The 144,179-nt window shown below is 43.0% G+C and overlaps 1 protein-coding gene across 1 annotated transcript; it reads left to right on the top strand.

Annotated features, from left to right (window-relative positions):
- The first annotated feature begins 53,299 nt into the window (after positions 1–53,299).
- LOC147441148 (uncharacterized) lies at positions 53,300–88,234 on the top strand. The gene is made up of 5 exons (XM_086483665.1): positions 53,300–54,924; positions 55,029–56,148; positions 86,502–86,650; positions 86,752–87,210; positions 87,649–88,234. Exons 1-5 carry the CDS (start codon positions 53,628–53,630, stop codon positions 87,993–87,995), a joined length of 3,372 nt encoding a protein of 1,123 aa, XP_086339791.1. The 5' UTR covers positions 53,300–53,627; the 3' UTR covers positions 87,996–88,234.
- Positions 88,235–144,179: the final 55,945 nt, after the last annotated feature.

Genomic DNA, 144,179 nt, shown 5'->3' with positions numbered 1-144,179 from the left:
CCATGTAATAGGGTAGCACATCATAGCCATCCTTATTACAAAATTTTGTTGTTGGACTATTTGTAATGGTACAGACATCCAATGTTGCTAGTGAGGCGGTCCGGGGCGGGCAACAAGAAGAGCAACCTCTAGACACCCTTCAAGGCTCCCGTGCTGCTCAATGGGGCTGGGGCACAACACAACACAAACCAAAACAACAAACCCACAGCCAAATCCCAACTACACAAGGGGCACCACCTAGTTTAAGAGCGAACTAGGACGCAAAAGAGGAGAATCGTTAGAGAAACCCACAAACAAGCAAGGAATTTACACTAACCCTAACACCAATGGAACACTCTCACACACTAAAACACGAGAGAGAGAGAGAGAGAGAGAGAGAGAGAGAGAGAGAGAGAGAGAGAGAGAGAGAGAGAGAGAGAGAGAGTGCTCGGGCTGCTTTGAAACGTATCGGCAATGATCAAGCAAACAAAACTATATATTTAAGAAAAAGAGAGAAAGGGGGAGGGGGTGCTTGTTGCATTAATACCTTCTTACAAATCTGTCATGACAAATCAAAGTGAGATTAGTATTTGTTCAACATAGCTTGCGTAAATTTCACCATAACACATCACAAAAAAAAGCCACCCCAATCACTGTCTTAAAGCCAGGGGAGTCCTCTCCACCCTGTCGCCCTCTTACAGTATGTGGGATTTATGGCTAGATTGATGACAACACCAGAGACAAGCTATCAAGAACTTAACAAAAAACACCAAAACACTTACGCATCATTGTTGTCCATTACTTCACGTTGGAAGGGAGACAAAGTATCCAAGCTTAGTCCAAATCCACCCTCCTTGATTCAGCAAATGTTGGGCTTACACTAGTAGGAGAAATGATAGATTTCCTACTCTCAATTGAATGATCACTCTCTCTCTTACAATGGCATAGAGTTCCCTTGCTAATCTTCTATTACAACACATGCACATGCATAAGACAATGAGCTTCCACTCAAGAGCTCCTTCTAGAGAGGTTGAGCTTGGCTTCTCAAGCTATAGCATAGTGCTCTTGCTTATGGCTCCCTTTTGTGCTAGCTACACCCTCCTTTTATAGCAATTTTGAAGGCTAGGGTTACTCCTCTAACCATGGTTGGGTTAGATTTTCAGCAATTTATCTAATTTCTTTTGCTTGGAATTATCAAGAAGTTGGTGGGGAAAGAGAGAGGAGAGAAATGGAGGTGATAGGACTTTTCATAGTGGGTTAGTGTTAGTAGAGTTAGTATTAATTTACAAATGGAATTAGATATTTACAATGGGAGTATCCATGTAGGATACAAATAAGGAAGAAAAACTCTTAAGAGGTAAGAAAAGGTGGATTTCTTACAAGGTTGATGCTCCAAGTGTCTTGAGTAGGGCCGATTTTGACGTTTGTTGACGGTACACTAGCTTTGACGGTACATTTTTTCTCCACTCTTGACCTTCCTTGAGAGACAAGGTAATTGAAGCTGAGTAATCAACCACCATGATGCTGTCTTTTAAGAGAAGAGGCTGAATTTTGTGGTTTTTTTTTAAAGATATGGGTAACTTGGAGGAGGAAAAATGAGACTAGGTGGTCAATTTTGGAATGGAATTGTGTGTGGGAGGTATGAGTTCACCATGGTTTCTCTTATTCTTCAAGGTTGAGGAGAAGGTGAGTAGGGTGCAGAGAGGAGGGGTGAGAGAGGTGGGGATGATGAGTGGAGAAGTGTGTGTGAAAGAGGAAAATGATAAAGTGGAAGAGAGAGTGTGGCTGCATAACATGGGAAAACTGGGGTCCACTAATAAAATCATAGCTCACAGCTCGTAGCTCAAAAGAAAATGAAAAAATTTGAGGCAAAAGTTCAGCCCACGAGCTACAACTTTTGTTTGTATCACCTTTTCGAATTCGGAGAGCAAGTGAACTTTAAAAATTCAGCAAAACCGACTGTTTTTTTCCACTGCACAAGGTCCTTGTGGGGTCCTTCTTTGGATGATTCTTTTGAATACCTCCAAGAGTGAGCCCTCCATAGTGCATGTATGCATGCCACCTACCCTTGACTTTATTTGGTAGTTCTATAATTGAAGATATTGTTGAGATCATGATATAAGTGAATAGTACAACTAAGAAAATCAAATATTGAGGGGTCTAAAAAATATGTACATGTCAAATATAAATAATATAGGTGGAAAAATATAAAGGGGTCAAAATAAATCTCTCTCATTATAAGTCTACCATAAAAAGATGAATATTTTTGGTGGTCTAATTTATGAGAGTAATAGAGAATATATGTAGGAAGGAAAAAATCACAATAGTGAAAAAAATATACACATAAATAGAACTAGTTTTTTTGGATTTTTGTTGGGGTGGAGTTACACCAAATATAAGAGAAGCTTAAATGAAAATATTTCTATATGGAATAAAGAGTATGAAAAATGGTAAGAAAAAATTGTGGTAATGGTGAGGCAATGTACAGAGCATAAATAACACACACCTAGGTAGAAATATTTAAATAAATACCAAAATAATTATGAAAAAAACTTTTATTTAGGCTCTATATACAAAGAAATATTTACATACGCATGGGCCATAATATACTTATATTTTTTATTTTTTATTATTTTTTTGGCTCAACTAGCCCAATGACTAGCTAATTGAGGGTTTTTTTAAGAAGATATGGGAAAAGTCCCGTGACACACGCACGCCTATGTACAGTGAAATGGTAAGGATAGCCACAGTGTTTGGGTGATTTTGGTAGGGTGAGGTAACTCACTGTGGCAATTACAAAGAGCCGAAAAACGGTGATCACTAGTGTGTGTTCCCATTCTAGAGGTTCCAAGGCATCTTCAGGGAAAGGTTCCGGAATATACTCCTTGTCTTCTATCGCTCTTTCTAAGACGCATTCCTCTCTTCTTAAGCTTCCACAATGTGAAGCTCCGCACATCCATAGCTCTTTTTGTTGCCCTAACCATGCCGGGAGTTTTGATCCTGCTACTATAGCTGAATCAAACTCTTCCATAGGTGTTTGGTTCACATCTTTGTAACTATGGTCTTTCAAGTGTATTTTAGTTGTTGTCTCGCCATGTTTGAGGTATATGTGGTCGTAACCCCAATCTTGGACCATAGCTCTTTTTGTTGCCCTAACCATGCCGGGAGTTCTGATCCTGCTACTGTAGCTAAATCAAAATCTTCCACAGGCGTTTGGTTCACATCTTTGTAACTATGGTCTTTCAAGTGTATTTTAGTTGTTGTCTCGCCATGTCTGAGGTATATGTGGTCGTGACCCCAATCTTGGACTATCTTCAATTGTCGCATGAATGGTCGTCCCAAGATGATCTCATAATTGTTCTTTTTGTCGAAATCGACTATTGCAAATGTATGCTCATACTCGATTCCGCATGAAGTGACAATCACTTTTTCTAAGAGTCCTAGAGGCTTCTCCATGAACCCATTTGCCAATTGCAGTTTCATTCTGGTAGCCCTCAAAGCTGGTTTTCCCCATTTTTTCCAGATTTCCTTGGTGGCGATAGCAACTCCCGCTCCACTGTCAAGAATAGCTTTGGAAAATACTCCTTGGAATTCTACTGGTAGCGTGGTGTTTCCATATTCTCCCTCGCAGTACTCTCCAACCTTGTTCAATGGTACTGGCCTAGTGTTTAGTTGAGGCGTGTCCAACTCTCTGATCCCTTCCTGTAGCTTCAACGCAGGGTCTTTCACTCCAAATTTTTCTAGGCATTTACCTACTGTGGTCTACATGTTTGGCCGTAACCTTAGGAGTTCTGCTAATGTGATGGTGCATGCCACCAGAGTGGACAACAACTCAATCAATCCTTGCAAATCCATCACTTTGTTAGAAGAAAATCTTTGAGATGGGATTGCTCTCACTTCCGATTTGGCTTCATACTCTCCTTGATAAGAGGGTAAAGTTCTCAGCGAGTCTGGTTGGCTGTGCCCCGAACTAATTGATCCTTGGTATCCCCCTTGTGAATGTATCTCAAAGTTCAATTGTGATCTCGCCTCAAATTCTTCAATAGGAGGTAAGGTTACATTCTATTCTTTTCTCGTACTATTCATGTGGTTACTCATCCTATGAGCCTCATTGGCCTAACGGATTTGCTTCCATAGATCGTCTAGACCATTACAGTCCTTACCCATTTCTGCCAATATTTTAGGCTGGAACCCGTCACTTGCTTCATCTCTGGTATTTGGCACTATAATAGGCTCTCCTCTGGACTCATAGGAATTAGTGAGTCTTTCCTTTGTTTCTACATGTTTTTCTAAAGTTGGTTGGATAGGGGTTGGAGCCGGTGCCTCATGCCAATTTGCAGGTTTACCCAGCGTGTCTTCCATCAATGATTGAGCTATTTCGATAATCTTTTTACACATTTCCAACCTCTGTTTTTCTATTTCTGCATATAGATAAGTCATCCACCTTTGCTCCTGGGTTTGTTTCTTTTTGAGTCTAGCTTCATAAGCCTTTAGAAGCGCATCCAACTGCTCATTTACCTTGTATGCCAGTACAGATCCTCCTGATCCTGCACTTTTGGGCTCTGCTATTTCTTTAGGTACTATGGTTGCCGTGGTGTGTGAGCTTAAGCTAGCTAGATCCTCTAATCGCTCCAACCCCTCCTTTGTATGTTTCAACTCCTCGGATAGAGGTTTTTGCTCTCGTTCCTTCTTGGCTTTCCTACGCGCCTTTCTAGCTTTCCAAGTGCTTTTTTGATTTTTCGTTTCTAAACTTTCAGCATCGGTTTTTGGTTCTTCAACTATGGGTTCGTTCGTCCTTCTTTGAGCTTGGGCTCGTGTTACCACCTGGATGGGTATGATTGTTTCATTTTCCGACCCTCCACTGGATGGTACTGTTTCTAGCATGTTCAAGGTGGTTTTTGCTCCTTTGCTCGGTTTTTTAGGGCATTCAGGAATCAAATGAGTAATTCCACATTCTGGGCAATACGCATTGACTCTGATGATTTCATCATGAGGACAGTCTCGTAGCCAATGGTCTCCGCCACACTTGTAGCAGGGTCCCTTGGGCTATTGAGGTGCTCCTTGAGCTCCTCTTTCTTGGTAAGCATGTCTCTGTCTGCCCATGCCTCCATTGGCTATGAACAAAAATGTTCGTTCATCTAAGCTATATCTTCCTTCTCCTGCTGCCTGTGCAGCAGTTGGTGGTCCTATATTTCCTATCATGGTCCATGGTTCTGGTGTCAAGGGTTCTTCCGGTGGATAATAGACAGGGTTTGCCGCATATCCATTGGGATCTTCATAATATGCATGCATAGTCACCAAAGCCTTATCCTCTGATTCAGTTACGGTTGGTGTGTATCTTATACCAACTGGTCATAATCCTGGCAGGGGTGGTTGTTTCCCCAACACCGGTTGTGGTCTTTCTACACCTACAGGTCCTGGTAGGTTGCCTGCTTGATACCTAGGCATCGGTGGAACTTGAGGAGAAGCTATCGGAGCTTGGGGAGCGTAAGGTCTCTCTCTCACATACCCCTTGTTATAATAACATTCCTCTGTCCCATGGTTTGTCCATTTTTGTTCAAAGGCACACCACTTGGGCTGTTTAGCTTGGGGTTTGGCGTACAAGTTAATCTTTTTTAGCACTTCATCTACAAGCTGATCCTCGTTTACAGCTACTTCTCCTTTCGGTGCTGTCTTAGAAGACTTGCTTCCACTTTGTTGTGAAGAAGAATCTTCATCAAGGTCCTTGAACTCCCCCTCTTTGTAGACCGCACAATTGTCCACAAGGTAAAGAGCCTCCTTGGTCAACTCATTCAACGTCGTGCTCCTCTTCATATGTAAGTCTTTCTAGAGATCCGCATTCCTTAGTCCCTGGATGAATATCAGCATGAGCCTGGACTGAGTTGGCAGTTCTTCCATAGGACAGAACTTAACATATCTTTTTAGTCTTAGGGCTGCCTTTCATACAGATTCTCCATCTTTCTGTTTGAATTTATGGATTTGTGAGACGGTATTATGAGCTATCCCCCTTTGTGAGAATTCCTCGATAAACTCGTCAAAAACTTTCTCCATAGACTCAAAGTCTCTACGCTCTACAGAGTCAAACCAAGTGGCAGCATCATCCTCTAGGGTTAGTCCAAACCCTGCAAATTGGGTAGGAAAGTTTAACACCTCTTCGGCTCTAATTACACGTACAAAGGCTGCTACATGATCTCTTGGGTCTCTGCTTCCTGTGTATTTCTTGTTTACCCATTTTTGCACTTGAGAGGGTCTAATTCTCCGATGGTCTACAAACCTCATCATTGGATCTCCACGTCCCAATCGATATACCTCCTCAGGTCTTCTATAATAGGCTGGTTCCTCTCCCAGTGGTGCTCCTAAGCCATAATTTCTAACGGTTCTTGCTGGAGGTGATTCATCTCTTTGAACTCGTTTTATGGGTGGTTCTCCAGGCTCTGTTGACCCTTGAGTCTTTGGCTTACTCTCTCCTTGATACCTTGAATAGAGTGGTGGTTCTTGCAAATCCCTTAACCCTTGTGCGGCTTGATAACCATCTCGGTTTTGGTCTTGTTCCAATGTTGCACTCTGTCGGAGCCATGCCTGTAATGATGGCTGGTTTGCTGGTGGGTTTTGGTTGTTGGATGCTTGCGGTCGGGTGGAATGTGAGGTAGCATCATAATATTTTGAAAAAGGATTCGCTGACTTGCTTGGGGTGTAGGTGGCTCTTGGCACTTCTTCGGGGGCATATGCTGATGCTCCTGGACCTGTTGCCCTTTCTACCTCCTCTGGGAGAATACGTTGTATTCTCGCCCGTATCTATCAACAAAAACTATACCCTTCCCCATAGCAATTTCATAAGAGAATAAGTAAAGAACCTCGTCTTTGCTTAATTCGTTTACGTATGGTTATTTGCTGCAGAAGTAAGAGACTATGCCCTCACTCTCATGCTTATAGATTCCCACGTTCTCGTTATAAGTTGGAACCCTGGTTGTTTTCTTATCATACATAAAAATAGCTCCGGGACGATCAATGTTTGGTGGCGATTCTTGAGCTTCTGAAACCATTTTCCCTTTTGCCACATTATCTCCATATCTATTGTAATCTTCAGGGTTAGTGACTATTAGATAGTGGTTCCCCTTTTCGTCTCGAAATCTATCTCCATCATCATAGACTCGGATTATCTCCAATCTCTGAGCTGGCCTCTCTTCGATACAAATGCACTTGCGTCCTCGATAGTCAAAATAGACTATGGCTCCCCTCGAGTTTGTTCCCTCTAAGAAGATCACCGTAAGTTTGGAATCATTCAAAGGATTTTGGGAGGTGCTTCCTCCTGGCATTGGTCCGTTGTATGTGAAACCTCCCGGCTGTTGACTACCCATCATGAAGAAAGATTTGTCTGACAAAGTGTCAGTATCACTACCTTCCTCAATAATCGATGCTAGTGGATCTAGCCTTGCCTGAGTTACACTCTCTTCGGTGGACACTAAGCTACCTTGGTCACCTGCCACATTCTGGTCTCTAACAATGTATCTTCCTGATATTAAATTCATCAAACTTATCAATGCAGTTTATCACAAATCCAACCACTCACCTGGCAAACGATCAGTTTCTGCACAACTTCTTGCTTGCTGAATATACCTATGCACAAGCATTTTTAATTTCGACATTCGAGTCAAAGCATTTATCTGCTAGAGGCTATTTTAGTAATGATTGGTATAACTGGAGAGTTAATCTCAACCACTACTGTATTTTATACACTGCTGATGTTCTGGATTAGGTCTGCTAATCTGAAACTGTACTTCCCTCGGATGTTGGTCAATTTATGCGAAAAAGTTTGAATTCAGTCTTTGCTCCGTCAAATGGACAAACAAGGTCCAAATTCACTTCTGAAAGAAGTTCTGGAACCCTTAAGCCAATTGGAATCTCACTGTCTATGCCCAGTCAAATTTTCTCCTCAGTAGGCCCCAATAGACATCCTACGCATAGGATGTCTCCTGCTTTGTTTTGCCTGGATTTTTGCACTATGGTTTCCCCTTGATGTGCTAAGCCCACAACTGTTTTTACTTTTTGATTTGGACACCTATTAGCTGGTCAATGAGTCAGAAATCTATTCCGACAGCGTGTTGCTGATCTTGATCAGTCTAATCAACTCCAATTTGGACCAAAATTGACTAGGAGGCTTGCCTTAGGCTTTACAACACCTTGCTATGCTCACTATCAAAGTCTAGCTTCAATTTCTTGCTTTAGACATCCTACGCGTAGGATGTCTTTTTCATCAGAATGGCTTCAAACTCAAAGCGTAGGCTCCCCTTAAGTTGCTGATCACTTTGGTATGCTCAAAATTTGGTTTGGAGTCCAAAATCACACATAAGACATCCTACGCGTAGGATGTCTTTTTGGCCTGTTTGACCCCAGACTTGTCCCACAGTTTCCCCTTGATGTCAGCAACCTAGTGGTATGCTTAGATTTTGGTTTGGACTTCAAAAGTCCCAAATTTTAGTTGTTCTTGCCTTTTTCAATCAAAAGTGCTAAAATCTCCTTTGAACCCAATTTTCTCACCCAAATGAGGTGAAACCCCTTTCAGTCACTCAATATATCATGCAAGACATGTTCATGCAGCCATCTTATGGTTTTGGTCTCAAAATAATGTTTTGGCACAAATTGGGTAGGATGTCTGGCAATTTCAGTCTATCTGGTCTTATCATGTCAAGATATGGTCAAATTTTCACTTTCCATTTGAAATTATGGTAAACCCCACCTTCTAAACACACTGGTCAACTCAAAATCCCAAAATTCCAACCAGATTAGCCTGTAGACATCCTACGCGTAGGATGTCTCCTGGCTTAAAATTATTTTTTTTTCCTGACAGAAATGCTCCTGATGCTTTGTAGCTCTATCAAAAACACTCATAGTAACTTTTGGACTTCACTTAGGCTTTTAAATACACTTTTGCGTCTTTTTGCGTCTTTTAGAAACTTGTGATGACTTTACCAAGCAACTATACATACATGAAATGCTCTAGATCCTGAATCATGATGTCCTACTTACACTACTCCTACTCATCATGTGAAATGGTGATAATGGTGTTTTTGGTTGCTTTCTGGCCTCTATGGACCCTAAAGCTCTCCTCTCTACACCACAACCTACTACTACCTAATACTACCTAAGACGAAGGATCTAAGCCAGACACACGCTCCCTAGACTCCCCCTAAGACCAAAAGAGTCTACCACTCTCCGATCCTATCTAAAAGAATGAATATACTCTAGCAAGCCAGAGGGACCTCTATCCTCAAGGACTAGTCTCGGTCACCTACTTAAGGCCCTCGTCCCTGGCAGCGGTGCCAATGCTGGACGGATACGCCGCGACGGACGTCAGCACAGTGAGAACTCAACTAACATATAATGTCAGCTAAGGACGAAGGTCGACCCGCAGGCACGTGGAAGCAAGCATAAGGTTTCAACCTACACTCGACCAACTCCTAACTAATTCCTACAGAGGTCTCTACCAATTGTCTAAGTCACAGCCTTCAAGAGTACATAAGAGGAAACTTCCTACAACGCTTTCTAGAGCCGAACACCCATCAAACAATCTCGAAACAACATAGAACTTGAAGGAGACCCTACTAACACAAATAGTTTGCTCTCCCTAAGGTCTATGAATCAAAATCCCAACCCAAAACAACCGGTGCAAAATCACGTAGGATGTCTGGTCGAAATCTGCAGGTCTTCGTTTCCAAAATCTAAAGTGCTTAATGTGTAGTTCTACTCAATGTGAACGCGTGGATATGCTGCAATGCAAAATCGGACAACGTATGCTCACCCAAACACCAGATGAAGCTCGTAGAAGGAGCTCACATAACCGGACCGTACGCGCATAATGTAGGTATCATCGTGTAGCTCTCGTCAAGGGTAACCCGCTGCACTTCTCCGCACTCGATTCCAACCACCGGTGCACACGTAGCGTGAAGATGAAGCTCACACTCTCTCTCGTACACAGTACGCTCACTCACAGACTTCAAAACTTGTTTTTAAAAATGACAAAAGGTTTTCCATTAAGGTCAAAAAGTGGTATATATACCTTACAATTCTCAAACCCTAGAGTTCCAAAATCAACCATCTACACAATCTAACTATCAAAACTGGGATACAATCTGGAAACTTTTGTAAGTCCCAATATTTACAAGGTGAAAAATCAGGTTTTCCTCAATGAATGAATAATTACAAAAATAATAATCTTCCGAGTAGTTAGTTGCCGTGGGGTGTGTCGAGCTTCTAACACTTGGTTCTGACTCAACTAATGTCACCTCTTATGACATTAGCGCACGGGACAGAACCAAGCGAATAGGGCCCTTCGGTGATTCTTGGGGCCCCTACTCGCTTGGTTCTGACTCAACTAACGTCACCTCTTATGACATTAGTGCACGGGACAGAACCAAGCGAATAGGTCCCTTTAGTGATTCTTGGGGTCCCTACTCGCTTGGTTCTGACTCAACTAATGTCACCTCTTATGCCATTAGCGCACGGGACAGAACCAAGCAAATAGGGCCCTTCGGAGATTCTTGGGGCCCCTACTTGCTTGGTTCTGACTCAACTAACGTCACCTCTTATGACATTAGCGCACGGGACAGAACCAAGCGAAAAGAGACATTGAGGGGTACTCTAGGCTCAATATTCGCTTGGTTATGACACCAAATAGTTTTGGCTTGATTTTTCTTTCAGTCATGGGGATCATAGTCCTGCAGACATACGTGAGCGAGGATACATGTGAAGAAAAACTATTCAAGTTCTTATATAACACCCGTGCTCATCACCGTGCACCAGAACTATCAGGAATGTTCAATGTAGAGTTTTCTATACAGAGGATTATAGATTGCTCATTTGAGTACCTACAAACCCATTTGCAACAATATGAGGCAGTCACTTGTGACAATTCCATGACAGTTGATGGTATGAGATATGTGCACCAAGCCGACCTTGACCCAGACAAGAGTGCTTCAAGGAGACTGAATCGCTGTCTAGAAAAGTGTCCCTCCAATGCACTGCTTGTACAAGACAGGTGTATGAAGCACTTCAAAAAGTGTCTCTTAGTGGAATTCTACCATGGGTTTGTCTCTTACTTATACTTGCAGACGGATGGTGAGTCAGAGACTTCACAATCAACAACTTTCGGTAGTTGTCCATTGGCGCCGAAGGAAGAGGTAGAGGATGTGGAGGTGCAGTTCGACCCAGAAGAAGAGCGGGTAGAGACACTAAAGGAAACATTTGATGCTGGCTTATAACTCTTGTTTCTCTTGCGGATGCAGCAATAGGGTGCAAGCAAGAAAGTCCAAGTAAGGAAGTGACTTTGCCTCTAAATTGTGCTCCCAGCTTTGCTATGGCGGGCGACACCCACTATGTTCTGCTCACAGATATCATGCATGAGCTCAATATATTGGAGGACTACTGCCTAGCGACAATTGTGCATTTTTGTGAAGTAGACGTTTGTGGACGATGATGGAGTGGACCAACATCTTATTGTTTGCTGACACAGCTGTCTGCGACTCACAATTCATTTTAGGGTGGCAACTGATCAAAGATACGTTCAATGAAGCGAAGTACGAAGAGGCCAATTTGCCAACAGATGAGTAGTTTGAATCAACAACAAAATAACTCGGCTTGGAAAACATAGGTAGGCACGTGGCACCCAAAGATCAGGTAATGAATAGTCAGTCTATTCACTTGTGGGAGAGGTCGATGCTGAAAATGGACGAGAATCAGATAGTAACTTTTGTCGTGCATTCAAATGGTATTAGAGATGGCCCAGTGATAAAATATCATGATCATTTTGTTTTTGCTGCCAAGTGCTAGTGTATGACGATAGTTTTCTTAGAAGAGCGGAAGGCTCACGGCAAGGGCTTGTCTCACTAGACTCCAAGGCAAGGATGCGGCGTTGTCTCACTACATCGGGCGTTTCAACCAAAAAAAGGTTTGTAGAACCAATTTAAGTACTTGGCAATTGTACTCATCTCACTTACGGCCCATAAATTCATTGCAATTTTTATGTAGATCATAATATACCACAAGGAATACTCCGATGACAATGCAAAGTTCCCACTGTTTGCAATGAAAGTTATTACAAGATTGTGTGGTGGGCACCCCCTCCCACTAAACGCAGAAAGACTAATTCTGATTGAGAAACAGTTTTCTCTACGCGTATTTGGTATTGGGTATGGGTGCCAAGCACTCAGAGCCCCCTATTTCATGTCCTGCATAGCTCAAGCTCTGGCTGCAGGGATTGAAGACTCGGAAAGCTTAGATCCATACAACAAGCGACTTTCTGAGGGAAAGAAGATGCCTGATGCCCGTGGGGATGCTGCCATCAACAGAGGAATAAGCTTGTCTACAGAGCTTGCACATTGAAGAGGTACAAAGTGAGGAAGAAGGAGGTGCATCGAAGAGGATAAAAACGACGGGCTCAGGTCCATCTTCTCCCGCTCCTGACTCATGACCGTCGCCACCTCGCATGGCACTCTGCCGCATTTGAATCTCCCCAAGCCATTTGTTTCTTCTCTTTGCGGATGTGTTGTAAAGACCGTGTAATTTCTGAACTTTTAAGAAGTTCTTTTTGCCTTGCTCTATGAATTAGTCGCCTATAAGTCCATTGGTGTAACTCTAAGAGGCTATTGGCCTTTTCTTTTCCTCCCCCAGGTCTAGTGTGCTTAAAATAACTTGTTCTTGCCATGTAGTGGGTTTTCTCCATGCCTTGTGTGGACCATATTGATAGTGAGCCGTATGTCTTGGCAAAATATGGACCATGGTTGAACAATATGTGCTGCATTGAAATAAAACAAAATGGTCAGTAGAGTACAATTTAAAAAAAAAATTTGTATACATAGAATGCCAACCCACCATGTAATGTGTGATATGTTACCCACCGCACCCTGTAAGGTAAGCCTTTTCCCAATCCAGCAAGGCTGCTTGAAATGATGTGAGATTACTTTGGTCCCAAGAATGCTGCTCAACGTAATGGAAAATTTTATCTAGTGATTTCCACACGTTCGCCTTGTGATTCTGGATTGCCCCACCACCAGCATTGTCTTTAAGCACTTTATGTAACTGTTTCCATTTGTTGAACAAGTTTCTCCTTTCTTCTCTATCTGAATCTTTGAGGCTAAACCCAAAAAACCTTCTTGCCTTCACTCCGCCTATCGATGCTTTCCTCGGTACCTTGTACCAACTTTGAGACATCTTAGGGTCCTCTTCGATTTTGACATTGCCTCCATGCAAACCAATGTCTGAGAGCACTCCCTCTAATGCTTTGATCACTCTTTTTGACTCACTCTCTGGCTTTAATGTCCATGCAAAACATATGTACAAATGAACCACCTTTTCAATTATTTGACAGAGTGCATGAAGTGTACAGACGTGAACTCTACTCAGAGAAATATCATGCACTAGTTTAAAATTTTTATCTTCAAGATGTCTGTTGGGATCTCTAACCCATTGCACACTCTGAAGTGATTGTGCATCAGCCATGCAATATAAGCATGGATTTGCCACAGCTGCTCCGTGTGTTATGTTGTACATACACTTAAGGGTCTTTAAGTCACCTGCCATGTGCCATTCCACTATGTAAACAACAAATACTTCCACTGAAAGAATGGCTCCGTTTCTTTGTTCATTGATGATAGAAGGAATTTGGGTTTGACTAAAAACCCAATCGAGGATTTCAAAATTTTTCTTATCAACCTGTAGTGAAAAATGAAAACACAAAATCAACAGCCAAATAATCAATATTTTTTGTTATCATAGAGTGAACAAAGTGTACCTGAAATGATCCTAGAGTTAGAATGTTGTTTTCTAATTGCACGCTGAAGTATCATGGATCCTCTTTCGTTATTGATGGATCCAGAGCTCTGTTCATGAGGGTAATGGTGACTCTCTCCAACTTCTTGTTCTTCAGGACCTCGCACTCGTCGAGCTTCAAAACAAACTTGAGAACCCCACCGCACTCATCTCGACTGATGTCAAAGAAGTGAACTGCATACCTTTGCAATGCTTCAAGATCAACGAAGAGGTTGTTGTGCTCGTTAAACTGTACCTCTCTGCTGCCCTTGCCTAAGAACGTTGCTTCAATATGGCATGGTGACCCAAGTTTCTCAAACACCTCATCGTTTACCTGCCGGCGAGTAGCCTTTACATGTGATGGCTTTGGCAGCAATTATCCTCTCTGTAGTTTATTTTGAGACTTTTTAGCTAATGCTTTGAACAGTGCCCTGTATCCCATCTGCAAGATGCCACTCTCATCAAGTATTGCTTGCACTTTCATTGGTTCCAGTTGATTCTTGTTCATGAAGGAGGTAAGTAGCCTCCCTTTCAACTTACAAAATATTTTCTGAGTTATCGTCTCTTCAACTACCTCTTTTGTAACTAGACGGCTATAATGCACTCTGGCATTGAAGCCTGCACCGTTCGAGTTTGGATGCAGTAAAGACCTGCCAAAAAATCACAATGTGTTATGATCACGTATAGGAAAGTAAGTGTATCCATTTCTTAATGAAGCACATTGAAGAAACAAACTTCGAGTTACCTTAAAGCTCATATTCATTTTTTCACGCCACCACTACCAACCTTCATGTTCTCAATGTTGCACAAATCTCGTTTTCTTTTCCGACTACCAAGCACGGTGTCTTTCTCTCGCAAACTTGTGATCTTCTTCTCAAGGCCTTGGATTGTCTCTCTGTTTGAGAAATCTTTTGAGAGCATGCTTCATTAAGTTTCTTCAACTGCATGTTCTCCGTCGCCAGAAAGTTTCTTTGCCTTTCCACATTCAATCCTCTCATTTCCAAATGTTCGGTGTATCCCAATAGTCCATCCTTGCCATCGCCTGTGAAATGTAAGAGGTTAGTGATATTAGCAAAGGGAGGTGGCACATTTGTCGTAGGATCCTTTGGATAAATAGACCCATAGGTACACAAATCCAAATGATGTTCCTTGTTTGTCCTTCTAAGTTCTTTCTCCCGTTGAGATAAGAAAGACTTCCTCCTACGTTTCTGCAACTGTGCGTACTCTTGCAATACATCAACATGAAGATGATGTGTGTTCTTTCTTTGGGTAAGTGTTAAAGATAAAGGGGCTAAGGATTGTAAGTTCAAATTAGTGTTTTCATCAGGAAAAGATGTGTTCTCCATTCCTAGAGTTGATAGAGAAGAAGACGGAGAAATATCTCAGGTTTTGGGAGGGAAGGCCATATTCTCAAGTTTAGAGTTGAAAGAGTTCCTGTGGCTTATGTTTCTGGAGGAAACACTTGTAAGTTGGCATTTCAAATCATGAGTCATACGGTTAGTTGGATTCCTGACAAGAGAACAAAGGATAAGAAGGATAAAGACGGCGGCTACCTACCAAAGAATGTCATTTTGGCTTTTTGTTGCGAGAAAAGTATCACATAAAATGCACAATTTAACATTATCATTTTCTCTCTCTAAGCCGACGTGGCACTTCTTACAGGGCCCAAAAGTGAGTCCAACTTTCTCCTAATGCATCATGCCATTTTCGTAAGTGACCTATTTTTCCTCTCAGCAACACCATTTTGCTGAGGTGTATAAGGCAATGTACATTGGTGTTTTATCGCACGACTAGCCAGAAATGCATTAAATTCATGAGACATATACTCCCCCCCTCGATCGGAACGAAGGGTGCCCATAGTACATTTCGAGACATTTTCAACCATAGCCAAAATTGTTTGAAGCACATAAAAACTTCGGACTTCCCTTTAAGCGGAAATACCCATGCATGCCTGGAGTAATCATTGATGAAAGTCACGAAGTAAAGGTAATTTGCGAAGGACGGAGTTTGTATGCGTCCACAAACATCACTATGCACAAGCTGTAACCTGCATGTGGCCCGAACGGTACCATCCTTTGAAAACTTAGAACGCTGCATCTTACCCAAAATACAGCCTTCACAAACATGTTTGACAGGTGCTTCTAGTGGTGGCAAAGAAGCAACCATATCAAATTTTTGCAAATGCAGCAAACTGGCAAAATTCAGATGACCAAAAGGTGCATGCCAAAGTTTTGCATCTAAAATAGCCCTTGAATCTACAACAGCATTTGCAAAATTTTGTCCACACTTGTCATACAAAGTGAGCTTATACAACCCACGACACAAAAGGCCAAATGCAACAATTTCATCACCAAAACTGAGATCATGAACTGTACATCTGGCATCCACAAATTTGACTACAAGTCCAAGTCTAGCAAGTGCAGATACAAACAAAAGATTCTTCTTGATCCTAGGTACATAAAGTGCATCAACAAGTGTGAAAGAACTGCCATTAGCAGCAGTAAGCACAATCTTTCCAACTCCCTGAACGGGATAAGAGGCATTGTTGGCACATGTGACTGAATTCCCTCATACTCGAGAGAGGTGAACAATTCACGATGTGAGGTAATGCTTTGTAGCACCACAGTCGAAATACCACACATGTGAATCTGCAGCCAATTGATAAGCATGCATCATGGATAGCAGGATTGTAAGTGGCACATGTGACTGAATTCCCTCAGACTCGAGAGAGGTGAACAATTCACGATGTGAGGTAATGCTTTGTAGCACCACAGTCGAAATACCACACATGTGAATCTGCAGCCAACTGATAAGCATGCATCATGGATAGCAGGATTGTAAGTGCACCCTGCGCTAAAATCCCATTCTGATCAACATCAGTAACATAGTCTCCTTTCACAGAAGATTCAACAATGGTTGTATTTGTAGTGGAACGAGCATTTGCAGTGGAACCATCCTCTTTCTTCTTAGCCTCTTTGGCCGTCAACTTAGGAGACGACTTGATCAAGTGATCATTAGCTTTACAATAATGGAAATTGCTACCAACAGAAGCATTAGGAACAGAAGTTTTGCCACTCGCAGCAAAACCATAAGAAGTGGTTGCATTGCTGTTACCACCCTTCTTTGAGAAGCAATAAAAGCATGTTCAACTGCACGCTGTTTAGTCTTGTTTTTTCTGGAAAGTGTCTCTTGCAATAGCAATGTGCAGAATGCATCAAAATTGACAACTTCTGGATTTCCTTGGGTCATAAGTCTCCAAGTACTAGCAAAAATCTGGTAAGGCATCAAGAACAGTCTGCACAATGGAAGTGTCTGAAATGTATTCACCTGCACAAATAAGTTGCTCAGTGATATCCTTGACACCAGCAAGAAAAGTGTCCATATCATCTTTCTCATGCATAATCTTCGACTCCAGCTCTTTACGCAGCAAAGCAATTTTAGCCTCATTGCGGCTTGCCGAACTGCTAGAATATCCCAAGGTTGTTTTGCATATTTTGCTGAACGGATGTGAGGAACAATGATGCGCTTCACAGACAACGCAATCAATGCATCAGCCTGTGCATCATTTACATCCCGATGAGCTTGTTCTATCGTAGGAAAAACAACTCTAATAGCAGCAATCCTTGCAGCAAGACCTGCAACATCCTCAACATCGCCTACATCCACAGAACCAGGACGTACATCAATGCCCTGCACAATATTCCAAATGCCCTTTGACACAAGAACGTGTTGCATCATATAAGCCCACATAGGGTAATTGTCCCCATCCGACCTGTCCTCAACAGGAAACATCTTGAAGACATCTGTGTTGTTGTCAGCCATGGTAAATGTTGCACCTGATGTAAAAACTACCCGAAAATAGGAGAAACGGAGCGGAAACAACACGTGCTATATAGCACAAATCTTAGAAGATTGTAAGACACCTGTTATGCACAAAATGGCACAAAATGGCAAAATTGCATGTGCAGACCTGCCTGTAGTGGAAACGAAGGCCAAATTGAGCCCGAATCAGAAATTTGAGCAGACTGAGCTCTACGAACTCACCCAAAATATTTGTCGACCTGCGAACGCTCACCAAACCTCACTGTAATCGGAGAAAGCGAGCAGGCGAGTGCTGGAGTAGGTGGCGACTAAGCCCGGGAGGACGTAACATGATCTGATACCAGTTGTTGGAATTAGGGTTGCAGAGAAACGTACACAGCTTGGAGAAGAAAAAGGAAGCTCAAGGCACACAATAGAGAGTGTGTTACTTAGTGTGCTATGGAAAGATAGATAGACCTATAGTGATGGGTGTATATACAATGCTCGGGGGGAAAAAACCTCCTAAAGAGTGAAAAAATGCCCCGGCGGTCCTAGTGTGTTCACACACATCACTACCACATGTATATGGTAACAGTCTAGCTCTATAGCATGATGAATCTAGCAGTGGTGGTCGCGGCGTATATCGCAATCCTGCGGCGGTCACCACATACATGGAGTGATCAATGCCTCTATATACTCGCTCTCAAGGATCTCAGTCAAACAAAAGCATGATGTTCACACTCGGAGGTGACCCACAAGGTGTGCTAGACTCTCTATATACCTAAGTCCACAATTGTCAACATATGTCTGTGTATGCTCAAGTCTATGCAACTTTACTAGTGTAGGATGAGTATGTGTATCTAGGGACTCGTCATCTAATAGAGGCTCTATGTTCCGTAAGTCTACTCAAGCATCGGCAAAAACATCGTGTCATACTGATCTCTAAAGGATCCTGATAGTCCTAGCCTAGGTGTAACATGCACTAGATGATGTGTGGGAGTATCCTGAACTAAGCCCTTGAGTTTTTGAAAGAAACTCGCCCTGCTCAAATCATGAAATGTGCATAATCCTCTCTACTCACCACACAAGACTAGCACAGGTCTATCGATGGCTAACAAAATAGCTATTCTCTAGAGCTCATTGCTCGTCGTAGGACTCATGTTGCTCATCAAAGCCGTAATCACATGTGACACAACTCTATCATGGTCATGTGATCGAGATATGTCTCTAAAAGTTTGTGTGGTCGCAACAGCCTCTTTAAAAAAATAAGTGGTACGTGGTGTCATCAAGGGCCGTGGATGCTCTCTCATGGATACAAAATTGTGGTGGCATCATCCATGGTGCATCGAGTGCTCTCATCTCATTAGCTTGTGGTAGCTCTGCTCTCGATATAATAAATTGTGTGCGGCACTCGTCGTGACAAGGACTCTAGATGGTTTCTATGAGGATCATGGTGAAGGGGATCAGGGAGCACCAGAGACGGAGAGTGAGAGAAGGAGACACACACACAATGTGGGTGGGGAGACTGTGAAGTGGAAGCTCCCCCTATACAGTATACTCACTATAAATATAGGGTAACAGTGGGCGGGCGCCCATGATCTGGGCGACCGGTCAAGGCACATAGGCCTTAACCCCAACAACCTCCCACTTAAAGGCCAATGTGCCTTTAAGCAAGATCTACTAGTGTACAACTAATAGAAGGTGAGATATTCTCTCAACCTATGCCCACTGACTCTCGATGAGCTAGTGCATCCGGCTCTACTGATAGACAAACATCCCACTGCGGAAGCCACACAGAGCTAGCTCCAAGCTCTGCAAAGAGTCTACAAGAGCTCATGCACTCCTGCAAGTATCGTTCCAATACCTGCAAATCTCCCCTATGCTCTATGCCGAGATCAATCATCGAACAACTAATTAACCCTGCTGCAAATGCTCCCACTGCAGCTGCTATGTCGGGCCTCGAGATCAGCATCTCATACATGAGGACATCGAACGTTGATGCAACCCTGGCAACCTCTGCCACCTCCAACTCAGAACTCAACTCATGGCAATCCTGTCCCCTATCATAGAGACCATGGCACTCTGACACCGAGCTCTGGAGTGACTCCTCGTGCCCACCACATATCACATGTGTACCAAGAGTATCCATCTGTCCTGAATCTGCATCAAGCTCTGGCATAAGCATATCAAGAAATGACTCCACAATAGCCGACATCTCAGCATCCATGTGAGTCATCTCTGTCATCACCTCTGATGACTCATCCTGCTGTGACTCACTAGAGATGTCCCGCTCTACCTGTGCATCCGTAGACGCAACCTGCACAACAAGGTCACTGCTCTGCACTCCATTCAAAGCATCCTGCAACCTAGAAGCAAAAGAGACTCGCCTACTCTCTCGCTCTCTACCTGGCTGCATGATCACAAAGACAACACCATCTCTCCCGTGATCCACATGCAATGGGTAACCTGTACCACTCCTGGCACCTCTCGCAATCACTAGCGAACCCAAATGCATCACAAAAGATGGCTCAAGCAGTGATACCCGGCATCCACTATCCCGTAACTGTCTGACTGAGATCAAATCCCGTCTCAGATCTGACACATAACGCACATGACGTAGAGTAAATCTCATACCACTGGGCAAGGACAAACATACATCTCCTGCACCCTCAATGTCATACACAAAACCATCAGCCATGTGCACACAACCAAGTCTCCCACTAGAAAACGTGCTAAACCACTCACGATGCGACGTGACATGGAAAGTAGCATCTGAATCTAGTAACCAATGTGAAGACAATGTGCAATCCGATATGCAATCCGTAGACATAAGATCGCCTGAAGACAAGCTAGATGTAAATGTGACATTGCCGTCACAAGCATACTCAGTAACCACCGTACTGATCTCACTAGCATCTGTCATGCCCAAATCTGCACTACGCATATGTCGCCTCCGTTGTCTCAAACGCCTGAAACATCGACGCCTAATGTGCCCTCTATGTCCACAATGCCAACATGTCAAGTCTCTATGCCGTCGAGACTTGCGTGTGAGACCAATCTCTCCCATGGACATAGAAGTGGGACTAAACTCCCCTGTAGACATGGATGTCGCGTACATAGCATGTAAACTCTGCCATAAAGCATGAGTTGTAGTCTCCCTCGAGACCTGCCAGTCAACAGACTCAACCAGATGCAAATGAATCATAGACATTGCTAACTCATCAAGATCCTACCAATCATCATCACGCATAGACTTGGGCTTCGCCGATAAACCACGCAAGGGTTTATCCTACCCCAAATCCGCCAATGCAACAAGCATATGCTCCTTCCAAGCAACAAAATCTTCACCATCAAACTGTGTCAGACCATAACGTTGAAAGTCAAATGAAAAATCAGCCATAATGCTCGCAAAAGAGCAACCAACAATGAGTAGCAAATGTCAACCAAATCAGCCGTAAACTGGCTTGAATCGCATCAACAAAAGTCTGTAAATATGGCTGTAAATCAGCCCCAAAATTCAGCTCTTAAACAACTGCATAAACAAGTCACAAACGTGTCCCAGATCAGCCTACAACTGAGTCATACATGGACACATGCAAAGAGGAAACAATGGCTGAAAATTCAGCGCCCAAATAAACCCTCAAACCTGCGTGTAAACTTGTAAACCTGTAGCTGAAACCTACTGAAAAACCTCAAGCCATTAGTGCTCAAATCCGGCTACCTAGCTCCTAGCCACACAAGCATACATCACAATACTCACTCCTGTGAGTGTGCCAAGATAATTGCACGCCTGTCAAACTGTGAGCTAATCACCAAGCCCACACTGTGCGGTATCGATGCATACACACGCACAAATCTCCCACCTACAGAGAACACCGCACGCAAATGCCGAGTGCAACCCGCAATCTCTACCTAGATCTCATAAAACTCCTGGGAAAATTTTACCAGAGTTTCGTCAGTAAAACGGCCACAAAACCAGTAACCAAATTGACTGCACGCTCAAAACTATGAGCAACCAAAGCGCATCAAACCCCACTCCAAATGCATGCACCAATCTCCACACTTTGCATACATCATTGCAAACATCTGCAAATCTAGTACACAAATATCTGCTCTACCTGTGACTGCCAAAAAAACATGCTCGAGGCATACATTGCCGAGCTCAAAATGCAATCACATAAGTCTCCCTGAGCATCAAAACAAATAAGGCATACATCGTATCCTCCCACCTGTGAGGAAACTTGCAGCAAATATCACTCTCACATCTGAGAGCAAACCATGTGTGAAATCCTCGACACACAATAAACAACTGCTGCTGCAGAAAATTCAGCATTCAGAATTTTAAAATTCTGATATGACGAGCGCGTCCGGAGCGTGCCAAAATCTCAAGATAGACTCCTGGATCACATGTATCCGAATCCGGGTGTGAAAGCTATGCCAAAAAACGTCGTTTTCGGTCCAAAAACGCAGCAAAAACTTGTTGCTGCTGCAGAAATTTCAGAGGTCAAAATCAGCTCAAATGGACATCACCATTGCGTCCGGAACGTGCCAAAACCCCAGGCTACACCTTAACCTTGCATAAATCGCATTCCGTATGCAAAAGTTATGCAAAAAACACTATTTTTGGGGCCCGAAAAATGACCTGCGGAAATGAAAATCTGCATTTTTCCTGCAAGTATGGCTGCAAATAACCATACACACTTGCAATACACTCTTCCCTCAAGCTTGGGAATGCCCCTCAAGCTTCCATGAGCACAGATCTGGTGGTTGCTCATCGTTCTCAAGCTTCCATCGAAAGCGAGCTCACCAGGGATCGGGGAGCACCACATACAAAGAGTGAGAGAGAGAAGGAGACACACGACACACAGATATGGGTGGGGAGACTCAAAGAGTTAGCAGCCCCCTATACATTTATGCTATGTATAAGGTATACAAGTCAGTGGGCGCCCAAACTCTGGGCGGCCGGGCAAGGCACAGACGCCTATACCCCAACAACCTCCCACTTAAAGGCGACTGTGCCTTTAAGCAAGGGAAGCTAGTCTAAATACTACAAAAGGCGAGAGAAAATTGCTCTCAATCGATGCCCACTAGCTAGCTATGATCGTGTGCATCCGGCTGTCCTGCTCCCGTGTAAGTCCATACACCACCAGACGTACCGCACACGTACTACAAGTATGTATGCAATACCTGCATATCTCCCTCGTGCACTATGCCATCATCAGTCAACAAACGACTGACAACCCCAACTGCAAATGCTCCCACTACAGCTGCGATATCCGGTCTCAAGATCAACATCTCATACATGAGACCACCGAATGCCGATGCAATGCTAGCGGGCCCTGTTAGCTCTACGGAGCATGCATCAACATATATATCCCTGGCAATAGGCATCTCAGACTGACAAGGCGTATCAGCCACATGCATCTCCTGACTGTCTGCAAAAGACGCATCAACCTGTCGTGCAACCTCAGAGCAAACCAGCTGGAAGACATATCCTGCACAACTATATCCCCATGCTCACTGTCGAGCATAGAAAGGAATGACTGCATAATCGTTGACATCTCAGTCTCCTCTGCAATCATCCACTGCAAACATGACCACTTAATCTGCTGTGACTCACTAGAGCTCTCATGCTCTAACTCCGTATGCATAGACTCTTGCACAACGTCCTCCTGGTGTGACTCACTAGAGCAAGACCGCTCTACCTGTCTATCCTGCATAGAAGTATCTCACACAATTGACTCTCTGCTTTGCTCAGTCACTAGCAAAGCATGCATGTCTGACTCTGTCACCTCTCTGTGTGACTGCTCAAGTCGTGCCCCAACTGTGTGCACAACGAGCTCACTACTCTGTAGCACTCCATCTGTCGCGAAGCCAAAGCTCTGATACCAATTGAAGGGGATCGGGGAGCACCACAGACGGAGAGTGAGAGAAGGAGACACACACACAATGTGGGTGGGGAGACTGTGAAGTGGCAGCTCCCCCTATACAGTATACTCACTATCAGTATAGGGTAACAGTGGGCGAGCGCCCATGATCTGGGCGACCGGTCAAGGCATATAGGCCTTAACCCCAACACATGGTCTCAAGCTTATCTCAGTCTGCATCCATAGATCTTGCAATAATAACTGCTCAAGAGATGCAACAATATAGGGTCTCAACCTAGATCTAGAATCGCTTATGGTGTCATGTGGCAGGCACAATGGGTCTAGGTGGGAATCGTGGAGGTGCTCTACCAGGTGATCTCATTGTGTGAGTAGACACTGGCTCTGGCTCCGCTACGGCACTAGGAGTAGGTGATCTAGGGCTAGGGGTAAGTCCATATGGAAGGCCAAAAATCATTGTGTATGTGCTCCAACCATCAAGACCAACATAGGTCCTACTACCCATGGCTGTACCAAAATCTACCTGAGTCTCTAGGACATGCATCTATGACCTCTAAAATACATGCGATCATCCCCATCAGCATATAACATATTGTCATGCATCCCCATCATGTGTCGATAGTATCCTCAGCAGATGTTGCTATAATCTCATGTCTCGATTCTATCCTTTGGACTCGATAGAGTACCTCTATGGAATCTATGATATGATCACGCATCGTAGGGTGTGCACTGGCTTTAAGCATCTGGAAAGCAAGAGTAGAATGGTCATGAGATGGAAGCCTCACATAATATAGCGCAGCATCATGATAGCGACGTATAGGTCGATCACGATAGCATAAAAATCCTTCGTACTCTCCCCGGGTGGTTCACTATATTTAAGACCACTAAATCATATACATTCAGGCTCTTTTTCTAAAATCCCTATTCTGTGAATTTTCCAGGAAATATAATGAACCCTTTTCTTTTAAATTCTATAAATTTTTTTGAGATTTGTCAAACACATATCCTTATGTAAATTTGTTTATGTAAGTTTTAAGGGATTTAAATACCCTTCTGTTGAACTCACGTGATAGGTCACATACTATGTAAGGTGAACCCCCCGGGGTACTCTCCTACCAATTGTAGCAATACTAAATTGGAACCGCTAGGGGTTATCGTCACCAAAATCTATTGATATATGTCAGATCTGGCAATCAAAGGCTAGCCAAGCCCTAATCTAGGGTCATTGCATATGAACAAGCTCTAGAAAATGTCTCTCAATGTAAGTCGAGTTCAAAAAGCAATCAACGGCTCAAATAAGACTCTACTCGTGTGCTAGCATATGACCACTAGCTAAAATCAATCCAATGCGAGATCTCGCGTGTGAATGGGCTCTAACTAGCGTAATTTGATCAATATCAAGGCCACAAACGAATCTATATAGTAGCAAATCAAGGTCAAAAGTAATCTCTCGTGGAATCTGCAATCAAATCAAGCCAAAATAGAAAACTACGCGTGACCAGGCTCTAAGGCTCATGAACTGGCCAAATATAGACCAAAGTCGAAATACGTGTAAAAACAGCATCCATGCATGCAATCAGGCTTAAATCTGGTCAATTCTAAAGTAATCAAAAAAAATTTGATAAAAAATCGAGCTGTCTAGGCGTACCTACTCTAAACGTGCCTAATTGTGCATAAATGTGTGTGGACAGGGTGTGTACGGGGTATAGGATGTGTGTGTGATGCAAGGAGAAGAGTCAGGAAGAGAAATGCAAATTTTATTTTATTTTTAGTTTTTTGAGTTTTTTGGTTTCTTTCCTAATGAAATAAAAGTATCTACAAAGTGTAGATGGCTAAGACAGTCTCACTAGGTGGGAACCGGCTCCTGTGAGACGAACAGTGGATCAGTCAATAATTACTACAGCAGTTACCACAGTAATTCCCAAGGCATATAAATAGGACCCATTACATTGTAATCGGGCTGCTGGCATTAGTCGTGGGCATGAATCGAGTCATTTGTCGGATGTACTTCTACTTAAGCTTTTGATTCATAATCCTTAGCCCTGAGCTATTCTTGAGCTACATCATCTTTGTCTGTAATCTTTCACCTGTAATTCAAATACAGCAGCCCACTGTACTTCAGTCATACATACTTTGTACTCATTCTCTCTCTGAATCTGAATCTGAATCTGAATCTGAATATCATTCTCAGTACTTCAGTCTTTTTCTCATTCTAGTAGATGTATTCCAGTTTAGTTTCTATTTCCTTTTCCAGTCTACTCCTTGAACTAACACATCACCCGTAGCTGTAAACTTCTAACAATGCAATCAACTATCTAAAGAGATCAGCTCCAATTCCATTTTGGCGATCACGGTGGCTAGAGATGTTGCTCGTTGACTAGAAAACTCATCTCCCAGTTGAAAGTTTCTCGACAGTAATGGCACCCAAAACCAGTCGTGGCCGGAAACCATCCTACCGTGTTGACCCTATTCCTGAGGAGTCAAAAAGAGACTTTGACCCCAAGCATGAGCTGGTGACTGACATTGAGGCTCAGGAGGAGCACAGTCAGGTTGATGAGGTGCAGGACTCACAGCATTCTAGTCAGTCCAGACGTAGAAGGGCAAAAAGGGAAGCACGCAAGGCTAAAAGTTCTTGGTCCAGGCAGGGGGACGAGGGCGTCAAAGGCAGTAAAGGAAGTCGCCATACTTCAAATAGATAGGCCAGGGAGGACACAAAAACTGAGACGGAGGCAGATATAAATTGGGATGCAGATACAGACAATCGTAAGAAAACTCCAAAGAGGTGTCCAGACTCTAAGATGGGAAGAGGAAGGACCAACGGTGATCGGCATGATTACACATCCTCGTTGAAAATATATTTTCCTATGTTCAAAGGGGGTAAGAAGGATGATCCGGATGTTCACATCCAAGCTTTTGAGCAGTATGCAGAGCTGAAAAATATTGATGAGGATGATTGGGGTGAATACTTTTCGCAAACGTTGAAGGAGGCAGCGAGGAAGTGGTACTACCATTACCCGGCTTACCAGCTCATATCCTATAATAAACTACTTAAAGCCTTCAGACTGGAATATTCTGACAACAGAGGTGATGAGGATATTCTTTGTGAATTGGATAAGATTAAGCAGAGGAAATTGTCAGTCCGAAGCTATGTTGAGAAAATCAAGGAGCTGACAAGGCAGCTGAAGGAACCACCATCGAAAAAGTGACTGCGAGCATGGTTCTTGAATTTCTTTCGCAGTAAGAAGCTTAGGGAGCAAGAGGTGCCAGCACCAAAGAAGAAATTCAATGATTTGGTGCAACAAATCCTGAAGCTGGAACAACAAGCTAAGAAGGAAAAGGGCCACAGGAAGATGAGGTCCAGTAATAGCAGTCCTTCTACTGATGGCTCTGATTCAAGTGGGGTTTCCTGTAGTTCTGAGAGTAGATCTGATGAGAAGACCAAGGATAAGCCTAAAAAGGGGTCTTGGGCTAGGAAGTTTGAAGAGATGGCTCGGCAAATTGCTTAGATTAGCCAGACTAGACAATCGGTGAGAAGAATGGACACTGGTGTTCAAAATGTAAGTCTAAAGACCATGTTTCCAATGAGTGCCCATAGTGTACTTATTGTAAAGCCTATGGCCATTTATGGAATAACTATGGCATTAGGATTCATCATCTCAAAAAAGGCAAAGACTTGTCAGTGGTGGAATTTACCAATGCCAAACCAGTAAGAGTGGAAACTGCCAACGCTTCTCAGGAGGAGAAACCAGGTACCATTGGTACTGGTCCAGGGTGTGGAAGATACCAAGAGGGTACTGGCTGGGGCCGGGGGCATGGTAATTCCCAGAGCCAAAGTCTGAATTGCTATACTTGTGGAAAGTATGGGCATTTCGCGGCTCAATGTCCAGACACACTTGGGACTGTGGCTACTGAGTCAAAGGTACCAGAGCCAGCTCCAGTACGAGCAGTTACACGAAGCAAAGGTGTAGTGATTGAGGAAATCCCAGAGATTCCAAAAAAAACCAGTCACTATTGGAAGCAGCAAATGGGCTCAACACAGAGAGGTATGGAAGGCCAAGGGTAAAGAAAAGGTGGTTGATGAATGGAAAGAGCAGGGAGAACTAGAGACGAAAATCACAGAGGATTTAGCCAAGAAGCTGTCAGAGCAACCAGAGAGTTCTGAAGCACGGGTCATTCAGAAGATACCAGCCCAATCTACTAAGATAGATCATTCAAAGCCTAGCATACCTGACACCATGTTGGCTGCAGTACAAGGGATGATTGAAGAGTTGGGAGCTGATAGAGGAGCTAAAAGCACTAAAATGAAGGAATGGCATTGTGAAGATATTACCAGTTCTTCAAGCTCGGACAAAAACTCTGATCATGAGAAAGAGGAAATTCATGTAAAAATCTGTGTGACAGAATCCAAAAACTCACTGTGGAGTTGGAAGACATTAGAAGAACTTTGCCTGAAGCAGCAAAATTCATCAGACAGCGAAGGAAGGCTGAGGCGGACGCCCATACAGTTCATTGGACGGCTGTTAGAGATGATGAAGTGCCGCTAATTCACGTAGATTATAAAGTTCAAAAAAAATGGGAACCACTTTTGAGTGTCATTCTGGATGGAGGAGCAGGAGTAAACATCATGGGAGTACATCTTCAGCAGAGGATGGGCATCACAAACCTGAAGCGCGGATGGCGGATCATCGAGTAGTGCAAGCTACTGGTATGATCGAAAATATGCCGATACGAGTGGGCAAGGAGAAGTTCAAGACCAATTTTCTAGTTCTCGATGTGCAAGGAGCATATGGAATGCTACTAGGGCGCCCATGGTTGCGAACGGCAGAGGCTGTTCACGACTATGCTAATCAAACTCTGACTCTACAAGGGGCCAGTGGCAAATTCCAGATTCAGACAAACAACACTAGAAGCTGGAGAAAGGAGCTGAGACCTAAAGAACTATGCCAGAAGTATAAGATCAAGAAGATTGAAAGGATGTTAGTATCTCTAAATAATTTTCCCTTAGTAGAAATTGATCTCAATGCAGTTCTATTGAACAAGGAGCAAGCTGACAAATAGAAGAAGCAATTTCCAGACCAGTTTACTGAACTCAATTCAGGAGAACAATCAGTTTAGTTAACTGGAAGGCCGGAAATATCAATTGAGTCCAACACGCCAGATGAGCCAGCACATTCTGGGGAGGACACGGCAAATCAAAACAGTGATTTGGAACTCAAAGGACCGTCTTGGTATTACGCTAAAGAGTCAACCAAGAGAAAAGGCGGCGGGCCTAATTGGTTACTCCCAGATGACCAAGAGATCGAGGAATGGAATCTAGGCTCTGAAGACAACCCTAGAATGATCAAATTTAACAAACACCTCAACCCTATAATGAAGGAGAAAGCACACAGAATGTTCCAGCATTACAAAGAAGTTTTTGCCTGGGAACACACTGATCTGAAAGGGGTGGATCCAGAGGTCTGCCAGCAAAGGATACCACTGAAGCCAGATGCCAGGACAGTAAGATTGCAGCGGTACCAAATGAATCCCAATTATGCTAAGAAGGTCAAGGAAAAGATTGACAACCTTCTCAAAGCTGGGTTCATCACTGAAGTAGCTAGTAGCGATTGGTTGTTTCCTATTGTAGTTGTTCCCAAGAAATGGAATAAAAATGGCCAACGACAAGATCCAGTGCATTCAGCAGGCCAAGGCGCCGAGGAATGCATCTGAGCTAAGTTCTTTCTTGGGATATATTAACTTTTATAGAAAATTTGTGCATAAATTTGCCTCCCAAGCTTTACCACTGTATGAGCTCACAAAGAAAACGAGCAAGTTCAATTGGACTACTGAGTGTGAGGAAAGTTTCCAAAACTTAAAAAGCGCCATTATCAGTAAACCAGTCCTTCGGAAACCAAGTTGGGATGTTATCTTCCATGTACATGTGGATGCTTTGGGGCTGGCAATGGGGCGATACTAGCCCAGCCAGATGGAAGGACTGACTATCATGTCTACTTTGCCAGTCGCAGATTCAGCCAAGCTGAACAAAGTTATACAACCACTGAATGAGAAGCTCTTTGGGATGGTTTTCAGTGCTACGAAATTCAGGCTTTATTTGTTAGGCAAATTGTTTCATTTCTATGTGGATCATCAGGCCCTATTATTCTTGATTAATAAAGTCATTATTCAAGACAAGCTAATACGGTGGATGATGTTCCTTATGGAATTTGAATTTTGAATTTTCCACAAACCTGGCAAGAACCACTGTGGTGCTGATTTCCTCTCTAGGAGTATGGAGGGCTATTCTGAAGTGTCTTTAAGAGACGAACCAGTGGATGATGAATTATTTCAATTGGAAGCGGCAAAATGAGTTGATCCTGAATTATATGAAGTATATCAGTTTCTTTCTCAGGGAGGTTTCCCAGATGACTGGAAGCAAAACCAGAAGAAGGCTCTAGTTATCAAAAGCTTAAAGTTTACCATCATTGGGGGCTCACTCTACAGATTAGGTGTTGATGGTATTCTTCGCCGATGTGTGCCTATGGAGGGGAGAATGCAAGTTATCTCAGAGGCGCATAATGAAGAATCTGGTGGACACTTTTCTAGTGATGTTACTTACAAGAAGATTCTGCAGGCTGGGTTATGGTGGCAAACATTGATATCCGATGTCAGAAGTTTTTGCAAAACTTGTGACATAAGTCAAAGAATGGGTAGACCCACAACTGCTAGCAGACATGACTTCCTTAACACCAGTACAACCACTGGGTGTTTTCATGAAATGGGGTTTGGATTTTTATGGGACCTTTCAAGAAGGTTACTCCCAAGAAGAACAGGTATATATGTAAAGTGTGAGCTTTGTCCTAAGGTGTGAGTCAAGGACAGGAGTGTGGATTTATCCCAGATACTGTGGAGCAACGCTGTAGAGCTACTTAAAGCTCATTTCTTGAATGAACAAACAACAAATTCATTTTGCACTACATGCTTGTCCATGGTGAGCTTGTGCTAAGCTAAGTCAATACTCAAGATTGTGTTTATAAGTCCAAGCTAATTCTATCTTGGAACCTTATTCACTTGAGTGATAACCTTACTTACACACACGCTCACACATTGAAGCTATGTTTCTCTTTCATCCACCATAGCTAGCACGATCCAATTCCTAACATTTGGTATCAGAGCCATGGTATGCTAGCTAGGATTGTCATTATGCATTAGTGTGTGTTAATCATTAGCATTTCCATTAGATCGATTAGCATTGCATAATTGTTGTCACAGTCCATTAATAGTTTCATAGTTAAGTTCCATATCTCACTAATTAAGCACTAATCTAGCTATGTGTGGGCATGTCCTTGGCACACCCAAGAGGCCACTACCCTCCATGGCTAGGTAGACTTGATTACGGAGAGGATTAGCATCATTTGAATTGCATTTTAGATTGACTTTTTTGCATCAATTTTTGCATCATTTTCCCCTTCAATTAAATTCATTAAACTAGTTTTCCTTTTGCATTGTTCACCTCACCTCGAAGCTCTCCTCGCAAGCTTTCCATAGAACCTGCAAGCACTCAAATCCGAGCTCGAGAACCCCCTAAAACTCCATCCCCAATCTTGCCTAAAAATAGGTGTGTGTGTGTGAGTTTGTGTGGGAAAGGGACTGCCGACCTTGGCTTAACACCTTGTTTTTTGGAGGACCTTTCACAAGGAAGCCCGTGGGCTTGTTGGCTAGCTCAAATTAGGAAGGTCGTTCTTAGCTTGTGGGGTCCAAAGTTCAAATTGGCCAACCCAAAGTGGGCAACACGGGCGGACCCAAAAGTTGAATCAACTTTGAATTTTTCGAGCCTGGTGGGTCCGCTGGGGTAGGTTCCCACAGGCTGCGCATCCTTGCCATCAAGCAGTGTGCCACATCTGCGTTTTGCTAGCAGCTACACAAAACCCCTTGCCCTCGGCTATTATGACAGCGGTCCTGCCGACCTCATGCATGCCCAATGCTCTTGCCCATGCAAAGCCCTGTATAAACCTAGAGCTCGCATTGACACGCCTATGAAGAAGCCCAATGCCCGTCTCGTATACTCTGCCATAGCATCATCAGGCTTGGCGACCTCCCCCTGCACCCGCTGGCCCCTCTCTCGACAGCTACCTGTTGCACAAGAGCATCGAGAGCATCAAGTTGCAGAGCATCAAGAGCATCACTAGGCCAAAGGGGGGGTAATCGACAGAGGACGCAAGCTCGAAAGGCATTGTTGCAAGGCTCACAAAGGACAGGGTGCCAACGTACTGCAATCTTTTCAAAACAGCTCACCGCCTTGACATTCTCTAATCGCCGCCCTCGTCTACAAGTCCCACCGCCGCCCTCGTCTGCAAGTCGACAGTTGTTTTGGTTTCTTTTGCATTGAAAAAAAATAAAAGGCGAATTTGTTAGGCACCGGTTCCCACACTGGATTTAAAATTAACAAGGCATTGTCTCACGAAGAATTTAAAAAGGATTGGCCAAGAGCTGACCCAAAGGTATCCAAAGCCAACTTCAAAGGCTCATTCCAGTCATACCTCTTTGGGAAGAGGAGCTTCACTCAAGAGGAGATTCACAAAGATTTCAAGTCCATTTATTAAGATTGAAATAAAAGTCATTAAGACTTTCGAACCCACATCTCTTGTATCTACCACTTGCAACAGGGTTTAGACACTACCACTGTAATTGTGCACTTGGTAAGACCGCCCTTCATATTTTGTATGTCAAATTTAGCTTCAAAAAGGCTCTCGTATGCACGGGATATCATGGAACTAGACAAATAAGTAATGACTGCAAAGCACATGATCGAGTCAAAAAATTGCAAATAAGCAAACTGAGTGACTCCAAAAAAGGCATTGATCAACCAAGGGAGAATGACCAGAGAAAGATTGGCAGCATTAACATACGCATCAATAGGTCTTTTACATCAGTATTTTTGCATTGTGTTCGTTTTTTCGATAAATCTTGATTGCACAACAAAAAAGGGGGACATAAGCACTTGTTTGAGGGGAGGATATGAAGTCAAAGACCATGAAGCAGTTGAAAGCAACAGTAGAAGCAACGAAGGCAAGAGACCTAACAGAGGATCATCTCACATAGTAGAAGACAAAAAGGATGAAGACGAGAGCAACGTTGTCTTTTATGAAGACCCATTTTGAAGATGCAGACTCTCTACTTGTAGGGGAGGACTTTTTCCTGTGTGGATCTTATCATCCTGTGTGGACATCACCATCCTTTGTGGACTTTATTTCCCTGTGTCGATATCACCATCCGATGTGGATTTTGTTAGCCTGTGTGGATCATGCATCTTCAGTATCTTGTCTTAGTCCAAACCTCAAGGGGAGGATTGTAAAGTGTGAGCTTTGTCCTAAGGTGTGAGTCAAGGAGAGGAGAGTGGATTTATCCCACATACTGTGGAGCAAGGCTGTAGAGCTACTTAAAGCTCATTTCTTGAATGAATAAACAACAACTTCATTTTGCACTACATGCTTGTCCATGGTGAGCTTGTCCTAAGCTAAGTCAATACTCAAGATTGTGTTTATGAGTCCAAGCTAATTCTATCTTGGAACCTAATTCACTTGAGTGATAACCTTGCCTACACACACGCTCACACATTGAAGCTATGTTTCTCTTTCATCCACCATAGCTAGCACGATCCAATTACTAACAATATAGTGATGGCTACCTGCTATTTAACCAAGTGGGTAGAAGCTAAAGCTCTTCCTGACAAAACAGCCAAATCCACTGCAAGATTTTTATTTGAGAATATTGTTTATCGCTATGGCTATCCTGTGGAGATTGTGTCGGACCAAGGGACACACTGCATCAATGACATTATGGAGATCCTTATGGAAATGCTTTTAGTCAAGCATCAAAAATCCACACCTTATTATCCTAGATGCAATGGACATGCCAAAAGCAGTAACAAGACCATTAAGACTATTCTCACTAAGATTGTGCAGAAAAAGCCATACCAGTGGGATTTGAAGCTTCGGACTGCTTTATGGCCATACAGGACAGGTTATAAGGTCACTACAGGCTTAACACCATTCAGAATGGTATATGGCACTGAAGTTGTTGTCCCTATGGATTTTGTTACTCTAAGTCTCAGAATGGCTGTAGAATATGGGTTAGGTTTTAATCACAATCTTAAGAAGCGACTGGAGGAGCTTACCCATTTAGATGAACTGAGACAATGGGCTATGCTGGAACAAGAGATTGTTCAACAAAGAAGAAAACACTGGCATGATGGCAGGATTAAGGTTCGGGAGTTTTAGAAAGGAGATCTGGTACTCCTATATCAGTCCAGCTTGGATCCTAAGAAGTCGAATCTCAAAATAGCCTTGGCAGGACCATTCGAAGTGGACTGGGTTTTCTCCAACGGTACGGTAAGACTAAAATACCTATCTGGATTACTGCTGCCAGAGGTGTATAATGGAGCTAAAATCAAGCTCTACTTTTCATAAGCTAGAGAGCCTTGCCAGGAACAGGGTACTGAGATCTGGGTGCTGAAGACCAAGAAATTCCAGAATCAGCTATCTTGGGACTTTTTCATGTGCAGCCAGTTCCAGTTCCAGAACCAGTTTTAGACCAGTACCAGCACAAGAAAGCCAGCCTTATACCAGGACCAGAACAGTGAGGACAAAGTTATCAAATTTTAGGGACCAACATTCAGATGGAATATCAGTGGTAATCATTTCAATGATGGGTGAAAGTCTTGTCCAATGCATGTCTGCCACGTCAACTGCGGTGCACAAAAGTCTAGGAACGGTAAGTGGCGGAGCTTTTATGGCACGAACGCGTATAATAGTAAGGCGAGTAGGTGTTTTTCCTCGCAAATCCTCTGCGGGACGCTTACCTCCTGTTGTCCACTCGCCATCGCCGAGCTCTGAAGTATCTTCAGTGCATTCGCAAACCTCATCCTCTGAGGAGACCGTGGATTGTCGTCTAATTTTGCCAGCCACACCTGGATACGGTTTCGTAGAATCAAGTAAGTCATCTTCTTCTTCACCTGTTTCATCATCTTCACGGTGCATGGGTAGGAGGAAACTGTCAGAAAATATGCAGGACACTATCGATGAAACCCAAGCTCTTATTACTGCTACAAAGGCAACTCTTCCACTCATCCCACACAGCAAAATTCAGTGCTATGTGTTTATTGAGCAAGCTAAGGCTCTACTCCAAATGTGGGACTTGCGTGTGGTTTTGCAAGCCACGAGGATTGATTTTGGCACAACCATCATAAGGCAAGTCTTGGACTCTTTCAATGTTGAAGATGGCAGTGTTGTGATCTATGGCCAGAAGGTGTCTATCACACCAAAAAGCATTGCTTTTGCATTCCGTATGCCAAACAGGCCCAAGCCATCTATGGCTACTGCAGAGCTGATTAGTGCAGCTTTGAAGGAGGATGATGCTGCTAAGCGGAAAAGGAAAGCCAGTGCACAAGGGATTCCAGTTGCAGGACTGGAAGCTCCTGCTGCCTATCGATTTGTGGTTGAAGTTGTGAGCTTGAAGAATAACCTGACATATGTGTCAGAAATAATTTTTGCCATGCTTTTAGCAAAAATACTGGATTCCAAATTTTCTATCAACCTCTGCCAGATATTATCGCACAATGTGCTTCAGCAAACTGCCAAGCTCAAATCTCAAAGTGTATTCAAGGCTTGGTATGTTTGGCAGTTTTTGTACTGGGAACTGCTCCAGGCACCCATGATCAGGTGAGAATGGCTTGGAGTCAGAAGCCGTCCAAAAATATCGAGGTGGCATCGATGAAGAAGAGCCAGAAAGTCAATCAACCTCCACTGGACAGAAAAGGAAGGCTAAACAAGATGAAGCTGGCAGTTCAAAGAAGCCAAGGACGACATTGACTAAGAGCACTCCTCTCCTGAAGCATCTGGAAAGTCGAGTCAAAACAGTGTCTACTAAAAGGACTCCAGTTAGCGAGACTGAACAATAGACTGACTAGACCACTGGTGGAATCAACCAGTCCGTAGGCCAGATCTCAGTAACCACCAGTACTAGACAAGATCAGTCAGAAAGGGACAAAAATGACCAGTCAGCAGACCAGATTGATAAGGGCAAAGACCCAGCTTCTCCAAATCCACTTGGCAATGTTTCCATCCCATAGAGTGAAGAAGCCATGCACTTGACAAAGAAAGATAGGTTACAACAGCTACAGAATCATCCGCTCCAGCGACGTCTCCTAGTGCAAAAATCTGATTATACTACATTACCTTATATGGCTCCTATCATATGAGCCAGCTGATTCTAACCCGGCAACAGTTAATGATGGTTTTCAATACTCATTCAGTCATCATGGAATACTATTGTCAATTCTATGGGACAAATGTTGGATGCTGCAAGGTCAGAAGATAAACTCATTAAGGTAAAGACTGAATTAAGGGAGGCAGAGGAGCAAATTGAAAAGATGGAGCAAGGGAGAGCAGCCCAGAACCTGGGCCACACTCTCCTCGAGGCTCACTCAGATAGGACCATTCAGCAGTTACCAAGTAAGCTAGCCAAGGTAGAGTCTGAAATGCAGACCATGCGGGAAGAAAAGTTTGAAGCACAACGAGCTGCTGATAGGTTCAAAACCATGCTGAGAATGAAGCGAGTTGAGTTCAACTCTTTACTGATCCACCACAATGCTCTAAAGGCCACATTAACAGAAAGATATATCTATAATAATCTGGCCAAGATCTTGAATCCAACAGGCAATATTGTTTTCGACATGGATAACTTGAAGTCTCTTTATGGAGACGATGCAAAGTGATTTGCAGGATAAAGTTACTGAATATAATAGTGCTCTGACAAATCAAGCTATCCTTGATTACATTGAACAGCAGACTACCATTGAAGAAGATGAGGATAAGGAGGAAGAAGAAGCAGAGAAGGAGGAGGATGAACCAAATGAAGGGCATAATGATGATGATGATGATGCCTCTCCTCCATCTCCACCTCCAGGACCTGGTACTGGAGGTGGAGGGCCAACTGGAGGAAATCAGTCACAGACAGACCAGCCAGACCAGCATGAAGGGCATAGGTCAAGCAATTAGCAGTTAGGAGAGCAACAACCCATCAACACTTGGAATCCACCAGCACACCCGTCACAACATAGCAGGGGTTAAAGGGAAAGGCAAAGCTGTGACTCAAGGACCAGCCGGTGATGAGCAACAGTCATTATAGCTCATCACACTGAACAAGAGATTGAGACATCAAACAGGCGGAGGATGATGATCTTATCGCTGATCTGGAGCGCTTTCAGCAAATGTATGTTGGAGCTAGGGAAATGGGTGAGCATTGGAAATTAGTTTCTTTGCATGATCAAGAGGCCTGCCAATTACCTGCACATTCCAGTACAATACAGCTATTAGAAAGGGTCCCTAAATGGATAGTAGCTGTCAAAGAGAGAGTAACCAATCCACATTGGCAACGGCAGTCTACTGCAGACTGTCGCTCTATGGCCATGGAATTAGAGCTTCTGCTGGGGAACAAGCCGAAATATAAATGCATGAAGGATGTCAAGAATCAATTGAAAGAGGTCTTAGTGCAAATGCAGATTGTTAGGGGAGATCTGGATCAAAGGGTGCGGACCATTCTTGAAGACCAAACTGCCACTATCAAGGACCTCACACTCGAATGTCAGTGGGAGAACAGGCAACTGCTCTCCGGCGAGTGTTTCAGCTGGTTAGAGTAACCAAAAAAAGGATGCAGCAAGAGAACCAGGCTGTTCTTAACTTCTTAGAATTTGTGCCTGATTCCCCAGTTCTCTTGTATGTTTTACCAGCAAGAGAGGCAGAGTTGCCAAGATTTTTTCCAGCACTTTACCCTCAACATCTAGAACCAGTCGATCTGCTCACATATTTCAATATTATTGATGATCTTCAGGATTGGTATGAGCGATCGGCTATGGAATGGAAAACTTGGCAAACACTGTTTAATGACGCTCTCCAACTAAATGATCTCCGAGAGCTGAAAGATAAGGTGCAGAGGATCAAACTGTGTATGGGCCAGTGGAAAATTCAGATCAGAGGCCTCACTAAGATCACCAACCAACTGCTGTAACTCACTGTTGAGTCCTCTAAACTGCCTAAAAAGGACATTACGGCTAAACCAGGCCTAGGACCACAGTACAGAGAGATGGCTAAGATTCTTTTTGAAGCTCGGATCAAAACCAATCAGCCTCTCCCGGAAGGATGGATCCATACAACCTCGCATTGTCACAAACTGGCCAGAACTCGGATCACCAAAGGCAGACGCATGCTCTATGATCCCGACATCAAAACCTATCATCCTCTCATGCCTTATGAAATGGAGATGACCACAAAAAAGCGGGATCAGCTTGAGCAGGAGGCCATTTATAGACTCATTCAGAAGGAGAATGCTGGCACTGGGACTTCTCAGATGCCATCCAGACCAAAGGGTAAACAAAAGCGGGTTCAGTTGAAGGATACTGGGTAGTTCCATCTCAGAATTCGGTCAAGGATTTTTCCCTCTTCTCAGTTGGCACAGACTTTGAGTCCTCGAATCAGACGGTGGATTTTTCCACCAGTTTTCGCAGCAGACGCTGGATTTTTCCACTTAGGGGTTGGTGTCATTTGGCTGACGGCCCTTGGAATTACAATTATAAGGGCATTCAATACTCAATGAGCAACATTCCAGAAGAATTAGACGGTGGATTTTTTTCTCAAAAATTTTTGGAATCTTGCCAAAATTCAAGAAAGCAGGGAAGGATGTAGATGGCTAAGACAATCTCACTGAGTGGGAACCGGCTCCTGCGTGAAGAACAATGGATCAGTCAGTAATTACTACGACAGTTACCACAGTAATTCCCAAGGCATATAAATAGGACCCATTAGATTGTAATCGGGTTGGCATTAGTCGTGGGCATGAATCAAGTCATTTGTTGGTTGTACTTCTACTTAAGTTTTTGATTCATAATCCTTAGCCCTGAGCTGTTCTTAAGCTACATCATCTTTATCTGTAATCTTTCACCTGTAATTCTAAATACAACATCCCAGTGTACTTCAGTCATACATACTTTGTACTCATTCTCTCTCTGAATCTGAATATCATTCTCAGTACTTCAGTCTGTTTCTCATTCTAGTAGATGTATTCCAGTTCAGTTTCTATTCCCTTTTCCAGTCTACTACTTAAACTAACACATCACCCGTAGCTGTAAACTTCTAACACTGGAATCAGCTATCTAAACAGATCAACTCCAAGTCCACAAAGAAAAACAACAAGCAAATATAAAATAAAAAAGAAATAAATAAAACCAAAAAAAGGTAAAATGCTCAAATGAAAAAATAATAAAATCAAATGCAATTTATTTTTTTTTTCAAGTTTTTCTATCTTTTTGGTGTTTTTTGATTTGTTTGAGGACGGGTTTTTTTAATTTTTTATTTTTAAAAATTTTTGGTGATTTTTTTACTTGTTTTTAGTTTTTTTATCTTATTTGAATTTCCTTATTTTTGGGTTTTTTCTTTTTTTCTATTTCTTGATTTATTTTTTTGAAGTTTTTTGGTTTTTTATTTAAATTTCTCTTTTTTGAGGTTTTTGTGATTTTTTTTATTTTGCTAATATACAAATAAGTGAATGAAAGTGAAAAAAATAAAAATGAAATTGAATTGAAATAAAATGTAATTTGAAGGGAATAAAAATGAAATGAAATGGAATTAAAATAAAAAATGATAATAAAATGAATTTGAAAAGAAACAAAATGAAATAAATACAATAACAAAAGTCAATGACATAAAAAAAGAAAAATCACAAAAAACCTGCAGGCTGCACATGATGAAAGAGAGAAAGAAGACAAGGGAAAGAGAGAGGTGCTCTTTTTTTTGTCTTCTTGTAGCTTGATGAGTTTGTGTGTGTAGGCACCGGTGCGTTCACACGTGTGTGTGTGCAAACGGCTCAAACATCTTCAAACTTTCAAGCTACAAGCTCTGATGTCACTACCCCAAGAGCCCCGTGCGAAGTTCCCTTTAGAACTTTTCAGCTTAGGGTACAAAACTTTGGGCCAAGACCTAGCTCCCACCTAGGGCACTAGGATCTGGTCATTTATAGCTCACCGCCATCATAGGCATGGCAACCATTGAGAAGAACAAGTCCCTCAAGGCCACCATGAGAACCTGACAGAGCTTTGCGACTGTCTTAGCAACCTCGAACAAGCTCAACCGCATTGGAAAACTCCACACGACTCTCAAACAAGTCATGGAACAAAATTGTGATCTCAAAGTTTACCTTAACGAACTTGAATCATAATTTGACTCTATGGTCAACCTCGCCTACTGACAAGGTAAAGGAAGTTGAAGCAAAGGTCATCCAAGCACACTCGACGACACCCGCAAAAGTAGAAACTTGTGTGACAATAGAGCTTCGAGAGCGACGGCTCCAGGAAGAGAATGACCTCAAGGTTCGCATATGTGGGCTAGCCCCAACATAGGAAATGACCAAGAATGACTTTACCGAGCGCTTTAACTTCCTCAACGAGACCCTGAAGCCAGTTGAGATCAACTAAAACATGTTAGAATGCATTATCTCAACAGGTCTGGATAGGCCTTCACCAAGTGGATGTGTTATTCTTAAATTTTGTATTAGAGAAGAGGGCCATCATAGAAGAGTTTTGATCTCCCAAGCTTTCTACAACACCGTCAAATGCTACCCTTAGCACTTGGATTCCTTTCTTCCCTTTTTGGCATGCTGAGGAAAGGCCCTACTGTTGGGTTGGGTTGGATGTACTTTGAAGGATGCCGTCCACTCCGACGGTCATCATGTTTTGAGTGACGCCTTGAAGGTGATGATTCAGTGTGCAGAACGATGTGAGTCAGTGCGGCAGAGGAGGAAATGTGGGCAGACTGAGGTGTGCAACGTTGTGACAGTGTGGAAAAGGCGTGCACCTGACGATGTCCGCCTCGCGATTTCCATCGCCAACTCGCGTTCTATTGCAGCCTGCAGTAGCGTGCGAGTTTTGCAATCATCTACAACGCTCAGTCACCGACTGACGTTGTCCTCAGGAGTTCTATGAGCGTACGCTTCGTGCAGCGGCCTGCAAATTCAAGCATGCAAGACTTTCTTTCCTTTGAAACTTACTTTCCTTGATTTTGTCAAGAAGAAATATTGATTAAAAATTAGGTTATCTTCTCAGCCATTCACACTACCTTTGGTCGATTTCTGGCCAGAGAATAGAAGGCCTGTTCAGAATTATTTCTGCCATGAGAAGAAGATGTGTCAAGGTTCTTCTCCTCAAGACTAAGCATAGAAATCAAATCTTGGAACACGGGGATGTCGTCTCTTGTATTCATGGAAGACCTGAAATGTACATACTCATCTCCTAAACCATCCAAGCATGCACGGACAATGTCATCATCTTCCACTGAGACTTTAATAGATCCAAGAGCCTCAATGATACTCTTGATCTTCAAAGCATAATCATTGATGGAGAGGTTGTTCCTCTTAACCTGATTTAGCTCCGACTTTAGTTAAAGCTTCCTGGCCTTGGTGTTCACCTCGAACACTCTGCCTAAGTTTTTCCATGAAATGGCGGGGGTTTCAGCATCCTGTAGATAGCCCACATGCCATCTGTGATGCTCATAGAAAGCCAATCCATCACTTTGCTCTGGCCTTGTTGCCATTCCCTCAAAGCTTTCCTTTGTTCTACTGTAGAATTTGCCTCGGGAATCTCTGGTTCCTTTTCATTGTCTCCTTCTACATAGTCCCAATAACCTTTTCCTTTTAGGAAATTAGTTATTCTGAACTTCCATGCAGGGTAGTTATTTTTCTCAAGCTTCTCAGTGACAATCTGACTGAAACCGTCAGACATCTTGAAGCACTAAGACAAAATAGCTGCAATCTGCAAAAGCCTGGAAATCTGTTGAACCTGCTATCGTGGTACCTGTAACACTTTCTACACTCAACGAGTGTCCACAATCAAGCGTACATACAATCACTGTACTTGTATAGTAAATCTCTGTGTACTGCACTTTGGAGACCTGTTCAGAAACTTGTACGAACTTGCATCTGGTCGTGGATTGCGAACGAAGGGATTGTGATGCTCTTGCTCTCTGTGCCTCTCTTGCCTGCACTAAGCTCTGATACCATGTAAAGAAAGGGGATGCAAGAGAGCTACACAAGACAAGCACAAAGCACACAGAGATGGAAAGCTTCTTCTTCTTCTCACAAAAAAGAGAGTACAAAATGACTTTAGTGCTAAAACTAAAAAGTAGCACATATGTACATGCGGTCACTAAGTGTGAACTCGCTAAAAGCGTACTAGGCTGGCACTATAAGTGTAGTCCAGCTGTAGAATCACTGGCAGAGATCCTCCGTGTCGGTCACCTAACGCGCCAGTGAGTAAATGTCGTAAGCGTCCAAGACCCGTACTGGATGCCAGCTCAAGATGTAGAGCTCGACATCTCAACAAGTAAGGCTTGCTTGCGCCACGTAGATATTCTATTATTGTGTCCATCCCTTACAAACTTTGTTTTTTGTTGTGGCATCCAAACCTTCTCAGGAGGATCCACCACCTATAGCCAAAACACGAGAGCGTTACAGAGCGTGCCAAACTAGATGAGCATACTGCTTTTGAGTGTTATCATGAGGATGTAATTCCCGCTAGTTCATCTTCTCTTGTGCCTTATATTCCCACTAAGATCCCTCTATTGCGCATTGTTGACATCACTGAGACTTGCCCTCGTTTTGCATTTGAGGGGTGCATATTGAACCGATATACGAGTTACAAACAAAGCCCAGAAGTCGTTAAGTATATGCAATATCTTAAGGCAGACCTAGTTGATCCACTCAACACTAACACCATCACTTGTGCTGTTAGCGATCAATTTATTGCACAATTCATTGACACTCTTACTATAGGAGACTTTGTGCACATTGAGAATGTGCTATGAAAAAAAAATAAATTCAGATGGTTGTACATCTCCTTATGTACTATTTTTCAACGCTTCCACGGTTGTAGAGAAGACAAAGCCTTTTAAATTCAGCCTTGATTTCTACCCAAAGAGAAAAATGAGTCGATTTTTGAATGAGGCATAGTCCTTGCATGCACAGGGCACCCGTACGCACTTTGGAAATGTAGCTTTTCCCGTTATATAGGGCCATGCTAGCACTTCAAAAGTTGGTGTTTCCCAAGGTGATCTTGGTGTTGCAGATGGGTCAACAGCTAAGGATCATGCCACTGTAAGTCTTCCTTTTTTTTCCCTTTTATAGATTTGTTGATTTTTAATATCTTCCCTCTCTTGTCATCATAGCTTAGCTTTGTGAATGCATGCAAAGACGATTACCATGCTATCTTTTGTGCTCTTGAGACCGATGTGCATTCTATGTTTGTTGCACGGAACATAGGTTCCTTCACATGCCGGAGAATACACTCTCAATCTTGGATATTACTATCCTAGCATGCGTCAAAAGTTCTCGTCTCAAGCATCGTTTGGAGGAAGCATATAAGGCCCATATTCTTGATGTTGGTCACAATCAAGAAGTAAGTATTGCTCTTGCTTTTCCTTTTTCACCATAATAGCTCAGGAAAGCTCTAACTTGTCAAGTGGCTATACATAAGTGAATGGCATATTGCACTTTGTGAATGTGAATTCAATTTTGGTGGAATGTTTTTGCGGTCAATGCAAATCTACTAAGATTCATCACCAACAAGAGGCAGACTTTTGCTCTATCTACTCAAAATCTACAACTATTGTTTTGGTGCCCAAGCTTGAAGGAAAGATTTTGACCAACAAAGCTTCCCCAATTCACGTTTCCTTAGTGGGTGACATAGTCGACAAGTATTGCATCTTGACAAAAAAATTGTTGACTTATATAATTCTGATGTAGTGGATGCACATGAGCTGTTAGCCTCCCTTGTCCGAACTGGCAAATTCACTGTCAACAAGTTAGGCCTTGTCACATCTTTTGTCGCACAGACAAAGTAGCACTCCTCCTCTACAACATTAACGTTCCATCACCTCCACGTAGAAAAGCACTCTTTATATTATGTTGCTTTCATCCATTGCTCATCTTATAAATTCCCATCTCTCTCTCTCTCTCTCTCTCTCTCTCTCTCTCTCTCTCTCTCTCTCTCTCTGTGTGTGTGTGTGTGTGTGTGTGTGTGTGTGTGTGTGTGTGTGTGTGTGTGTGTGTGTGTGTGTGTGTTTCATTTAATTGTCTTCCTCCCTCCCCATAGCCCAAGGGGGGAAAAAACTACACGTACATGGGTTCCTCAAGAAACCAAAATGCATCTTTTGAACAACTCATTCAAAATGATATCGGTAGTGCTTTCCTGTCTAGTCACCCATGGAAAAATAATGTTTTCCTCAATAAAATAATAAACTCGCGCTCGACATTGCAAAAAATTAACAACATGTGGATGAGTATTGTTGGAGCGAACGCCGATGATGACATCTTCTTTGGCGCATTTGGACCCAAGAATTGAATAGCCACACGTCATCTATTGGTATTGCGCTTGATATTATCCATGTATTCTCCTTTAGATTTAGTATTGCATGTAATGTCCATATTTACAATGTACCAATAACTTCACCCAAAAAGACAACATTCAAATGTGGAGCCAATCCAACAACATTGCACAAAATCGTCATTGTCGATAGAAGTGGTTGCCTATTTTTTTACTTGGGAGACAGCCGATACTCGCACAAATGCAAGTATTGTGCCTAGGACAAAATAGAAACAAAAACATTGAAAGCTTTGCTTCTTCAAAAACTGAATGAACTCCCTGCCTCCATCGCAAGGCAATTTGCTTGCTTGGGTGATAGAACCACCCTAGAAATAGGTGTAATAACAACAAAAATTAAAAAACTTAAAAAACAATTACACCCTAAAATTCCCTTGAACATAATTGAACAAATCTCCCACCACACAAAGATATACAACAATACATTAAAAAAATGAACGATGTTCCTATAATCAATGCTGTAAATGTAGACGTTTAATGTTTTTTTCACAGTAGCTCGAAAAGGGCGTAGGTCGGCACTTCGGAGGTCTAGAAAGAGCTAGATACATGAGAACTATGTTTGCACTTCTTGCGGTCGTAAAGGCAAGATCATGGTGCACTGCTCACCCGATTGAATTTCATAGGATCCAACTCCCCCTTGGCTACAGTAATAAAGAGCTATAAAAGCTAACATGAGAATCATAGGCATTTGCCCACATTTTTGCCCTCCCTGTGAAGGGAAGGAGAACAATGGTTGCTTCAATTGACGCACATGTAGCCGCGGCAACGCGCGGGTCACATACTAGTACTTCATAGTACATCTTGAAGCCAACTCACAAGGGATTTATGCCAACATCCTCGAGTAACTCAATGCTCAAAAAAAAAATTCCCTAAAAATTTGAAAAATGTACACAGAAAATTGGAGAGGTAAACTAACTATATTTGAAGGTTTTTTGTGTAAATTTTGGTGGGGTTTTTCACCTTGTATTTAACATGTAGGCTTAAAATTCAGATTTTGTAGATGGAATTACATTAAACGTAGGTATTTTAAGAGCGTAGGCATGTAGGAGTTAGGAGCTTCTTGATATGTACACCTCTCCTATCCCTTCATAACCACTTCAGGAAATAGTAAGTATTTACCCTTTGTCGTTGACAATTCTCACAAAGCAATGATGATTCAAAATATGTCTAGACGTTATAAATGCACGAGCATTGTATTGTGAGAGACGATAAGCTATGTTTCCCAGGATTTTGTTTAAGCATTTTTCATGCCCTTGTATAGTGTTCTTGTTGCCTTGGTAGCACGGCAAAGGGAGTCCTACTCGTCACCTATATAGCTAAATCTTACAAACATGTGGTATTCATCAAAATTTGAGAAAAGGCAAATTCCTTTGAAACGAGAGTTCACTCGCGAGCACTCACTATGACATTTGGAGCACATTACCGCTCAGATAGACGCACAAAAACAAAGGAAAAGTTCAAGTCAAAAAATCGTGGGAGCAGTAATGCTCGAGTCAATGCTCGCGGTAATGGTCCTTCAGCAATGCACGCGGTAATCGGCCCAGCTACGTTTCCGCGCTTATTTCTGCTTTACTTACCGCCAGTATTACCGCGCACGCGAGTATTTTTTTTAAAAAAAGCAGATGACCATTTGGATGGTCCTTGGTAGGACCCATCAAAATGGTCATTTGCCTTTTTTTTCCTATACACTTAATAAATAAAAAAACAACAATTTCATTGCACCAAAACTTTGGACCAAAATCAAATGTTTAATTATATTGGAGAAACTTTTCATTACAAAATTACCCAAATAGGCGATGCATGGCGGCTATACAACTGTGGCCAAAAGAAGACTTTGGGCCAAAATCAAGTGTTTAATTATATTGGATATTACAAAATTGCCCAAATAGGCGATACATGGGGGCTATACAACTGTGGCGAAAAGAAGACACACGGACCCAAAAACACTTGGAGGATTGAGCTACTCGGATCCTGGGACCTCTCGAGGGACTCCTTGACTCTGGAAAAGAAAAAAACAACAAAATCTTTAATTAATACAAATGGATACATAATTCTGCATGCACTGATTTTTAAAAAAAAGTTCACACTTATTACAGGCTGTAGTGCACAACGTGCATTTTCAAATTCTTCGCGATTGATTTTGTTGTTTTCATACAGCCAGCACCATGTCTGATATTCGGAGTGGCTCTCTCTGTATCTCTGGATCTCTCGGCTTGGGTGGGTCATAGTAATATTTTGTTGTATATCAATTAAAAAATATCACAAACCTAACCTTATTACCACAAATTAAATCAATTCAAATGAAAATACGCGCACTCACAAATTAATCTTTCCATGCTGCTTTTCCGCTCGAGCCATAAGGCGTGGGCATTTGCTGGACCCTCGCCTCCACCTGTCGAGTGTCCGCCCTAACACATGCCGCTCTCTCGTCCTCCAGCTCGCCCTGGGCTTTCTCCCACTCCTCGTCGTGAACATTTCCAGGGCGATAGTTGTGACCCTTAGATTCAAATGTTATCTTTGCCGCCCTCCGCACACTGGACTTCTTATTTTTCAAGAAATTCTTGATGTACTCCTCGAGCCACTGCCTGGAGAACTCTCCCTTTCCGGATTACGGAACCGCATGAGAAATGTCGTGTGAATGTCCGTCAAGTCGACTGGGTCCTGATCTTTGAAAGATTTAAATAAATCTTGGTATGTCGAGTGGATCAGCTGGTTAAGGTGCCCTCGAAATGTCCTCCCCAAAGAGGAACCTAGATCCACCTCCCCCCCTCGATGTATATAATAGTAGTAGCCACGAGCGTACGGGGCGGGCGCATCGCGTCCTCATCCTCATGTGGAGCTCCAAGGGGTGAGCGAGGAGGTCGGGGTGTAAGAGGAGGTGAATCTGTAGCACTGCACCCTCCACCACCAAAGCAGCACGAGCCACTACCTCGACGAGAGTGTGAGCCATCACTACGGGAAGAGCGCTGGCCCGAACCCGAACTGCTGGGTGGTGTAGGCGATGGATAACTCGACGGTGCGAGCATGGATCGCTGCAAATTCAAGGTGGAGGGAGTTGAGAGTGACGGGAAAGTCGAGGGTAAGGTGGAGGGAGGCCCACTGGGAGGCACACTCTGCACGATCGGAGTGCCGGCGCCCGGTGTCGCAAGCGGTGAGAGCCCATAGGCCAACTGTGCTGGTGTGTACTGCCCTCGAAGACTCTGCTACGAGGATAGCCACTTTGCTTGGGCGCGGTATGCCCTCTCGAGGTCGGGATCGTGTACTGCATCTCCGAACCATCGAAAGTCAAAGGTGGATTGTGACTGGTGGGAGGAAGACTGCGAGTAGTAAGCATCACAAGCGTCCTCATAAGAGAGGCCCTCGGCGAGAAAGTCCTCTATGGATCGATAGCCGGGCGTGGAAGAGGATGCCATATCCTACAATTTCACAAATAAAAGGGACCCTAATTAACATTGGATTCTAGTCAAAGTGAGATTCTTTATTGCATAGGACTCCTCCTTGCATAGGATTCCTTTTATCTCCTATTTAAGAAATGGTTTGTGTGCTTTTTTTTTTGCATCCATTTAGAGTGTGTGTGTGTGTGCTTCTAATTAATCTATTGTGTATGTGCGTTAGTGTGTGGCAAAGAAATTAATCTAGTGTGTGTGTGTTGGACCTTAATCTACCGTTGGGCTTCTCGGTGACCATTGGGGTCTCAATCAACTTCATCGCACACCCACATGGAGGTATGTTTTGGTATGCTAATGCTAATGGAGGTATGTTTTGGTATACTAATGCATGCCCAAGCACACACTAATGCAAGCGTTAGTGTGTGCTTGTAACACATACACACACTAATGCTTGCATTAGTGTGTGTGTGCATGCATTGGTGTGTTTTCACACATTAATTAGTGCACAAGCACACACTAATGCAAGCGTTAGTGTGTGCTTGTAACGCATGCACACACTAATGCGAGCATTAGTGTGTGTGTGCATGCATTGGTGTGTTTTCACACATTAATTAGTGCACAAGCACACACTAATGCTTACATTAGTGTGTGCAATTTTTTCACACACCAATGCTCACAATAGTGTGTGCTTGTGCATGCATTAGTGTGTAGACACACTAATTTGTGCACAAGCACACATTAATGCAAAGCATCAGTGTGTGCTAGAGAGGTATGCCCACACTAATGCTTGCATTAGTGTGTGTGTTTGTATAATGCATGCATTGTGCACAAAATAGTGTGTGAAAACACACTAATGCGTGCACAATCACACACTAATGCAAGCATTAGTGTGTGTGTGTGTGTGTGTGTGTGTGTGTATATAATGCATGCATTGTGCACAAAATAGTGTGTGAAAACACACTAATTAGTGCACAAGCACGCACTAATGCAAGCATTAGTGTGTGCTAGAGAGGTATGCACACACTAAAGCTTGCATTAGTGTGTGCTTGAGCACAAATTAGTGTGTGGAAACACACTAATGCAAGCATTAGTGTGTGTATGTGTGTGTGTATAATGCATGCATTGTGCACAAAATAGTGTGTGAAAACACACTAATTTGTGCACAATCACACACTAATGCAAGCATTAGTGTGTGTATAATGCATGCACACACTAATGCTTGCATTAGTGTGTGCTTGGACACAAATTAGTGTGTAAAAGCTAACTAATGCGTGTGTGTATGAGCGCGAAAGAGATATGCACACACTAATGCTTGCATTACTGTGTGCTTGGGCACAAATTAGTGTGTGGAAACACACTAATGCTTGCATTAGTGTGTGTGTGTGTGTGTGTGTGTGTGTATAATGCATGCATTGTGCACAAAATAGTACACACTAATTTGTGCACAATCACACACTAATGCAAGCATTAGTGTGTGTTTGGACACAAATTAGTGTGTAGAAACTAACTAATGCGTGTGTGTATAATGCATGCACACACTAATACGGGCATTAGTGTGTGCATGCATTAGTTAGTTTTTACACACTAATTAGTGTGTAAAAATTAACTAATGCATGCACACACTAATGCAAGCATTAGTGTGTGTGTGTATATAATGCATGCACACATTAATGCTTGCATTAGTGTGTGCTTGTAACGCATGCATGCACTAATGCGGTCATTAGTGTGTGATTGTGCACAAAATAGTCTGTTTTCACACACTATTTTGTGCACAATCACACACTAATGCAAGCATTAGTGTGTGTATAATGCATGCACACACTAATGCAAGTATTAGTGTGTGATTGTGCACAAAATAGTGTGTGTGTGCGTGTGCGTGTGTGTACAATGTGTGTGTATGCATTTTGTGTGTGTGTGCAATGTGTATGCATTGTGTGTGTGTGTGTGTGTGTGTGTGTATGTGTTTGTGTGTGTGTGTAGAAGAACGAGAAGAAAGAGAGAGAGTTCGAGCACTTACAGTCGTGACCTCGATCACTTGGATATGGTGGGGATGGAGATGAAGAGAGTAATAGAGGTTGGAGATGGAAGGGGAGAAGGAGAGAGAACTTAGAGATGGAGAGGGAAACAGGCCCGCGCAGAAGAGGAGCTCGTTTTTGAATTTTTGGCATTCAATTTCGCGGGGGCACGCAGGTGGCCCCTTTATATGAAAAAATTTGCTTGGGAGTTTACCACGTATATTACCGCGCCATTTCTCGCTTGTATTACCAACTGTATTATCGCGAAAATCTCTAATGAGACATTAAGGTTACGCCGACTGCATGACCTCTTGTACCCACCTCCCCTCTATCTTTAATGAGTGTCAGTCATGTCAGTACCAACATTCTTGAAAGTTCTTCTTTTTCTTATTTAATTTTTTCTTATTTAGTGTGTGGTCGTGTGTGCAGGACGATTGGGATGACGTGGGTCCGTTGGTTGGCGCGGAATGAACTCGATGGTTGAGCGAGCGATTACCATATCCATGTATACGATGTAAGCGTGCGATTGCATGGCTTCGGCGTATATGCTTGGCTCACGTGGATGATTATGGACTATGGGACGATCCGAGAAAACGCGCTTGAATAGAAACTAGCAATCCGAGGGTTTTGGCATCCATTGATGTCGCTCCCCATTGGAGTGTGATCGGGGGCGGAGGCAAGAGGAGGATGGAAGAGCAATTACGCCAGGAAGCAGTCATGGGAGGGGGGTCACACCCGCCGTCCGATGTGGGTGGGTCCACATGAGCGCATACGTATCCTACATCCACCACATATGGATCTCCCCACCACCCCGCCCCACATGGAGGTGGAGGAAGATCATTTGCACAATATGGTTGAGGATCTTCTTGCACGTGAGGCGGCGAATGAGTGTGAGCCTGAGTGTGCATGTGAAGAAGCCGCCCAAAAAACCAAAGATTCATTGCTAGAGGCAGTACACACCGCTCTTTACGAGGGATGCTCCTACTCCATATTACGAGCATCCTTGAGATCTTGAATATTCAAGCAATGTTTGGATGGAGCAATGCAGGGTTCGATGCACTATTGAGGTACGTTTAAGTGTAATAGGTGTTAGTTGTGAGTTTTTTTCGTGGTTATATGCAATAACGAGTGTTCTTTAATTATATCATAGGCTATTAGGCAAGATGATGCCTAAAGGCAATCATCTTCCAGAAAATCGAAGGAAGGCACGACAGGTGGTGACAGGGCTTGGGATGGACTATGATCGCATACATGCATGTGTCAATGATTGCGTGCTATTCCGCAATGAACATGCACGGCTAGAAGAGGTTGCATGGCGGTAGGCGAGCACCTCCCTTTCCTAAAGAGCTTGCCAAATACCCTGATCTACTTCCAGTTGGGTGGATACACAATGCCATGACCAAGGCCAAGGCACAAGGAGAACAAATAAGCCCTAAAGAATGGGAGTACGCGCGAGGATGTCTACCAAGGGTAATATACTCAATGTGTTTAGTGTGTGTGTGTGTGTGAGTGTGTGTGTGTGTATGTATGTGTGTCATCTCTCTCTCTCTCTCTCTCTCTCTCTCTCTCTCTCTCTCTCTCTCATCTATCTTGATTGGTTTTTGCAGGCCTTCACATTCAACTCTATGTGGTCCGAAGGACGTCATTTTCGAACCCGCAAGATAGATGAGCGTCAAACCATTCACGATAGTTGAGTTATGGGCAACTTTGACACGACAACACAAGAGGTGAGGGGATGTGGAAGAATAGAGAGGATAATCAAAGTGGATTTCAGGACATTTCACAAATATCTCTTTGACTGCCGATGGTTTGCGGGTGAGGTTAAGAGACATGAGAATGGGCTCTATATGGTAGACTCCGGGCAATTTCATCACGGGAAGACCGACAACTTGGTACAACCTAGTAGTTGTGAGCAGGTAAAGTCCATGTGCAACTCACTAAAACATTATATGATACATACAAAACTACATTCATATTGTTGTTTGCTCTATGACCTAGAGGTGTTTTATGTGCCTTGTATGTCTCGAAGACGACTTTGGTATGTTATTCCAGTCACACCACGGAGCAGATCTATCTTTGCAAATACGAACATAGAGACTTTGGCAAATCCCACCATACCATCTCAAGAAGACGCCAATGACGATGATGCAGTTGAGGTCGAGGAGAACCAACCATTTCCAATAACCAACCATAGTGAGGAGGACGACGAGGATGGAGAGGATGATGATGATTCAATAGGAGAGGCTGTAGAGGATGAATCAATAGATTTATTTGTTGATTTAGCTACCATGGGGTTGGACATGGATGTAAGCACTTGTAGAGATCTCTTGGAGGATGAAAATTAATAAATATCTTTTGGATTTTGTCTTCTTTCTCTACTTATGATGTACAAAAAGGCTATTTGTTTATGAACGCAAGACAATACAATTTTGATCATCGTTCGCTTGCCATTTCCATATGAATGCATAGTTGACATAAGATTTTGAGGTGGAACCAAAATATTTTTTGATATAGAATCTCATGGAGTACAAATGAGTAGAGTAGGAGAATCATACCAATAGATGAGGCAAGCAAAGAGAAGAGAGGTACTAAAAATCCCAATGAGAATGGGATTTCTTACACTCTATGCAAAAAGGGGGTACCAATTTCTGAAAAGTAACAAAATAGAATAGGATTTATAGAAAGGGAAAAGTGGGAGAGCAATGGGTCGCGTGGATTCTTTTCCTATTGCGCTAATTTGGGCGGCTATATATGCGGTAATAAGTGCGATAATACTCGCGGAAAAATCGAAAAATGCGTCGGCGGGGCTGCAGCATACAATCTCTCTCTTTCTTGAAGCTCTCGCTCTCCTCTTATGCGGTAATGTTGTGTGGTAACAACAGCATTCTCCCATAGTGACTGCTCAAAAAAACTTTCGTCCAAAAACTTGGCAAATATACATATGAAAAATTTTAGAGGTGAATTGGTTAAAATTGAAGATTTCTATACTAAATTACTATAAATTTCTCTTAATTTTATAGTTTTCTTACCTTCAAATCTAAAATTTAGAAGTAAATCTCAAAATTTGTAGGTGGCATTACACTGAACCCCGGTTCTTTTTTGGAGGAGCGCTCGGGCAAGTTCTAGACTCCAGAGATGCACCCAATGTTCGAGAAAAGTGTGCCTCAACTTAGCCTTGAGCCGGTTTAAAAACCAAATTAGCTGGTTGACAAGAGGGAGAGAAGAAGAAAATCCGCTTGAAAATTTAAGAAAATATAATTAAATTGAAAAAAAATGTCGGTTATTTTTGCAGACTTTCCTCTTTGAAGGTTCTCCCCACCTCATATAAAAGCCTATAAAATGCAGTCTATTTTTGTTCTCCCCGCCTCATATAAAAGCGCTTCTAATGCACATACGGTGAAGGTTAGAGAGTCTGTGACCTTTGATGTTCTTTCAATTTGTAGTTAAAAATAAGTAAGTGGACTAGAAGTAGTGTTGCCATGGACGGTGTGTGTGTGTGTGTGTGAGAGAGAGAGAGAGAGAGAAAGGGAAGAAGTCTCGAAATGTTTCTTTAGAAAAATCTCTATTTTTAATAGTTTATATCATTTTATACTCATTGGACCTACCGTTTCGTGTGAAGCATTGGACATGTTCTGTTCGTCACTTGTCAAAAGATCCCTTCACTTCATGGGCTTAAATTATTGATTTCCTATTCATTTTATTGTTTTAGAATGCCCAAATGAACCTGCCAAAAAAAAAAACATATTCTTTCTAAACGAAAGAAATAAGAGCACACTTAATTAGGTCCAAATTTGAAGCATTTGTCTGTATTTTGCACTAAAAAGCTGTAAATTTTTTGACTATTTTCATCAAGACAAGCTGCAAACCTAGTCAGAATTTTCCAATTTTAGCTGGCTAAAAATATAGTATTTGAAACAAGGGTTGATGAAACCAATGTTTGAAGGCGTGCGTGCAGGGCCTGCAGAACTTTGACTCCGCCGTCATGCCCATGTGCACATTCTTTCACACGCATGTTTGAAATGTGGCTCTCTGAAGAGCCATATTCTGGAGTCTGGACCCTGCTCCTGCCCAGTGCGTCCGACAACAGCGAGATTAAGGGTCCTTGTCGACTCAGTCCAAGGTTTTCAATGACTTCCTTTGGATTCAAACTTGAAAAGACGATGCTACAGATACAGACGTGGCCGCCTCTCACATTTTATAAGCCTACGGCATGTTGGTGGGATTGAGTGCTGGTATTATAAGGTTGCCTGCCAGGTTGCCATGACTAGTTCTTAGGTATAGCTTATACAAAAGCTGAATGGCAATCAGCCGCATGGTTTGTGGGTGCCTTCTCATTGTTCTGTGCACTATGTCTATAGGCGTAGTGCCAGGCGATGGTAGATTAGCGATGAATTGCGCTCTCAGTAAGCTGCCCAGCAGACGAAAATTGCAGCAGGAGGACTCTAGTCTGGTTGCCATTGTGGAGGTATTGCGGGAGTTAAAGCGGACAATCACCAGCGATCCCTTAGGGGTGCTGGATTCCTGGGATGTGGACAACTCTACTACTTCTGCCCTAGTCGATCCCTGCCGAGATAAGTGGAGAGGCTTGACATGTGATAAGCAGGGGGTCCAGCTGCTTGCAATCGACCTCTCTGGTAAGCAGCTACAAGGAACCCTCACACCCTCTCTCAGTCTCTTGTCCTTACCCTCTCTCACATCGCTCGACCTCTCTCAGAACAACCTCACCCTCTCCTCCGATTTCTCCAATTTGTCATCCCTCATCCCCCCCTCCCTTACCCTCCTCAATCTCAGCTACACCAACGCGGTCATCACCGCTGACAGCCCTCAGCATCAGCTCTCCACTCTTCTCACGATCAACGTCAGCAACGCCCTATCCTTGCAGCACCTGTGGCTGGACGGTATGCAGCTCTCTGGCTCGCTGGCGACGCAGGAAATGGGCCGCACCTTCCCTTCCCTCCAAACCCTTTCCCTCTCCCACAACTCCCTCACAGGCCAGCTGCTAGATGCCGCACAGCAACTGCTCTCCTTTCACTCGCTGCAGCACCTGGATCTGTCCCACAACAATCTGTCAGGGACACTGGACAGCTGGTGTAGCGCTGGCAGTAACCTCTCTGCCACGCTGACGTACCTGGACGTGAGCTACAACGCACTGCAAGGGGTGATTCCCGCGACCCTGGCCAACTGCAGTGCGTTACAGCACTTGGATCTTTCCTTCAACAGCTTGCGGGGTTCAATTCCGGCTGCACTGCCGCTCTCGTGTCGCAATCTCACCTTCTTTAGCGCCATATATGCCATGACGCTCTCGGGCTCACTTCCTTCAGAGTTCGGTCTACTGTCTCACCTGGAGTCGCTCTTACTGGAGGGCAACAACTTCTCTGGCTCTCCGCTACCCATCCTCCTCAACTGCTCTGCGTTGCGGACCATCCATTTTTACGGAAATTTGTTTGAGGGCCGCATCCCTTCCGTATTCGGCTCCCGTCTCCCCAACCTCAGCGACTTAGTCCTGGGGAACAACTCCTTCTCCGGCCCTTTGCCACCCTCTCTAGCAAATTGCTCCTTCACCAACCTCATGCTGGGCTTCAATAAGTTCTCAGGTACTCTACCCACTGAATCAAATTAATAATACTACAGTAGCTGAATGTGACTTACATTGATAAGCTCATGAAAGGTCAAATTGTAATTATTTCCTGCAACATAGGCAGCATCTCGGGGGAAATGTTAGGAAAATGGACCCAGCTCCGTCGGCAGATCGATCTTCAGTCCAACAGCTTCACGGGCAGTATCCCTCCTCAAATAGGCAACCTCACAAATTTGGCCATTCTTATACTCAACAACAACTTCTTCTCTGGCAGCTTTCCTCAAGAAATGGGTCTGCTCGCTTCACTGGAGGGTGCCACTTTTCAGCACAACTCTTTCTCAGGGAACTTTCCCGGCCAGATCTTCAACTGCACAGGGCTGATGCACTTGCTCATTTACGACAACAATTTACAAGGCCCCCTTCCCTCTTCCATAGGTATGGCCACCAAGCTCTCCTATTTGGAAGCCCGAAACAATCTACTCTCGGGGAGTCTCCCGGACGCCCTCTCCAATTGCACCCAGCTACAAAACTTTTCACTTGGGTACAACCACTTCACGGGTTCGATTCCAGGCTACCTCGCATCGGTGCCAAACATCCTCTTCTTCTTTGATTTATCGCATAACAATTTCTCGGGAGTGATACCGACAGGGTTTGGCCACATGAAGCAAATGCAGAGTCTGGATCTCTCACACAATAAGCTGTCGGGCCAAATACCGGGAGACCTGTCGATGGCTGCGGGTATGCTCTCTCTCAACCTGGCTGCCAACGTGCTAGAAGGGGCAATTCCTTCATCTCTAGGTGACTCCTTATTTATATTAACACTATTGAACCTCTCTTATAACTCGCTCTCCGGGAATATACCGTCCAGCATAGGAGAGATGCCATCGTTACGAGAGCTGGATCTTTCAAACAATGAGCTGGAAGGCTCCATTCCCGCGACGTTCTCGAGGGCACCCTCGATGGTGTTTCTCAATCTTTCCTACAACAATCTGGAAGGGCAGGTTCCTGCGCTATTTGCGAATGCCACCTCTGCATCATTTTTGGGCAATCCTCAACTTTGCGGTGAAATCGTCAACAGATCGTGTGCTATAGCTGGCATTCACCAATCAGGGTTTGCAAGGAAGGCAGTCATAATCGGGTCGAGTATTGGTGCAGCAGCTGTCACACTTCTGATCTTTCTGCTGGTGATGGTAGCTCGCAAACGGGACAAGGCGAGACGGCGGGCCCAATCAGACCAAAGGTGCATATTTTCATTATTTTTTAGCAGTTACTTATTTAGATCCACCTTTTTTTATGGGGTAGAAAAAAAAAGTAGGAACTCGGTCACTTTGGAGTTGCACTCTGTCCCTACCCTTCGTTGCGTAGATATATAGAAACTCTAAAACTAGCAAGCAATCATGTCTTACATCATTTTTCATGTGAGCATTCTCACTTGGGGTAAGGCTAGATAAAAACATTTTTCCTAACCAAAGAGAATAAGGGCAAACTTGAAATTCTCCCGGTTTCGAATCAAAATTTGAAGCTTTTTCCGGTAATTACACTAGAACTTGTGAAAATTTTCCGATTTTCTTTAAGACAAGCTCAAAGTCTAGCCTGGATTTTAGAATTTTAGCCGGTTAAAATACACTGGCCCGGGTTTTTAAAAGCTTTTTCGCCTACAATCGCCAGTTATTGTTTGCGGCATGCAAGCTAAGTGTTATGCTAGAAGTATTCGCTATTTTTTCAATTTTTTTGTAGCGATTATAAAGCGTACTCCAACTCCTCTAGTCGCTTAAATGTTTCATGTGTGACAACATGTTTGTAGTGCATTCAACCATTGTAACTCCCGTGGGCGTCCACTAAGGAATGTAAGATAGCACGTGTAAACAAAATTAGAGATTTATAATTAGGTACATTTACAAAAAAATGTACTTGCATAAAGAGTTTTTTGATTGAGAAAGTGAAAATTTTCATACATAAGAGCTAGTTTTTTTACAAAAATACATACATAAGGGATACATATAATACTGAAAATATACAAGTAAAGGGTTATTTAAATATCTCTTGTTCGCACGTGCTATATGAAATTTTACAATATAGTGGACTCCCCGGGTGTAACTTCCATAAGCCCAAAGTGTGACGAGCTCTAAGGTGAAGAAAAAGGAAGTGTGGTTAATTAAGAGCGGCATCCCTTTAACCACCTAAAGCATTAACAATATTAAGAGCTATAAGGACTTAGTAGGTGGGTACAATATGTAGAACCCAACCAACAAACAAGTAGATCTTAACGCAACTCACATATTAAAGTCCTTGAAGTACTTTTAATACAAAACTAGGCGTGCAACCCCCCTACGAGCGACGGGTCTTGCTCGCTCTTACCAATGGTACAACGGTAACGCCTTCGATGGTGCTTTGGCATGCCAACACTATCTACATAAGCCCTACATTTACACACACACACACAGCCCTCTCTCCATATTTATCCCATTTTGTAAAAAAGGTATCCTCTCCCTCTCTCTCTGTATATGATTTGTAGCCCATTTCAGTGCATTTCAAAAGACAAACTCCCGGACAGGAAACTTCTCAAGCACTTTTTGTGTTTTATGAAGTGCACCACATCTCGCATACATGTCGACCAAGACAGTGCCATGCACGACGTTTTCTTTGAACAACCCTTGACTAACAATATCATCGTGAATTCTTTTGTCCCCATATTGGCATCTTGGGTAATGCCACATGCCTTCAAGGTGCAAGTGTATGTGATTGTATTTGGAGAGATGCCCTCTCTAAATGTATCTGCTAAAAACGGCCAAGAGCTTCCTAACCCTAGCAAGATGCAAGTGTATCTGACTGCATTTGGAAAGACACCCTCGCTTCGCATCCACCGTAAACAGCCCTGAGCTTTGTGGCCAGGTTTGGCATATCCCATAATCAATGCATTCAAAGAGACGACATCCGGGCCAGGAAGCTCTTCAAGCACTTTTTTGCTTTATGAAGTGCAATGCCACATTTGCATACATGTCGACCAAGGTAGTGCTTTTTGAAGCACTTTTGTGCTTTATGGAGTACACCACATTTGCATACATGTCGTTCAAAGGTAGTGCCAAGCATGAAATTTTCTTTCAACAACCCCTGACTAACAATATCATTGTGAATCCTTTTGCCCATAAAGCATCTTGTGTAATGCTACATGCCTTCAAGGTGCAAGTGTACGTGAGTGCATTTGGAGAGATGCCCTCTCTCTACATCTGCTAAACGTAGCCCAAAGCTTCCTCGACCCTGACTCTGTTGGACATATCGTGCAATCAATGCAATCCATGAGATAACATTGCGGATAGAAGCTCATTAAGAACTTGTTGCGCTCTTCCCCTCCATGTTTGCTTGTGTAGTGGATATTGCTCCTTTTTTGGCGTTGCTCTATTGATTGCATCTAGAGAGACACCCTCGTAGGGCATCCGTTGCAAACAACCTAGAGCTTCTTGACCAAGTTGGTCATATCCGACAAACACAGCATTTCAAGAGACAACACCTCAGGTAGGAAGCTCCTCAAGCCCTTTTGGTGCTTTATGAAGTATCCCACATTTGGCATACATGCCGACCAAGGTAGTTGTGTAATGCCACATGCCTTCAAGGTGCAAGTGTACATGATTGCATTTAAAGAGATGCCCTCTCTCTGCGTGTGCTGAAAATAGCCCAGAGCTTCATGATCCTAACCCTGACCCTATTAGACATATTGTGAAATCAATGCACTCCATGAGACAACATTGTGGACAGGAAGCTTGTCAAGCCTACCTGTTGTGCTCTTCCCCTCCATGTTTGCTAGCTTGTGAAGCAGATATTGTTGCTTTCTTGGCGTTGCTTTTGCTGATTACAGCTAGAGAGACACCCTCGCTTGGCATCTGTCAAAAATAGCCCAAAGCTTCTTGGCAAAATTGGGCATATCCCACAATTAGTGCATTTCAAGATACGTCCTAGATAGGAAGAACCTCAAGCACTTTTTGAGCTTTATAAAGAGTAGAAAATTTGACATACATGTAGTATCAAGGTAGTTTTGTAATGGCCCATGCCTTCAAGGTGCAAGTGTACGTGATTGCTTTTGGAGAGATGTCCTCTCTCTGCATCTACTAAAAACAACCCAGAGCTTCCTGATCTTGATCCTGACCCTTTGGGACATATTGGCAATCAATGCAATCCATGAGACAACATTGTGAATAGGAAGCTAGTTCAGAACCTATTGTGTTCTTCCCCTCCATGTTTGCTTCTGTAGCAGATATTACTGCTTTCTTGGTGCTACTCTGTTGATTGCATCTGGAGACACCCTCTTTTGGCATCTATCATAGAGCTTCTTGTTCAAGTTGGGTATATCCGACAAGCATTGCATTCCAAGAGACAACATCCCGGACAGGAAGCTCCCCAAGCACTTTTTGTGCTTTATAAAGTGCACACATTTGGCATACATGTCGACCAAGGCAGTGTGCTCCTCCCCTCCATGTTTACATGTGTGGCAGATATTATTGCTTTCTTGGTGTTGCTCTATTGATTGCATCTAGAGAGACACCCTCACTTGGCATCCACCAAAAATAGTCCAAAGCTTGTTGGCTAAGTTGAGTGTATCCCACAATCAGTAGAAGACTGTAAGGCACATGTTATGCAAAAAACAGCACTGACAAAAATTTTGCACAAAATGACAAAATTGCCTGCGTAGACCTACCTGTAGTGGAAATGGAGGCCAAAATGAGCCCGAATCAAAAATCTGAGTAGACTTAGCTCTTTGAGCTTGCCCAAAATATTTGTCGACCTGCGAACGCTCGCCAAAACTCATTGTTATCGGAGAAAGTGAGAAGGTGTGTGCTAGAGCAGATGGCGACTAAGCCCGGGAGGATGTAACCTACTCTGATACCAATTGTTGGAATTAGGGTTACAGAGAAACACACACACCTTGGAGAAGATGAAGGAAGCTGAAGTCACAGAATAGGGAGTGTGTTACTTAGTGTGCAATGGAAAGATAGATAGCCCTAGAGTGATGGGCATATATACAATGCACGGGGGAAAAAACCTCTTAAAGAGGTAAAAAATGCCCCTGCGGTCCTACTGTGTTCACACACATCACTACCACATGTATATGGTAACAAAAATCTCCTTATGGATATGTGTAAGTATATGAGTGTGTGTGTGTGTGTGTGTGTGTGTGTGTGTGAGAGAGAGAGAGAGAGAGAGAGAGAGAGAGAGATGTATACACACACACACACACATCCATGAGGACAATTTTTAATATTGTTGAAAAAAACCCAAGGGATCTTAGAGATGATCTAACAAGTCGAACTCATCTCTTAGGGATTACACTAAAGCTAGGTTTTTTTCGAGCACTAGAGGAGAGTTCACAGAGTTAATCCTTGCTTCTAATTAGCCGCAGCAATGCACGGGTCATACACTAGTCTTCATGAATCTTGGAATAATTGTAAAGACCTCAAGGAATCGACGTGTCACCTTAAGGGTGACTCCACTTTTTGGCCTGAAGAAGGCTATAGGGGGGTGCAGGAGAAATGATGCAATTTTTCAGTCATTGATGCAGAGGTTGCTGATGGTGGACGTATGTCGTCTTGAGTTGAAAATAAAAGTTTTTTAAAGATTATATCCTCTTTTTAAATTATAAATAGATCTTTCCATCATTGCAATTTGGTCCTTTGTTTAAAGCTCTCTTGACTTCTTCTTCTTTTTTTGTCGTTATTTATTTGGACTGCTTAAAAGAGAAGTGCATTCGTGCAAGTTTGATCACATGATGTTAAATATTGCTATAGTTTGATTTGTAAAAGAATCTTTTCGTTTGAGGACCTCCTAAAATTCTTATTTCTTATTGTTTTCTTATTTCTTATGCTTATTAAATCTATCTTGTCTTCTAAAGGCATTAAAATGTTAGCAATTAATATCGACATGAGCTAGCTCAATTGGTTGAGCATTCGATCTTTATGGCCCGGATTTTGGGTTTGATTGTGGCTAAGTGATGCCCGAAGGTGCACCTTTGTATTTGACTAGGCGAGAATACTTGAAAGGCTACAAAAAAATTAATTATAGGATTCCTAAAAAAGCCCTTAAAGAACAAGACATTAGGTAGAGAATTTATAGAAGTTTGATCATATTATGTGAGATATCCCAATATCTCAATTGTGAAAGATTTTTTTTACTTAAGGATCTCTTTCAAAAAATTATTCTATTATATTTATGCTTATTAAATCTAATTTTTAGCTTGTAATGACGTCTCTTTATTTAATTGTTTTTATTTTACTTCTTTTTATTTTAGTTTTCTTTATTTTATTTTATTGTAGAATGCCAATCTGATCTTTTTACCTTGTTGTGGGCCCACCCTAAGAGGCAAGGCATCTCTACACTAAAAGCCCCTATTTAAGGATAACAAAAATGTCAGACCTAAATCTCACACTGTGGTGCAAGATTCTCAGGTTTCAATGAAAATGTATGTAGCTTCTATTACCATATACATGTGGTAGTGATGTGTGTGAACACACTAGGACCGCCGGGGCATTTTTTCCCTCTTTAGGGGGTTTTTTCCCCTGAGCATTGTATATACGCCCATCACTCTAGGGCTATCTATCTTTCTATTTCACACTAAGTAACACACTCTCCATTGTGTGCCTTGAGCTTCCTTCATCTTCTCCAAGCTGTGTGCATTTCTCTGCAACCCTAATTCCAACAATTGGTATCAGAGGAGGTTGCGTCCTCCCGGGCTTAGTCGCCAATTGCTTCAGTACACGCTTGCTCACTTTCTCCGATTTCAGTGAGCTTTGGCGAGTGTTCGTCGCAGGTCAGATTGTTTATTCGGGCTCATTTCGCCCTCCGTTTTCACTATAGGCAGTACTACATAGGCTATTTCGTCATTTTGTGTAGAATTTTTTTCAGTGCCGTTTTTTGCATAACAGGTGCCTTACAGTCTTCTACGGTTTGTGCTATATAGCACATGTTGTTCTCGCTCCGTTTCTCCTGTTTTTGGGCAACAGGTGCAGCATTTACAATGGCTGACAACAACAACACATATGTGTTCAAGATGTTTGTTGTTGCTGAGGACAGGTTCGATGGGGACAACTACCCTATGTGGGCTTATATGATGCAACATGTTCTTGTGTCAAAGGGCGTTTGGAACATTGTGCAGGGCATTGATGTACGTCCTGGTTTTGAGGATGTAGGCGATGTTGAGGATGTTGTCGGTCTTGCTGCAAGGATTGTTGCTGTTAGAGTTGTTTTGCCTACGGCAGAACAAACTCATTGGGATGTAAAGGATGCGCAGGCTCATGCATTGATTGCGTTGTCTGTGAAGCGCACCATTGTTTCTCACATCCGTTCAGCAAAATCTGCAAAACAGGCTTGGGATATTCTAGCAGGTCTTTATGCAAGCCGCAATGAGGCTAAAATTGCTTTGCTGTGTAAAGAGCTGGAGTCGAAGATTATGCATGAGGAAGATAATATGGACACTTTCCTTGCTAGTGTCAAGGATATCAATGAGCAACGTATTTCTGGAGGTGAAGTCATTTCAAACAGTTCCCTTGTGCAGACTGTTCTTGATGCCTTACCAGATTCCTACCAGACTTTTGCTAGTACTTGGAGACTGATGACCCAAGGAAATCCTGAAGTTGTCAAGTTTGATACATTATGCACATTGCTGTTGCAAGAGTCACTTTCTAGAAAAAACAGGACTAGGCAGTGTGCAGTTGAACAGGCTTTTATTGCTTCTCAAAGAAAGGGTGGTAACAGTAATGCGGCCACTTCTTATGGTTCTATTGCAAGTGGAAAAAATTCTGTTCCTAATGCTTCTAGTGGCAGCAATTCGTATGGAAATTCTGGTGATAAGGGCAAAAAGAAGATGTGTTGCCATTATTGTAAAGCTAATGATCACTTGATCAAGTCGTGTACTAAGTTGAAGGCCAAAGAGGCTAAGAAGAAAGAGGGTGGTTTCACTGTAAATGCTAGTTCCACTACAAATGCATCCCTTGTTGAGTCTTCTGTGAAAGGAGGCTTTGATGCTGATGTTGATGCAGAATGGGCTTTTAGTGGAGAGTGCACTTACAATCCTGCTGTCCATGATGCATGCTTGTTAATTGCTGCAGATTCACATGTGTGGTATTTCGAAAGTGGTGCTACAAAGCACATTACCTCACATCGTGAATTGTTTACCTCTCTCGAGTCTGCCCCTCATGGGAATTCAGTCACTTGTGCCAACAACGCCTCTTATCCAGTTCAGGGAGTTGGAAAGATTGTGCTTACTGCTGCTAATGGCAACTCCTTCACACTTGTTGATGCACTTTATGTACCTGGGATCAGGAAGAATCTCTTGTCTGTATCCGCACTTGCTACACTTGGACTTGTAGTCAAATTTGTGGATGACAGATGTACAGTTCATGATCTCAGTTTTGGTGATGAAATTGTTGCATCTGGCCTTTTGTTCCGTGGGCTGTATAAGCTCACTTTGTATAACAAGTGCGGACAAAATTTTGCAAATGCTGTTGCAGATTCAAGGGCTATTTCATATGCAAAACTTTGGCATGCGCGTTTTGGTCATCTCAATTTTTCTAGTTTGCTGCGTTTGCAGAAATCCGATATGGTTGCTTCTTTACCGCCTCTTGAAGCACCTATCAAACATGTTTGTGAAGGCTGTATTTTGGGTAAGATGCAGCGTTCTAAGTTTCCAAAGAATGGTTCAGTTCGGGCCACATGCACGTTGCAGCTTGTGCATAGTGATGTTTGTGAGCCCATGCAAACTCCGTCTTTCAGCAATTACCTGTACTTCGGGACTTTCATTTATGATTACTCCAGGCATGCATGGGTATTTCCGCTTAAAGAGAAGTCCGAAGTTTTTATGTGCTTCAAACAATTTCTGGCTATGGCTGAAAATGTCTCGAAATGTACTATGGGCACCCTTTGTTCTCATCGAGGGGGGGAGTATATGTCTCATGATTTAATGCATTTCTGGCTAGTCGTGGGATAAAACACCAATGTACAATGCCTTATACACCTCAGCAAAATGGTGTTGCTGACAGGAAAAATAGGTCACTTACGGAAATGGCACGATGTATGGTCAAAAGTCAAGCTTTGCCGCATTCTTTTTGGCTTGAGGCCATCATGTGTCCCACTTATGTACTTAACAGGTGTCCTTCAAAAGCTTTGCCGTCTATTACTCCATATGAAGCATGGCATGATAGAAAGCCTTCTATTGAGCACATGCGTGTTTTTGGATGTTTGGCATTTGCTTTGGTGCCACAAACACAGCGCAGAAAATTGGATGATAAGGCTGTCAAATGTATTTTTGTTTGTTATAGTGTTGAAAGCAAAGGTTACAAGTTGTATCATCCGCAAACAAAACGTATTCTGGTTTCACGGGATGTAGTGTTTGTGGAAGGTTCTGTTCAGCCCTTGCTGTCATGTACTAGAGACAGTAATGTAAGCTCACAGGACATTTATGATACTTTATTGCCTCTTTTCAGTGGTGGAAATATGAATGTAAGTTCCAATGAGGCAAATGTACAGCCTATGGGGGTTTCTAAAAATGTTACAAATCAGCCTATTACTGATGCAGATGTACATGATGTACTTGATGAGGAAAGGGCTGAAAATGAGCAGGCTAGAGGTATGCCAAAATGGCTAGAGGTAGGCCAAAATGGCTGGTGCACATTTTGCGTGACAGTAAATTGGATGCACCTTTGTCTAGTCGTACTCGTTCAGGCTCTTGCCATGCATCTTATGCATCAGATTGTTATGCTTTGGCTGTGTCTAGTTTACATGATGTTGAGGAGCCTCTGTCTTTTGATGAAGCACAGAATTCAAAAAATTGGATGGCTACCATGCAATCAGAATATGATGCACTTATAGAAAATGACACATGGACTTTATGTGATTTGCCTCCTGGCAAAAAGGCCATTGGTACGAAGTGGGTTTACAAGTTGAAACGCAAGCCGGATGGTGAGATTGATCTCCATAAAGCTCGACTTGTTGCAAAGGGTTATGCACAGCAAAAAGGCATAGATTATGAAGAGACTTTTGCTCCCACTTGTCGTATGACTACTGTGCGTTTTCTATTTGCATTGGCAGCTCATTTTGGTTGGGATGTACATCAATCAGACATTGTTACTGCTTTCTTGAATGGTGACATATTTGAGGAAGTTTATGTAACGCAGCCTCGCGGTTTTGTCATAAAAGGACAAGAGGACAAAATGTGCAAATGTAACAAGCAATCTCCTCGTGCTTGGTATGAGAAAGCTGACACTCATTTGGTCAAACAAGGCTTTTGTAACTGTCCAACTGAAAGCACATTGTATGTAAAGCGTGAGGGTGATGTACTTCTCATTGTGGTTCTTTATGTTGATGATTTGTTGATTGTTGGACCAAATGAGAGACATATTGCTGAATTTAAGGCTGATTTGAATGCTACTTTCAAGATGAAAGATTTGGGGCTGTTGCATCATCACTTGGGTATACAGTTTAAGCAGTGTGATGGTGGTATTGCCTCGTGTCAGAAAAGTTACATAGAGACATTGCTATGTAAGTTTGGACTTGAGGATTGCAAACCTATTGCCACTCCCATGGAAACAGGTTTGATGTTGAGTCTACATGATGCTGACGATCCTGCTGATGTCACTCTTTATCAAACTGCTGTTGGCTGCCGGGGATCATTGCCGCTAGACTTACATGCTTTTTCGAACTCAGATTGGGCTGGTTGTTTTGACACGCGAGTGTCCACAAGTGGTTTTTGTTTCATGCTTGGCAGTTCATGTATATCATGGTTGAGCAAGAAGCAACCTACTATGGCCACTTTGAGTTGTGAGGCTGAGTACAGGGAAGTCTTCATAGCTACGGTTGAGTGTGTATGGCTCAGACGCCTTATGGCTGATTTGGGTGTTGGACAGGACACTACCAACACTATCTACACCGACAGTCAGAGCGCATTGGCAGTTGCAAGGAACCCAGTTTTTCATGCTCGCACAAAGCACATTGAGGTGCATTATCACTATGTCAGGGAGAGGCCCTCAGTAGGAGAGATCAGCTTGGCTTATGTACCAACACAGGACAACCTTGCAGATCTTTTCACAAAGGCATTGTCTTGTGAAAAGCTTGAATCTTTCCGCAAAGCTTTGGGCTTACTCCCCTTTGTGGACTAATCATGTCCTCAGGGCATGGCACTTCCCTTTACTCATGTGCCAGCTCTCGTTCACCGCATCACTCCAGGGGGGATTTGTTACCATATACATGTGGTAGTGATGTGTGTGAACACACTAGGACCGTCGGGGCATTTTTTCCCTCTTTAAGAGGTTTTTTCCCCCAAGCATTGTATATACGCCCATCACTCTAGGGCTATCTATCTTTCTATTGCACACTAAGTAACACACTCTCCATTGTGTGCCTTGAGCTTCCTTCGCCTTCTCCAAGCTGTGTGCGTTTCTCTGCAACCTTAATTCCAACAGCTTCGGAGGTTGCCAAGCCGGAAAAGAAATATTGAACGCATTCGCTCAATGTGCAGGAAACGCGATAGGCATTTGTGCCTTACTATGTTACAAAATAACATATATGTTTGTGCCATACTATGTTTAAAAAAAAGGGTCCTTGTTGTGCGACTCACACTGCGCCAATAGAAGTACAGATCGGTGATAGCATCCGAACTTGTGACCTAGCCTATGGGATAACAACACGCCAGTTGAAGTAAACCAAGCACACGACCGCAATTTTACGCTTTCTGGAGCGTCCACAACTTTAATTATTGGGGGTGGGAAAAGCCCTATTCAAGACCTGTCCACTTATTGGGTCTTTCTTCCTACTACTTCTTTATGGAGCTTGGGAAAAATAGTGAGACCTCAAGGCATCCAAGCGTCACCTTAAGGGTGACTCCTTTTTTTAATTTTGAAGGTCATAAAAAAACCTACCTTTTCTTTTTATATTTACACAAATTTTAACCTCACTATTTGTTGACCGTTTCACCTCTATATAGATATGTGTACATTTGTGTGTGGGGGATTGGGGACAAAGTGAAAGTGCATTTCCCATATTCATAATCCCTCGTCGAAGGCAGTGGTTTCAGGACAGACAGACCACTAGGTCGGTTTGGAACCGCTAGTTTGTAATGATGTTTGTATATGTACAATACAATTTTGCAGCACTATTGAGACCTACTTTTGTTAAATTATTCCCCCCTCCGTACCTTCTACAAGCCATTGTGATTCCTCACCTTGTTTTCCTTTTGAAGGCATTAAAAAATATTAAAGCGACTCCACTTTTTTATCTTTTGAAGGAATTAAAAAACCTCTCCTTTTCTTTCTGCACCTAAATAAATTTTAACCTCACTATTTGTTGCCTTTATGTGGACATGACTGCGTTTGTGTGTGTTGGGGGGAGGAGAGGGGAGGACCAGGGCGAAGGGAAGGTGCATTTTCCCTATATGCACAATCCGTCAGCGTTTGGTGGATAGATGTGGGATCCGCCAATCTAGAAGCACTAGTTTTTGATTATGTGTGTATTTGGCTAATTTAATTCCATAATAAAACGCAACAAAAATGACACATAATTGTAGGCCCTCATTAAGATCTACTTTTGATAACTTTTATCTTCCCTTAACTTAAGGAGGCCTTCTTGACTCCTCAACTTTTTTTTTACCAAGTAAGCTTTTTGCATTAATGAGGAAGCCAAAAATTTACATCCATGCACCCAAGGAAGGGATAGCTAAATTAGTCTAGTTACAGGGGATGTCCTACTCTTTTCAAAAAGGGACCATGTCACCATAATAAATAGGTTACAAAGGATCATGTCACCATAAAAAAAAGGGTCCTGTCTCCAAAATAGTTAACTTGATAGTAATAGTGGTTAGCACTAAACTTCACAGCCAATCTATTTCCTCCTGAAGCCTACTGGCAAAGTTCAGGGCGTCTTCATATTTATTGGCCAGCTCTAGCACTGGCAAAGTTCAGGGCATCTTCATATTTACTGGCCAGCTCTAGCACTTCATCCTTCATCTCCTACACCCAATTATATATCACATCCAGAGTGTCATTGTCATCCAGCAAGCCCTGCAGGTCTTCAGCCCTTCTTGCATAGAGCTCTAGAGAGTCTTTCAGGATTGAGACTCTATGCCTGTAGATCCTCATTTGTTCAAGCTTGAGGTTGGCATCTTGCACAGAGCATCCAGCAAACAACGTTTTCAAACTAGGAGCTTGAAAGTTAGGAACAAATAAGAAATAACTTTTGAGCTTCCAAATTATCCACAAAAATTCTGCTCTAAATCTATTCCAAAAATCTGAAAGAAGGCCAGTTGAGTCCCCTAAGAGCAGCTGTTTCCAACCCATATGGTGGTCTAGGGTGTTGAGTAATGGGGAGAGGATGGGGGTGTTGGTCTGGCAGTTGAGGAATAGGTGGGGAATGTCTTCTACTGCTCTTCTACAGCTAACGCATCTCCCATCACTCTGATTGGCTTTTCTACTTGTGGCCCTATCCAAAGAGCTTTATGAAGGATGAGCCACAACAGTACAGACTGCTTGGGCTGAATGCTTTTGTTCCAGATAGATTGGATCTTGAAGTTCCATTGCTTCCTGTCAAGCTGTACATTCCATCTTTTTGTTGGGTTGACATGGAGGGGAGGGACCTGTTCAGCTATGAAGTCAGGGGGGTTCTTAAGAGCTATCTCCCCGTTCCATCGTATACGTTTGGCAGATGGAGTGACATCGGCTTTGAATATCAATTGATATCCTTGGGGGAACTGTTGTATCCTTGATTCCAGTAATTGAACTTCCCAAGGTTGTAACTGGCCTGTCATATAAGTTGCTCTGAGGTGAGCCAGGAGCTGTTGGCTTTGCTCCATAAGTCCTCCCAAACTTTGAACCCTTTGTGATGAATTCTCCTAGCTGTTTTGGCCTATTGATTAGTGATTTGGGGAATTGGGTCCCTAGACCACCAGATGGGTTCTTCCCTCCTGATTCCTTGGTCTTGTATGTGTTCCTCGCTAAACCCCAGCATGGGCCTCCCTCTCTCCCATGCTTGCCATACCGATTTGAGGAGGGCAGACCCTATGGGGGTTATCTCTTGAGTTCCAAATAATAATGTGATCCAAGGGAGCTGGCTCCAAAGTCTTTGACCTTTGATGTGAAAGCTCGCAAGGTGTCTGAACAGAAGGCACGCCCATTCAACTTCTGGTTGTTTCAGAGCTCTGATGACTCTCTTGTTGGCTAGCCTGTCAGCCCAAGCGCTAACATTTCTAAGTGCAAGACCTCCTAAGTTCTTGGGCAAAATGTAGATGTCCCATTTGACTTTTGCAGCCCCCTTTTTGAAGGGGTCCCCTGCCAGAGCTCTGATGACTGTCTTGATGGCTAGTTTGTCACCCCAGGCGCTGACATTTCTAAGTCCAATACCTCCTAAGTTCTTGGGCAAAATGCAAATGTCCCATTTGACTTTTTCAGCCCCCTTTTTGAAGGGGTCCCTTGCCCATAAAAAGTTCCTGCAGATTTTGTTGATTTCCTTTAGATGGGAATCTGGGGGCCTCCAACAGCTGAGGAAGTACACGAGGTAGGTAGTCATATAGTGATTGATTACCATAACTCTTCCAGCAATGTTTCTTTGAAACCCTAGCCATCTTTTCAGTTTCCCTCTGAATTTTTCAAGCACCCAATCCCATCTTTGTTTCATTGTGACCCCAAACGAGAAGGATGCCTAGGAGCCTGAACACTTGCCCCTTTGGGATTACTTTACATCCATTTTCAGCCATCCAGTTAGGGATGGGAGAGATGAAGGCCCTAACTCCTGTTTTAGAATGGTACACTTTGGAGCCAAATGCAGAGCAAAAGATAGTGATTGCTCTCCAGAAGTTCTTGAGTGACATGTCTTCATTTTTTACCAACCCATTAGTGTCATCTGCAAATTGTGACAGGCATTGTTGTTTTTTAGAGTTAGGGAGAGTGATCCCCTCTATCAGCTTGTCAGCCATCCAGCCTTTGACTAGGGAGTTTAGTCCATCTCCTGCAACTACAAAGAGTAGAGGGGCAAGGGGGCACCCTTGTCTGACAGATCTGTTGAGAGTAAATGCTTCTGATAGCATTACATTGATGGCCACCTTGGCATGGGCATTTCCAAATAGAGTCTTGACAAAATTGATGAGGTTGACTCCAAACCCCATGTGGCTCAAGCTGTCTAGGATGAATGGCCACTCTAGCCTATCATAGGCCTTGTCATAATCAACTTTGACAAATACAAAATCTTGATTGGTTTCTTCAGCATGCTCTATTCCTTCCCACAGGGAGATAACTGCCTCCAAAATTCTCCTCCCTTTTATAAACCCTTTTTGCTTTTCATTAATCCACTTGGAGAGGTGAGTGGTTAACCTGTTAGCAATGGCTTTGGCAAAACTTCTACATCCTATTGTAAGCATGGTCAAAGGTCTCCAGTTGCTCAACTCCTCCTTTGGTCCTCTTTTATGTAGGAGCTTGATCACTCCAGTATTAATAAGGTTGGGCAGGGCTTTGTATTTCATTGATTCCTCCCAAACTCTAAGCAAGAATGGAGTGAGCAATTCATTGAAACACTGAAAAAACTCTGAAGGGAGACCATCTAGCGAGGGGTTTTGTTGGGTTTTAACACTTCAATGGCCTCATTGAGATCTACTATGCTCAATGGGGAGTCAATTAGGGAAAGATCTTCCTGTGGGATCACCTTTCTTCTAAACTTCGAGATGGTATCTCTGCTCTTGATAATCTCTTCAGTCAGTACTTCTTTGGGGCTGAAAAGTTTTCCGAAGTGATTTTAACGAGCTCCAAATTCTGGGAGTCATTTGTGGCCTTCCCTTGGTCAGTATTGAGAAGAGGAACAGTGTCTCTGGCATTCTTCTCCCTGAGACTTCTGAACATCTCTTTAGAGGGTCTGTCAGCCTTCCCTGCCCACCATTCCTTGAAGAATAGTTTGGTATGTTGAATCGCCCTGTCCTCCTCCGCTCTTATTTGGATTCTGAGGGTAGAGATTTGACTCTGAATGATCACATTTAGGGGCTGGGAGTTCTCTAACTGCCCCAGTTCTTCATACATTTTTTCTTTCGTTTTCTTCCTAGCTTGGGTGACTTCTTTTTTGGTGGTAATCAGGAACTGTTGAGAATCTTTAACTGCCTTGCTCCAGCTCTTGGTAGGGGTGGAATTACTGGAAAAGGCTTGAACCAGATTCCTACTATTCTTGCCTCGAGATTAGGGAGAGTGAAGAGTTGAGGATTGGTGTGAAACCAGCTGTTTCTGATTTTGGATGCTTTGTCATCACAGGTGATCAACAGGGGGTAGTGATCTGACGTGCAGATAGTGTACTTGGGTTTTGCCTTGACCCTGTTAAATAGGTTGGCTATTTCCAAAGAGAAATAGCACCTGTCCAACCTAGCTTTTCTCGCAAGAACCCCCTTGTTGTAGTTTTGCTAGGTGAAGCATCCCTCTGTACTTGCATCCCACAGGTCGTGCTTGCCTTTGCAAGCTTCCCATTTGTCTTTCTCTTTGCCTTGGAGAGTCTGCCCCCTTCTGAGAAACCTGTCCTCCAACGTTTCTACCATGTTAAAGTCCCCAAGTAGAATAATTGGTCCTTGAATGGTAGAAATTTCCTCCCATATTATCTGGGCCCTGTTAGAGGCAGTCCCTCCAGCATAAACAGAGATTACCTCGCAATTGAAAGGGGAAGGGAGGGGAACAGAACACCAAAATTGTTGACTTCTATGGGAGGAAACACCGTCTACTATTTGCTTCTTGATTCCTATAGTTGTGCCCGCGGTCCCTCTTGAGTGGGAAGAGGTGAACCATCTCCACTCAGGGTGGACTTCCTTCAATCTTCTGAGGAGGTCTTCTCCTTCTACTTTGATCTCTTGCAGTGCACAGATATCCACATCTTGATCTTTGAGCCAATTGTTGCTCTTTTTTGTTTTGGTGAGGTCAGTAATCCCCTTTATGTTCCAAGAGGCAATTTTCATCTATTTGTTTTTTTTTTCCCTTACTCTGCAGGACCCTGGTTGGAGTCATGGCGACTGCTTCATGAGCTCTTTTGTTTGCCTTATGAATTTCCATAGGCACTGGGGGGATGTTGGCATTTACTTCTTGCAAGAGTGCTTGTGACGTCCAGCACTTTATTCCTGACTTCAATGTGCATGTGGCATTCTTCCTCTCTTGTTCCCTCTTGCTGGGGGGGGGGGGGGGGGGGGGGGGGGGGGGGGGGGGGGGGCAGTCGGGTGCGGGGTTACCTTCTAATTTCTGATTGGGATTTTGTGGGGGTTCCTCATTGTTGGAGGAGGGGGCTGGGTTGCTGGGAGATGCAAGTTGTGGAACTTTAGAAGGGCAATTTCTTACAAAGTGGCCAGCTCCCCCGTAATTGAAGCAGGCATTAGGCAGGTATTTGTAGACTATAGGCTGTTCCATGCAATCGCCCTCGTCAGTGGCTATAACCATTGAGTCAGAAAGAGGCTTTGAGAGGTCCATCTCTATAAGCATTTGAGGGTGCCATGAGGGGTTGAAGTCCCTCTGGGGCTTTCCTCCTAAGACTTTTCCTAGCTGCCCTCCTATCTGTCTAAGATGGTGGTGGAAATGCAATGGGAGGTTGGGTAGTTCAACCCAAACCGGGTAGTATTCCAGGGCAGATTTGTCTGGGTTGAAATTTCGAGACCATCTGAAAAGGCATAGTGGTGACGCTCTGAGTATCCAATGTCCCGATCTTGGGATCTCGAAAGCCATTTCTGGTGTTTGAACATGAATAGATAGTGGTTCTTGGGCAGGGCTTGGATGCTCTCTACCTCGCACCCTCTGCTACCCCATTGATTTCTGACCCAAGCCCTCAACACTTCAACTAGTGGCCGCGGGCCGGCCACCAGGCCTATGAGGGCCCTGTTTTCAAGATCCTTTTCTATTTTCCTAACTTGGGAGGCGGGCAGAATGACCAACGGCTTACCTCGAGGATTAAATCGTGTGTTGACAGCATCCACTCCAGGGCTGTGTCGGTGGAGAACGCTCGGGGTACCATCGGGGGAGGACCAAGGGGGGACCTCATGAGGAGGGCCCGGATGCGGGCTTGCTGGCGTTGCGGGAGAGTACTTTTGAAACGCATCTCCGCTTTTCCACGCTTCTTGAAGCTGCTCTGTGAACCCTTGAGATAGGTTCTGAAAAAGCTTCTGGGTAAAGAGGCTAGACGGGCAGGCCTGAAAAGCGGAGCCAAGGTTTTGACTGAGTAGCGGCCTGTGCGGCAAGGGGTTGGAGGACCGCCATATGTTTTCATGAGTAGTCGAGGTGGTGGGGAGATTCAAGGGAAGTCCCCCCCCCCCCCCCCCCTCCCCGCGGAATTAGGGGGGATGATGGGAGGTCCTGACATGACTGTTAGGTCAGTATCCGGTAGGGAGTGATGCGAGGTGACCCCTGTGAGGGCGATGCAATAGCCTACGCCATAGCTAGGGTTCTTCTTCCCCCCAACTCTTTGAACACTCAAGTTATCTGACTCCTCATCTTGTTTTCCACGGAAAGCATATAGCTTTTATGCTTTATGTAAAGTTGTTTTTATGCCATAGTAATGTTTGTTCTATTTTCTCCTAAATCACTCTAGACTCTTTTTCTCGGATCTAGCCTCTAGCCTCAGAGACACACACACACACACACACACACACACACACACACACACACACACACACACACACACACACACAACACACACACACACACACAGAGAGAGAGAGAGAGAGAGAGAGAGAGACTCGCCTCCATTGCCTGCGAGAGAGAGAAAAAGACCTCTGGTCTCTACTCGTGCTTGTGCATGGCTCTCCCAAAGACGTCCATTCAATGAACGCTCCCCTCCCCTAGCTACTCATCCTGGGACTGCTCAGCGCCTCCCCACCCTGCCATTGCATGAACCAGCACCCTGCGCAATCCCGCCGGTTGCATATTGTCCTGCGCGCTCACACACTCCCGCTCAACTAATTCGCAGCCCACTGACAGGGAAAAAAATCACTCCCTCATCTCCTCGCCCACACACGGCATTGCTTTTTCTTCCTCCTCCACGTGGTAGCTCCCCGCTTTTTCACTTCAAAGTGATCGAATGGATCTCCCAAGAGCCCACTTAATTGACGTGCTTACCAGAATTAGAGGCACATATTCGGATGATGGTGACTTTTGCACGTTTTTGCAACCTCTCCTCTATTAACTTCTACGGGCCAAAAGAATAATGACTTTGCCATGTGGCCCTATTCAAAAAGTTTAATGAGAGTGTACGTGGCCCCTTAGCCGTTGATGTCTCTCCGTCAAAAGTAGGAAAGAACATTCACTTTGCCATGGTGCCTTTTTCAAAAAGCATAAAATATGTTAAAGAATATAAAGTGGCATTTTCAACAATAAAAATTAGTATAGATGAAGGATGTGTGTGAATGTAAGTGTGAGAGAGTGAAAATTAGTATTACGAAGGATGTGTGTGAATGTAAGATGCAGAGAAAAAGAGGGTTCAGTAAAATGAGTGCAAAAGAAAAGAAAACAAGTGAAAGAGTCACGTTGGCTTTATATTAAAATAAGAAAGTGACTTTGAAGAAAGTCAATAGGCCGTGCCAATCTTTGAAAAGGTGCTTCTTAAAGGGAATCTAAGGTAGATCTTCGTATGTCTTGAAGGGGAAAAACGGGGAAATGGTATGTGGATGAAAGAGAGAGAGAGAGACATCTCGGAGCGTGGAGAGAGAGAGAGAGAGAGAGAGAGAGATATTTTATATTTTTCTCTTTGCTTAACGATGGACCTTCTCTTCTCTGCTGTCTACATCGAACCTTGTAGTTGTTGTATGGGAGAGACAATTGTCGATGGCATTGTTGCAGAGAGATCAAATGAGACTCTCATTGTGTGTGTGTGTGTGTGTGCGCGCGTCCCAGAGCCATGTGGAAGGAAGTAGGGGATCGGGATGGGGATGTAGTCCTGCGATCAAGCAACTCAAACGATCCCGTGAGATTTGCACGAGGGCCTCATGATGGAGAGCAATGATTGTTTTCCAAAGGAACTGTAGGAGACCCGCATCGTCTTCCAGACCAGTAGCAAAGTAGGGGGCCCTACAGAGAAGGAGATGGCGCATGCAGAATTGGGACGTTGTGCGTCTTAGGGAAAGGCAGGAGTGAGAAAGAGAGAGAGAGCCCTACACAAAGGCGATCGCAAGCCAGGAGATGATGGCGACAACAATCTTTTTCTTTTTTGCTTTTGTAAAACTAAAGAATCTCTGGAGATTCTTGTTAATTCAGTGTGTCTAGACCCAGTAGGCCGTGCCAATCATTAGGTTGAGTTTAATTGGAAAGTTTAGTGTTCGAGAAAGGATTGCCTCAGCCTAGCCTTGAGCCGGTTGAAAATCGAGATTAACTAGTTGCAAACTATGATAAAGGGAAGAAAAGCGGTGAAGTATGTGAGGAAATAGTTCAAAAATCTCACAAATTTATGCTAATATTTTTGGTTTGCTTTTTTGCGAAGAGGAAATTCGATCACGATCGCTTAATAAAAGAGACTTTCTCGAATATTGAGTAGAATTAATTTATAGGATGCAAGAAAAGTCAATCTATCTGATGAGGCTGTGAAATGAAATGTGAAATGAAAAGAACTCATCAAGACATGTCTGTGTGTGTATAGAATTCACCAAAATTATGCAAGGTGAACTTTCACTTTAACATTGTAAAACAAATGAATGAAATAAAAGTCAAGACATGTCCAGAAGTGAAATGAAAGGTGAAATAAAAAGGTCTATTTACTAACCTTTAAGGTAAGTCTCAATCATCATTAAAAACACTAGTAAAACAGCGTCGGCTTTAGCGGTGGCATGCTCTTCTTACTTTCAAACCCCTTGCTCTCTCTCTCTCTCCGTCTCTCTCTCTCTCTTTGCATTGTTCCTCAGTCAGCCCCTCAGTCGCACGAAGCCTGCAGCATTGCCTCAGACTGGTGATGGCGATTGAAGGCGTAGAGAGCTCGATGTTGCCCTTGAGCAGCAGGGTGTGAAGCCTTACCAAGATCCTCAACAACTTGCCATTTTGCTCAAGCAAATTGCGGCCAATAAAAACCTTGATGATGGCCTCTTGCTTCACTTTTTGGTTGTTCTTCACCAGCTTGATCAGTCTGTCTTGTATGGAAATCGAATCCTCTCTATGTATGCGCGTGCATCTTTCGACGCCATGCATCAAAAAGACACTCGCTCTTGGCGTTTTGTGATGAGTGCATTCACTCTCGTTGCCCCCCCCCCCCCCCCCCCCCCCCCCCCCCCCCTCTCTCTCTCTCTCTCTCTCTCTCTCTCTCTCTCTCTCTCTCTCTCTCTCAGCTTTCCCATCTCCATCCCTAGCTCTCGAGTGATATTCCCCTGCCGCATGAGAACCTGATGAAACCACCATGGCATCTCCAGTGATCCACCGCTCAGCTCTCTCTCTCTCTCTCTCTCTCTCTCTCTCTCTCTCTCTCTCTAACTGATTGGGCGTAGGAACCGGCTGGTCTTTTTTGGGCTCTGCATGCCTCCATCATCATATATATTCCACATTTTCCTTCTACACCTTACCGTCTTTAGTTGCTACAAACTCCAGTGCAATTCTACGGTGCCATCACGGATGCCTCTCTCTCTCTCTCTCTCTCTCTCTCTCTCTCTCTCTCTCTCACACACACACACACACACACACACACACACACGCAATGAGCAACGAAGCTTCACCTGGGGCAACTGTTGGTCATCTCGCCTGGCAATGGTTAAGTTTCGGGGTGTTTGTCCCCATGTAGGTGAAAGTGATCGGCACAGCCGGTCACAATGTTTTTTGGAGATGTTGCTCCTCGTAGGAGCTTATGATCTGCTGATCTCACCGAGCAGGCATGGGCGTGCATGTAGGTGAGATGGTAGAGCTTCAGAGTCTGAGAGCGAGGCGGTGGGTCTAATACCGTCACCCGCCGTGTGAGCCCCTGCTTTGACTACCCTTTTGGTCAACAGGCAATAGTCCGCTAGGCATGACTGGAGACCGGCTGGGGCGTGTTTGCCACAGGGGCAAGCACCCCAAAATCCAACCAACACCGTCTCGCCTTCTTGCTATCACCCAAGTGTGGTAGATTGGTTATGCCATTTCCCTCTTGAATAATAGGTCTTGAGTTCAACTCCTCGTCGGCTAGATTGTCTCTTGGGATAGTTCACTACTACGTTAAAACTCTATTCTTCTATTCTTCTTCTTCTTCTCTCTCTCTCTCTCTCTCTCTCTCTCTCTCTCTCTCTCTCTAAACCTACTCGTTGCTATCTCTCGTTGTGGCTCCATTTGAAAGGTGAAGCGTGCTTAGGCAGGGCACGAACGGCTCGAAACTAACTTCGTTTGCAAGGCACAGGTAGGGCACGGCGCTCATTTGGTTTCCATTGAGGACCTTCACATGGGTGTGCCAATGCAAGTTGTTGGCAAGCAACTGGCAGATTGGGCCTTCATCTCATGCGCAAGACAAACTCCAGCTCCTCCTGACGTTGCAGAATCATGCCCTCGAGACCATGCCCCATAGCCTATTCCTTCTGCGTACCTTGTCTCACCTTCTCTCTCTCTCTCTCTCTCTCTCTCACACACATCATGTGCCACAAATTATCATCTGCAAGGATACTGAGTCCAATGCTTATAAGGCTGGAAGGAGCAGCCCATGAGCATGTCGCGGAAAGAGCCCCTACAACTAATTGTGTGCCAGCTCCAGTGCGTCCGGATGCTGCAGCAGCAGCCTGAGGTCGTTATCGAGGCCCGCGTCATTCATGGCCAAGCTTCGACATCTCATGAGCGAGTTTCGACGTCATGCTGGGCTACTCCGACGCTGGCCTGCTCATGGGCAGCTCACATCAGCCCTTTGAGCCATCTCCCTTCCCCTGACCCTCCCCTAAGGAGTACGATGCTCGAAACCAACCTCGTTTGCAGGGCACGGTGGCTCAAATCCCTTCACCTGGACAGTGAGTTGCAGGGCACGGTGGCTCAAATCCCTTCGCCTAGACAGTGAGTCGGCTCACCTGTTCACTGTCACGTCGTGCAAAGCACACTGACGTGAAAGGCTACCGAGAGAGGGGAGGAACTGGATGAAGCAGCTGTGGACACATGTTCGGGTTCGGGGGGGGGGGGGAATCCCTTCCCCATTATCTATTAGTATAGATTGAAAGTATTCTTAACCCAACTCTCCTCTAAGGCTTTTTTTTTTTTTTTTTTTTGCCATAAAGGGCCAGAGAGATATTATATTAGAAAGAGAACAGTTTTTACATCAATCAGGGGGATAATTTCTGGAAAAGACATGTCAGATCCATATACAAAACTTTACATACACCATATTCTCCTATCTTTGACCATACAAAAAGCTTTCCTCCCATATTCGACTCAGGGATTGCCGCCAAGGTTACTTCCTCCTGGAAATTTGCTGATAACATCCTACAGGTGGGCTATGAGTTTCAATCCATTATTGTATTGCCTTCTCAGCTTTTCGCCATCGGCTTTACAATCTTCAATCATCCTGCAGAGGTGTGAGTATGAACCATCGAGAAGCCCTTCCTGCTGCTTAAAGGAGAAGCCCTTCCTCCTCTAAGGCTTCCTTTAGAAAGCCATAAACCAAACATTAGTCACAAAAGTCCATTTGTAAAAGGAAGAACTCGTAAGAGTGGAATAGGGAAATCCTTGTTGTCATGACCGTGAATCGCTAAAAATGCTTACGGGTTCATGGGTAATCCTTGGGGGGACCTTGTAGCTTTTCAATGTATCGCTTGTTTCGTCAAGGCTTGACATGAGCTTGAGGTTAGTTTATACATTTCTTTCTTGAGAATATAATACATCCAGTCACAATTGTGAGATTCTGGAAAAAAATCATACACTAAGGCCTTTGTCGTTGGTGGCGGGCCAACAAGAGATTTCTTTTTACCATACTCACAATTGTTACAAGGAATGGACAATGAGCATCAAGCACAACATTTGCCTTCAGGAGACAATGTTCTCAAAACGGCGTATAATTCTTGGGGTGTGTTTGATTTAGTTCTGACGTTCTAGACCAAAGAGTGTAAGTGCATTTCGGAAAAAGGGCAGCCTCTTTGAGGACTTAAATTACCCTTCGCTTACTAAGCATTTCTTGGTTGATTGGCTATGGCTCTCACCTATTCTGTGGCTAGACCCATTTCGAACCCATGGCTCTTGGGGTGTGTTCTAACCCCCTAGACCAAAGAGTGTAAGTGCGTTTAGGCAAAAGGGCAGCCCCATTTAGGACTTAAATTACCCATTTGTCTACTAAGCATTTCTTGGTCGATTGGCTACGGCACTCACCCATTACTGTGGCCAGACTTGCTTTGAACCCAAGACTAATTGGGGTGTGTTTGATTCAAATCTAGCACCCAAGACCAAAGAGTGTAAGTGTGTTTCGATGAAAGGGCAGCCCCGTTGAGGACTTAGATTTCCTTTTTGCCTACTAAGCATTTCTTGGCGGATAATTCCTATGCAGAAGACCTCGATTTTTCAGAATCTGGCAACTCTTGTTGTAATTTAGCCTGTGAAACTTAATGCATAATTTTGTTCATTGGCTTGCGAGGTTGACCCTACTCTAAATAGATAATCTCAATTCTTTTCTCCATGATATCATTGAATTGAGCTACCACACACCGGTTTTTACCCTAAGATCTGCTTCAGATAGCATAATTTGATAACTTGGGTGCACACCAAAATTTCTTGGTTGTGAAATTTTCTCCACCTAAAATTAAGTCATTCTTATAGAAGAGCACCTTCTATGTCTTTTGCACCCATTTGTAGACTATGGCAGTGAGACCGAATGAGGAAGAGTAGTCTTTAAACAGATGCAAGGAATCCTCCAAAGCAGCTTGCATCTAGATCATGTGTGTGTGCCAAGCCCTCTAGCACATATCCTATTCTTGGTGGGGATACCCTCCAACAAAACCCAGTGAAAATCTTCATTGTATTAGGCCAATATGCCTCCCAAATGTTGTTACCACACTTCTGCTAGTTCTCTTCAAACCAATTCACGTTCCACATTGGACACCTACTGGGTCTACGCCCCCATTAGATGGAATCTACCCAGATACCCTCTCTCTCCTCTCTCTTCCATCTCTCTCTGCGCGACGCTCTGCCCTCAGCCCTTACTGCGCAGCGATGGCCTCACCCTCTTGCAGCTCGATCTCCGTCCGTGAAACAGTCGCTCAGACCAGCTCACTGCACTCGCCTCCTCTGCAGCTCAATCTCTGCCTGTGAAACAATCGCTTAGATCACCTCACACTAGCGTTCTCGCTGTCTCTCTCACTCTGCCCTCTGCCGGACCTGCGCACCCATGGCCACACCCTCTTCCAGCTACACACATCTCAGAGGAGCTCTCTCCGTGTCTCTCTCACTCTGCCCTCTGCCGCACCTGCCGACCCATGGCGACACCCTCCGTAAGGACTGACTGACAACTCCGTCTGGACCTGGGAAATGAGATTTCTCTCTCTCTCTCTCTCTCTCTCTCTCTCTCTCTCTCTCTCTCTCTCTCTCTCTCTCTCTCTCTCTCTCTCTCCCTTCCTCTTTCCACGTGTCTACTGCACCTCCCGCTTTCTCTTTCCACGTGCTCCCTTTCCCTTTTTCACTTCAAATTTATCCAGAGGATCTCCCAAGATACCCCTTTATCCAACTGCTTCCAAAATTGGGGACACCTACTGGCATGCCAACAAGCTTACTCTAATTCTGGCATGCCAACAAGCTTACTCTAATTTTGGGGAGTTACTTACAACAAGCTTAAAGCAATGGTCCAGAATTTCTTCCAAGAGTTTGTTCAGGAGTACTTAAGGCTTACATAGGTCAGAAAATGTGTTACATCATCTAGAAAAAGGTCGTAATATGCCAATCGGACAATCCAAAAGGGAACCCACTAGCAGAAGGTCTATGGTTTTCCTTTCTCTCCAAGCATAGCGTGTATTGTAGTGCATGCAAATGTATCGAGGTGAGCCTACAACCCTCTCCCATATCTTTATCTATCAATTAATTAGTGCCTCTTGGGTCGTTTCTTTAGCCTTGAGAACATGGTGCATTTGTTGCACCATGAACTCATCACAAGCAAGGAGAGAAATGAGAAAGAAAAGGCATGGAAAGCTTGGAAATGGCCACTTCCTTAGACCACACACCAAGGGCATATATCGAGCTCTTATACACAAGGCATACTGGTTCGCCTCGCTGAACAAACTGTATCTATGAAGAACATATGGGATCCTCATCTATCCTTGGCAATGAATTTTTTCTATGGAAGGTGTTATGGGGGCCCTTGCCAATAGCTGACAAGATCTTAGCTCGAGATATAGGCTACAATAGGTGTTCAGGCTGCAAAATTGCTAGGGAGGATTTGTCCCACTTATTCCTTGAGTGCCCGGGGGTAAGAGGCCTGGCAGGTAAGGTGTGGCAATGGATCCAAAGGACTTGGAAGATTGGGTTTTGCAAGAATGATTTGCTCCGTGGAGGGAAAGGGATGATAAGCCAACTGATTCTACTATGTACTCAAGTCGTTAGATTTTGCTTCTTCCACCAAGTTTGGAAGTCCAGGAATGGTGGAGTGTTCATTTGAGAGCTCTCGATAGCCAACTACACAGAGATTATCCATGATATCAGGGAAACTATTATTGGAATTGGAAAAAGCAAGACTTTTGACGAGTAGAATTGGGTAACTATTACCACCAAATCTTTGTCAATGTGATGTTTGCGGGGATGGGACTCCTTTTTGAATGTAAGTGGTCATTGCTCGAATTGAGCATGGTGCTGATGTAATGGTTTTCTCCTATTAATAGAATCTCTCCCATATTGTGAGATTTGAAAAAAAAGGTGTTAAAACGGCTTTGTCCTCAAATGTGAAGCTTAAGAGGGGAAGGGAGGCAAGCAAAAGCAAGAGACGTGGCCATCAAGAATGAGGAAGTAGACACAGATACCCCCCAAATCCCCCCCCCCCCCCCCCCAAAACACACACACACACACATCTCAATGTATTCCGCATAATCTAAAATAAATTCAAGCATTGATTGTTGTTTTTGGGTGTTGTGTTTTTTTTTTGTTTGTTGTTGTTTTTTTTGGGGGGGGGGGGGAGGGAGAGAGAGGACTTGATCAGAATTAGAAGTGATGCCTTAAGCTTCTCACGGACTTCTTACTTTACGTGCAAGATAATTTTTTCATCAAGTGAGCAATAGTAGACTCACCTTCAAGTCTTTATAAGGGTCATAATGTTGTGACAGGGCGTGACACCTTAGACTAGGAGAGTCTTTACAACAAAAAGTAGTGTTCTTGTGAGATCAATTGACAATTATGGCTTTCCTATGCAGTGGTAGAAAAAAAACCGGGGTCTAGTGTATTTTAACCGACTGAAATTATAAAATCCCGGTTAGTTTTTGAGGTTGCCTTTAAGAAAACCGGCAAATTTACACAAGTTTTAGTGTAATTACCGGCAAAAGCTTCAAATTTTGACCTAAAAACCGGAGAATTTCAAGTTTCCCCTTATTTTGTTCAGTTAGGAAAAATGTATTTTTCTAGCCCTGTTCCTATGTATTGTTAGCTATGTATTTTTTGTGGGCACTAGTTCTTTGCTCTTAAAAGAAAACGCAAATAAAGAAATAGTCAATACTACCCGCAAAAGATACATGTTTTAGGGCATTCCAAGTTTACACAACTTGCCAAAACTGGGTACACCTGATCTTGCACATGCTTGATGCCCCCTGTTAAAGAAGATAAGGAAGTGTGTGGCTTCTTAGTTTATGCCTCTCTTATATACATCAAAAGCAAACTAAATGAAAACTCAGGATGGCCTACAAAAGAGGATGATGGAGTGTGTGTGAGCTCCTACTCCATGTCCTCTCTGTATAGAACTAGAAATAACTTTGTTCTTGATAGCTTGGCCGTGTGGCTATGTGGCCCCATAGTATTTGATGCACCTGTTTACACAGAATTCTAAGAGCCAAATGAGGTCCTTCTTAGGCCAAAATATTCTTTTTGGGACCTCACTTTCTTTTTTTACCAAACTCACAATTGCAAGTGGATATATGTACTAAAAGCATGAAAAATTGTACAAAGTAGTCTTAAGCTCGTATCGAGCCCTCAGGTGCCTCTCGACCTCTCAAAATATTACAAAGGACCAGCTCTAGGCTAGCCAATATCCATTACTTGCCCATTAAGGCGGAGAGAATATTCCACTTGTTTGAGTTCCTCCTTTTTCTAAGAGCAAACATCATTTCTCTAATTTCAACAGTCATTTTCGAACACCCAACAGGTCCTGACCTTCCAAACATGTTGAAGGTAGCAGAACCTAAGAGTTTGCATGCAAAATAACAGTGCTTGACTTTTCATCACCATCCCTCCAAAAAATAAGTCATTCTTTTAGGACCCTATTTTCCAGGTCCTTTGAACCCATTTGCGTATCTTTCCTGCTAGGCCACTAATTGCGGACACTCCTTGAACAAGTAAGAGGTCCTCCCTTGTCTTTTTGCACCCTGAACACTTATCTCAGCCAGCACGTCTAGCCAAAATCTTCACACCTATCAGAAGAACCCCCCATAGCACCTCCTACAAGAATAACTTCATCAATAATGGCCACTGTGGACTCCAAATGTTATTGACTACCATTACCCATCTTGCTTCCGATGATCATTGTAAACCCCATCGTCTGTTCAAGGGGGAGGACCAATTAGTCTTGAACATTAAAGTGTGGTTTATACTCCTCGTTTGTGGATTACAGAAATATCTGCGCTTGGGCCATTGCCAGGCTTTTCACTCGAGGTTTGACTCATAAGTAGGCATCACGCACTTTTCTAGCCCTTCAATATTCCTGTTTATCAATAGTCTTTTAGTGCCACTTAGGTGAACTTGGGTAGCTACTTGGTCTTCTTCTTTCCGGCTCTTAGTATTGTCATCCCAAAAATGGGCCATCCAGACCTTTGTTATTCACATTTCTGGCTATTTGTCTCCAGAAGGAGTTCAAGAGTACTTCTACTACTTTGGAGAGCCAAGGGGACCAATGTGTTACGAGTTTTGAAAATATCTGGTTAACTCTCCCCACTCTAGAGCCTCCGTTGCTTTGGTACACTTGCACACCAAATCACCTATTGTACCACATAGTCTTCATCTAGGGGCAAACAATTTTTCATGAACTTCTATCTCTTTCCACTATCCCCCTTGGGCTCGGGGAGGTCACCTAATTAAAATGTAACCTATCACGTAAGTTCAACAGAAGGGTATTTAAAGTTCTTGAAACTTACAGAAATATATATACATAAGGGCATTATTTTTTCAAATTTGAAAAACGCTTACAGATTTTAAAAGAAAAGGGTACATTATATTCCGAACAAAATTCACAGATAAGGGGTTTTACAAACATGTCTTGAACGCACGTGATATGGTAGTTTTACACATAGTGAACCCCCCGAGCCCCTGGGAGAGCAACTTAGCCATGGCCATCATATCCTTTGTCATAATCACCCATGCTAGGTCTTGCTTTGCAATTGATACCACAAATTTGACACAAATTCTGCATGAACAGCAGGGTGGAGTATCTCGATACCTCCTTGTTCCACTGGCCTAGCGACCAACTCCCATTTGGCCCATTGCCAGGGCAATGTGTCTTTGGTGTTCTTTTTCAATGAACATCTTTTTACTGGTTTCAAGAATTCTTTCCAGTTGCATTTGGCCATCTTGAGGAGCAGGCTGAGAGCTGAACAAATTGATCACTTTAACCTTGCTAGGAAAGGAAAATAGCACATACTTCACTTTTGCATCTTGCACCTTACTCTATCTAAGACCCATTGGAATCTTTGCTTGTGCGTAATGTCTTTTTAGGACCTCACTTTAAACAACAAACCAACTAGATAATACTGATTGATGCCAAAATCTATGGTATTTTTGAGGATTGATAGGTATGTTTTCCAAATCTTGACTGGAAAATTAAGAAGAACTAGAGTCGATCATAAATCATGCGGAAGTAATGACGATAGATTCTAGGAAACTTGGCTTGAATACAGGTGTTGATCAAAACAGGACGCTTGATCTCATCAGTCATGTTGTTCAAGTTCTGGGTACTAAAGATTCAATAAAGTCATAGCTGACCTTTTCATTTTCAACCAAGACATCTTTACTACAAATCTGGATATGAGAGCACTGGTTGGTAATTTAATATGCATATCACATGTTCACATTTCTAAGAATATCACATTAAAAGATTTATATCCATGTTCACAAACGTCGTTTGTGCTACCGAGCTCCTCCACACCTTCTGGCTTCCGTAGATTCTCTATGCGAGTGAGGAGAAAGTGCCTTTCCTAGATTGCATTTGTCGCCTTCCGCACTTGCATCCTTGCTCCACCCTCATGGGAAAAGAGTAGGCTACATCTTGTGCAAATTTTTTTTGTGTGATATTCATCTTGAGAACCAACAATATTTGCAACTTATTGCTCATCTGGGCCCACATGAACCTAATTTTAGTTGTAAATTCAGCAAACGGAGCTGAGCTACAATTTCATCAAGAATATATTTAAAAAGAAATCGTTTTAAATCCTATTAGGGTTCCTCTTGAGGTCACATATGTTATGTCCAAAGTGGCTAGCTTGGTTGGTTGAGCATTGGACCACCATGACCGGGGTCATGTGGGCAAGTGACTAGGACGGTGCCATGGAGGTCCTTTGAATTTGAACAAGTGGGAATGCTCGTATTGCTACAGAAAAAGGTCAAGTATGTTCTCTCTCAAATTTGTAAAGATGTGTTCAGGTGAGGCATAGTTATTAGCAACAGTGTTCGGGAAAGTTTTTTTTCCATACGACCATGTTTCCTCCTCCTCAAGATCCAATCGTAAGTCTAATAAAAATTTCAAACTTGCAAGACTTTTGAAATATTTTCCTGTATATTTTACCTGTTTTCTTCCCTTTTCCCTAGTTCCAATCAGCCTAATCTGACCAGCTCTAGGCTAAGCTAAGGCAATCCTTTCCCCAACACTTGATGCAACTATGCCAAAATTGGCATAGTTACAAAAGGCCTTGCATAGTTGAATATAAGAGCCCCGTCCCACCAGGGGGTTGTAGGCTTGAAGGACATGCAACCTACACTTTGTAAGTGTATTCGAATTCAAGGTTAAAATCTTGGAAAGCCATGACCCTCCTAACTATATTTATAGTCCCACCAGGGGGTTGTAGGCTTGCAGGACATTCAACCTACACTCTATAAGTGTAATCAACATTCAAGTTAAAATGTTGGAAAACCATGACCCTCCTAATTATATTTATGGTCCCACTAGGGGGTTGTAGGCTTATAGGACATGTAACCTACACTCGGTAAGTGTATTCGACATTCAAGGTTAAAATCTCGGAAAGCCATGATCCTCCTAACTATATCTATGATCCCTCCTAGTTTGTAGGATGTATTGGTTGCCCTCTAAATGTTTACCTAATTTTAGAACCCTGCAACCCCTAGAATTGTTGGCCAGGACGGGGCTCTAAGACAAATACTTAGTGCGAGTGTTAAAATGCATGAGGCACAATTATTTCAAAAAGTAATTGATAATTATGGATCACGTGACCACTTCCTAAGTGTGTTGCTTTGTAATGTGCGTTCCTGTTCAGATCTAATTGGATGTTTCACTATGTAAACTAATTTTTCTCTCTTTTTGTAGGGAGCTCATACCTGATTTACCAACCTCCCCAAATTCTAAATTGATGAAACTACATCTTCGGCAAATAGAAGAAGCCACCGATAATTTTAGCATGAGAAATCTTATCGGCACAGGGGCTTCTGGATTGGTCTATAAAGGTTTGATGCCCGGTATGTAAAAAAATGAGCACATTAAAGCATAAGCAAAATTTATTTTTGCACACTTTGTGTTATTTAAAAGAGTAACTATTAATTAGTAAATGTGGTTCTAGATGGGAAAGTGTTGGCTTTCAAGAAGTTCATGATGGATAGTAGTTCACTACATGCTTTCTTTCGAGAGCTACAGACAACTCGACAAGCAAAACATCGAAATTTGATCAAAATTTTTGGATACTGGTCCAATCACGTGGATGAAAACATTCTTATACTAGAGTTCATGTCAAACGGCAGCTTAGAGGATCACTTGCATAAGAGCAGCAATCAGTCGAGATCTTGTAAGCTGACATGGGAAGAGAGATGGCATATAGCAATTGCAGTGGCAGAGGGCCTTGTCTACCTTCACGAGGAATGCCCCAACTCACCCATTATTCATTGTGACATCAAACCGAGCAACATCCTTTTTGATTCAGAAATGCAAGCTTGCATTTCCGATTTTGGCCTTGCCAAGATCGTTGTGGACATGGTCACCTCTACCCAAAATTTGCACGGGACGCTTGGATACATGGCCCCTGGTATGTATGCTTATTGTGGTAAATTCTCTCTCTCTCTCTCTCTCTCTCTCTCTCTCTCTCTCTCTCTCTCTCTCACACACACACACACACACACACACACACACACACACACACACACACACACACACACACACACACATATACACTTACACATATATGCATGAGCAATTCATGCCTTATGTCCATGAGTACATACACATACAGGTAGCCATACATATAGGCATGATCAATTCATGCCTTATGTCCATGAGTACATAGACATACAGGTAGCCATACATTTTACATATGAACTTATATTTACATACCTGTGTCTCTTTCTACACTTGCATATGTGTTATGTACGTACACACATACGCATATTTGCATGCATTTGAATCATGATTGATGTCTCTACAGGGTATGTTGATGCCATTAGTTTCTTTTTGTCTTCATGGTCAGAGTGTGCAACTTTTGGAACCATATCTCCGAAGTGTGACGTATATAGCTATGGCATCGTCATGTTGGAGCTAATGAGTGGGGTAAGACCTACTGACAACGTGTTTCTCCAAGACGGAATGACACTTATAGAATGGGCTAAGACAAAGGTTATGGATGGTTCCATTCAAGAAATTCTAGATGAGACTACGGCTTCAATGTATCATAAAGGATTGCACAATGTGCACATAGACCTCCTTATAGAACTTTCATTGGAATGCACAAGAGAAAATCCACGAGATCGGCCAGCAATGAATCGAGTGTTGGCAAGATTATGTAACACTGCCAAAATTGGAAATTTGTCTAAATAATCAAGGCTTGGCGTGACTAAGCGTGTATACTTTAGAAGAGACCTTATTGTATCCTTTTCAACCAAAACTTGTAAAATAACTTTGCTCCATACATAGTTTATATGAATCAAAAAAACAGCCAAGTATCCAAGTTTTATTGAACCAGCGTTCAAGACAATTCATTTTCTCAAACATAAAGAGCCCTCTTGAAGGCTTCTTATTATGTTGATTTTATAAATTTGATAGTGTCTTTTGGCTAATTTACATCTTTCAGATGACAATAGTTCATCTCAATATTTTTGATAGTATATTTTTTATAATTTGCATTTTTAGAGCACAATATTCCTTCTCAAAATGATGGAATTACAAGCTAAGACAAGCTTTTCCAAAGCACTCTATCGATCCCATATTCAATATGCACTCTTTCCTATTCCATGGATATATATATATAGCCACAATTAAGCACAAAGAAGTTTGTACACACTTTGAGAGATTAATGCATAACTGCAAATGGTGGGAATAGCCTTCAGATGGGGATTTCAATTGGTAGATGAACTGGTAATTAATAAGCCTAATTACTATGGTAATTGCACAATGGACACAGTCAAAGGCCCAGTTCGACAACTAAAAATAGAGGCCACTACTTCATTTGATGGGCTATCATTGTATGCCATTGTATTATGCTCTTGTGTCTAGTGCCTTGGAGCTCATTATGCTCTTGTACTCTTTTTTTATTAAGCTCTGATCAATCCTTTGACTCATGTTATACTCCATACTAGTTGTACTAATTTGAATATAATCTAGTTCCGTTCATTTCCCGCTCCAGTGTAAGTGTCATTTCCATTTCAATTATCATTTTCATTTCAATATCAATGTCTCTAACTAATCTATTGTATGAAGTCTACCTGCCTGAATTGATTTAGCTAACTTAACAAACCCAGCCTGAAGAAACCAGCTAATTCTATTTTAGCAATTACGGTGGCTTGATTCCAATTCTAGAGGAGTCAAAGCGAGGCTTTGAAACAGACACAAAGGCTGGTATTAAAGCTAACGTAAACTTGGATTAGTAGGAGGCTGAGAAGCAGGAGCATTCCCAGCACTCTACTACAGGATCTAGGCGTCCACGATGAGAGCAAGCAGAGAGATGCTCTTGATCTGTTGAGTCTAAGAGGAAGGATAAGGGCAAAACTAGAAAGCACACCGAAGAGAGCGAAGGTAGCAGAAGAAGTCACAAGTCAATACATGGAAAGCTCAAGAAAAAACCAGATCCAGACATAACAACTAAAACGGATGATATCGACCAGTGGGAAGCATATATTGATCACTACAGTAAGAAGAAGTCCGGAGGGTGTAACTCGCTTTTGAAAGATAAGACCATGCACCATGAGGGATCCACTAATTTAAAGATCGCCTTTTCAATGTTCAAAGGGGGAAAGAAAGACAACCCACATGTTCACATTCAAGCCTTCCAATAGTATGTCGAGCTCAAAAACATTGACAAAGACGAATGGGGAGAATATTTTTCTCCAACATTAAAGGATGCAGCTCGAAAGTGGTACTACCATTATCCAGCATGCCAGCTCAGGACATACAATAAGTTGATCAAAGCATTCAAGCTTCAATATTCACATAATAGAGCAGATGAAGGTGTTCTATGCAAACTGGACAAAATAAAACATAGTAAAATGTCAGTTCAAAGCTACGTAAAGAAGATTAAAGAACTAAATAGATAGTTGCATGAGCCTCAATGTTAAAAATGAGTGAGGGTTTGGTTCATTAGCGGATTCAAAAGTAAAAGGCTCAGGGATCAGGGGATTCCAAGCCCGACAAAGAAATTCAATGATCTAGTGCAATGAGCTATGAAACTCAAGCAGCAAACAAAAAAGGAGAAAGGTCACAAGAGCAAAAGGAATTGCAATGATACTGAGATAACTACTGAAGAGTCAAATTCTACTTTTAGTTCCAATTCATATGGTAGCAACTCAGATGATAAAGCTAGAGCAAAAAGAAAGGATCCTAGACAAAGAAAATGGAGGAGATGTCCAAGCAAATTGTTGAAATGGAGATGGCTAAACCTTCAGTGAGCAAACTAGAAACTTGGTGTTTGCATTGTGCGAATCAAGAAATCACAGCTTAAATGAATGCAGTCAATGTATATATTGTGAAGCCTACAACCATGTCTGGAATAACTGCGGAATACAAATTCACCACTTCAAGAAGGGAAAGGGCTTGTCTATGATTGATTTAGCTAATCCAAAAGTGGGGAAAGCGGATGGAAAAACTAGAAACTTGGTGTCTGCATTGCAAGTCAAGGGATCATATCTCAAATGAATGCAATCAATGTATATATTGTAAAGCCTACAACCACGCCCATAATAACTGCGGAATACAAATTCACCACTTGAAGAAGGGAAATGGCTTGTCTATGACTGCTTTAACTGATTCAAAAGTAGTGAAAGAGGATGGGCATTTTAGCTCCAAGGGAAATGGGACCAGTACAAGTATTGGTCTTGGTAGAGGTAGATACCAAGGAGGCAATGGTCAAGGTATGGGTAGAGATGACTCTAAGAAGCAAGATTTCACGTGCTACACCTGTGTGGAATACAATCATTTGCCACTCAGTGTCTAGACAACACAAAACCAGAAGGAATTGAGCAGAAACCACCTGAGCCAGTGCTAATTAGAGTGGCCACCAGAATCCAAGGGGTCATGATTGAAGAAATTCCAGATGAACCTGAGAAAGAGGTGAAGCAAGTAGCTTAAACAAAGAGACGGGAGCAACAGAGGGCTACTTGAAAGGCAAAGATAGATGATAAATGGCAAGAGCAGAGAGAGATGTGGCAGTTAAGATCAGAAAGGACCTGGCAAAGAAGATAACAAAGAGTCCAGAATGCTCAAAGGCTAGGGCTATCCAATAAGGTGTCACCTCAATCTTCAGAACTCTAGAAAAGCGGCTCAAAGGATCTCTTAATTGAAGAGAAACTAGCACATTAATTGGAAGTCTATCATAGCTATAGTTTGAAGTCTGATTGAGGAAATGGGAAAGTCATATCAAACTTGACCGAGACTGGAACGACTGATCTGAAGATGGAGAACACTGCAGAGACAGTACAAGGTCCATTACTGTCATAAAATCTAATATCTAACTAACCCAAATGATTTTCTCATATTAAATTGATCACTTAATGTGGGAGAATAAACGGGAACAAGTGTTAAGATATAGGTATGTGCTTTTAGATCTATCTCAACACGGGGCCAATGTAAAGGGGCCCAAAAGGGAGATGGTCTATCAAAGAGCAAGGCTAACCAATGGAGCATAAGACCTTAGGGTTAGCTTCATTGAAGACCTCCAATAAATGTGTGTAAAAGTCCTTTTGACCTTAAGTAAGCTAGGGCTGAGCTTGAGGTGGGAACCCGGCCCAAGCTCGAGGTGCTTGTCCTGCTTGAGGTGCTTGTCATGCTTGAGGTGTTTTTCATGCTTGAGGTGCTTGATTAAGATGCTTGAGGTGCTTGACTGGCTCCATGCTTGAGGTGCTTGACTTGCTGCATGATTAAAGTACTTGAGGTGCCTTGAGAAGCTTGCCTGAGATGCTTGTGGGAACCCCCCCTAGTTCAAGTGCTTTGTCATGCTTGGTGAGTAAGGTGCTTGATCACCTAAAAGTCAAAAGCATTCCTACAAGAGGGGGGGCGAGCCCTTTTCCTAGGGCCTAGAGAGAGAACACCCACTCACACACACAAGGGAAGCCCATCTTGAAGAGGCAGCAAGGACACATGTCAGGCCCCTACCCATGTTACCTTCATGTGTTGCTTGAAGCCTATTGGCTAGGCTTCAAAGGGGTCCAATGATAAATTACATGAATTATCTAATTGTTTTAGCATTTATCAAGTCCTCTCTCTCAAAGGGGAAAGGGGGACACTTGTCCCAAGGCTACCCATGTTGCTTGTAATGGCTCCTGCTTGTGATTGGCTAGGCCTGGAGGGGTCCAATGAGCTTCAGGCATGAGCTACAAGGGGGGGTCGACCCAAGCAAGCTAGGGGGGTGCCTAGGGGGTATACTCACCCACACACACTCACAAGCACTCTCATGGTGTGATATGCAAAGTGCAAGAGCTCCCTCTCCAAGCAAGTAGAGGTTGAGAGCCTACACCAACACTCTTGGCTATGGAGTGCAAATCCAACCAAGAGCCATGCTTCAATGCTTAGGCTTGCCATCTCCTTCTTCTTCATTACTATGCTATTATGTATGCTAGCAACAAGAGTATGATAAGTGAGGAACTAATTCTTTCTCCTACGAAATGTTTCTTCTTCCTCTTCCCTACCCTCATTCCCTGATAGCTCTCTCCACCTTTGAAGGTGTTTGAGGTCTTGGGATTGAGGCTTGGGATAGTTAAAGCTTTCTTCAAGTTTATGTTATGTTTGTGGTGCATGAAGCCTTCCATCTTCATGGCATCACCTAGGTCACAAGGAACACAAAGACTGTATTGTAACAAGTCTCTCTTTATGGGAGAAATCATAATACAAATGCCTATTGGAGGGGGGACCGGCTCCACATAAATCCGGTCCTCAATTGTTGTCATGTTCTCTAAACTTTCTCTCTTGCAAAAGTATTGTCTATGCCAAGTTAACTAATTGCTATGATTATGTTGCTATCTTCAATTATGTATACCCGCTATGCTCACAAAATCATTTCTTGAAAGTACTCTCATTAAATTCCGCTATTCTCAAATTGAATAGGCAAATTCCATTACATTGGTATCAGAGCATTTGGTTTCTCTTTTCTTGCTTAAGAAGAGAGGTCCTTAAGTAGCCTATAAATGGTTGATGTTGTTAATTATAATAGAGTAAGTGGAACTGGGATCTAATACCGGTTTTGTTAAGCCCACTATGTGGGGGATGGTGCACACCTCGGGAGCTTTGGACTTAATAATGGAGTCTTTTTAGACTTGCCTACGGCTTTACCATTATTGAGCCATAAGAAGTCCGAAAGGAGCTAGCCCTTGGCAACTCTGCTATGTTAGACCTACTCCTCTACTCTCTATAATTAACCACTTTGAGCCGTGGGTGTAGATACTTAAGAGCCGATTTTCAAAGGCTAAGAGGAGTGGCAACTAAGGTTTTGAATTGCCAAAGCATACACTAAGTACATACATAAAATTTTGTTAACATGGCTGACAATAATCAAGAGAGTAGAATGAACATTGATAGCTTTGATTTTGCACATGAAGGTGCTAATGATGATGCTCCCATGTTTGTGAATTATCTTGTGACTAGGTTGCAACAAGCTATGGGCAACCCTACCTTGCAAGCCGAAGTTACTCAACAACTTCGTGCCTATGGAATTTCCCTTCCTCTCCAAGAGGAGAGAGAGCTTAGGAGGCCTCTTGAAGAGACCCCCAAAAGAAGACTCTCTCCCATTCGAGAGGAGGAATCCAAAGAGAAAGAAAGCAATGAAAGTCTAAGTTCTTCTGAAGATGTGGCTCCACGAAGAAGGCGGTCTAGACGATCGCCTACTCCTCCCAAGAGGAAAAGAGCAACCCATAGTCCTTCACCTCATCACTCTCAAAGGCAAGAGAGGAAACAAAGGAAGAAAAGGGCTAGGAAGAGGTCACCCTCTTCTCCTTCTTCTTCACCTTCCTTCTCTTCCGATGAAAGTTATGGCTATTCTCCTAGAGAATACAAGAGGGGAGGGCATCGCAAATCATTTCCTGCATGGCGAAGGTCACAAAAGCTAAAGAAGTTCAAGGAGGGAGGAAAGAGTATCTCTTTTATCACCTACGATGGCACCTTTGGTGCTACCGACAAAGTGTTGGCCTTCATCCAGCAATTTGATGCGGCCTTTGGGGACGAGGGCTTCACAGAGTCCTCCAAGCTACGCCATGTAGCTATGCACTTCCAAAAATCAGCTCGTCAATGGTGGGCTAGCCTTCGTGGCAATGGAGAAGCCCCAAAGACATGGAAAACTCTACGAGTTTCCATCATGAAGCAATTTCTTCCAAGCGATACTAAAGATAAAGTTCTTACCGAATGGCGCGGCTTGAAGCTCCTCTCTCATGAGTCTATCAACAAGTATGTAGATAAGTTTTGCGATTTACATCTCAAAGCTACTGTCTTTCAAAAGATAGACTTTGCCGAGCAAAGACAACAATTCTGTGCGGGATTACCTGAAGAGATGGCCGAATATATCAACTCTCAACGGCCCGGTACTATTACCGAAGTAATCCACCACACCATGGTTGCTTCACGCATCAATTTCCATCAAGGGGCTAGACGTAATGTCAAGCCCATGGAAAACAAAGATAAAAATGATGCAAAGGGGAAATCCAATGCTCAAAATAATTCCCAAGGCACTTCCAACAACAACAACAACAATCGGTCCAAGGAGAAGGGAGTTTACAAAGGTAAAAACAAACTCTCTCCTGAAGAGCTTGAAGCTTTTTGCAAGGACCATAAGTGTTTCAAGTGTGGGGAGCAAGGACATGGCTATCGTTCTTGCCCCAAGAAGAATACTCGCAATGAGACTCCTAGGGCTTCCACCATCGAAGCTCCAAAAGAGGATGCTCATTGCAAAGGATCATCACTCTCCTATGCTTGGGGAAAGGTAAGAGAGCATGATGCCTTCATCTTGTTTGACCCTGGCTCTACTCTCAACTTCATATCAATAGAGTTGGCCACCAAGTTGGGCATTCAAGCTTTTGAGATGGGAGATATAGTAACAGCTGATGCAGCTTTCAAGGGACAACAAGCCTCCGTTACTCCCTTGATTGGGAAGTTGAGGCTTCATGTCCAAAGCTATGTTGACAAAGAAGACTTCTTCATCTCTCCCCTCCAACATCAGGATGTTATCCTAGGGGCAGCATGGTTTGATCGCATGGCTGCCAACATGAAGTTCCCTGAAAGGAGAATTTACTTCACCTACAGGGGAAAGAACATGTATATAGATGCTAGTGAGCGTGGTCGCACTATTCCACTTGTAAATCCTCTTTCTTTTGATAAATCAATGAAGAGCTCAGTTTCTGCGTACATGATTTATGTCAAAGAGTCTCTAAAAGCTAATAATGTTTCATCAAATGAAAATGATAGGAATCAAGAAGAGTTAGACTTGTCTACTTTTCTAAAAGGATTCCAAGATGTGTTCATCGATGATATCCCTATGGACCTACCTCCAAAACGAGGGGATGATGACCATCGTATTGAGCTCCTTCCAGGAAGCTCACCGCCTAACAAACCTCCTTATCGAGTCTCACAAGCTCAACAAGAGGAGATCATGAGGCAAGTACAAGAGCTGGTAGACAAAGGGATGGTGAGGCCTAGTTCCTCTCCCTTTTGTTCTCCAGTCCTTTTAGTGCAAAAGAAAGATGGTACATACCGTATGTGTGTGGACTATCGAGCACTAAACCATATCACTATCAAAAACAGATTTCTCGTACCTCGGGTAGAAGATCTGTTTGATAAGCTACAAGGCTCTACCTACTTCAGTAGGATTGACCTTAAGAGTGGCTATCATCAAATAAGGATAGTGGATGAGGATATCTTAAAGACCGCGTTTCGCACAACATTTGGTCTTTATGAATATCTAGTCATGCCTTTTGGCTTGACTAATGCACCAGCTACGTTCAATCGTTTGATGGAGAAAATTTTTAGACCATATCAAAAATTCACTGGAGTGTTCTTCGATGATATCATCATCTACTCCAAGTCTTTGGAGGAACATAAGCAACATCTCCAAGTGATTTTTCAAGCCTTGAGGGAGAACAAACTTTTTCTCAACCAAAAGAAAAGTGAATTCTTCCTTCAAGAGATTCAATATCTAGGCCATATTATCTCTCACGATGGTATTCGTATGGATCCATCAAAGTTAGAGGTAATAAAATCATGGCCTAACCCAAGGAATCTACATGAGCTAAGAAGCTTTATTGGTATGTGTGCATACTATAGACGCTTCATAGCAAAATTCTCTCAAGTAGCAGGACCACTACACGACTTAACCAAGAAGAACGTTAAGTTTGTATGGACTGCTAAGGAGCAAAATGCTTTTGAAAAACTCAAAGAGAAGCTTACTTCCCAACCAGTCCTCGTGCTTTCGGATCTCTCAAAGCCATTTGAGGTCCAATGTGATGCTTGTGGTGATTGCCTTGGAGCGGTTTTGCTTCAAGAAGGGCATGCCATAGCATATGAGAGCCGAAGGCTCAATGGTGATGAACGAGTCTTGGGCATTTATGAGAAAGAGCTTTTAGCTGTTCTACATGCCCTAAACACATGGAAGCACTACCTATTGGGGACTCCATTTATCCTACGAACCGACCACCAAAGTCTCAAGTATTTCATGACGCAAACCAAGCTTTCCGACAAACAAATGAGGTGGGCAAATTTTCTTTCGCAATTTAATTTCCATATTGCTCACATAGCTGGTAAGCACAATCAAGTTGCCGATGCACTTTCACAACGACCAAAAGTTAATGCGGTGTCTATAGCTACTCACAATGATCTATCCTCTATGATAGATGAGTATGCTACTGACCCTGACTTTAGAGACATAATGTCAGCCCTTGCTTTGGGGAAGAAAGAGGAACCATTCACCTTGCAGGATGGTTATCTTCTCCACGGCAATAGGCTATGTGTTACCCATTCCCTTCGTGAGAAGGTTATGTATGAATCCCATGCTCCTCCATATGCAGGGCATAGAGGTATTCAACCTACTCTCCGAGGAGTAGAGACGTATTTCTATTGGCCTACCATGAAAGTGGACATACAAGAGTACGTTTCAAAATGTGTAGTATGCCAAAAGATCAAGTATGATAGAGGGAAGCAACCTGGATTACTCCAGCCATTGCCTATTCCAAATTCACCATGGGAGAGTATATCCATGGATTTCATCTTTGGATTACCCAAGTCTATCCATGGGAATACAGGAATATGGACAATAGTCGACAGGTTTAGCAAGCAAGCACATTTTATTCCTGTCAAAAAGACTATTAAGGCACATCAAATGGCAACTCTCTTCATATCTCAGATTTTCAAACACCATGGATTACCCACATCCATCGTGTCAGATAGAGATCCTAGAATGACCAGTAATTTCTGGAAAGGTCTCTTTGAAAATCTAGGAACAAGATTGAATTTCTCTTCGGCCTATCACCCACAAATGGATGGCCAAAGTGAGATAGCCAATCTTACGATACTCGATCTACTCAAGACTTATGCTACCGAAGTAGATCAACACTCACAATGGGAAAAGTATTTACCGCTAGTAGAGTATGCCTACAATAATACTGTACATACTTCTACGGGCAAAGCACCTTTCGAGATCATAGAAGGAAGACCTAAAAGTCCCTTGCTACTGAAAGTACATGGGAAGATCTTCGCCGCCGATGAGTATAGCCGTGACCTACAAGAATCTTTTCAAAAGATTAGGGAGGCTATAGCCATCTCTCAACAAAGGCAAAAAGCTGCTGCTGATAAGCACAGAAGAGCCTTAATGTTCAAAGAAAATGATTGGGTCTTACTCAAGTTTCCTAAGGCTCGATTAAGGCAAACGACGGGCAAAAATCCTACGGGCCATCAAAAGTATTATGCTAAACTAGCAAAAAGATACTATGGTTCTTTCCAAATCTTGAAGCCTATCAATGAGACGGCTTATCAACTCAAGTTGCCCAACCATTGGCTTATACACAATGCCTTTCATGTAAGCTTACTTAAGCCCTACAAAGGAGAGCCACCAATTGAACCAATTATTGAAGACCCTCCCGAAGTTGAAGACCAAGAAGAGGTGCTACAACCCGAAGCTATCCTTCGGCATGAAGACAAGGTACTACGACATGGTAAGATTATCCAACGGTATCTTATTAAGTTCAAAAATTATCCTTTTGAAGATGCTAAATGGATGCAAGGAGTACAACTTAAGGATAGTATGAACCTTGTCAATGCTTACAATGCTACATTAGAGTAAGCAAATGTACAAATTTCTTTTACATAACTCATGTTTTTGTCTTATATGACTAGTCCTCTTTTTAATTGTGCACAAATTTAACTAGTATGCATGCTTAGAATCATGTTTGTGATGACGACGTCTCTCAAACACCAAGTAGAATTTGTCACTCTACTTTGGGAGAATGAAATGGACTAAAGAGCAGACATGCTTGCGGCAGCTATGTCTCCCAAGCACCAAATGGATTAGTCATCCATCTTGGAAAGATGTCGTAGGGTAAAAAGGGATCCTTTACCCGCTAAGTACGATTGACTAATGACTAAGACTTTATCTCTTCTACCTCATAGTCGAGGACGACTATGATTTCAAGAGAGAGGTAATGTCATAAAATCTAATATCTAACTAACCCAAATGATTTTCTCATATTAAATTGATCACTTAATGTGGGAGAATAAACGGGAACAAGTGTTAAGATATAGGTATGTGCTTTTAGATCTATCTCAACACGGGGCCAATGTAAAGGGGCCCAAAAGGGAGATGGTCTATCAAAGAGCAAGGCTAACCAATGGAGCATAAGACCTTAGGGTTAGCTTCATTGAAGACCTCCAATAAATGTGTGTAAAAGTCCTTTTGACCTTAAGTAAGCTAGGGCTGAGCTTGAGGTGGGAACCCGGCCCAAGCTCGAGGTGCTTGTCCTGCTTGAGGTGCTTGTCATGCTTGAGGTGTTTTTCATGCTTGAGGTGCTTGATTAAAATGCTTGAGGTGCTTGACTGGCTCCATGCTTGAGGTGCTTGACTTGCTGCATGATTAAAGTACTTGAGGTGCCTTGAGAAGCTTGCCTGAGATGCTTGTGGGAACCCCCCCTAGTTCAAGTGCTTTGTCATGCTTGGTGAGTAAGGTGCTTGATCACCTAAAAGTCAAAAGCATTCCTACAAGAGGGGGGGCGAGCCCTTTTCCTAGGGCCTAGAGAGAGAACACCCACTCACACACACAAGGGAAGCCCATCTTGAAGAGGCAGCAAGGACACATGTCAGGCCCCTACCCATGTTACCTTCATGTGTTGCTTGAAGCCTATTGGCTAGGCTTCAAAGGGGTCCAATGATAAACTACATGAATTATCTAATTGTTTTAGCATTTATCAAGTCCTCTCTCTCAAAGGGGAAAGGGGAACACTTGTCCCAAGGCTACCCATGTTGCTTGTAACGGCTCCTGCTTGTGATTGGCTAGGCCTGGAGGGGTCCAATGAGCTTCAGGCATGAGCTACAAGGGGGGGTCGACCCAAGCAAGCTAGGGGGGTGCCTAGGGGGTATACTCACCCACACACACTCACAAGCACTCTCATGGTGTGATATGCAAAGTGCAAGAGCTCCCTCTCCAAGCAAGTAGAGGTTGAGAGCCTACACCAACACTCTTGGCTATGGAGTGCAAATCCAACCAAGAGCCATGCTTCAATGCTTAGGCTTGCCATCTCCTTCTTCTTCATTACTATGCTATTATGTATGCTAGCAACAAGAGTATGATAAGTGAGGAACTAATTCTTTCTCCTACGAAATGTTTCTTCTTCCTCTTCCCTACCCTCATTCCCTGATAGCTCTCTCCACCTTTGAAGGTGTTTGAGGTCTTGGGACTGAGGCTTGGGATAGTTAAAGCTTTCTTCAAGTTTATGTTATGTTTGTGGTGCATGAAGCCTTCCATCTTCATGGCATCACCTAGGTCACAAGGAACACAAAGACTGTATTGTAACAAGTCTCTCTTTATGGGAGAAATCATAATACAAATGCCTATTGGAGGGGGGACCGGCTCCACATAAATCCGGTCCTCAATTGTTGTCATGTTCTCTAAACTCTCTCTCTTGCAAAAGTATTGTCTATGCCAAGTTAACTAATTGCTATGATTATGTTGCTATCTTCAATTATGTATACCCGCTATGCTCACAAAATCATTTCTTGAAAGTACTCTCATTAAATTCTGCTATTCTCAAATTGAATAGGCAAATTCCATTACAATTACAGAGTTAGCTAATGGCCAAACCACCAAAGAAACAAGTGTAGTGGCACTGAGAAGATAGCCAACTGGAAGAAAGGTCTTCTAGCTGGAACAACAATTCTGGTAATGAACACGATGAAATATACGTTAAAGTCTCTGAAATTTTTTGAAAGCTCACAATTGAGCTTGACGATATTCAAAGAGCTTTACCAGAATCTGTGAAGTTTATCAAAAATAAGAGAAAAGCTCAGGTAGAGGTGTCCACAAGTAGCCGCGGGGCCTTGGCACAGGTGTAAGAAGGTTTTGATGTCACTATGGCATGCAGAATCGATTACAGGCAACCAACCAGGTTATGCCTTTCATGGAGTTTATTCTAAGCTAAATCAAGCGATTGGGCGTACAAGTATTGGATGGGTCCTTTAATGGCAGAAGCTAAGAAGGATTTTTTTAATGTGGTGGAGCTTGGGGTTTTTTCGCCAAACATGGAAGGTCGGCATCAGGGGCGTGGCGAAGTAGAGCAATTGGGCAATGGTTAAACATCGGGGTGCTTGCCCCCGTGTAGATGCAGGAGACCAGATGCACTGGTCACGCACCTTTTTGGAAGGCTAGCACCGCTTCAATCATTGTATACAACTAGAGGTGCTGAGCTCTCAACTACCCGCATGCAGGTGTAGCCATGGAGTCGCAGGCGATGAGCGTGAAGGTGCTGAGTTCGAAGCGTGTCAACTCTATGTTGACCATCATTTTGGTCAACCGCCGATGGCTGCCAGTTGAGCTTGACTGGATACCGGTTGGGACGTGCTCGCCATCGTGGCAAGCACCCCAAGATATAACCAATGCCCACTGGCCTAGGGAGAGTATGACGCCACTGCAGATGAAAGGAGAGGAGCTCCATCAAGGTTGAAAAAGATAGATCTTTTGGTAGCGCAAAGGGGTGTTGTAGGGAAGGGCCAAGCCTTTGCCCTTGAAACAGGAAGCATCGTTTCCAATAGGGTTGCACTACCTTCGGGTGGTGGAGGGCTAAGACACTAGAGATTTTGCACTACTATATGGAAGATTGGTTGCCATTGCAGAAGTCGAGTGATGCAGATAAGGCCCTTGAGAGGAGAAAGTGAGTACGCTATGTGCTAGCATGGGGGGAGGAGCTGAGGACCGCAAGTTACGACTCGAAGGTGGAGTTGGGTGCTGCAAGGTAGAAAGGGGGATTGTCATGAACAAGGAATATCACCAAGGGCAAGGGAAAGCAATGCATGTTTTTTCTTTCATAAAATCCATCATTGTACATGCTTTTATTGAAGCTAGTTGAATTGGCACGATCGTAATCTCCATATTCTTTCTCTTATATCTAGTTGTTTGTCGGGGTATATAAGTGTAAGTGAGTGTGATATGTGCAAAGGGTACAAAGGTTGTGCGTATCAAGTATGTGTGAGTTTCCAATGGGTGATGAATGTGTGAGTGCTTCCTTTGTGGATGTTGTGTATGCCAAGCCCGATGCCAAGTGGTTTGTAGGCAAGCAGGTGTAAGCTAGAAGTCTTGAAAGCAATCAAGTGTGTCACTTCATATTGAATTGTCTATGTGCAAGGATAGAGTGCATGCTCTAGAAGGTCATATACGCAAGCCATGATGATATGCTTTGTGGCTGGGTGTGTATAATCGTAGTTACTTTGGTATATGCCAAAAATGGTTGGAAGATAAGGTTTGTGTGTGTGTGTGTGTGTGTGTGTGTGTGTTAACTAGGGGATAGGGGTGTTGTGGAAACCCTCGGCTATAAATAGTCAATTGTGTGTATGCTCGGTGTATTCCTCATTCCCCCATTCCATCTTGTGGTGCCCCCACTATGGACCACACTCATTGCTCAAGTGATGGCATGGTTCAATAACATGGTTCCAGATTGCGGGTTAGTATTCACAAGTGAACAAGATGTTGAAACAGGATGTTGTCGATGTGGATGGTGATCAACAAAGCTAAGTTGAGGGTTGTGATGTTGGTGATGCGAGGGAAGGACAAAGCTTGGTTCGAGGGGTTGGAACTTCCCAATCAGCAGTCATGGAAGGTGATTCAAGCTCGTATTATCCAATACTTCAAGCAGATCAGGTTGTCACATACAAATTCGGATACAAGACTTAAGGTATTGAAGCAATATATGTGTGAATACTTTGGTGTGTTTTTAGACAAGCTCAAATCCTTTTGGAGAGGATTGACTATTGCTACCCAGTTGCAAAATGGAGAAGTTTTCAAGTTCGAGAGGTCCATGGCATGTTTACACCCAAAGATAAGGCAAGAGGTGGAGTATGGAGATCCAAAGAGCTATGCCGATGCGGTGTTGCTTGCCAAAATAAAGAGTAAGAAAGCAAAGCAGAAGTTGGAGTTGGGGCTCCTCAATCCTAAAGATTATGCTTATGTGTCATGCAAAGAGCAACCGAAGTTGACACAAGTGGGAGGAGGTGCATCAATTACAATTGATCAAGGGATAAGACAAGCTAATGTTTCTTACCCTATGTTTCTCATGCAACCATATAGGAAGATAGTGATAGCTACTTCAATGAGGAAGCAAGCCATGAAAATGTGCCAAGTATAGCTATGCATGAAGATTTTAAAGACCAAAGTGCGGAGTAGGAGGCCAAGCTTGACATAGAGATGGTGAAGTCGATTGAAGAAGAAGTATATGAATATTGAGAAGTGATGCTTGAAGTGTAAAGTGTGAGATTTGTCCTAAGGTGTGAGTCAAGGAGAGGAGAGTGGATTTATCCCACATACTATGGATCAAGACTGTAGAGCTACTTAAAGCTCATTTCTTGAATCAATAAACAACAACTCATTTTGCACTACATGCTTGTCTATGGTGAGCTTGTGCTAAGCTAAGTCAATACTCAAGATTGTGTTTATGAGTCCAAGCTAATCCTATCTTGGAACCTAATTCACTTGAGTGATAAGCTTGCTTACACACACTCACACACTTGCACCATGTTTCTCTTTCATCCACCATAGCTAGCACGATCCAAATCCTAACATCTGGTATCAGAGCTACGGTGTGCTAGCTAGGATTGTTGTTGTAATTTTGTGTGTTAGTTTGATTAGCATCTCCTAATCATCATTAAGATCCTTCGTATTTCTCTTCTTCTCTTCCCATTGCATACCTTGTGACTAATTAGCATCAATTAGTCAGTGTGAGCACATTCTTGGGTTTGATTCCCTTGGGTCACTACTCTCTTGGCTAATCCTGAGGTTAATTAGTATTATGCTTAATTATTAGGTGCTTCTCTCAATATTTTTCTTACCATATTTTGTGTTCCATTACTCCCAAGTATGGCACTACCTTGCTTTGTCACTTATGAGCATTCATAGCCAATATCATGAGCTTCGCAATGCATCCTCCCATGCTCCAATTGGACATCTTATGAGAAAATAATTGCTTAATTAATTGTGAAAGTTTATGCTATTATTTCTTTGTGCTCTGCAGAGCAGGGAAGTGTGTTTAGGTGTGTGTGTGTGTGTGTGTTTGTTTAGCCTAAGAGAGCATTCAATGCTCATCAACTTTTTCCCCACACCATCACCCTCTTTGTGAGCCCACGTGGTGGGAACAGCCTACTTTTGGCGAAGTCAAACCCACAAGGGGCCACACACACTAAGGCGTCCAAGGCGGAACTGAAAAAGGGCGCTCAACTGCTTTTTATAAAGTTTTGGGTCCGCGAGCGGACGAACCCGGCCGACTGCTTTTGCGCTCGCCCATCCGGTGGCAATTGATTTCCTGGCAAATGACTGCGAACGGCGGCATGTGGCTGACTGACTGCGCGCTCCGACCGGTCGGCGGAACTCAACCCCGCGCGCTCAATTGCTCTTAAGAAAATTTCGGGTCCACTGGGGTAAATTCCCACAGGCGCGCGTCCTTTTGGTTCTGCTCGCTGCCCGGCGCCCCTGTCCGGCTGCCCGCGCCTACCCGGCCGTGCCTGCGCATGCTCGACTGCCCTGACCTCCGAGCGCTCAATCGCTTTCTAAAAGGCTTTCAAGTCCGCCCCTATGGGGCCCCCCTTCCCACAGTGCTGCCTCAAAGGCCTTAGCTCACTGGATTTAGCCCCATATCCCGCGTCCCCAAAATCTCGAACCCTTAAGCCCACTTAAAAACCCCATTCCCGCGCTGCTCCAAGGTAAAACTCTACGTCTTTTTTTTTTAAAGCCCCCTTTCCCACAGCCTGCTGCCGAGCACTCCAAGAGGCCCAAAGCCCCCCTTCCTGAGCTGACTAAAGAGCTCCAAGGCAAGTACACCAAAGCTGCAACAAAGCTTTGCAAAGCTTCTACACCGGCATTCAAAGGCGGCCTCAAGCAACTTTTAAAAGGGAGCTTCAAAGACATCCAGAGCCAAATTCGAAGGTTCATTTCAGCCATCAAAGATGAACTCAAAGGTGTATGTGAAGGGTGACTTCACCTCGAGTGAAGAGGTACTTCACATTGAGAGATTTTTTTATTAAAGTGACATTAAAATGGAAATCTTGCAACCAAGCACAATTTTGCAAACTAAAATTTTCTATCATCAATTGTATACAGTGTAAAGAGGCAGACACTGGCTAGGAGAGTCTCCTAAGCTAAGACCCTTCTATTGGCACAAATGGGGGACAAGGGAATAGAGAAATTCAATGGGGAGGGATTTCACACTTGGCAAACGAAGTTAAGAGGCTACCTTATGAAAAAATGTTTGTGGTCTGTCATTAGCACTGCCTTAGAGCAACAAGCCGAACCCGATGGAGTGCACACTAAGGCATCTACTCTCATAGCAAGTGCAGAAAATTTGACCAAAGACGAATAAGCATTGGGAATTATCATCACTTCTTTGCATGATAACTATGTGCATTTCATAGATGAAGCCTGGAATGTTCTAGAAAGTAATTTTGGAGCTAGAGCCAAAAGAAGCAAAGTTAGTGTTAAAAGATAGCTTTACAAAGTTACTATGCTTCAAGGGGAGGACATTGCTAGCCTAGTGAACAGGCTTAAGAGCATTGTCACGCAGCTCACTTACGTCCAAGTTGAAGTACCAGAAGATGACAAAGTGGCTATACTTTTAAGTGCACTTCCACCTTCTTATTGTTAAGTATGGAGCCTGATTTACCCTTGTAATCTTCTGTGGTAAAAGCGCACATTTGTAAGGCCCCCATTATGAGGAGAAGCCATCGTGCGTGAAGGAAAATCACTCACCGGAAACCAAAATTTTCATGGACAAGAATCAGGGGCAACTTTAAAGGCCTCGGGGGCGGAGGCCCCCGAGATTTTTTTTTCGCCAGAATATTATGGCCGGACGGCGGCCGGAAAGTGGTCGGAAAACAACCGGTCGATTGGCCGGTGGCCGGTAGTCAATGGCCGATGGCCGGTGGTCGGAAGTCAATGGCCGGTGGCCGGTGGTCGGAAGTCAATGGCCGGTGGCCGGTGGTCGAAAGTCAATGGCCGGTGGCCGGTGGCCGAATTCAATGGCCGGTGGCCGAATTCAAAAGCGGACTTGTCTTCTCAAGGGCGGCCACACATGGGCGGATTGGAGGGTCCGATTTGGACTTATTCGCACAAGGGCGGCTACACATGGCTGTCTCTCATAAGAGAGGGCAGCTCTTTTGGCCTATAAAAGGAGGCCATTTCTACACACATTTCATAGTGTGAAGTTGATGCAACAAGGTGAGTGTGAGGTGGTGAGAGTGAAGCAAGGCGGGAGCTCCATTAAGGGTATAATCCCTTTGTAAACTACTTCTTGTTTTGAAGTACTAAAGCCATTGAGTGGCTGCTTTCCCGTGGACGTAGCCCACATTGGGTGAACCACGTATATCGTGTGTACTCTCTCTCTCTCTCTCTCTCTCTCTCTCTCTCTACTCTATAATCTCGTGTATATAAATCTGTCTCTCTCCATTAAGTAATCTACTCAATTATCTATTTAGCTACGTCTTATTTCCTAACACTTATGACCACTTAGTCACAATTCTTGAAGAAAAAGAACCAGCACCACCATTTCAAGATGTTATCAACTCAGTCCAAGCAGAAGAAAGAAAGCAAAGAGGTTCACTTACCCCATCAGGAGGAGTTTTCATCGCAACATATTCAAGGGGAAGATATTCGCCATCAACATCGGGGTGAAAGCGTGGTTTGGTGGTACAAAAAAAGGACCTATTTTACTTCTACCAATGAAAAAGTTGAAACTGGTAAAAAATTTTGTAGTTTAGGTCAAAATTCTTTGGACCTTGTGTTTTTAGATTCTTCTTTTGAAGATCTATCCACTGATATATAGTATGATAGGTAGTTTTTCATGTGACGTGTAAAAATTGTAACTCGAAGATTTGTCAAAGGTGCTGCCAAGGACAGTCCTTTTTGTACCACCAAAGCATGCTTTTAGCCATCGACAAACGGACAAAAGTGTTATGAATGTGGAAGAATGGGACACGTAGCAAAAGATTGCTACACAAACAAACCTTGCAACAAATGTGGTAGGAAGGGACACCCTCCTTCTCGGTGCTACTCAAGTGGAGGTAGTAATAGTGGAGAAAGCAGCAGCAGTAGAAGCAACAGTAGAAGCAACGAAGGCAAGAAACCTGACAGAGGATCAGCTCACATAGTAGAAGACAAAAAGGACGAAGACGAAGGCAGCGTTTGGAAGACCCATTTTGAAGATGCGGACTATCTACTTGTAGGGGAGGACTTTTTCCTGTGTGGATACCACCTTATCATCCTGTGTGGACATCACCATCCTTTGTAGATTGTTCTTTTTACCATCTTGTGTGGATATCACCATCCTTTGTGAACTTTATTTTCCTGTGTGGATATCACCATCCTGTGTGGATTTTGTTAGCCTGTGTGGATCATGCATCTTCAGTATCTTGTCTTAGTCCAAACCTCAAGGGGAGGATTGTTAAGTGTGAGCTTTGTCCTAAGGTGTGAGTCAAGGAGAGGAGAGTGGATTTATCCCACATACTGTGGAACAAGGCTATAGAGCTACTTAAAGCTCATTTCTTGAATCAATAAACAACAACTCATTTTGCACTACATGCTTGTCTATGGTGAGCTTGTGCTAAGCTAAGTCAATACTCAAGATTGTGTTTATGAGTCCAAGCTAATCCTATCTTGGAACCTAATTCACTTGAGTGATAAGCTTGCTTACACACACTCACACACTTGCACCATGTTTCTCTTTCATCCACCATAGCTAGCACGATCCAAATCCTAACATGAAGTGGACTATCAGCAAAGAGGAAGGTGCTACAAACTTTATGGGTGATGAAGTTTTGGATGAGTTTTTTTCTCGCTTGTTCCATAATGTGGTGATTGAGCAAGTATTTGAAGAGCAAGTAGAGGTGGAATGTGAGGCTAAAGAAGCACCTCCAAAGCTGATGGTTGAATAGTTTAATCTAATTTGTATTGGATAGATTGAAGGTTTAGAAGGTCATACTCTTGGGGCTAAAGATTTGGGTATGGGGTCCATTTTTTAGCAATTTGTAGAGCTTTTGGATACAGGTTTGCAAGGAGAATAGATATGCTTGGCTATGCAGCAGCTCGAGATAAACAACAAGGTATTGCAGCTCTATGCTATGCTCTTGATGATGATATTGAAGGTTTCTCTACAAAACGCTTTGCACCAACTGTAATGCTTTATTGAAGCAGATTGTGCTACGGAGTCCTCTCTAGCAGGAGCTGCAAAAGTGGCTTGTTTCTACAGGTAGAAGCAAAGGTTTGAATATGCATGCTTTATAGGCGGAGGGTTGTGGTCAGTGCCATATATATTTGGTATGGGGGATAATGGCTATTACCCAGGGAAAGTGGATGTTTTTGTTTTTGACCCAACCAGTTATGATTTATGGCAAGCAGGTTGCTTTATTTTTTATCCAGGTGGGGTTTTCATTGTGCTTACTAGAGCTTGTGTCTTTCCTTTCGATTCGAGAGGATTGCACAGCTGATGATTTTTCTCTCTCTATCTCTATACTATCTATGCAACTACCATAAATCATTTTCTCTTATGCACTCACTATATATCTAAATAATGCTATGTTTCAGCATGAATGCTCAATTAGAGGGTGGAAACTGATGGTGCAATCAAACTTGATCAACCCATAAACATGCAAAAAGCAGATGCATAGAAGCAAGCATGTGGATAGTGGAGTACCTGGGCAGGCATTAGAGGCAGGTATTAGATGCAGGGCACTGCATGTGTCATCAAGATGTGTACGACACGTGGTATTCAATGTCTTTAACGATTAGTCCTATTAGTAAATTTTGGCAAGAACCGCTATCTTAGTTTATGTTAATGACAAATAAGATAGAATTGTTAGGTAAAGGCGGTGTGCCTCACCGTGCTTTACCTGTGTCCGCGGACGAGTGTCCGGCCGCCCACATTTATCTCCTTATTCTTTATACATACAAATAATAAGGAGCTCTCACTCACACTCTCACATGGTACTCATACAGTGAGATTTGGGAGCTCCACCCACATCCTGTGTCCTGCTCTCTGTCCCTCTCTCTCTCTCCTTCTCACTCTCCGCACACGCACTGCATCCGCGCACTCACAATTGGAATCAAAGCCATGGTGACCACGGAGAGCACGACGGCTTTGAGAGCTTCGAGACGATAGCTCGCTCGCTCTCGGTGGTGGAGAGATTAAGAAAGCTTGGAAGCTTTGTGAGAATGCAATGGGAGCTTGTGAGCTCAGTCGAGAGTGATGTATGCTCTTGTGGAAGCTCAGAAAGGAGTGTGGAAGATTGTGTGTAAGTGAAGGTGTTGCCCTAAAAACTGTGTGTGCAGCAGCACTGTTTCCAGATTCATTTTTCTCCTTGTAGAATGCAGATCTGAGAATTCTGTTCGTGCTACCCCTCCGTTTCCACATGGTCTACACCTTTGCAAAAGAAATGTTTTGCAAATTCCTCACCGTTTTGCTGATATTCAGCTCAGACTGACTGTATAGAGAAATTGCGGGTTTTTTGTTTTCGCATAGTGTGAGAGTTTGATGCACTTTTGGAAGCACGGCAGGTGCTCGAAGTTAGGTGCATCATTTCTGAGCTGAAGATGCAATTTGAGCTTGTGCAGAGCTTGTGGTTTGAGGGTTTTTTGGTAGATGTGGGCAACGAAGTACATAGGCGTTTACACACCATCGAAGCGGTCTCTTGAGAGACACGGTTTTTGGAGCACACAGGTGGAGCTTCTTTCACTGGTTTTCACAAGATACTTTGGCAGTGATTTTGTGCTTGGATCCATGGTATTTGTGAATGGGTTTGCATATGGTTATGGTGCATAGTTGATGCCCATTATATATGCATTTTGGCGAGCACTTTCAAGTGCCGGTGAGCTCTCTTGAGAGCATTGTTTTCGCATTGATCAAGTTTCCGGATTGCAACTCTTTTGGCGCTTGCTTATGCACGGTCACTCCGTTGATTTACGTTGAGTGCGGATTGCCATTGTATGTGAAAATGTGGAGCCATTTTGGCATTTCTACTCATTGGCATTGAGTAGTGTTATGGTTTATGGTAGAGATTGTACTTGAGTTTTTGCTCAGTTTTCAGGAAAAACTCTGCCAGATTTTTCCCAGATTCTCGCCATAGTTTGTGATCGAATGTTTACTCTCACTTTGACAGGCTTTGTCAGTTTGGACACAGTTTTGTGTTTTTGTATCCACTCTCGCAAGAGTGAGGAGTTGTGTATCCTTCTTTGCTTGAGATAGTTGTTTGCTCTCGGGTGGGAGAGTCTTGTGATCTCGAGCATTGTTTGCCATAGTTTTGTCATGGAGACGCTTTTAGGTTAGAGGCGGTTCTCGTTCACGATCGCGATTGACATGTTGGCACTACGGCCATAAGGGGCATATTAGGCGTCGTTGCTTCAGACGTATGAGGCAGCGGAAGAGGCAGATGCATGGTGCTACTATGAGGACAGATGCTAGAGAGTATGCATGTGATGGGCATGTCACTTTTGAGTCTAGCTTGCCTTCAAACTACTTTGTGTCTTGGGATAGCACATTGTCTACGCGTTTTCTACTAGACGAGCATGCAATTTTTCATGTGACGCCATGTCGTGATTTGTTTTGCTCTTTCTCTAGTGGGAGACTTGGTTGTGTGCAGTTTGCTGATGGTTCAGCATATGACATAGAGGGTGTTGGAGATGTATGCATGTCTTTACCTAGCGGTGCATTGCTTACGCTACGAGATGTACGTTATGTACCAGGACTCAGTCAGAGTCTCATTTCAGTGCGTCAGTTGCAGAGTAGTGGACATCGTGTACTGCTTGGAGAGCAGTCATTTCAGATGCATAGGGGATCACTGGTGATAGCCAGAGGTGCTAGGAGTGGTCTGGTATACCCTTTGCATATTTCTGACACACGAGGCGGTGTAGTCTCTGTGTATTTGCAGCCATGTTTGGAGCGAGAGACAAGGTGTGTCTCTTTTGCGGATGTGCTACATGGAGAGCAGGTTGTGCATTTGTCTTGTGATGATGTTCACGCAGACAGTGGTATCTCTGGGGATGCACACCTTTGTCAGTCATCAGTTGAGATGACATCGATTGAGCCAGAGACCAATGCATTGTTCTATCATGCATCTGATATGTTTGAGGGTGACAGTGTCCTTCAGACAGCTGTGTGTGATTGCAGTGGTGCTGATTTCTCGATTTTGCAGTCATTCTCAGCAGATATGCCTTTGTCAGAGGATGCTGACATAGTGATGCATAGTCAGGTGGTTCCTGATGAGGATGCATATGGCACTGAGGTTGCTGACAGGGATAGGTTGGCACACATAGTGCATGTTTCGTCGGCTTTCGCGTCTCTCATGTCTGACCTTTTAGTTTCGAGACCTGATCTTGCTTATGCGGTTGGTGCATTTGTAGTGGGAGTTGTCAGTCGTGCGATGACTGACACTAGCATTGTGCATTGTGGAGCCATGCAGGTTGTCACTCGATACCTGCATCAAGAGTGTCATCGTAGCTCTAGCCGTAGTGGTATGCATGTTACATCTACACTAGGGCGGTTACAGAGTGAGCCAGTGGGCATAGGTTGAGAGCCGTCTTCTCTCACCTCTTGTATATACTAGTTGTAGGCTAGTCTTCTCGCCACTTATCGGCACACAGCCTTTAGTGGGAGAATGTTAGGTAAAGGCGGTGTGCCTCACCATGCTTTACCTGTGTCCACCGACCAGTGTCCGGCCGCCCACATTTATCTCCTTATTCTTTATACATACAAAGAATAAGGAGCTCTCACTCACACTCTCACATGGTACTCATACAGTGAGATTTGGGAGTTCCACCCACATCTTGTGTCCTCCTCTCTGTCCCTCTCTCTCTCCTTCTCACTCTCCACACACGCACCGCATCCGCGCACTCACAAGAATCTCTCTCTCTCTCTAACATGGACAGATAGCAATAGCTAGAGGAACGCGAGAATGGAGGAGACCCCAAGTAGTGATGCCATCGTGATTTTAGGGCGGACCGAGCAAGAAGTGCTTCTTCTAGCGACATGAGAAGACCGCATCAACTCCACTCATCAACTTTTGGCTTGCCCGACAGTCAACTACTTCCTTCTTGTTTGTTCAATGACTGCAAGACTACAATGTCCACCTTGTTCCTGATCTGTCAAAGTCCATGGTCGCGGGGCAGGAGATCTCAGCCACTCATCTACTGTCCATTACTGACAGTAATTTCAGCATGGGCCGTCAGATGTGAGACGTCAGCGGGCATAATCACGCATGGCAACGATTGGCAATCATTTTGCAACACGTCAGCATGCGAAAAAATAGTTGCATGTACTTGCGTTGCAGGACTGCAAGTGCTCGTCGTCAAAGTCCAGTGCTTGGCCCCACTCCCCTAGACCTTGACAGTCGGGAAGGTGTTTTACTGGCCTCTCCCTCGTAAAAATTGCTCCCGCCATGGCTCCCGGCTCCCCGCCAATCGCCATGGGGTCGCACTTTTTACGGGGAAAGGTCAGTAAAAGACCTTTCCCTACCCCATAGGCATATGAGGCAGGAACAAGGGTGGGATTTTTGGGAAGGGGGAGCATATTCACAAGATGTTTTGGACAGATTCTCACAATAATTCCCACGTTATGACTCACCTCAACATCATGAGCTTCTGTGAGGGAGGCACGGCATACCTAGCTAGGTACGATTAGGGGCAGGGGACCGCCAGCCCGGTGGCCGGGCTGGCGGTCCCTTGCCCCTAACCGTACCAGGTATGCGGTGCCTACCGAGCAGAAGCTCGTGATGTTATGCATTGTATGAAAAACATTGAAAAAGGGTCCTTTTTCCTACGTGAGAAGAATTCTAAATCTTCTTGCGCATGAGTGGAAAGGGAGGAATCTTGAAATAAAGTAATTTCTTTAAAGGTAGACCCAGTATCTATAGCTACTAGATAAGAGAGGTAGGGACCCCAACCTTGAAAAAAGAAACCGCTTTGGCATATTCCAAAGGGTGGAAATTAAACGACGCAAGAACCAAGCATGCATTGTGTTTGTACATTGCATACAATTGTCCTAGCTCTTCCTCACTGGCTATTGTACTTGCCTCCACAATTTTGGATACTAGTACGGCCGGCCGCCTTCGGCGGCCTCTCTCTCTCTCCCCCTCTCTCCCTCTTTATCGCGTGCAAAGGGGCTTTTTTTAGTTTTGGACTTTAGCCTTCAAGTCGCAAATTGCGACACGTGTAAAGGACTTTCCCTTCCGCCATATTATGTTAGTAGATGGGTGAAAGAGTTCACTTTGAGTCAGATGTAGTAAAGCAAGGCAAAGAACAATGAAGCTATGCTTGCGATTCTAAGGTCAAATTTGCAACATGCTATGCTTGCGCAACATCACAATAGGGACCAAGTGAGCAAGTTTTAGAAGCTTGTGATGATAACATACTAGAGGATGTTGACTCACTCTACATCAATCATAACCCACATTCACGAGATAATGAGTGAACTAGCAAGCCTCTGAAAAACTCAAATTGTGACCTCTTCTTTTGGTACAATGAAGAGTACCCCTCAATCAAGCAATGAGGTTATTGTGATGCGGGTTTGTCAAATGTGCAAGACAAAGGAGGCATCCGTTGTTTTATTTCCCTGCTTTGAATCTTTGCCTTTGTGTGGCATGGAAGGATGAGTGTGAGAGGTTTCCCATGTGTAGCTCTTTGAGAACTGTGAATGTGGAAGTGCTCATCATAAGATTGATAAAGAAGAAAGAGTGATCTGTTCTTTGGTAGTAATAGGTTGGGAAGTCCTGATCTTCTTGTCTGCACTCAAATAATCAAGTACTACTTATTTCACCAGATTTGGCAAGCAAGGAACTGCCGCGTGTTTGAGGGGGATCTGGTTGTGGCAAGCTTTTGTGAAATCGTACAAGAGAGCAGAGTGACAATCCACATGATCGGAGGCAAACAAGCCTCAGAGGACTGGTCTAGAACAATACATGTCATGATGGCATCTTGTAATAAGTAAAAATCCTAGGAGTAGTTGTGGTTTCTCTGTCAAGCAGAAAACTTGTAATCCTTTGACCCTCAAGGCTAGGTCTGAGCTCGAGGTTGGAGTATATTTTTGTTGGTCTTAATACTATCCACTCACAATTGTGAGTTTTGCCAAAAAAAAAAAACAAAATGATAAAGAAGAGGATGGGCTTCCTATATATACCACACCCTTGCAAACATACTCTCATTGGTTGCATGAAATTGCATGCCAATATGCTTGCCATCATGTGAGCACTCTTGAAATAAAGAAGAGGATGCTCACTGCAGACCAAATCCTCTACTTTAATTGGTCCTCCCTTAATCAAAGCTTATTTTGGTCTACTATGTAAATGGTTGGATGTACGATTGGCAGAACAAGTGGATATATCTACATTTACTAGCATTGCTATTGATGTATGGTTGGCAGGATAGGTGGATATCTGTACACTTACTAGCATTGTCAATGAAAGTGCTATAAAAGTGGTTAAGATTTGTACAAAAGTGAGGATCAAATGCATTCATTCTTGTATTCCTTTTGGCAAGGGTGATTATTTCTATTATACTCGATACAATTTCTTGGTGGATTGGAATATTTTTTGGCATTTTTTGAAGTCTTAATATGCATTTGACATAGGTATCATGTAATTAAGATGTACTTGAATATCCAGAGTTGTTGCAAACACTACTAGTAGCACTTTAGGCTATTGACACAAAAAGAGCAATGCTTTTTGGAGTTTCCTAAAGCATCGATATGCACGTCAATAATATTAAATGTGATATCGATGCAAATAATGACACACATATCGATTGTGATATTGATGCTCTAGGTGAAAGCTTTATGTATGATATTATAAATTAGCATAGCAAGATATAGTGTTGTGAAATATTGCACATTGCAATATACATTTGAGAAAAAAATTTAAACATTACTTGCATCCTTGTCATCTCCACTCTCTTTCATGAGTGGGGGACTCCATGGAAATTTGAGAAGGGATCCTCCCCTCTCTCTCTCTCTCTCTCTCTCTCTCTCTCTCTCTCTCTCTCTCTCTCTCTCTCTCTCACACACACACACACACACACACACACACACACACACATGTGCCTCTACCTAAACCACGCTAATGTTGTGCTCAAATAGCCATGCCTGCTTCTGTTCTTGAAGCACTTTAGTTTTGCAGTGAGTTGTTGGGCTTGAAGCTTGATGACCTTGTTGTTGTGCTTGACGGAGGTTGTGGAAAAGGGCTTCTGCTAATGCAAGTCTTCAAGGTATGTCTCCCTCTATACACACTTGCATGCACATTCTCTACTACAAGGGTGCAGATTGTTGCATTTTGTTGCATGAGTTCTATACCCATGTGTGTTGCATGAGTGCAACACCCCTCTCTATTGCATTTAGTTGTACATGAGTGCCACACCATGTCTTATGAGCCTACAAGGGATAATTGTCTTAGATGTAGGTAGATTACATTATGGCAACTTCCTTAAGGAGCCTGCATCAAGCAAGTAGTAGTCTAATAAAGAACATCGAACCACCTGTGCACACAAAGTTTTGTCACCTTGCTGAGGAATTTCATACGGAGCATGGATTTCCATTGGAAGAGGTTGATTTTCATACATTGATAGGGAGAAATGAAATTTCTAAGGAGGAGTGGGAAGATGTCTTCATGTGCCTAAATCCTGTTCAGGGTAGTCAAAAGAAAGTGACTTGCATTTCCCAAATCCTTCATAGTACAACTCTGCGTGCTAAGTGATTTCTTCAAGCTGGAAATATCATCTTTAGACTTCTCGGCAATGAGAATATCATTGACATAAATTATCAAGATGATAAGTGAACCATCGTTCAAGTTTTGGGTATACAAGCAGTGAGGTTCCTGGATCCTTGCATACCCTTGGGACTACATGTACTTGTCAAACTTCATGTACCACTAACTTGAGCCTTGTTTTAGGCCATACAATACTTTACGCAATCTACACACCGGTTTTGACCTCATAAGCTCCACAATGAGGTAAAATGGCAGTATCTATAGCAAAGTGTACATCCAAAACATAAAACTGTCACTGCAAAACTGTAGGACACGTGCTCAAATAGGCGTCAATGAGATACAAGTAAAATATGGATGGAGTGAGCTCCCTGCGGAGAGTAAAATGCTCTCAACAGAGCATAAGAACTCTCAAGTGCTAGTCCTAGTCACACATAAACCATATGCATCCAAAGTTCCACTGGCACTGTATTGGCTATCACTATCAAAGATGCTCGTAGATCTGCTGTGTCAAGAGAACCTCTCATAATGAATGTCCTTGTGCATGTAAATCTATATCTGAGAGTTGTCTCTAAGAAGTCATCAACGACTCTGCATAGGCAATACCACAGAGACCATACAACACAAAAACCATATAAAACAAAGCACTAAGGAGCCGAACAGTAACTGTCAAAACTGTTCTCTCACAATGTCGTAAAAACCATTGTGTCAATGTTGTGAGAGTATGTCGAGTTAAATCTGGTACCGATGTTGATACCAAAGAAGTCGATGCTGAGAAAAACTGTTGGATATCGATGTTGATTTTTGCTGCTGAATAGAAACACCTCGCTGATTTTGAATGTGAATTAACTCTCTCTTCACCTTTAATTCTTAGTCCTCAAGAATCACATGAACACCCATGTTACATCGTATGACTTGTCCTACTAAGAGGACGTTTTAGATGATACAACACCCCATGATATGCCCCTTGTATCACCCATTTTTGTGCATATATGAGAGACTACTGTGTAAAATAAGGATTTAACAATAAGGATTTCTTTCTTTGACTTATGAATGCTTCTCTTGCATATCCACCCTAACTCTAACAAGCACTATTAACGCCTCTAATATGATCATCTCCTAGCACTAGTGTTGAATCCTAATTAGTTTTCTCAATCCTTCCCGCTATGATGCAATCTTAGTCCCTAGAAATGAATGGTTTTGTATGCATAAGCAAGCTACTTTTGGAAGATGCTCTTTGCCGGGTTTTGCCCTTTGAATGTGAATCCATTCTCTAGGCTCTCTAGCCACATTCGAGTCCCAATCATCAAGAATCACATGAATACTCATGTTAAGTAATATGCTTTGTCCTCCTAGAAGGATGATGTTTTAGATGATAATAATACCTATATCACCCATTTTTATGCCCTTATAAGAGGTTACTTATTAGTACACACACCCAATATATAGCAAAAGGATTCGTGTCAGTTCAGTTCAACGACAACGCAATGGTTGAGAAAGTTTTGGTGAAAAGCTCGTTGTTCTTCAATCGCGCGTTGGTGTGCATGCTCCCTTGGGACCCACAGTTTGAATCTAACAAGGCATTCAAGGATCTCTGCCTAGTATGGGTGGAGTTTGTCAACCTCCCCGTATGGCCTAGGAAGAATTTGAAGGACCTCGCAGCTGCGCTTGGTGATCCACTTTTTGTCCCATCTGCGAGAGCCTCGAGTGTAGCAGCAAACAAGGTCTGTATCTGGTGGGATCTGTGAAAGCCACAGCCAAAGAACTTGGTGGTGAACGTTGGGGCATGACTAAAGATCATTCCTCTTAACTTTAACAATTTCTTCGGGGCCTGCTTCAAATGCAACAAATTTGGGCATTATGCGAGGGCGTGTCCCGCTAAGGTGCTAAAGCCTACAGATGAGAGTAGTGAATTACAGGCTACCCCACAGGGTGGCACAAATACAGTAGATCCAATAAAGAAGCCTACTGAAAATCTTGGCAAGGCAAAGGGTGGGAAAAATAAAGTCAACACGGAGAAAGATGTGGAAAAACAAGATCATGGCAACCAGGGTAAGGGCAAGACCACCCAAAGCTACCGCTTTTCATCCACCACTCAGCAAAGAATGGCCACCCCAGTAATAAAGAAGATTGTGACGTCTCCAACTCTTAGGTCAAAAGATGAGGGCTGGCAACAAGTATCTCATATTTCATGTAAATGGTTCAAAGCGAAGGCTAGGGCCTTGGGTCAAATCAATGGTCTCTCGCCGGATGTCCCAAAGCCTCCTTTCCTATATGACAACATACTCGAAGTTTTGGTGAAGATGAATCAAGAGGACCTTTCCACGTCCAAGCTAGATACCATGCAGGTTCCAGCAAAAAAGGAGCCAATGGAAGAGGACAACCTGAATGGAAACTCTGTTGAAGAGTTCCTGGAGGCAGAATAATTTGTCCCCCTTTCCCAATGATAGATACCCTCTCTATTCAGTCTTGGAACGTAAAGGGATTAAAAACTAGGAAGAAGGGCACTCTCTTCTGGAAAGAAGTGAAGAAAGAGAAGGCAGTCAATTGTTGGGCCATCCAAGGTCACCATTTGGATGCTCGTAGCAAGAGAAAACAAGCTGTAGGAAAAAAACTTATCTTTTATGGGAAAGGAAGTGACACTTTCAGTGGTGTCTTGTTCATTGCTGACAGAGACTTGGAACCAAAAATGGTTTTAAACCACCCCTCCCAAAGAGCCCTTGGTGTTAGAATCAGATGGGACAATCAACCTATCACCATAGTTAATGTTTACGGCCCTTGCAACGCAAAGGATAGAGCTAAACTATTGATGCAGCTCAGGGATACTCCGATTGAAGGGGAGTGGCTAATGGTTGGAGATTTCAATCTGGTCGAGAAAAGCAAGGACAGAACAGACTCCACCAGTCTACTGGCTGGCTAAGAAAAGTCTAAATGGTTGAGCTTATGTGAGAAGTGGGCTATGATTGACTTGTGGGAAGTGGGTCCATGGAACAGCATGCCTGGATTCACCTTCACAAGCCTTTAGTACGCCCGCACTACCTCCCAACTGGACAGATGCTACTGCTCACATCAAGCTGACTGGATCTCATCGACGTTAGAGATGAAGGTAATCTCAACAAAAAGCCTCTCCGATCACATGCCATTACACTTACAACTCAAGAAAGATAAGGGGGGGGGGGAATCCCCAAGAGGGGAGAAAAAGCTTCTTGTTATAGGGTCACACCTATTCAAAGATCCTCTCTCCAGAAGCATCACCAAGAAAGCGTTGGTAAATCTCAAGAAAGATGTGGGGTTGAACAAACCTAGTGCTTGGAATATATTTGTTCGAAGTGTCCAAAAAGCTATCAAAACTTCAGGTCCTTGGGTTAAAAAATCCAATGAGGCACAAATCAAACATCTCAAAGAGGAGGTGGCGCAATTAGCCTCTAGGAAGGCTGTTGGACTGGCTACGGAGGATGAGCACAAGTGATGGCTTGAAGCTAAATCTCACCTAGCCAACGAACAACTGGAGGAAATCAAGAAGGCGAGATTGCTCTCTAGGGAACGTTCCTCCAACCAGAGCCTTCTAACCAAGCACATTTTTTAAGGGCTCTGAAAGTGAGGAAGAGTCAAGGCCGCGTGCAAGTGCTACATGATGAGAAAGGGAATACAATTCAAAACCAAGATGAGATGGTTGGACTTATGCTCAAGTGTCTCAGCCAGATTATCGGCCAGCGAGAGACCCAATCTCAAGAAGTGGAAGAAGCCCGAGCGTCTTTACTTGGGAGTGTTGAAAAGAAGGTTCCCCAAGAGGAAGCCAACCGCATGGAAAAGGTCTTCTCTGAGGAGGAATGCTCAGCGGCACTAAAAGCTCTTGGCAATGAAAAGTCCCCCGGTTGGGATGGATTGACGGCTTAATTCTTCAGGGAATTTTGGGATGATCTCAACAATCCAGTCACACGGATGGCCAATCAAGCTATTTCCGAAGAGTTGTTGGATGCCAGTGTTAAGAGAGGGCTTATCAAGCCCATCCCCAAACAGATATATTGCTCTCAAATTAAACATTGGCGTCCCATTACAATGATGTCAGTAGCATACAAAATTATTGCCAAGGTGATAGCTCTCAGACTTGCCCCCCTCCTGAGTCAGATAATCTCTCCCCATCAACACGGGTTCATTAAAGGGAGATATATATATGACAATATCTTGGCAGCAATGGTAGGAATAGAGTATGCATCCTTCTCCAAGCAAGAGTGCAGCTTGCTGCAACTGGACCTCGACAAAGCCTATGATAGAATAGAATGGTCCAATATAGAAGAAGTCATGGGAGCCTCTAGGCTTTTGGCCTCGCCTGTGTCGCCTCATACGCACACTAGGCATTGACAGCCAATCAGAGCGCCTATTTAATGACAGAATTGTGGGCTCTTTTGAGGTGTCTATTAAGCAAGGATGTCCCCTGGCCCCCTTGCTTTTTTCCATCAGGTCCCATCCTCTCATTACGATGCTCGAAGCTAGTGCTGCGAGGGGAGAGATTCAAGGTCTGGCATTACCGGGCAACGACCAGCTACTGGCCAAAATGTTCGCAGATGATTCGCTCCTATTCTTGAAGGCGTGCCCTCAAGTTGTCAGGAGAGCTCTGGAGATTGTGCAAACATTTTTCGTGGCCTCGGGATCCAAGTGCAATATAGAGAAGTCAAGACTAATATCCCTGTCGGGGAACGACTCTTTTGACCCTGCAGTCTGGACGGGAGAGATTATCTCAAAAGGGAGTGTATTCAGACACCTGGGAGCCCCTGTGGGGGTGGACGTAACCCACAGGCAAAGATTTCAATTGGTCCTTTAAAAAATAACTTCGAAAATGAGAAGATGGGAGTTTATTATCCTCCCCTTCTAAAGCCGGATTAGAGTGATTAATGCTTTTATGATCCCATATATTTCTTTCCTTAGCCGCGTGCTCAAGATGTCTAAGTGTAATTGGAAAGAATTCTTAAAACCAGTGAAAAGGTTTCTTTGGAAGAACAACACGAAAACCTCCCGGCCATGGCAGTGGTCTAGATGGGAGGTAGTTGCTTGCCCGTTAGACCAAGGAGGGCTCGGCATTCTTAACCCTGTATCCCATGTTGAGGCCCTTTGTGCCAACTTTATGGTCTCATTGGCTAAACAGGACCAAGCTTGGGCTATCATGACCAAGGAAATGCTAGATGCAGTAAAACTATGATTGAAAGGGGGAAAGTGGAAGGGGTTTGTGATGCACGACAAACTTCTCGCCCCGAAGTGGTCTTATCTTAGATCTAGTGGACTCTCAAGGGAGCGAATGAGGAAGTGCAAAAGTGTAGCTGAGGTGTTGGAATGAGGAGAAGTAATCAGATACTTTAAGAACTCCATTTTTCACTGGTCCCCTTGGCTCTCTAAAATATTGGGTCCGCCGCATAGCCCCTATTGGATAGAAATGGCCAGGAATGTGAATAATAAGGGGCTCGTGCGACTTGAGCAATTACGGGATGGTAACAGGAAGTGCTGGAAAATTGTTGACTCTTTAGCCACCCAATTTCAACTGAATGGCTTTGAGATCTTACTAGTCTACAGGGTGATGAAAGAGCTTGATAAGGTGGTGATGCCAATTTGTGAATCCAACTTTGAATGGGACGCTTGGAGATGGCCCGGGAGTAGCCTCTTTTAAAAACCACATTCTAAAGGCATTTACCATGCATCAATGCACAAGGCTAATTGGTGTAGCTACCTAAACAAATTATGGAAGAGGCAGTGGACGGAAAAAAGGTGGGAGGGAGTCATGGAGAACGTCTGAAAGCCAAGGTGGCCTCATTATATGAAGATATTTTTGTGTAAAGTGATGTGGGGTGCTCTGCCGACGGGCGTGAAGATACAAGAAAGAGGAATCGGATCCGATCGTTGCTCGGGATGCAGAATAGCTAGTGAAGACCTAGCCCACCTTTTCATAGGATGCCAGGCAATCAGTGGCATGGCTAGAAAAATATGCAAGTGGCTTCAAAGGACATGGAAAATTAAGTTCTTCAAGAATGATCTGTTCTTTTGTAGTAACAGGTTGGGAAGTCCTGCTCTTCTTGTATGCACTCAAATAATCAGATACTACTTCTTTCACCATATTTGGCAAGCAAGGAACCGTCGTGTGTTTGAGGGGGATCTGGCTGTGGCAAGCTTTGGTGAAATAATACAAGAGAGCAGAGTGATGATCCACATGATCAGAGGCAAACAAGCCTCAGAGGACTGGTCTAGAACAATACATGACATCTTGTAATAAGTAAAGCCTAGGAGTAGTTGTGGTCACTATGTCAAGTAGAAAACTTGTAGTCCTTTGACCCTCAAGGCTTGGTTCGAGCTCGAGGTTGGTGTATATTCTGATGTTCTTAATACTATTCACTCACAATTATGAGTTTTGCCACAAAAAAAAAAAGTTAATAAACGGATTTCTTTCTTTGTCTTTATGAATGCTACTCTTTCTTTGTCCATCCTAGCTTTAACAAGTAGTATCAAAGGCCCTAATTTGATCAACATCTCCTACTTTGATTAGCTTTCATACTTTAGCTAAAATTTCCTCAAGAAGCATATGTGCAATTCCGTCGAAGTCCAGGGCCGTGGGGCAACTTGTCTGAGCCGTACATCTACTGCAGATTATTTTGCAAAATTTGACTTTGCAGTCCCTGGATGCGTGACACATCAGCATGGAGAACCACTTTCGCTTTGTCCAATGACAATATGGTAGGTCAGCAGCAAGAATTTCATCCATTGTGCTACACATAAGCGCGCAGAATTTGCAGAGGTAGCATGCAATGAGTACGCGACAAATCAGTAGCCGGAATGTGCTCAGTCTGGTCGCCCACACAATCAGTCACCTAGGTCCTGCATTATCTGTCTACACGAGTGCCTGCACTGTCACTTGCCATGTGTCGAATGTGTATTGGCCCCGCTCCCCTGGACTTTGACAGCTTGGAATGGTCGCCTAGTGACCATTCCCATAATCAAGGCTCTGGCCTCCGTCAGTTGCCCATGATTAGCGGGAATGATCAATAGGCGACCATTCCCTACACCTTAATACTCTCTCTTATTGAGCAATTATTTGTGCACTTAATTACAGGTGTAATTAGTCTAAGCTCATTCATTTTCCAACAATTAGATACAACATACTTGACATTGCATGTCACAATTTGTGCGTATGCATTGCGGTTCTTGAGGGCATTCATTTGAGTATGTGATAATTAACTCATTTAATGGAATACCTAATTACCTAGATTTTGTATAGCTCCTCTTAAATAAGTTGTTATCCTGTCGTCATTGCTTATGCTAAGCCAAATCATCCCTCATTTTATAGAAGATTAGCCTTGTCAATTTGCAGGAAGAATATTGCATATCTTTTTTTTTTTCCCAAACTCACAATTTGTGAGCGAGATTTGTATTAAAACAAGAAGATTGCAAATCTTGTTTCATACGTCCTGTGTAAAACCTGTATTGAATTCCTATATTAACCTCTTGTTTATTATTAGAAAGGTAAATGTAAAGGGCTTAAAAAGGGGAAGGCATCCTTGGCCTTCCAGGATGACCTCAAAAATATTAAAAACAAATTTCCCAATGGTCAATAAGGCACCGTTCAGACTGCACATCATGGGATACATAGCTCCAATACTCTTTTCCTCTCGAAAATGAGAAGGCAAAGGCCTTGCCCACATAGTGGTTCACACACAGAATGCGAACCTACTCAATTTCTTTCTCCAAAAGCTACATGTGCCAAACTCTCTCTCTCTCTCTCTCTCTCTCTCTCTCTCTCTCTCACACACACACACACACACACACACACACACACACATTTGTCAAGCCTGGTGTGTTCCACCCATGGGCAACATAATCAGCTTGGAAAACTTGCACAAGGAAAAAGGTTTGACTCAACACACCAGGTAGGATTACAAGTTGGACATAGTGCAGTCTGAATGGGTTGTTTTGGGGCACTAGAATTGATTGGTCCACCTAAGAGAAAGGTTGTTGGTGGCATGCACTCTAAACCCAGTCTAAGCTTTTATTACAAGAGAGAAAGTTGCCAACTCATTGGTAAATTCAACAAAGCTATTTGCTATTAACTGAATGTTTCCATATTTAAGGCCTCTGTAGTGCATCTAGACGCCAAAACCACTGTTGAGCTGGACCAATCTCCTCTTCCACCTTGCTTGTCGCTTGTCACATAGGGTGGTGGACAACCCTCTTGCTTGGTGAGCTGGAAGCCAGATTGACGGCCGCGCTAATGGGTTTGGTGTCCAAGGGGTCTGGGCTACCCACCCTCACCCATCTTTCGTAGGATCCATTCAGCATTATGCGAGCACGTTTTATGTCTGAATTTTTTTGAAAGTGTGACCACCTTATGTGACTACGATGAAGGACACAAATTTTCTACTGATAGTGGCTGCCAGTCACTCTGCAACACGTATGATATGTCCACAACCCTCATGTCACAAGGGCCTAAGCTCTACTCTAAAAATGCAGTGGTAGAGCGAGCACCAATATCCCACATAAATGTGAACACACGACCAATGCAATTAAAAAGATTTATGTAATCTTTAGTATGATTGCACCACGTAAAAAAGAAAAAAAAAGGAAAATCCTTGTCCAGGTTCTCTTTTCTCTCTGGATTGGAGACGATGAGGACGCTCTCTCTCTCTCTCTCTCTCTCTCTCTCTCTCTCTCTCTCTCTCTCTCTCTCTCTCTCTCTCTCTCTCTCTCTCTCTACTGCAACCGTTTTTTGACCTAGTAGACAGCAGTTCATTCTTTTGATCATAACTTCTTCATCCAAACTCCGATTTGGGTGATCTATAGCCTCAATCAAAGAGCCCGACGCCCTCTACACATTGATGTAAAGACAAACAATTTCAGAGTTATGGAAGGCATTTTTATAGCAGCATGTCTGAAGTGAACAGGTTCAGGAAAGTTGACTCTCATCTCTTATTTTACATACAATGTCTTCCGGCACTTGCAAGGGTTCTTCTTCTTCAACAAGCTCCATAACCATTGTGGAAAATGATTCAAAATCTCCTAAGTGTGGAGATATCAACACAACCACTCAACCAACGACATCAAAAACCATGATCATGGCATACTTGGTATCGTTCAAGAGACCGTAAACAAAGAAGGCGAAGACTTACGGCCACTTGCAATGGAGAATGGCATGCTAAGGGTACTTGTAGTTGAGAATGAGAATCTCAAGAGGACACTTGAGATGCAAACAATACGTTTGATGCAACTTGAAAAGAAAGTCAAGGAATGTAAACGCTCTCTTGTGGACTTGAATGATTTGAAGGAGCGCATGAGCAAATAGAGCATGACCATGTATTGAAAGAGGAGAAATTTGACACCATGAGCCGTGATGTATGCGACATGAAAAATGTATGCACAAACAAATCTTGGACTAATGTATGTGTAGTTCCTAACTCCTCACTTATGCAAGCTATAACTCAAACAAAGAATGTTGAGAATGTGAATATGGAGGAGTTGAAGGAACGAGAGCAACGTTCCAAGAACATTGTTATTCGTGGAATTCCCGAAGAGAAGTTAGAGACGCCTCCTTCTCTTGCCATTGTTATCAAAGATTTCTTCAAACCCCACTATTGCATGTCCAGAGTTATGGTCTATGGAGCACATAGAGTGAGTAAGCAAGGAGCTCCTCGCTTGGGAGAATGGCCAATTGTATGCACCATGCCGGATGAAACCAAACGAAAGATTATCCTTGATAATAGTTGGACATATTTGAGAGATACAAAAGTTTTGTATGTAAAGATCTCACTATCAAGCAACAAAATATGAGTCACAAGGCATATGAGAAAAAGAATAAGAAAAACAAGGAGATCTCTCACGAAGAAAATGTGCCCAAGGAGGAGGCAAGTCCCTCAAGCAAATAGGGATGCGCAACCTATGAGGCCGAGTTACATTGAAAATATGCTTTTGGAATTGCAATGGATACCCATGGAATGCGGGGGTTGGCATTGATGTACTAACAAGAAAAGCCGATGTTGTACTTCTTGTTGAAACTTGGGAGCATGATACACAAAGGATTAAAGGCTTGGAGGATTACAATGTACATTCATTTATGTGGTCAAAGAATCTTAAGCAACGAAGAGGGCAAGGAGGGGTAGCATGTATGGTTAAGAAAGGATTGGACGATTTTGTATCAATTGTGAAAGATGACAAGTACAAACGTTATGTATGGATGAAATTTATGACACCAAAAAGAGCACCCATGTTTGTAGCCGGCTGCTACATTCCTCATCATGATTCCCCCTTTTATGCTTGCATGGATAGAGATCAACCATTTTTTGATTTAGAAGAGGACACTGCTTATTTCAAAGGCGGAGGTGATGTTATTGTATTTGGGGATATGAATGCTCGCACAACAACATTGCAACTTGATACTCGACAATTTGATATACCATACATTTCAAGGAAGTTGAAAGAAGTTTACTTGTATGATCATACTTCAATGGATGAGAAAAAGCCAGATCACTATAAAAAGTTACTTTTATACATGTATAGTTGAACGGGTATGCTCATTGCCAATGGTGTATCTTTGTGGAGTGGAACCAATGGATTTACATGTAGAAAACATAATAGGAATAGTTTGATCGAATATATGCTACTCTCCGAAGCCATCATGTATCGCATAAAGAGTTTTATGTTTGACCAATGGATCCTGGAATCAGACCATCGGACCTTGCATGTGGAGAAGCAATTAAGCATGATAATCTCAACCAAAGAAAAGAGAAGTTATCACTATGTATGGATTTCAAACGGGCACCAATGTACATCGAAATGGTTGAGCAAAAGTTATGGATGATAAAGCTTCAATATGACGCACCATTGGAAACTAAATGGGAAGATTTCAAGAAAGTTATTTGTTCTTGTGTTGAAGAATGCTTTGCTATAAAGCGTGTCCTTGGTATCAACAAAGATAGATCATGCAAAAGGTGGTTTGATAAAGAATGTCAAGATGCTCAAAAGTCCTTAATAAAGCTTGATGCAACTATAGACAAAGACAACTATCAAAGTCATTTGCATACATACAAGGCATGGAAGAGAAGAAGATGAGAAGTAAAGCAACAACTTTTCCAAGCCCAAGAAAAGGCACGTGAATTATGGTAACTTGAGTCTTGTGGATATGTACACACACACATTGTAGGCAATTATATGAGAAACCAAATGCTAAAAAAATACCATTTTATGGTTCACTCCCATGTATGTCCTCTTTTTTTACTATTGAGGATGTATACGGTGGGCTTGAAAAGTTGGCCACTGGCAAAGCGAGATATCTTCAAGGTATCAAACCAAAGATGATCAAATGGACAAGATATTTTAGCCATGAGTGGATGTGTGATATGTTCAACCTCCTACTTCAACATGGTATGCCTTATGATTGAAGTACTAATTGGGTTAAGCCTTTGCATAAAGGAGGGGATGTAAAGAATGTAAACAACTATCGGACTATAATGATTGGGTCTTTTATGGCAAAGTTGTTTGGGTGCATAATGGAGATGAAATTGAGTGATTGGGCTAAAGAGAAATGAAGCGTGCAAAAGGACAATCGGGTTTTTGTCGATGCCATAGCACATTGATCATCTTGTCACTCTTCATGTTCTCATGGAGGAAAGTCGGTTGAAAGGCAAGCAGTTGTATTGTTGTTTTGTGGAATTTAAGAAAGCCTTTGATATGATTCCACATAACAATTTGTGAAGAAGGATTGAAGAACTCCAAGTGCCAAGTGAGTTTATGCTTGCGGTTTCTCGAATATATGAGAAGGTGATGTGTCAATTGCGCATCGGAAGAGGACTTTCAAAAAAAATCGTAAGCACTATTGGGGTTATAGGATGTCCGTTGTCACCAACCCTCTTTAGTCTATGTTCTTTGTCACCAACTCTCACGCTGGGCAGTCCTGACGACGGTTTTGGATGGAGCACGTGGCACCGACACTAGGCCATTGTTGTTGGACGACGGTGGATGTTGGCTGCTTTGCAATACAGTGATGACCTGGCATGTGCGCTAGATTAAGAGATGTTCACGTGCCCATGACAGGACCAAACTTTTCAAGGCAAGTTCTCAAGGCACTAGCACTAGTGCTAGTGCCCCCCGCGGTCCATGGGGGGGGGGGGGGGGGGGGGGGGAGAGAGAGAGAGAGAGAGAGAGAGAGAGAGAGAGAGAGAGAGAGAGAGAGAGAGAGGTTTTTGTGTGCATCAATGGCATGTGCAATAGCAACTTACTCTGCAATCATAAATAGTAGTACTCAAGGACGGGCATCTGTGGATTGGGATTGTCACTATAGCTAAGGAGGCTGGATCATAAGCACGCTTGGTGCAGTGGCCATTGTAGGAATAAAGTGAGAAGGTAAAATTTGAGGGGGAAGCCAAAATTTCCCATCAAGGTGCTAGTATGCACCAACAAGAACAATTTCATAGGCATGGTGCATCAACATATAGAGGCCATGCGCCTAAAGCAGTGCCTTGATCAATATAATCTCCCAGGTATGAAGAGGCAAGTCATGCAGTACCTAGTTTATCAATATTCCAAAGCTCCATGACCAATTAAATATAATTTATGTAAAATCTCACAGTTATGATTAGCATGTGTGAGGTGAGCTTCACTACACAAGCCTACGTAGTATAGATTATAGCTGTAAATATACTTTATTCTGGCTACCAGTATTGTCGCAATTAAATCAACAAAAGAATGTCAATTGATATACACCTTATAACTAATTCTTAAGTCAATCATCACACCTTGTAAGCAGTTACCAAGTATATCCGATTTAGTGATGCTCTATCTAATTCTTCATCCATTTTCTCGGATTATCCTTTGCTCTCACTCGACAGTAAGACTCGCATGGCTCATTTTCCTTTGGGACGTTGCTAATGCATTTGTCAGGCCAAAAGGCATGACTCTCGAAGAAAATATTCCCCATTCCGTGGAAAATTTCTTTTTGTGTTGATCTTTAGGATCAGCGGCTAGCTAATTGTAGCCAGAGAACGTGTTTAGGAAGTTGTAAGCTTCTTTCCCTGCTACTCTCTCCAAAACATGACTTGTGGTAGGAAGAGGATAGTTATCTTGTATAGTTGTAGCATTTAGCTTCATGAGGTTCACAAACACTTTGAGTTTTCCGTTTTTCTTTGGCACCACGACAATGATAACACTCAGTGAGTGTGTTCAATTTCATAAATGAATTTAGCTTCCTTGAGTTTCTCTATTTTCTCCTTGATCTTTTTGGCAAATGTCTCATTATAAGTATAGGGTCTCTATCTGATTGGTTTTGCATCATCTCTCATAGGAATAGTGTGTTGACAAAATTCAAGATCTACTCCCTTGAGATCTTTATAAGACCATTTAAAAGAATCCCTATATTCTTTTAGGTTTCATTGACAAGGATTTTTTCTTCTTCGTGAGATAAATTTATTGCAATGTAAGCTTGTTCCCCTAGGACCCGCTAGGTCAAGATTTTTGGCATTCTCTAGGCTTTCGTAGGATTTCCTCGATTCTTTAGATTGTCTCATGGGTTGCTCTACAATGATTCTTTGATCCTACAAAATATAATTTTTGTAATGTGATGAAACACATATTGCTCCTTGTTTGTCACTGTCAGTCAAGGTTCTTTCAAGCTCTTTCTATTTAGCTTCTTGCTCTGTTTCTGTCATTGAGGGTTCCTTTCCTTTGGTTTCATCTACCTTCTCCAGTATTCATTTCCTTTTAGTTTTTTATTTCACATTCGTATCCGTTTCTGAGATGGGGTAACTGCCAGTGATTTTATCCTTAATACAATCCTCAACGTCAACCATCATCAAAAATTATGTCTTTTCCTCTATTTTTGGCCCGTTTTGATTTCTTTTTAGTTTATTCTCTTGTTTCTTTTGTTATCTCTGTTGTTGTCTCCAATACTGATTAGAAAATTCCAAAAAAAAATCTCTTTTCCTTCTTGTAGTAAGAATTTTGCTCTAACGTGCTTTTTTTTCAAACCTAATTCTTTTGTTGGTGAGAGTTTCCTTCTCTAGCTCATTTGTAGCATCATAATAGTGATCAAAGAAAAGTTGTTCATCCAACATTACAATAGTTACCATTTGGATTGAAACAATGTCATAGCCTTCTTTAATACAAAACAAGGTTGGCGTGGACTTGTTGACACAAACGTCCATGATAGCTGATATTTGAGTCCACTCAAATGGCTCAAGTAAATGTTCAAGAAAGGGTTCTAGGACGTAATTGGAATCACTTACTTTTGGATCTAAGATACAATCTTCGTGTCTTAAACAATCATTTTTTGAAGCTCCACATATCCAAATAGGTGTATCCTTAATCAACCATGATAGAGTCGCTATCGATGTTTTCGAATCTAGGTCTAAGAAGGGTTGTGTTTCTTTTGTTTTCTTTGCAGTTATCTCCTACCTTGTTCATAAGAACATGTTTGACAAGTTTACCTTGAGATTATTCTAAGTACAACATTTTGGCTTTTTCTTTCATTAACCCTGTGATCCCCACTTTCTCTAGATTTTTTTGCAAACCTTTCCATAGATGTGGTCTGATCTTCAATGGCTCACCCAATCTTATGGTGCATTTAATCGGTGTTGACATGACAAATTGTAGGTTCTCTGCATCTAGTCTGATTTTCCCAGTTTGGTTTTGTGGTCTTGCATACAAGTGATTTTTCTTCATTTTCTTCCAAATATGAGGGTAATATCTTGAAGGTTTGGGCTTTTGAAAAGCTTGACCGCTCTAATCCCCAATCTCCATACAATGATTTTCCATCTAACTCCATGGGTGGTTGGTCTAGCCAAACTTATTCTATTGGAGTTGATTTTAAAGTCAAGATGATTTGACCAATTTTCATTCAATAACGGGATTCCATCTAGCCAATCCTCGATGTCTTTAGTATCTTTTGTTTCCATAGGTTTTGTCATTGTTTTGTCATTTGTTGGATTCTCAATGTTTTCCACTTTTGGTTTTTGTGCTTCCATCATCAAATGCATGATTTGTGCTTAAAAACTTGTAATCTTCTAGCTTTGCTACTTCCATATCAAGTGTTGGATAATTTTTCCATTTAGTTTCCAATGTCTGACCCCCTTTCAAGCCCGTTTGAAAAGGTTCCAAGATCGCATTTATAGGTTCGTAGATTTTGTCTACCAACATTGATCCTCCCGATCTTGGCTTTGATTCTTTGAACTCTGTCAACATCAGCTTTGTTCTTTTCTTAGCCATTTTCTGGGTTTTCCCTTCAACTTTCCTTCGTTCTTGTTTTTTGATAAGCCTGTAACATTGACATATGTCTTTGTTTGGAGTCTTTAGAAGACTTTTTGCTTCTACCTAGCTCGCTAGCACTCGTATGCTTGTTTTTTTTTTCTTGTGCCCTTGTCACTACCTTGACTAGAACTTTAGGTTCACTATGTGAGGGGTTATTTGGAATGACTTGTACTATGTTTATGGACATTTTTCCTTTTTTAAGCAAGCTTTCTAGGAAAATCCTTTGGATAGTGTCCACCTTTTCTACCACATTGCATGCAATAAGCCTCAATTGGCCTAGCATTCTTAATGAGTTCTAGACAATTATTTTTTCAATGATTATCAGAGCCACAATTATGGCAATTCTTTGCTCTTGATTTTGGAATTTGTTTCAGCATGGGTGAAATAGCTTCCTGGTTTGTAATGAAGTAGACCGATGCTACCTCTAGAGGTGCTTGGTAGATTTGTTCTACCATGGTAGTTTGCGGTTGAATATACCACTCTTCCTCTACTACCACAATTGATGAACTACCCTCGTTATAGGGCATAACTGGCACTATAGCCTTCTCTTCCACTTGTCCTTTAGGAAGCATATACATGGCACAACATTATTTCCTAGCAGAGGTGGTTGTTGATCTAGCACTATCCGTGATCTCTCCATAGCCATGGGCGGTTTTTGCATTTGTCTAGACAAATACCTATACATAGCATGTATGTGTTGTCTCATAGGCACATATTGGACATTTTGGTCTATAATAGCACTCATTGGTCTCATGGTTTGTCCATTTACCTTCAATGGCACATCACTTAAATGGCCTTGATGGTGTCATAAGTTTCCCTTGTGGTGGACCTTATCGTGGCCCTCTTATTCGCATCCTTTGCATATGGTTCATCATATCATTCATGCACTTGAGCATGTCTTTGATGGAATTCTTCGGAGCTTACATAGTAGGGCCTACTTCTGATGTCTAAATAGATGTGGTTCACTCACGTTATGTGTCCTTAATGGTGCTATCTCTCGAGGAGTTCACTAAAGTATATGTAACATAGCACGTGTGTTCAATATAAGGGATTTTAATTTCTTGTAAATTTACATATTCATGTTTACAAGAGGAGTATAAGAGGTAATTAAACTCCATTTTGGTGAACGCACGTGATATAAGAAAATTTTAATTAGTGAATGTCCCGGGTGCTATCTTCGTTGAAAATTTCACAGTTGTCTTCCAAGTCTATAGCATCTAGGATGCATGCTTCCTGTTGGGGTATAAAGCCCAATGTGGTCGCCCAGGTAAGTGGGCGGGCCGCCAGGTATGTACACATATTCTTTTGTAAAAACCTAATAAGAACTCACTATGCTCTACACATTATGGTAGAGCGAGTTCACCATATCGTCGTGCTCTTCTTCTTGCACTCTCTCTCGCGTCGCGCTTCCGCTCGTACTCCTTCAACTGGTATCAGAGCTCAGATTGAGGCTCGGGGCAGCACTGCAGGAGGCTAGAGTCACCAGCTCAGATTGGAGATGACGAGTGCAGATCCGACTCTGCAAATTTGGGGTTTTCGGCCTACGACTGCAGGTGCTGAGATATCGACACTCCCAGAGTGTTGATTTGTGGCTGTCTACACATCGAAGGATGGCTCACAGTTCTTGGAGGCGTATCACATACGACACGGGCGCATCTACACACAGACTGTAGGCGACATCCACTAGTTCATCAGGTAGCTTGTGTTTGCTGCTTGATATTCCAGATTTCATCCTGACATTGCAGGTACTTCCACACGGGATGTATTGTCAGAGATGATGTATGTTTGTTGAGGGTTTTCTGGCTGTGAGTCACACAGCAAACAACCGCCGCAGCGGTTACAGCATATAGTGGAAAATTTGTGGATGTATGACTTTGTGGGAAGTCTATGTACTGTCAGATTTACTGCAACCTTTGTTGAGGGTCGAGTGAGGTTTTATTGAGCCGGGGGATTCTCCAATGTTGAGATCCTTTCGGTGATACAGGTCTTGGAGCGATCCCTCGAGCACCCTTAGATAGGCAGCTAGGATGTATTGACTATGAGTTAGACAGCTGGGATTGCATCTTTGCTTTACTGCCGTTGAGGCATTGTCACAGTCTATGCTTACAGGACAGTGACAGGACAGTGAGAGACAGTACAGGTGCAGGACAGGTTTACCCGCAGCTTACAGCGTCAGAGAGACAGTGTTTTTTGAGCTGTTTTTTGGTCCATTTTTTGAGTACCCCAAAGCCATTTTACAAAGGAGACTCTGCCAAAATTTCTGCAGAATTTGAAGCTTTCTTGGTTCATTTGACAGGTTGATATTGGTTCAGAGGTCAGTTTACAGTGGAAACTCTGCCGAATTTTTCCCAGGAAAGTAAACTACTGTGAAGCGTAGCTATGGCTGGATCACAGGACACTTCTCTTTACAATATCAAGAAGCTGGATGGAACCAATTTCCCATTGTGGAAGAAGCAGATTTGGCACGTGTTGGCACAAAAGAAGCAGATAAAACTTATAAAGCTCAAGGGGATAAAACCAGAAGATATGGACGAAGATGAATGGAGTGAAATGGATGAATTGGCACTTTCTACCATTATGCTGACTTTGGCAGAAAGTGTTTACTTCAATGTAGCAGACGAGATGTCGGCTTATCAAGCATGGTTAAAGCTGAGTGATCTTTATGAGAAGCAGAGTGCAGCTTCACAGGTATACTGGCTTAAGAAGCTTGTTGACTTGAAGATGAAAGAAGGGACACCTATGTCCAACCATCTGAATGAATTCAACACAATCTACAGTCGGTTGTCAGCTCAAGGTGTCAAGTTTGATGAACCTGTTAGAGCTATGTTCCTGTTGATCACATTGCCGAAAAGTTGGGACACTTTTCGCACATCTTTGAGTAATTCTGCACCTCCAGATGGTTTGAACATAGCAAGTGTAGAAGGAAGTCTGCTTACTGAAGAAACCAATAGAAAGACAATGGACAAAGGCAAAGGAACATCCTTAGTTGTCAGGGGAAGGACCAAAGAAAAGTACAAAGGTGGAAAGAGGAATCAGTCTCGTAGCAAGTCCCGTAGTGCTAAAGGCAAGAGTGACATAGAATGCTACCATTGTGGCAAGAAGGGTCACATGAAAAGAGACTGCAGAGAATGGAAAGCAGAAAAAGGCAAAGAGAAAGCTGAAGACCATGGTGAGAAGAACAAGTCCTCAGTGAAGATTCAAAAAATAAATGTGACAAACACTATTGCAGAGGATGACAGTCTAGTGTCAGGAGACATCTACTTCTTGAAGAATACAATGGACTCAGCTCTTCTTACAGCATCTGATGGAAATGCATTGAGTGATTGGATTATAGACTCAGGGGCATCACTTCATGTGTCTCCAAACAAGGAGTGGTTTACTTCTTATGTGACCACTAAAGATCATGTTCGGCTAGGCAATGGGCAGACATGTGAGATCTTAGGTGTTGGAGATGTTCAATTGAAGTTTCAGAATGGCTCTTCTTTCACGCGGAAGAATGTGAGACATGTTCCCGCAATTACAAAGAGCTTGATCAGCACAGGTTTACTTGATGATGCTGGCTATGTCACCACTTTTGGACAGAACATGTGGAAGATATCCAAGGGTTCTATGACAGTAGCACATGGAGTAAAGTCTGGAGGACTTTACATGATTTATGTATCAAATGTCTCTAAAAATGTAATCAATGTAACCGAGCAGCCGAACGTTTCTTTGTGGCATAGCCGGTTAGGACATATGTCCAAGAAGGGAATGGAAATCTTGTCTCGTTCTGGTTATTTGCCTGGCTTTTCATTTAATGATTTTGAATTCTGTGAACATTGTCTGTATGGTAAGCAAACACAGCAGCCACATAAGCATAGAAGCAGTAGAAGAGATACACAGTTGGCACTTGTTCATAGTGATTTGTGTGGACCTATGCCTAACCTATCTCTAGGGGGAGCTTCTTACTTTATGACATTTATAGATGATTACTCAAGGAAAGTATGGGTTTACTTTCTCAAGCACAAGAATGAAGCGTTTAGTGTTTTCAAAACGTTTGTGACACTTGTGGAGAATCAGAGTGGCAAGAAGCTTAAATGCTTACGCACTGACAATGGTGGAGAGTATGTTTCAAAGGCCTTTTAGGACTTTTGTGAGTCAAAAGGTATAAAACGTGAACTTACTGCTCCTTACAATCCTCCTCAAAATGGTGTTTCTGAGAGGATGAATAGGACCATACAAGAGAAGGTCAGAAGTATGTTGTCTAATGCACAGCTGCCAAATGGGTTTTGGGCTGAAGCTGTATCAATAGCTGTTCATCTTGTAAATAGATCTCCTAGCAAGGTTTTGCAAAAGGATTCAGTGCCAGAGATGGTATGGTCAGGCAAAATGCCCTCATACAAGCATCTCAGAGTCTTTGGCTGTGAGGCATATACTCACGTTCCAAAGGAATTTAGGAACAAACTTGAGCCAAAGAGTAGAAAGTGCATCTTTCTAGGCTATGGTAATTCTGGTGAGATGGGGTACAGACTTTGGGATCCCGAATCCAGAAAGGTTGTCCGCAGCAATGATGTTCACTTTAATGAATCCAAATATCATTCTAAACCAGAGAGGGTTGAGGAGATTAGAAGAGTTTTCTTCCAAGAAGATGGACCTGCACGTGCAAGACAAAATGTCAGGGCTCAAGAGGAGCAAGGACAGGATAGATTGGAACCACAGGTTGTGGCTGAGCCTGAGCCACCTATTGTGCGTAGATCTGGACGTGTCACGCGACCTCCTGATAGGTTTGTTCCATCTATGAACTATGTCATGTTGACTGATTGCAACGAGCCTTCATGTTATAAGGAAGCAGTGCAAATGAAGGACTCCGGGAATTGGCAATTGGCCATGCAGTCAGAGATGACAGCTCTGCATAAAAACAAGACATGGAAGCTAGTTAAATTACCACATGGCAAAAAGGCTCTACCTTGTAAATGGGTTTACAGGTATAAGATCACCGCTCATGATAGTCAGCCAAAGTACAAAGCAAGGCTTGTTGCCAAGGGCTTTAAGCAAGAACAAGGCATTGACTTTGATGAAGTCTTCTCTCCAGTGGTCAAGATGACTACATTGAGATGCTTTCTTGCATTGGTTGCCATATTAGATTTGGTGTTGCACCAAATGCGTGTCAAGACAGCGTTCTTGCATTGTGATTTAGATGTGGAAATTTACATGCAGCAGCCAGAAGGGTTTGTTGAGAAAGGCAAGGAAGATTGGGTATGCCAGTTGTTAAAGAGTCTTTATGGCTTAAAACAATCACCGAGGGCATGGTACCATAAATTCCACAAGTTTATGCTTTCTCAAGGCTACAAACGTAGTGAGTTTGATCACTGTCTATATACAAAGAAGGCTAAGGATCGTAGTTGGCTGATCCTTATTTTGTATGTGGATGACATGTTGATTGCTGGTGAGGCGGTCCGGGGCGGGCAACAAGAAGAGTGGCCTCTAGACACCCTTCAAGGCTCCCGTGCTGCTCAATGGGGCTGGGGCACAACACAACACAAACCAAAACAACAAACCCACCACCAAATCCCAACTACACAAGGGGCACCACCTAGTTTAAGAGCGAACTAGGACGCAAAAGAGGAGAATCGTTAGAGCAACCCACAAACAAGCAAGGAATTTACACTAACCCTAACACCAATGGAATACTCTCACACACTAAACACGAGAGAGAGAGAGAGAGAGAGAGATAGTGCTCGGGCTGCTTTGAAACGTATCGGCGATGATCAAGCAAACACAACTATATATTTAAGAAAGAGAGAGAAAGGGGGAGGGGGTGCTTGTTGCATTAATACCTTCTTACAAATCTGTCATGACAAAGCAAAGTGAGATTAGTACTTGTTCAACATAGCTTGCGTAAATTTCACCACAACACATCACAAGAAAAGCCACCCCAATCACTGTCTTAAGGCCAGGGGAGTCCTCTCCACCCTGTCGCCCTCTTACAGTATGTGGGATTTATGGCTAGATTGATGACAACACCAGAGACAAGCTATCAAGAACTTAACAAAAAAACACCAAGACACTTACGCATCATTGTTGTCCATTACTTCACGTTGGAAGGGAGACAAAGTATCCAAGCTTAGTCCAAATCCACCCTCCTTGATTCAGCGAATGTCGGGCTTACACTAGTAGGAGAAATGATAGATTTCCTACTCTCAATTGAATGATCACTCTCTCTCTTACAATGGCATAGATTTCCCTTGCTAATCCCCTATTACAACACATGCACATGCATAAGACAATGAGCTTCCACTCAAGAGCTCCTTCTAGAGAGGTTGAGCTTGGCTTCTCAAGCTATAGCATAGTGCTCTTGCTTATGGCTCCCCTCTTTTATGCTAGCTACACCCTCCTTTTATAGCAATTTTTGAAGGCTAGGGTTACTCCTCTAACCATGGTTGGGTTAGATTTTCAGCAATTTATCTAATTTCTTTTGCTTGGAATTATCAAGAAGTTGGTGGGGAAAGAGAGAGGAGAGAAATGGAGGTGATAGGACTTTTCATAGTGGGTTAGTGTTAGTAGAGTTAGTATTAATTTACAAATGGAATTGGATATTTACAATGGGAGTATCCATGTAGGATACAAATAAGGAAGAAAAACTCTTAAGAGGTAAGAAAAGGTGGATTTCTTACAAGGTTGATGCTCCAAGTGTCTTGGGTAGGGCCAATTTTGACGCTTGTTGTCGATCCACTAGCTTTGACGGTACATTTTTTCTCCACTCTTGACCTTCCTTGAGAGACAAGGTAATTGAAGTTGAGTAATCAACCACCATGATGCTGTCTTTTAAGAGAAGAGGCTGAATTTTGTGGTTTTTTGATAGATATGGGTAATTTGGAGGAGGAAAAAATGAGACTAGGTGGTCAATTTTGGAATGGAATTGTGTGTGGGAGGTATGAGTTCACCATGGTTTCTCTTATTCTTCAAGGTTGAGGAGAAGGTGAGTAGTGTGCAGAGAGGAGTGGTGAGAGAGATGGGGATGATGAGTGGAGAAGTGTGTGTGAAAGAGGAAAATGATAAAGTGGAAGAGAGAGTGTGGCTGCATAGCATGGGAAAACTGGGGTCCACTAAAAAAATCATAGCTCACAGCTGGTAGCTCCAAAAATCATGAAAAAATTTGAGGTGATTATTCAGAGCATGGGCTACATTTTCTCTTTTGACCACCGCTCCAAATTCGGAGTGGAGATAGGTGCCAAAATTCTCACCAAAAAGCCTATTTTTTAGGCCTGCAAAAGTCTTTTAGTGGTCCCCTCCTTTGTTGAATTTGTACAATGCATCCAAGAGTGAGCCCCTCCTTTGTCATATTATAATACAAAGCATTCAAGTTGCCCTTGACCCATGCATGGAGGAGGATTATTGGTGAAATAAGAAATATATACATGGTGGGACTAGTGTATGGACTATTCATGGACTTTAGCTCAATGAGCACATGGTGTTAGAATAATGAGTAAAAATAATAATAAAAATATGGAGGAGTTATGGATATGGAAAGATATTGGAATCATATGATATGGTCCCTCCTTGAATTATTTTGGGTGAAAGAGAAAAATGTATGCAAGTAAATAATATAATAAAAGTAACCAATGAGTAGAAATCAATTTTTTGTTTTCACGAGGGTGAGGGTGAAAATGTGGGAGTGATTTGTATAAAGGAAAAATATGAGGTTAGAGTATGTACATATTGGCAAAAAAAAAAAAAATTATGGTGTAAGAGGATGAAAGAAGGTGTACATAGGTTTAATAAAACACACACCTAAGTAGAAATATTTAAATAAAATACCAAAATAATTATTAAAAAATCCCTATATTTAGGCCATATATACAATGAAATATTTACACACAAAGAGGCCATAATATACTTTTATTTTTTTATTATTTTTATTTTTTTTGGCTCACCTAGCCCAGTGACTAGCTAGCTGAGGGTTTTTAAGAAGATATGGGAAAAGTCCCGTGACTCACGCACGCCTATGTACAGTGAAATGGTAGGGATAGCCACAGTGTTTGGGTGATTTTGGTAGGGTGAGGTAACTCACTGTGGCAATTACAAAGAGCCGAAAAAACGGCTATCATTAGCCCTCCCCCTGGATGATGGTATATTCATGTACCATCATAGAGCATCTTTTCCAAAGAGAGTGCTTCAGAGTCGTTGACGAGATCTTCATTGTTTAGCCCCTCAGAATTTTGGTTGGAGTTACACTCATGCTTCATGTAACAATACTTACATAAAACAGCGGCCTTTGGACAGATCTTTGGTAGATCCTTTGGTAGAAGGCGACTCAAATAGGGCTTCAAGCGATACCCGTTTACTTTCCTGGAGTGCTCTTTACCATTCAAGTCCATAAGCTGATAGTAACTTGAATTGAAAGCCTTCTTGACTATGTATGGCCCTTGCCATCTTGTTTCAAACTTGGCATCAAAACTATTGTCAAGTCGATTGTCATACCTTAGCACAAGCTCTCCTTCCTTGATGCCTTTGTCCTTCAGTTTCTTGTCGTGCGTTTCTTTCGCTTGTGTGGCTTTCCTCTTGTAGCACTCATATGCTGCTTCTCTTTTCCACTCAAGCTCCACTAACGTAAGAAGTCGATCCATCCATACCTCTTGATCATCTTGTGCTCCTTTGCCATGAAGTCGCATTGTTGGAATGTTGAGCTCGATAGGCTGCAAAGCCTCTTGACCATAGACCAAGTGAAATGGTGTGAACTCCGTGGCTTCCCTATATGTGGTTCGATATGCCCACAAGGCACCATCCAAGAAGTCGTCCCATAATTTTGTCTTGTTTTGCACCATCTTTCTAATGATTCCTGCAATGACACCATTAGCCTTTTCCACCAAACCATTTGACTGTGGGTAGTATGGTGTGCTATGACGATGTAGAATGTGAAGCTCTTCACAAACTTCTGTGAGCAAGCCCTTCCTAAACCCTGGACCATTATCAGAAACAATCTCCAAAGGTGTGCCAAATCTGCAACAAATGTGAGTGTACACAAACTTGCTAACTGTCCTCTCATTCACTCTTGCCACACTTTGAGCTTCCACCCACCTAGTCATATAGTCTACAGCCACTAGAATGTAGAGTTTACCATTTTTTGTCCTAGGCAGAGGACCCATAGCATCAATGCCCCACTTTTCAAAGGGTCCATTTGCAAGCACTATTTGCCTCGGGCCATGCACCAACCTTCTATTTCCATTTATCTGACAATTGTGACAGCTTTTACACCAATGTTGAACATCCACATGCAAGCTTGGCCAAACATACCCCGCAAGCAAAATCTTCTTCACAGTTGATTCTTGGGAAAAATGACCACCACATGCCTCTTCATGCAAACCTTTTAGAATGGCTGGAATTTCCTCGATAGTTGGTACTCTTCTGCACACTTGATCCTTCCCTCTTTGATAGAGGGAGCCTTCTAGGAAGAGATATACTCTTGCCTTCTTCATGAGTCTCCTCTTCTGAGCTTTTGTGAAGTCTGGTGGAAACTCACCCTCCAAAATGTAGCCAATGATGGGAGCCAATGACTCCAATCCCTGGTACCTCGGTTGCTTCACAGCAGCCGCCACCATGATGACGTGCACTTCTTTCTTTACACATGCAACGGCTTGTTGTGCAAGTAAATCAGCATCTTCATTCTGTTTCCTAGGAATATGATATAGTTGCACTTCTTCAAATTGATTAAACAATCTACGAATGGCATGAACTTTTGTCCGTAAGCTCTCATTCTTGCATGCCCAAATGCCTAAAATCTGTTTAACAATGAGAAGTGCATCTCCCTTTACCATGAGGCGTTGTATCCCTTGGCCAATGCACATCTTCAAACCATGAAGTAGAGTGTCATATTCTGCTTCATTGTTGCTAGCTGAACTTGGTAGATTGAACTTCTCTTTCATGACCACCTCTCCACTTGGGTTGAGCAACACTAGCCCTCCCCCTGCTTTTCCTGTGGCTCGACGAAAAGCTCCATCAAAGAACAAAGTAAAAGCATTAGGAATACTTTTTGGTGGTGGCAATGGTAGGGTCTTTACTTCAGGCACCTTAATCTCCTTTTCGTGCACCCTATAAGTGAGAATCCCTGCCAATTGTGCACGCACACTATCTTCTACCTTGAAAGAGTATTGAAACTCTTGCAACTCCATAATCCACTTTGAGATCCTAGTACTAAGATTCATTTGAGATGACACCCAAGGGAACAAATTTTCTGCAGTGAGAATTACAAAAGGTTTTGGTAGCAGGTAGGATCTAAACTTTCTCACCGCAAACATGAGAGAAAGCATCATGAGTTCTGCTTCTGTGTAGTCTCTCTCCAAAGCATTCATGACCCTACTAGCAAAGTAGATGGGTCGCATCCTTGTACTGTGGGGATCTTGTTGTAGCAACACAGCACCAATTGTTTCTTTCCCAGCACTAGAGCTAACAAAGAATGTGTACTCCCAACAAGGAGGCATGAGTGTTGGTAGCTCTGACAAAATGACTTTAATTTTACAAAAGTACTCTTCAAGCTCATCAGACCATGCAAATTCTACTTGTTGTGTCAACTTTTGCAAAGGATGAAGCAACTCCGAGGCTAAGTGAATAAAGCGTGACATATACTTCACCTTCTGAATGAAAGAGATGACCTCCTTAAGACTCTTCGGTGATGGGAGCTCAATAAGAGCCTTTGCCTTTGAAGGATCCACCTCAATGCCTTTATAGGAAACCTTGTGACCGAGCAAGATCACTTCATCCTCACCTATGTGGCACTTGTCGGGGTTGAGTTGACCTCCCATGTCGTAGAGCTTCTTTAAACCTTCTTCTACCCTTTGTAGATGCAATGATTTTGAGCTATAAATACAGAAATCATCAATGAACACCCTAATTGACTTTCCAAAGAATGCTTGAAACACCATATTCATGAAACGTTGGAATGTTGCAGGAGCATTTGTCAGACCAAATGGCATGACTCTAAAAGCATAACAACCCCAAGGAGTGATAAAGGTTGTTTTCAATTGATCCTCCAGTGCAATCCCTATTTGAAAGTAACCTGAGTAACCATCGCACATAGTGTACTTCTCATGACCAGCTACCTCATTTAGTATCTCATCCTGGAATGGGAGGGGAAAGTGATCTCTCTTTGTTGCCTCATTGAGGGGACGGTAATCCACACACACCCTCCACTTGCCGTTCTTCTTAGGAGTGACAACAACGGGAGAGACCCACTCTGAATTCTCCACTGGATAAATGAACCCTGCTGCTAGAAGCTTTCTTACCTCCTTGAGTAAAGCCTGCTCCTTGATGACTCCTAGCCTTCGTAGCTTCTGAGCCTTAGGTGTGGCCTCTGGCTTCAACTCAATTTTGTGTTGAACAACATCTACTCTACGCACATCGGTGTAGTCTTTAGCAAAAAGCCTAGGAAACTTCCTTAGCACACATTTGAACTCCTCTCTTTCATCCTTTGTAAGTGTTGTTGATAGCATACCTTCCAGCATCCCTTCATCTTGACATTCACCTTCGTTCTCTTGAGGACCTACCTCCTCCAAGCCTTGACAAGAGGTCTCTTGGTTGCTTGGCTTAAACCTTACCCCCATGACTTCGATGGAAGACTCCTCTTCAGTAATGCTGCCGCTACTTTCTTCTTCTGAAGTGCTATCGGTCCAACCTTCTTCCGTCTCACTTTGAGATGATTCTTCATGGAGCTCCTCTTGGCGTTGCTCCTTCATGTCAAAGACAACCTTCTTGTGATTGTCATTCCTGCAAATTAGCTTTCCACTCTCCCAATCCTGCAAAGCTCGCATTTTCATTAGCCATGGTCTTCCTAGGATAAATGGGTAACCATTTCCCTTGGTAGACATGACATAGAAATCCACTGCCTTCTTAATGCCAAAGGCCTCCACAAAAACATTTTTACAAATGCCTACGCACCTAGCCTTGCTATTGTTTGCCATCTTGACCCTAATTTCAGGTGTCTCATGGATGTGCATGCCTAGTTTTTGCATGAGTCCCTCTGTCATGATGCAAATTTGTGCACCCCCATCCACTAGACCTTTCCTAACCAATCTCCCTTTGATGTAACAGTCTAGCACCGGTGTAATGTCCTCATTCATTTCAGCTTGTGCAATTTTTACAACAGGCACACTTCTTTTACCTTTCTCCTAGTGCTAACTGCCCTTGTTAAATCCCTCCTAACTTGTGGACATAATGCAAGAAATTGAGGCCATGAAATATCAGGACCCTTACCTCTCATGTCTTCCAACAAGTTGTACGGAGCCATACCATGTCCAAGAGGGAAGTCTTGGAGGTTGATACGACGTCGAGTCCTCTTGGTTTCCTTGGTTCCCTTTGCCTTCTTGCCTTGTCCATGGTCACTCTGTGATGTGACTCCTTCTTTCTCTTTACCTTTTCCTCGGCCACGCTTAATTCCATTGGCTTCCATGTCAACCTCATTTGAATTTGTCACCTCTACCACATGCACATTTGGATCTGGCAAAGGTGGAACTCCTTCTACCCTTGTGGAGGTGGTCTTGGTCCATTTGGCCTTTGTAGAAGCCTTGGTTGTTGACCAGTTCCTTCACCTGCATTCATCACTGGGTAATTCAAGTTAGGCCTCCCTGGCTCCCCACGGGGCCAAGGACAATTATACATCCCATGTCCAGACTCTCCGCAATTCCAACATTGCAAGACTCTCCTAGGTCGTGGATCTCGCTCTTCAGACTTCTTTGCTTGTCCCTTTGGACCTACAGCTTGTGCAAGGTGAATTGACAGGCTGCTTAAAGATTCGTTTAACTTCTCAATTACTTCCGTCGTTACCTCAGGAAGCTCCCTCGATGTTAATGCTTGTGACTTACCTTTGGGTCTAAGACCTTCTATTGGAACCTCTCCCCTTAAGCACTTGAGTTTCCTATACTTCTCAGCAGCCCTAGTTTCAGCTACATCAAAAGTAGCAGGTGCACCCGCCTCAACTTTTACCTTAAGGTCAGGAAAGAGTCCGGCTATGAACCTCTCCTTCTTTAAAAATTCTGCACCATCACCAGGGTTAGTAACATTTCGTATCCATAGAGCCCAAAGACGTAGAAACTCTTGCTTGTACAAGTAGTAGTCATCTAAGTCTTTTTGCTTATGAGAAACAATGTCTTGCCATAGTTTTTGAGTGTTTTGGGGATCAAAGAAGTATCTCTTAAAATGATTCAAAACTTCTGTGTAATTCCCCTTAACTTCCTCAGGCAAAGAGTCAAACCAAGTACTAGCATCTTTCCTAAGGACCACCTCAAACATTTCTACACGTTCTTGATCGGTTACTATCCTCTTGATACGGCAAGACATCTTGAAATTTGCTAAAAATAATTCTGCATCCTCTCCAGGCTCTCCAAAGAAAAGAGGATATCCAGACATTTGGCGTTGGCTCTCCATTATTATGAAAGATTACAATACGAGTTACAATAAGGGATACAATAGAGATCTAGAACCACTCGCCTGCAAATGAAGAAGTGAGAAAATACCACTCTAGGTTTTCTTCTCAGCTATCCAAGCTTCAATAAGGTCTCGATTTGTTTGGTCAAAACAAAAGGGTAGACTATTGATGAGCTCTAAGAAGGGTTGAAATTCTTCAAAGCTAAGGCGATAAACAGAAATCTCTAGAACTTCCTTTTCTGGATCCAAAAGAGCAACCACGTCCCAAGTGATAAATTGCACTTGCTCTACAATTCCCAATGCACAAGCGGTTTGTATAAAAACTAGATCTTCATGCTCGTCGAAGGCCGTGAGAAAGTAGCAATTGACTAGGAGCTCCTTTCCTTCGAGTTCCACACAGTCGGAGTGAGGCAACCTTCTCACAATTTCATAAAGAACATCCTCATCAAGTCCAATCAA

The sequence above is a fragment of the Adiantum capillus-veneris genome, chromosome 15 (assembly GCF_014529385.1).
Source record: "Adiantum capillus-veneris isolate H3 chromosome 15, ASM1452938v2, whole genome shotgun sequence".
Taxonomy (NCBI): domain Eukaryota; kingdom Viridiplantae; phylum Streptophyta; class Polypodiopsida; order Polypodiales; family Pteridaceae; genus Adiantum; species Adiantum capillus-veneris.
Note: the sequence above shows the minus strand (reverse complement) of the source record. Positions and strands in the feature narration are given on the sequence as shown.

Coding starts and splice junctions, on each gene's coding strand:
- LOC147441148 (XM_086483665.1), top strand. CDS start 53,628: ATGGCAATCAGCCGCATGGTTTGTGGGTGCCTTCTCATTGTTCTGTGC. Junction 54,925..55,028: donor GGGCTTCAATAAGTTCTCAG/GTACTCTACCCA, acceptor CCTGCAACATAG/GCAGCATCTCGGGGGAAATG. Junction 86,651..86,751: donor CTATAAAGGTTTGATGCCCG/GTATGTAAAAAA, acceptor ATGTGGTTCTAG/ATGGGAAAGTGTTGGCTTTC.